This window comes from Muntiacus reevesi, chromosome 20, assembly GCF_963930625.1.
Source record: "Muntiacus reevesi chromosome 20, mMunRee1.1, whole genome shotgun sequence".
Taxonomy (NCBI): Eukaryota; Metazoa; Chordata; class Mammalia; order Artiodactyla; family Cervidae; genus Muntiacus; species Muntiacus reevesi.
This window is the reverse complement of record NC_089268.1, coordinates 26,626,309-26,745,476: the sequence shown is the minus strand read 5'-3', so window position 1 is coordinate 26,745,476 and position 119,168 is coordinate 26,626,309. Positions and strand designations below refer to the sequence as shown.

The following is a 119,168-nucleotide window of genomic DNA, read 5'->3' as shown; positions in this document are numbered from 1 at the left end:
TTCAAGCTATGTGAGAAGTCCCTGCCTATGATTTAAAAGCACGAATAAAAAGCTATGAGTTGGTATCTCCGCACTATTCCTAGCCTAGAAGAGATGGGGACTGTGAATGAGGTCTACTGTCCCAACTCTGGTTTCACAGACAAATGAAGGGAAAATCAAATAACAAATCATCATTTATTTTCTACAAGGCACTGAGTTATGTACTTCCAGAAGCTTTAGTTCATTTAGTTCTCATCATAACCTTGAAATAGCTGTTTCATATCACATTATATTTTCAGTTAACTGCAAATCTATCACAGGTCTTGTTACAGTGCATTATATCAAAAGTAGGTAGGCTCTGAGCTCCTAGGAACAAGATCTGTAGGTCCCATTCATGCTGGCAATGCCAGCACCTTGAAGAATGTGTGTGTGTGCTAAGTGTATGCTAAGTGTGTGCTAAGTCACTTCAGTCATGAGTGACTCTTTGTGCCCCTTTGGACTGCAGCCCACCAAGCTCCTCTGTCCAGGGGATTCTCCAGGCAAGAGTACTGGAGGGGGTTACCATGACCTCCTCCAGGGGATATTCCTGACCCGGGTGTCAAACCCGAGTCTCCTATGTCTCCTGCACTGGCAGACAGTTTCTTTACCTTGAAGCCTTGAAGAATACTTTGCTCAATTTTCAACACTAATACACTTTTACTAATTTATAGCTTCCAGAGAAAGAATCTTCCTTTCTTTTTGAAATCATGATAGAAATCATTTACTCCTACTATCACGTTTGAAAAATAGTATAAAATGTTATTTGCAGATTTGTTATAAAGATTAAATGAGATAATTGAAAAATGCTTAATCGGGACCTGGAACTACTGATTTCTCTTCCCATCATTGTCCCTGCACTTTCTCATGATAACCAGCAGGTGGAGAGATAGCCCTTAACACCTCTCTCCCCTTTCCGTCTTCTCCCCACCACAGAGATTAAATTTTTACCCAGTGAGATACTAGTATCAGAGTAATTTCCTTTCCACTTAATCCCATCCAGGGGCTTTCCAGAGATGCTCGAAAAGAAACAGATATCTTGATTACAGCACTCTGCATGTGTGTGTGTGGGGGGGGGGGGGGTGTACACGCGCATGCTAAGTCACTTCAGTTGTGCCCAACTCTTTGTGACCCCATGGACTGTAGCCCGCCAGGCTCCTCTGTCCATGGAATTTTCCTGGCAAGAATACTGGAGTGGGTTGCCATGCCCTCCTCCAAGGGATCTTCCTGACCTAGGAATAGAGTCCGTGTCTTTTACATCTCCCCAATTGGCAGGCAAGCAGTTAGCGCCACCTGGGAAGCCCTTATAGCGCTCTACACCTATCTAAATCATGCTTAAAACCGAAAGGGGAGAGTTCTTGGCAATCCACATAGGTCATATCCTGTTTCTTTTCACAAACTCCTTTCAGCACATAACTCATAACTTGTCCCTTTCTCGCAGAATCTTGAAACCAGACTAATACTAGGACTATTGCAATAGCATTATTTTGTCTGTCTTCTCTTATCCCACACTGTTCTTCAATGTGGACATTCATTCCAGTCAATCAGGGCTTCTCCTTAAATTACATTACCCCTCATTCCTCCAGTACTTCCAACCCCTGAGCCAGTACTATTTTTGCTTGTGTGATTCATGGTTATTTATTTTTCCTTGCTGTTCTGAACCATATCTTTTCAAAGACAGCATCTACAGGCTCAGCACTCAAACCCAGAATCTGCCTCATCCTTTCATTCAGGTCCAGGTTAATTCCTTTTTAGGAAGGTATTAGAGCTTTTCACATTGAGGTATTTTAAGAAAGAAAAGCATTTCCAGAAATCCCCATCCCTTCGAACTTTGTCTTTAACCAATAGGAAAAGAAAATGAAGCAGCATCACTCGTCTCTATGCAGATGAATCTTTTAAGAAGGTCTAATCTGATCCCAGGTCTTGGGGAGAAGGTGGAGAAGGGATGGAATGACTAATATATGATGAGAGGAGTGGCTGACAACCTAGTGTCATAGGGAAATAATAATATTCCATGTTTAAGAACCAAGAAGCCACATTTTGTAGTTTGAAGCAGAGTATGTGGTATTTAAGTTCTGGGCTTCCCAGGTGGCTCAGTGGTAAAGAATCTGCCTCCCAATGCTGGAGATGCAAGAGATGCGGGTTTGATCCCTGGGTCAGGAAGATCCCCTGGAAAAGGGCATGGCAAGAACACTTTAGTATTTCTGCCTGGAAAATCCTATGGACAGAGGAGGCTGGCAGGCTATACTCCATGAGGTCGCAGACTGAGCATATATACACATTTTTTGTACATCTGTGGGAAGTCCCTGCTCAGGTTTTAAAGAGGAGGAAACAGTTATGACGCTGAACTTTCCCTGCTTCTGATGTATACGTACCTGTGGTGGACAAGATGGAAATTGTGAAAAAGTCCACAACCCCACCTGCTGCTTGTCACAGGACGATTTGAGTGAAAGTTGCATTACCACATGCTGATGATTTAGCTCTAGAGAAGCAGCGCTTCCAGATGTATTCTCTCTCTCTATTAATCATCATGACAGTCTTGCATTTTTCTTAACTGCTGAATCTGTAGCACCCAGAATAGTTCTTAGCATGCAATAACTAGCTAGGCAAATAATCAATAAATGAATAAGAGACTAAGAATGACTGAATTTAAGAAACATACTATTATATATTTATTATATAATAATAAATCATATATAAAAAGACTTCATATATGACTTCTTTATATAAAAAGAACTCATGATTATTAGGATCCAAATTTAGTTCTGTGTAAGTTCAAAAATCCAGAAAATATTAGTTTTTCTGAGATCAGAATATTATCTGCAATAAAAATTGAGTGGACCTTCATTCTATGCATTTCACACACCTCAATTTAATATTTCCTCTTCTAAAAGTCCTCCTTACAGAGCAACATTTCACTTGATCAGAGAACTCTGGAGCTCAGTTAGTGAATATGCATCAAAGGGTGGGAAAAGCAGTTTTGATTGTCATAAAGTTGGAATGCTGGGGCTTGATCTGTAGCCTTGTCCAATGACATACTCTTTTGAGCTTCTAATTCTTCATCACTTACATCGAGAGACTGAATTACATCATTTCCCATGTTAACACCCAACTGATTCCTGGAACATGAGAAATGTTAAAAAACACTGAACTTTTATTCCACTGTCACTGATCGTTTCAGTAACTGAAAATAATTACAGAAAGGTACTCTCAGAGCAGTAGAGGTTGCAGTGAAAGAAAACTGGGAGTTACTTTTCATGAATCTAATGAAGATATAGCCTAAACTAAAGGTTGACTAGTTTGCAACTAAAAATCAGAGAATAAGACAGTTGAGAGGTGCCCTCTTGGAGTCAGAACAAATATCAAACACCGACCTCAGAAGCTATCCCACAGAAGTCACAACTTTATTGGATTTCTTTGTAGAGAAATTTATGCCCCAGGGCACTGTTGAAATCAATGACTGTTAGAGCATCTCAATATATTTGATTAAAATACAATTATTAATGGATCAGAAAAGAGAAACAGACAACAATGTAACAAGAGTAGGAGACTTCAATAACCCACTTTCAACAATAAATAAATAATCATATAAAAATTAATAAGAAAAAAAACAGACTTTAATGACAATTTAAGTTAAATGGTCCTAATGGACATAAACAGAACATTCAAAAGCAGCAGAATACATGTTCTTCTCAAGCACACACAGAACATTCTCCAGGGTAGACCATATGTTTAGGTCACAAAGCAAGTCTTAAATTTTCACTCTGACCAAAATGGTATGAAACAAGTATAAATAAGAGAGTGAGATTGGTCCAGGGACAGGCAAATAGACACAAACAAGGCCCAGAACCAAGCCATTTATACTGGAGTCAGCACTGGAATTCACTTAGGAAATAGAGCAGTTTTTCATATACCATCCTGTGAGATTTGGTCACAGAGGGAACACTCAACATTAGACCCAGACCACATAACAAAAGTCAATGCCATGCAGAATAAATACTTAAATGTGAAGAAGAAAAATGTTTAACTTCCAGTGGAAAAAATTAGAAGTTTACTTTTATGAGCTTAGGTAAAGAAGCATTTCTTAACAGGAACACAATGGCAAAAACATTATAAAATATTGATAAATTGAGTTTATTACATGCTTCTTTAAATTATATCAACTATAAGGCAGTTTTTGAAATATGTAACAAATAGGGAGAAATCATTTTAATACATAGAACTTATATAGAAAATCGAGATTGAAAAACCTGAACTCTAAATCCTGTAAACTTATTTCTATCTAGATACATGTCTACTTTCATATTTATAAAAATAATAAGAAACAATATCACTGGAAGGGCTAGAGTTAGATTATAAAAAGGAAATATAGCAGTCCAATACACATGTGAGGATTCACAACCTTATTAGTAATCAGTAAAATACATCCTGAAAGCAGCAAGAGGCACCATTTAATACTCAAGAGAGGGACAAAATGAAAAAGTCTGAAAATACCAACTACTGGCAAGAAAGTCCATTATGAGATTAGTTATACATCGGTAGTGGAGGTGTAAATTCATACAGCTAGCAGTTAAATGTAGTAAAGGTATAAATGCAGATACAAAGCACAGAAATTCTGCCCTTAAATATGCTGCAAAGAACTTTACACACAGACCAGGAGACCTGCCAGGATGTTCAGAGAGGCAAAGATGATAATAGCACATGAAAAAAATAGAAATAACCAGAATTCTGTGATGGAAAAGGTACTCAGAAACATTCTCAGAATCTTTTTACCATTTATAGGGATCCTCAGAGGCTTGATATGAAGTCATTCAGATCGAAACACTCAGTAGGGGAACACATCAGAGCCTTTCACTGAACTACATGACTCAGTGCAGCTGATCTCCTATGACCAACCCCACAAAGCCAGTCATTCCTCCATTTTCCCCAAGGGGCATAGTGAGGACTCCCATATTAAGGAGATCTCAGTAGTGAAGATAACTAGCAGAGAAACTTATCGTTGCCGGGTTGTATCGGTGACCTCCAGATTCACCAGCTCATAGGAAGACTGAGTAAACGGAAGAGAGAGATGCTGCCTTTTGATGTCCAAGTGTCAGAAAGGATTTCTGGTCTTAAAATTTAGATACAGGAAATTACTGGAAGAAAGAGGCTACAAAATTTACAAGCTTAGTTGAGAATGCCTCAGCAGAAGTAAGAAAGATAAAACAAACTACAAGAGAGAAAACCCAAGAAATCCAAAAATGAGCCTTTTGTGGTACCAATCTTGTTATAGTGAAAGTCACTCAGCCATGTCCAACTTTTTGCAACCCCATGGACTATATCCATGGAATTCTCTAGGTCAGCATAGTGGAGTGGGTGGATGTTCCCTTCTCCAGGGGATCTTCCCAGCCCAGGACTTGAACCCAGGTCTGCCTGCATTGCAGGAGGATTTCTTACCAGCTGAGCTACAAGGGAAGCCCAAGAATAATGGAGTGGGTAGCCTATTCCTTCTCCAGGGGATTTTCTTCACCCAGGAATCGAACCAGGGTCTCCCGCACTGCAGGTGAATTCTTTACCAACTGAGCTACCAGAGAAGCCCAAGCAGCGTCCCTCTGTTTAATATTGTGTATATCTTTATTCAACACTCAAAAAGAACAGGTGTGAGTGTAAACAGTGAGACAGATTATCCGTCACTGATAAATTTATATGTGAAAGTTGCTCAGTCATGTCCAACTCTTTGTGACCCCATGGACTACTGGGGCCCAGTGCCTGTAGCAATAGGGAGAAGGATGGTTAGGAGTGACTGCTACCTAACCCTGGGGGAACTTGCAAATGTCAGCCAATCCATCCTGGCAACACCGCATTCATAAAGCAAGAAACTACAATGGTCCTCTCTCCAAAGGTTATGGTGCATATTGAAAGTTGCTCAGTTGTGTCTGACCCTTTGCCACCCAAAGGACTATATAGTCCATGGAATTTTCCAGGCCAGAATACTGGAGTGGGTAGCCTTTCCCTTCTCCAGGGGATCTCCCCAACCCAGGGATCGAACCCAGGTCCCCCGCATTGCAGGCAGATTCTTTACCAGCTGAGCCACAAGGGAAGCCCAAGAATACTGGAGTGGGTAGCCTAATCCTCCTCCAGCACATCTGGAGGAATTGAACTGGGGCCTTCTGCATTGCAGGCGGATTCTTACCTGAGCTATGAGGTAAATTTTTATGTCAATGGATAATTCTATTCTTATACTCAAGTTACCACTATGCACTGTTCTTGAATCAGTAGCAATAGCTATTTGACTCAAAATATCAGCCATCACATTTAACAAATCCTGTAATACAAAGCAAATTAGGGTTGCTTTACCAGATTTACCATTGGGTGGGGTGAAGGGAGAGAGGGCGTTGGCTAATTTAATGCAGACCTTGAAGGGTTCACTGTTCCAGAAAATATACTTGTACCCTTACTATGGTCCAACATTTGCACAGAATTTAAGGTTTGGCCTCCAGCAGAGAGCTTTTTCCATGGCCTGGGCCCCAGAGCTGGCAGTCAGCCTTGTTCCAATTCCCGTTCAACTGTAAACTGCATAGATCCTGCCCCCTGGATAATGCAGTCCTTACCATTCAAAACCTGCCTCTGTCAGATACTGAAACAGGGGCCCTAATTCTGTTCGACTGAAAGCTGGACACAGTCCTCACTATTATGACAATTGCAGATCCTTCTTACTGCAATGGGTTTCCTAACTGCTTTTTTTTTTCTTTTGGAGATGCTTCTACAATGTTATTACTGATATGTTGGATTCATATGCACAGAAAGTACTGTGTAAAATATCGCCTTAGAGAAAACTGCCTTCACAATTGGGAGCCTTAACCTACATTCCTTTGATTCACTTCCTTATTAATAGTTTCTTATGTTCTTTACATCTTATGTGAAGATTGTCGGAGGATTGATCAAAGACTATATCACTATTGAAAACTTACATTAAAAAACCTCGGAGAAATTGACAATCTATTTTACTCTTGTAGGAAGAGAGGAGATATTTGGGAAGTGGATATTAGGGCTGTGTTTGAAGAGGAAGGATGTTGACGTAAATCTTTGCATAAACCACGTTTACATGAATTGTGATGTATTATAAAATACTTTCCTTTCTAGCTAATAGGATGAAGAAAGGAAGGCAGCATCATTTGTTTCTGGCAGAATAAAGTGTTCAAAAGCCACACTCAAGTCGTGATGTTGGGGCAGGGATGAGGGGAAAGAAATTCCATTTACATCTCACTTTAGTGAAATTATTATATGGAATATTTGAATAAGGAGGATTACATAGAATTTCTGAGAAGCTATCTACCCACACCATCCCCACTGTATCTATTCTGTTTCTTCTTCTCCCACGGGCATTCATGGTTGCCCTGGGATTGTGGCCATAAATATGTAAATTTCCAATCTCAATGAGCTCTCAAGCACACTTTTATATCCTTTTGTATATTTTTGGCCTTTTTTTTTAAAAAAATTGAAGTAGAATTCTAGCTGAGCTATTTAAAATCCTAAAAGATATGCTACTAAAGTGCTGCACTCAATATGTCAGCAAATTTGGAAAACTTAGAAGTGGCTACAGGACTGGAAAAGGTCAGTTTTCATTCCAATCCCAAAGAAAGGCAATGCTAAAGAATGCCACTGTCACATCAGTGGGTCAAATTCACAGTTGATTTTATGAGCATGTTTGTTTGTTCAGTCACTCAGTAGCGTCTGATTCTTTGCAAGCCCATGGACTGCAGCATGACAGGCTTTGCTGTCCTTCACCATCTCCCAGAACTTGCTCAAACTCATATCCATTGAGTCAGTGATGCCATCCAATCATCTCGTCTTCTGTCGTCCCCTTCCAATGAATATTCAGGGTTGATTTCCTTTGGGGTTGACTGGTTTTCTCCCTGCTACCCAAGGGACTCTCAAGAGTCTTCTCCAACACTACAGTCCTAAACTTTGAACTACAAACACATTTTTCATATACTTAGCTGTATATATATGAGCAAATACAGTTTAGTAGACAGGAGCCTACACCATGAGACCTGATTGGCATATCATGAAACTCACTTAGGACTGAGTGAACATAAAGAAATTAAGTATCCTCAAGCATTTCCAGAAGTAGAAACACTTTAAGATGTTCGTACTTATGGTTGTCATTTCTCTACAGGTGTGTGGGTGAGAGCCCATTCTTGGTTTAAATTCCAGCACTTGATTGTGACCTACATTATAAGGATAATGCAGTACGTGTTCACTCAGCTGACTGCTAAGCCTGTCTCTTCTCTTTTCATATGGGACACTTTTCTAGACAGAGAAGCAGAGCACCCTAGAAGGAACACCCGTAAGTGCTATCTACATTTCCTCACCCCCAGTCTCCACAGTGCCTCTCCTCTAGCCACACTTTGGTGACAAACAAACTTTGCAGAAGTTGGGTTTAACTGAAACCAAAATGAGACATTGAAAATTTGCCTCTCAGGCAAGTTAAGACCACATGGGAGGCAGCATCATTTGTCTCTGGCAGACTTAGCCATGAAAGACTATAAGAAAAAGTAGTAATAGAAAAAAGACTTCCCTGGTGGTGCAATGGTTAAGAATCTGCCTGTCAATGCAAGGGACATGGGTTTGGATATCCCACATGCAACTAAGCCCAGGGGTCACTAAGCCTGTACTCCACAGCCCGAGTGCCACAACTGCGGAGCCCCATGTAACACAACTGTCTGAGCCCACACACCTAGATCCTGTGCTCAGCAACAAGAGAAACCACCACCAGGAGAAGCCCGCAAGCAGCAACGAAGACCCAGTTCAGCCAGTAAATAAGTAATTAATTTAAAAAAAACTTTTTTAAAAAGAAAAAATATCCAATAATGAGGGCAAATACTGCAGTCCATGGGGTCGGAAAGAGTCAGACACTACTGAGTGATTGAACAACAACAACGAGAACAAAAGTCATACATTTAACAAGCAATCATTAGTAAAAATATTACAAAACTTTTCTGAGACCACCAAAGAAGATGAATAAGCAGGGGAGATTATGTTGTTCTGAGGAAAGAATATAACACATAGATATCATGATGCTTCCATCAAAAGCTACATGGGATATTGTGCTTTCAAAAATCAATATTAAAAATTACCTATTTATATAAGGTTGCTACCCTATTGAGCAATTTTTAATAAAATACTTAGCTTTCTTTTCCTCTGTATTGCTTAATTTTCAAAGCTGCTGTTTCTTTTTTGTATTATTTTGTTTTTCTTGTATGGAGATGATTTATTCCATTATCTCTGATCACCATTTTAGTAATTACAGTTTGGGCCTAAAGAAATAAATCCCAGAGACAGAATCAAATTACCAGAGGGGAAGAACAAACACATCCAGAGTGGCCTTACAGCCTAGTCTTGCTCAGCTCAAGTCCCACCCCACCACCTCTTGCCCACAGAGAAAGCATAAGCTAAAACTGACAAATAACGTTTGCAGAAGTTACATTTAAGTGGAACAGCAATGTGGCGTTGAACATGTTATCTCCAGCCAATGAGGATCAGGTATAGGGGAACATCACTTGTCTCTGGGAAACAAAGTTATCCAGAGAACTCACAGTAATGGAACTACAGTGTACAGAAGTGTCTGCCTTCACAATAACAACACAATGTAATGTGTAAGAAGCAAAGAATATAACAGAACTTTACTAAAGTATTTAATGTAAGATGAAGAGCTGAAGAGATAAAATATAAATCAAATGCCACTTGAAACTGTAAAATTAGCAATGTGATTCTAAAAGTCAGTAGGCATGATAACTAGATAAAACCAATGAACACTTTATTAACTTCACCACTTGGTTTATAATTACTGTCTTCTCAACTACACTGTCTAATTTTCAAAAATGTTTCCTTTTTAAGCATGCATTTCCTTTTCTTAAGGAGACAATAATTTCTCAAATATTTCTATATTTTGAGGGGATGAAACTTTTCCTAAACACACAAGTTTGAACTAACTCTCCAGCCCTAACTCCCATCTGGGACTTCATGGTGTCTGCATTTATCTTGGAAGTGAGCTATACACTTGAATGGTGAATTTCACCTTTGTTCTGACTGTAAATTGACAATCCCTTGTCACCTCACACTCAACCAGTAATGTCAGTGGTATATGCAAGATATTTGAGAAATACAAGGCTGGAACAAAGCCTTCTCAAAAGTCGTTGCTTGCAACTTCCCTGATGGTCCAGTGGTAAAGACTCTACCTTGCAATTCAGGGGACATGAGTTCTGGTAGGGGAATTAAGATCCCACATGCCACGAAGCAGCTAAGCCCATGAACCACAACTATTGAGTCCATGCACTCCACAACCCTTGTGCCACAACTAGAGAGTCCGTGCATCACAACAAAAGATCGCACATGAAGCAGTGAAGATTCCACACAGTCTAATACATAAATACACTTTTTAAGTCTATGATCGCCTTATATGCTTGCAGCCTGAAGGAGGGACCTTCACAAACATATCTACTCTTTCCATACCAGATGCTTAGGCTGTCACCTACAAAACTCGTCTCATCAGTCTTTCAAACTCTGTTGCTAGGGGACTTTTTTAAGATTTTTTTTTAATGTGGACATTTTTTTTTGTCTTTACTGAATTTGTTGCAATATTGCTTTATGTTTTGCTTTTTTTGGCCATGAAGCATGTAGGATCTTAGCTCCCCAACCAGGGATAGAACCCATACACCCTGCATTGGAAAGTGAAGTCTTAACCACAGGACCACCAGGGAAGTTCCACCAAGTTATTATAAAGAAGTAAGCTCTCCTAGGTTTATAACAGCTTGTATTCAGTTATCTGAAGGACCAAGAATCTCTCCTTTTCAACCCCAAAGTTCTGGATGGCTCTAAGGAAAACAGATTTTAATCCATGGGGTGGGGAGTGAGAAAACCAATTGGCATATTATAGAAGAGTAATTGCAACATCATCTTTTTAATGTGATTATTGTGCTGAGGACACTGACTGCTAATTGGGCTGTTCACTACCATGTCCTAAAAGCTCATGACTTACAGGTCACATAACCTTTTAGACTCAAAAAGAAGAAAACCAAGTTGGCAATGGTAAGAGAAGGAAAACTGTGTACTTGATCGACATGGTTAGTTGAATCTAGGCTCTAGACTTGTGCATGTCTCTTGTCCAGACTTTGCCCACTTAGCAAAACTTAGATCTATATGTCCTAAAGCACAGCCTCTATGTTTTAAGTATTTAGATAACTCTACAAAAGTGATTACAGTTCACTTGACAAACCTCTCAATAATATCAGAGACATCATTTTCATAAGCTACTAATATTTTATTATGAATTTCAACATCTTGACTAACACCCTCCCCACCCACTCACCCCACTCACCCGCCCCCAACCCACTCTGGTTGCCATCACTCTCCCGATAAAGAACCAGAGTTCACCTGAATTCCAGTCACACCCTAGGTGTTGTGACATGCAAAGCATCTCATAATATAGTCCAAACGGACACATCCACACCTACTGGAGACAGATTCCTCAACTCTTAGACTGATCCAGATTTGTGGACATTATTTGCCAGAGACTATATCTTGTGCTTATTTCTTCCACAAATCAACACCAGAGAATCAATATTACTCATTATGAGAGAGAACTTGAAGTAGTAGACAGCTGTGAAGCAGTGAAGCTTTGAATAAAAGAAGCTTACTATGCCATAAAGATCAAGCTGTTGTTGTTCAGTCACTAAGTCATGTCTGACTCTTTGCGACCCCATGGACTTCAGCGCACCAGGTTCCTCTGTCCTCCACTATCTCCCAGAGTTTGCTCAAATTCATGTCCATTGAGTCGGTAATGCTATCTAACCATCTCATTCTCTGCCGCCCCTTCCTCCTTTTGCCTTCAATCTTTCCCAGCATGAGGCTCTTTTCCAGTGAGTTGACTCTTCACATCAGGTGGCCAAAGTATTGGAGCTTCAGCTTCAGTCCTTTCAATGAATATTCAGGGTTGATTTTCTTAAGGATTGACTGATTACCACTATGCAAACAAGAAATATCATCTCCTGCAAGCCACCACCAGTATGTCTCTCCATGAACTTCCTCTTAAGGAAACTGAAATATAAAATCACCCTGGAGTTGTTCCCACTATCCAAAGAAGATTCAGTATGTGATGCCCTGTTGTACCCTAGATCAATTAATTCAGGATCTATAAAGAGAATCTATGAATCACGCATCAGTATCTTTAAAGGTCTCCAGATAGTGCCAGGATACAGTCAACTTTGGGACTAGTACTATAGAGCAGTAATTCTCAAAGGCAGTCCTCACCACTCTCTGCTGAGAGGATATTTGACAATGCTGGAGGCACTTTTGGTTTTTCAGTGGCATCTAATGGATGGAGGCAAGGGATGCTGATAAACTTTCTACAGCACACAAGACAGCGTCCCAACAACAAATTGCCCCCAACATGGATAGTTTTAATAAAATAAATGTTTAAATTTTAATTAAATAAAATAGTGTTCACAAGTTGAAAATAACACCTCAACAAATCCTCTCCCTAATCCATATGTTCTGGAAGCTCAGAGCAACTAACTGTCTATATATAAGAAATGAACAAATTGTAAGTCACTCTGGGAAAGGAGGAGGGACAATACCAATTGCTTATCTCTGATGTCAAAGATGTTGAACATTTGTCATGTGTGGGTTGGCAATTCACATAAAGTCTTTTATTAAATACTTTGCCTTTTAATTTTATTGACCCTTGTCTATATATTACTGAATTATTGGACTCCTTGATACAGTTCAAACACAGTGTTTCGTCAGATATATGATGCAAGTATTTAACCCTATTGTGTAGCTTGCATTTAAATGATGCTTCTTGAGGAGAAGTTTTCAATTTTCATGAAATGCAATTAACCAATCTTTTTAAAAATGAAGCTTTTATCATTAGTAGTTTTGCAGTCTAGGCCAATGACTACCTCAAGGTCCAATGATATTCTCCTGTTTTCTTCTACACACTTCACAGTTTAGCTAATAAGTTGAAGTCAATTTGGAATTTTTTTTATACATTAGGAGTCAAGTTTATTTATCCTGTACAGATATTAATTTATAAAGTGTGAATGGGGATGCTAAGTTGCTTCAGTCATGTCTGACTCTATGTGACCCTATGGACTATAGCCTGCCAAGCTTCTCTGTCCATGGAATTTTCCAGGCAAGAATATTGGAGTGGGTTGCCATTTCCTCTTCCAGGGGATCTTCCCAACCCAGGGATTGAACCCATGTCTCTTGTGTCTCCTGCATTGGCAAATGGTTTCTTTACCACTAGTGCCACCTGGGAAGCCCAATTTGTACAGGACCATATGTTAAAAGGATTATTCTTTCCCTGCTGAATTATCATGGTACCTATATTGAACACCAAATGATAGTGTATGTGTAGCTCTATTTCTGGTCTATTCTGTTCCATTTATTGATGTGTCTATCTTATACTAACACCAAGCTCTCTTTTTTATTGTAATAATATACACTAATCCAATATATCCAAAATATTATTTCAACATACAAGCAATACAAAAATAATTAATAAGATATTTAAATTTTTTGTTCATACTAATACTTTGAACTTTGATATGTATTTGACACAGCACATTTCCATTTGGATTAACACTCGTAAATATTCAGTAGTCACTCTGGTGAACATATTGGACAGTGCAGACATTGATTATAAGTGAAGAGAGTTGCAGAATAAGTTATGTGAGAATTTGGGATTTCGAAGCTGAGCACTTCTGCTTTTAGGACAAAGAATTTTAAGCCAGAACTCAAACATTCTTGCTGGCCTTCTACTCTCATTTTTCCATAAATTGAGGGTAACGCCATACCTGCCTGATAATGCAAGTGTGAGACTCTAACAAGATAACATCCCTAAACACCAGCCATAGCTTATTGAAAAACAATGATTCTCTTACTAGCTGCTCCCCCTCAACTATCAAACATCCATGAGCCATTAGCAACCTTAGCTAGAACACAGCCTCACAGTGTTTGAAAGCAAAGGCATCTTTATTTAGATTTGTGTTTGTGTGTCCTTTACAAAATCTTCACCAATTTTCCCAATCCAGATCAGGAAAGGAATTGTTGGGAGAAAGATATAGTGCTATGTATTCTTTTAAAATGCAAAACATTTCATTAGACACCAAGGACTGAAAACCTTGATTCAGAGTCCAAAAAGGTTCTAAGGGTTTTCCCCCCAGCTCTATTGAGATATAATCGACTTACTTACATTTGTAAGTTAAGATCCACATTATCTTGATTACTAGAGTTTTTTCCCTAGTAAGTCTTACAGAATCCAGAGAAAACACTAAAAAATTGCTTAAAGTCACTACGTTTTGGAGTAATTTGTTACATTAAAAATCTGACTGATGCCACACTGGTCAAAGAAATTGGCCTAGTGACAATTAGTGTTTCTGTGTCTCGCAGACTCCCACAAAACCAGACTGCCACAGAAAGAAGGTTGGATGAATGAGGTAAAAGCTATAGGATGTCCCTGGCTTGTGCATGTTCAGTCATGTCTGACTCTTCATGACCCCATGGACTATAGCCCTTGAGGCTTCTCTGTCCATGGGATCTTCCCGGCAAGATACTAGAGTGGGTCTTCACTTCCTCTTCCAGGGGATCTTCCTGACCCAGGAATTAAACTTGCATCTTCTACATTGGCAGGTGAATTCTTTACCACTGAGCCACCTGGAAATCACCTCTGGCTTATACACCATTGCTGTTGTTGTTGTTAAGTTGCTAAGTCATGTCCAATTTTTTGTGACCCCATGGAATGCGCCACTCCAGGCTTCTCTGTCCTTCACTATCTCCCAGAGTTTGCTCAAATCCATGTTCATTGAGTTGGTGATGCTACCTAACCATCTCATCCTCTCTTGTCCACTTGCCCCTTCAATCTTTCACAGCATCAGGGTTTTTTCCAATGAGTCAGCTCTTTGCATCAGGTGGCCAAATATTGGAGTTTCAGCTTCAGCATCAGCCTCTCCATCAAATAATCAGGGTTGATTTCCTTTAGGATTCACTGGTTTGTTCTCCCTACAGTCCAAGGGACTCTTAAGCATCTCCTTCAGCACCACAATTTGAAAACATCAATTTTTCAGTGTTCAGCACTCTTTATGGTCCAACACTCACATCTGCACATGACTACTGGAAAAACCATAGCTTTGACTCTATGGACATTTGTCGGCAAAGTGATGTATCTGTTTTCTAATACACTGTCTAGGTTTGTCATAGTTTTCCTTCCAAGGGGCAAGCATCATTTAATTTCATGGCAGCTATCACCAACCACAGTTATTTTGGAGCCCAAGAAGATAGAATCTGTCACTACTCTTTTCCCCTTTTATTTGCCATGAAGTGATGGGACCATGATCTTAGTTTTTTGAGTGTTGAGTTTCAAGCCAGCTTTTTCACTCGCCCCTTTCACCCTCATCAAGAGGCACTTTAATTCTTCTTCAATTTCTGCCATTAGGTGGTATCATATGTATGTCTGAGGTTGTTGATAGTTCTCTTGACAATCTTGATTCCAGCTTGTGCTTCATCCAGCCAGGCATTTTGCATGATGTACTCTGCATAGAAGTTAAATTAGCAAGGTGACAATATACAGCCTTGATGTACTCCTTTCCAAATTTGGAACCAGTCTGTTGTTCCATGTCCACTTCTAACTGTTGCTTCTTGACCTACATACAAGTTTTCCAGGAGACAGGTAAGGTGATCTGGTATTCCTGGTTCTTTAAGAATGTTCTGAATTTCGTTGTGATCCACACAGTCAAAGGCCTTAGCAATGAAGCAGAAGTCAAAGACTTCATTTAATCAATGAAGCAGAAATAGATGTTTTTCTGAAATTCCCTTGCTTTCTCTATGATCCAACAGAAGTTGACAATTTGATCTCTGGTTTTCTGCCTTTTCTAAATCCAACTTGTACATCTGGAAGCTCTCAGTGAAATGAGTACAACTGTCTGCTGGCTTGAACATTCTGTGGCACTGCCCTTCTTTGATACTGGAATGAAAACTGATCTTTTTCAGTCCTGTGGACACTGCTGAGCTTTCCAAATTTCCTGGTAATTGAGTGCAGCACTTTCACAGCATCATCTTTTTGGATTTTAAGTAGCTCAGCTGTAATTCCACCAACTCGACTAGCTTTGTTTGTAGTAATGCTTCCTAAGGCCCACTTGACTTTACACTCCCGGATGTCTGGCTCTAGGTGAGTGACCACACCGTTGTAGTTATCCCGGTCATTAACACCTTTTTTGTATAGTTCGTCTGTGTATTCTTGCCACCTCTTCTTAATCTCTTCTGCTTCTGTTAGGTCCATACTGTTCCTGTCCTTTTTCCTGCCCATCTTTGCAGGAATATTTCCTTGGTATTTCCAGTTTCCTTGAACAGATATCTTTCCCATTCTATTGTTTTCCTCTACTTCTTTGCATTGTACAATTAATATTTGTCATTATATAGTTCTCTCATTTGTGAATACTAGTTATGTTCCAAACACTAGATTGTATTTAAACTTTATACTTTTTACTTATTTATTTCATTTTATCCATATTAACTATCATATAATAGTTTCATTACATTTTTATGATAAAGTACCCTAAAGATGTAAGCATCTTTAATTACTGCAAGATAGTACAGGCTTGAGGTTTAGTGACATCTCACCACTGCATAATAACTATGATTGAATCCCAACAAAACAGTTGAAAGTCAGAACTGAAGAATTTGAAAAGGCACAGATTCTTAAAGAATACTGTAAATGTTAATTAGAAGTAAGACAAGTTCTACTGAAATAATTTCTCAGGGGGTGCTCAAAGATGTAAGTTATAATGACTCTTTCCATTTATTAATACACTGACAATTTTAGGTATTAAAACCATGGCAGGAAAATTTTCAGAAAATTATTGGACAAAATTAATATTTTAAAATGCAATTTTTTTCCTACCATTAACTTATTTTATTTTATTTTTACCATTTTTATTTATACAATTTTACAAATTTACCATTTTTACAATTTTATTTCTACCATTAACTTATTTTATTAAAAGGTATTTTACTTTCCTTTTAGACAAAAGTAATAAATTTGGTTTTTGTCAAAGTTCAGTCACTCAGTCTTGTCTGACTCTTTGCGACCCCATGAACCACAGCACGCCAGGCCTCCCTGTCCATCACCAACTTCCAGAGTTTACCCAAATTCATATCCATTGAGTCAGTGATGCCATCTAACCATCTCATCCTCTGTTGTCCCCTTCTCCTCCTGCCTTCAATCTTTCCCAGCATCAGGGTCTTTTCAAATGAGCCAGCTCTTCCCATCAGGTGGCCAAAGTATTGGAGTTTCAGCTTCAACATCAGTCCTTCCAATGAACACCCAGGACTGATCTCCTTTAGGATGGACTGGTTGGATCCCCTTGCAGTCCAAGGAACTTTCAAGAGTCTTCTCCAACACCACAGTTCAAAAACATCAATTCTTCTGTGTTCAACTCTGTTTATAGTCCAACTTTCACATCCATACATGACCACTGGAAAAACCGTAGCCTTGAGTAGATGGACTTTTGTTGATAAAGTAATGTCTCTGCCTTTTAATATGCTGTCTAAGTTGACCATAACTTTTTAATTTCCTGGCTGCAATCACCATCAGCAGTGATTTTGGAGCCCAAAAAATAAAGTCAGCCACTGTTTCCACTGTTTCCCCATCTATTTGCCATGAAGTGATGGACCAGATGTCATGATCTTAGTTTTCTGAATGCTGAGCTTTAAGCCAACTTTTTCATTGTCCTCTTTCACTTTCATCAAGAGACTTTTTAGTTCTTCTTCACTTTCTGCCATAAGGGTGGTGTCATCTGCATATCTGTGGTTATTGATATTTCTCCCAGCAACCTTGATTCCAGCTTGTGCTTCTTCCAGCCCAGCGTTTCTCATGATGTACTCTGCATATAAGTTAAATAAGCAGGGTGACAATATACAGCCTTGACATACTCCTTCTCCTATTTGGAACCAGTGTGTTGTTCCATGTCCAGTTCTAACTGTTGTTTCCTGACCTGCATACAGGTTTCTCAAGAGGCAGGTCAGGTGGTCTGGTACTCCCATCTCTTGAAGAATTTTCCACAGTTTATTGTGATTCACACAGTCAAAGGCTTTGGCATAGTCAATAAAGCAGAAATAGATGTTTTTCTGCAACTCTCTTGCTTTTTTTATGATCCAGAGAGTGTTGGCAATTTGATCTCTGGTTCCTCTACCTTTTCTAAAACCAGCTTGAACATCTGGAAGTTCACAGTTCACATATTGCTGAAGCCTGGCTTGGAGAATTTTGAGCATTACTTTACTAGCGTGAGAGATGAGTGCAATTGTGTGGTAGTTTGAGCATTCTTTGGCATTGCCTTTCTTTGGGATTGAAATGAAAACTGAGCTTTCCCAGTCCTGTGGCCACTGCTGAGTTTTCCAAATTTGCTGGCATATTGAGTGCAGCACTTTCACAGCATAATCTTTTAGGATTTGAAATAGCTCAGCTGGGATTCCATCACCTCCACTAGCTTTGTTCATAGGGATACTTTCTAAGGCCCACCTGACTTAACATTCCAGAATATCTGTCTCTAGGTGAGTGATCATACCACCATGATTATCTGGGTCATGAAGATCTTTTCTGTATAGTTCTTCCGTGTATTCTTGCCACCTCTTCTTAATATCTTCTGCTTCTGTTAGGTCCATACCATTTCTGTTCTTTTTCGAGCCCATCTTTGCATGAAATGTTCCCTTGGTATCTCTAATTTTCTTGAAGAGATCGCTAGTCTTTCCTATTCTATTGTTTTCCTCTATTTTTTTTTCATTGATCACTGAGGAAGGCTTTCTTATCTCTCCTTGCTATTCTTTGGAACTCTGCCTTCAAATGAGAATATCTTTCCTTCTCTCCTTTGTTTTTCACTTCTCTTCTTTTCACAGCAATTTGTAAGGCCTCTTCAGACAGTCATTTTGCTTTTTTGCATTTCTTTTTCTTGGTAATGGTCTTGATCCCTGTCTCCTCTACAGTATCACGAATCTCCATCCATGGTTCATCAGACACTCTGTCTATCAAATCTAGTCCCTTAAATCTATTTCTCACTTTCATTGTATAATCATAAGGGAATTGATTTAGGTCATTTCTGAATGGCCTAGTGGTTTTCCCCACTTTCTTCAATTTAAGTCTGAATTTGGCAATAAGGAGTTCATGATCTGAGCCACAGTCAGCTCCCGCTTTTATTTTTGCTGACTATATAGAGCTTCTCCATTGTTGGCTACAAAGAATATAATTAATCTGATTTTGGTGTTGACCATCTGGTGATGTCCATGTGTAGAGTCTTCTCTTGTGTTGTTGGAAGAGGGTGTTTGCTATGACCAGTGCATTCTCTTGGCAAAAGTCTCTTAGCCTTTGCCCTACTTCATTCCATACTCTAAGGCCAAATTTGCCTGTTATTCCAAGTGTTTCTCGACTTCCTACTTTTGCATTCCAGTCCCCTATAATGAAAAGGGCATCTTTTTGGGTGTGAGTTCTAAAAGGTCTTGTAGGTCTTCATAGAACCGTTCAACTTCAGCTTCTTCAGCATTACTGTTCGGGGCATAGACTTGGATTACCGTGATATTGAATGGTTTGCCTTGGAAACAAACAGAGACCATTCTGTCCTCTTAGCTTAATTCACTAATAATTTTAGTTTATGCTAAAATGACCTTATGCTTATGACCTAGGATAGAAGCAACTAGAACAACGTTCATTGTGTGATAACAGGAAAAGGAGAGGCAAAATCAGGTTAAAGACAGAAAGTTCATCTTCTATCTCTTACTGAGTGCATTGCCTTGCTTGGACTTCACCTGCAACCCACAGCTTGTAAGATCTGAGACTTCTCTTCAACTTCCCACCCAAGATATAATTCTGATCCTGCCTGTTTAACAATCAACCTTCCTAATTTGAGTTTAATTTTTTAACTGTAATATTAGTAGATGAAATTCTAAAGCATCATCAAGAAAACTTTTGACCATTTTCCAAATCATAAGTCATTTCTTTAAGATATTAAATAGATAAGTCTGGATTCAGAAAAAAAAAGCATAGTTTTTACTGCATAGTTGTTTACTGAAAAGAGGATGTTGCATGGTACAAGAAGCATATCTCAAATAGAACCTCAAAATTTCTCCTGGTCCATAATGGTACAGACTAGAAAGAATGATAAGGCCACCAGTAGGGGTCAAATATCTATTCTAATTATGTTTGGACACTGCATTCTGGAGCCACACAGGAGACCCCCTCACTCCCTCCCTCCCTCCACAAGGACTCATGGCTTGCTCTTGTCACAATTCAGCTCATCACACAGCTGATGAGTGCAGAGCAAATTCTTTCACCTCTCTGAAATTCAATGTCCTCCTTGTAAAATGGAGATGATATTAATGTATTGCAAGTACAGTTAAAGAGCCCTGGGAATTTTTAATTCCAGGTGCAACATATGTATGTTCCTCACAACAGTCTAAAGAAGTGCTGTTAATGTCTTCAGCCAAGGACCATCAGAAGCACACCCATGGATGAACAAGTTGGTTTTATTGTTCATCACAGTGAGGGAGACAACTCACCATGGAGGCTCACGGACATGTCAGTATGATATTGAAACCAAAGAAATACAACCTGTTAGGGATGTCTTTTAAGAAATTCACTGAAAAGAATTCGTTTACACAATCATGAGGTTGAACTAGGCAAGTCCAAGACCCATAGGGCAAGCTATTATCAGGAAAGGCAGACTGGAACTCTCAGGACAGGCTGAAGCTGCAGCCCACAGTGGAATCCCTTTCTTCCAGGAAAACTGGCTCTGCTCTTGAGACTTTTCATGAAATTGGTCCAGACTCACCCAGATTATCTAGAATAATTTCTCTTACTTAATGTCAACTGATTTTCAAACCTTAATCACATCTGTAAGATATTTTCAGAGCAACACCTAGATTAACTGAGGACCATAGCCTAGGCAGCACATAAAACTGACCCTTAAATGACTATAGGGTTTGGGATCCTGTTAGGTGAGCCAATGAATGTTGGCAATTTGATCTCTGGTTCCTCTGCCTTTTCTAAAACCCAGCGTGTACATCTAGAAGTTCTCAGTTCACATACTGCTCAATGGACATGAGTTTGAGCAAACTCTGGGAGATAGTGAAGGGCAGGAAAGCCTGGCATACTGCAGTCCATGGGGTCACAAACAGCTGGACACAACTTTTAACAACTGAACAATTGGTGATTTTGAGGACAATTTAAGAATCAGTGACTCTGTCCTCAGCTGGATTCTGTCAGGTGTTGGTATGGGGTTATCCTATAATTGGGTATCTAAATAAATCTTTCTAAGGAGAAAGGAAAACTATACCAAGGTTAAAGCTGTAATTAGTAAAGAAGCAGAGGTCATTCACATTATCTAGGAGATAAGCTTGCTTGATCTTTTTTGTGGTTTGAAAACTGTTCATATTTTGTCTGTGTTGAGACATCATTACTAAGTGGCCTTGTTTTCTGTTTTGATCCACCCTGCTCACAGGATGGTTGTCTGGTGGTGTTGTACCACATTGCTTATGTTCACCAAGAAAACACCAAAACCTAGTTGTGAGTAGCAGGCCAGCTCCTGGCAACACCAAGGCCTAATTACTAGTCACAGGCAGCACTAGACGCCAGGTCTCTTTCTGTTTCAATCTTCTTTATAGTCTTTGTCACTGTGAGGTAAGACAGTGCTGAGAAACTGAGGAACATCTAACAAGGACAGGGTGATTGACTCCAAATGAAACCCCCATTAAACTATGGCTTCCATAACACAGAGAAAATCCATTTTTTTGAAAAATAAGTTCTCCTTTAAAAATTGTCTTTGACCTTAGCTCAGTCATTAATCCCTCACAAATACCTGGTGTTTTAAAGTGGCAGAATAATTGAAATATTGAGGCAGGTAGGTGGAGAGAACGTGCAGAAGTTTTTTCGAATTCACATCTCACCTTGGTTTTAAATTTTTTGCCATTTTCTGAAATTGCTTAGGGGGTACAAAGTTACATTCAGCATACCCATTATCAAGATAATGAGTTTCTATTACAGAGGGTTTTTTCCTCTTTTTCTTTCTTTTTTTTTTTTTTTTTTTTTTTTATTCCTTAACTCAGAAGGAAAACCTTCAGGGCTTCTAAACACTAAAGAGAATATTTTGGGTTAGACCACTGTTTACTCTAGTGCCAAACTTACAATGAAATTCAAATTCACACAGTAAGGAATGTATTCATAGAGACTACACTAAGAGAGTAATCTTTCACTTTGCTCTATTCAACTGTTTTAAAATTTCCTCTTTTAAGGCGCTGTTACTTGATTAGAACAGTATTAAAGGTATTTTTGTCTCTGCTTTAATATTAAATTAGCCTAAATTTTTGTTTATTGTGTCAGAACATCAAAAAATATTGAGACAGAATATGAAAATATTGAGTATACTAAAAAAAGAAAATCAATTTTCTAAATCCGGTCAGTCCCCTGAATTCTACCGTCAGTATTTGACTTGATATTCTTTAATTTTAAAAAATCCATATAGCAAGTCAGCCAGAGCATCCAATAACGTAGTCAATGCTCCCCAAATTCCTTTAAATATAGATAGGTTTAGCAAAAACACAGAGCACAAAGAATACTCAAAACAGGGGAAAAATCAGATGAAAGATCATGTAGTTATTTTAGGCAACATTACATGACACCCTAAGTACTTACATTGCCCTGGATGCAAATACTGAAGCTTTTGAGAGAATGAGAAGAATAGTTTACTCAACTGAATTTCTACAGGTAGAAAAGGCAAAGATATTCATTGACTACCACCAGCAGAAATTACTTGAATCAGCTCAATATTCAGACAATTCCATATGTAGTATGTGACTTCTGAAGTGGCTCAGTGGTAAAAAATCTGCCTGCCAGTGCAGGAGATTTGGGTTCAATCCCTGGGTCAGGAAGATCCCCTGGAGTAGGAAATGGCAACCCACTCCAGTATTCTTGCCTGGGAAATCCCATGGACAAAGGAGCCTGGCGAGCTATAGTCCGTTGGGTCACAAAGAGTTGGACGCAACTGAGCATCACATGCATACACACATATGTACTCCAGAAGCAAAGAGAAAGAGTTAATCCACTTATGGAGGCCAGGAAAGGGTAGGAGGTAGAGCTGCCAGGGAAGGAGCCCAACTCAGGAAAGAATTCTTGGAAGTTATAATCCAGAATATCCTGTAAGACATCATAATAGCAGTGTCTTTATCTGTCCGTGAGGCTGCAGAGAAACTCCCACTCCTCTTGTCACCAGCAGGCATACACACATGTGAGAAGGCTGATTTAATATTCTCCCTCCTTTCATAGAAAGATCCCTCTGGTCCACTCTGAGTGGAGTCTGCATCAGGACCAGGGGATTTCCCAGCCCCTTCCAGGCATCTTAGTACACAGTCTTCATCTAGCAACTGAGGTGTCATCATAGGGGATTTTTCTGATTGGACAAAACCTGACCAGGCAGAGTACAGTGTCTTTAGAGTTCCTTCTCAGCTCAGCCCTCACCATTGCCCTGCAACTCAGAACAGTCACTACTGAGACTACCCTGAGAAGAGAATGGTCCTGAACAGAGCTCTGATTCTGGGGGCCCTCGCCCTGACCACCATGATGAGCCCCTGTGGAGGTGAAGACATTGTGGGTAAGTGCACAGTTGAGGAATGTGGAGAACAGAAAATTGGAGGGAAAAAAGATAAGCGATTAGCCTAGAAATAGTAGAGGCCCCTCAAAATGTTCCCAATATTAAGCAAATCTAAAAATGACAGTCGTTGCTTTTTCAGGAAACCAGAACCCAGGCCCACTCTCTTTGCTACCTGTGCTATTGCAGAGTTGACCAAGGACCTTATTCTGTTTTTGATATTGATCCAGTGAATATGTCCTGGAGGGTTCTAGGGCATTCATTCACAATTGCCTCAAAAATTAGAGATGTTTCCACCAGTTGATATTTTGCTATGAAAATTTCATGAACTGTTGTTCCCAAATTTCTTTGAACAACTTTTGAAGCTTTTGAAAGATTTCTCCTACAGCTTTTCTTTTTTTTCCCCACAGCTTTTCTTAATGTAAATAGTTCCAGGAATTATGTATTCTATGTAGATATAAAGAAGGATGTCTTTTCTTAGTCTCAGATTACATACATTTCCATGCTGGCATCTGGCACAGGTAGGGAGGGGTGTGAGCCCGACTGAGTGCCTTCACACAAGGCATTTTACCACTTGGTCCTCACTTTATCTCAGTTACTTCATTTGTGTCACCTCACAAATAATCAAGCAAAATAGGTATGTAGGAATGCTTTATAAGTAATTAAGACACAAAACTGTCAAGATTATTCTTATTATTTTTTAGTATTACCATTATAAGTGTGCATGAATGTGTGCAAAGTCACTTCAGTCGTGTCCAACTCTTTGTGACCCTAGGGACTGTAGCCCTCCAGGCTTCTCCGTCCATAGAATTCTCCAGACAAGAATACTGGAGTGGGTTGCCATGCCCTCCTCCAATGGATCTTCCCAACCCAGGGATCAAACCCTTGTCTCTGGCATCTAACTGCGTTGATAGGAGGGTTCTTTTGTAGCTTTGTTTCATTTTCTTTAACAAAGTGAGAAGTTTACTCATTTTGACTTTAAAAATGAGAACTTTATGATAAGAAACTTGGTGAATTAAATTACATCGTTTTCAAATTGTTGGTCCAAATTACCTATTCTTTGACCCATCTGTGAAAGTCTTTCAGGCACAGATTATTTATTTGGCCCCTTAGGCCTTTGCTGTTACCCCTACACTTTCCCCTGTCTCTTCATACATTCCTTTGGCCTCCTTTTCTTCCAGGATCCAACTCTGGCTCACATTGCTGTTGTTTTATAGACATTAAGAGTGAGTTTGTAAAAACCAAAGTAGAAAAAGCCAGATAGTTCAAAGGGAAAATAAAATAGAGTTTAATCTTCAGCAACTTTATTAACCACAGCAGCTCTCATTCTAATTTTGTGTGTTAGTGGAAGTTTCACTTGCTTCTCCAGAGCACTTCCACATTTTCTTTCTTCAACGTCACACCAGACTCTCATGGTCAGGCTTGACTTACCCATTAGGTCCAGTGGGCACAGTGCTGAGGGCCTGCAGCGCTTCTATGTCCCCATGAAAATATTTCACTATTTTAATTAGAAGAAAAATGAACTTTTTCTTTCTAGAAGCTAAAGAAAGAAAAGAAAAAATAAAGAAGAAAATGTTTTAATTTAACCAAGGTTATGCTTGTCTTTATACCAATATGATCATAAAATATGACTTTTGGTATTTTTATGGAAGAAAGTCTACCTCAGCTTAGGGACTCATGAGTTTTACTGCTGCCCTGGTCACTGCTGATCAGACTGTCTTATAATTCTGCTACCTATGTGTTTGTAAGTCTCCCTCAAAGCCTCTGAGATCCTCAAGAATAGTAACTGATACTTTGTACACATTTTTGAGCACATAGCAAGTAAAGTTTGAGGGATTCAGAAATGAAAAGATAAACTGTCTGCCCCATCGAGTGTGTGAAAATTAGTAATGCTAAGAAAAGAGTGCAGAAAAGCAGGAGTGTTGCTGAGCAGGGCAATGGACCCAACTGAGGCTGAAGCTATAAAAGTGAATTGGTTCCAGTTGGCACAGCAGTGTGATATACTTCAGTGTTGGCAGCCCAGGGCAAGTACCAGATAAAAAAAGAAGAACTGCATATATTTATATTTGGAAAGGAGTCAAGGAAGGAAGCCTCCTTCCAATAAAGGGGGCATTATTGGAAGTCCTTTTTAGTGATCAGCCAAGAACATCATGCTGAGTATAGAATGACTTGAAAGCAGGACATTGGGATGGAGAGGTTGGAGGCTACAATGGGATCAAAACGTGGGTAATGAGAGAACTTAGCTAAAATCGTTGGTAACTAAGCAGAAATTTCAGGAATGAACTGGAGGTGGCCAGGAAATCCTAAAATATCATTTCATTTCAAGGGAAAACACAGATGCCTACAAAGACCAAGGAACAGGAAAGGAAAACCTCACTTAGTTTAACAGATGAGATCAGATGACGGTTTTGGATATACCCATCACGGAAATCATAACAGTACACTGTACTTGCTGTTTTACTCACCTGACTCTCCCATTAATCAATATTCTTCTTGTGAGCAGAGATCATGCCTGACTGATGTTTTACTCTTTGTCTCTAACAATGTTTGAAATTCTGTTGATGCTCAGTAAATGAGGAAGGAAGGAGAGAAAATGATAAAAGGCTTATATGTGTCTGGACAAAATTGTCCAGTTAGGCTCATCTGGGCAGAGTCAATCTGCTTTGGCATCCTCAGAAAAGTGCATTGTCCATTTGAAGAAAAGGGCCATAGTTTACCTTGTGATTGTTGTTCAGTCGTTCAGCCGCATCTGACCATTTGCGACCGCTTGGACTGTAGCCCACCAGGCTCCGCTGTCCATGGAACTCTTCAGGCAAGAATACTGCAGTGGGTTGCCATTCCCTTCTCCAAGGGATCTTCCCAAACCAGATTTCCTGCATTGCAGGCGGGTTCTTTATCATCTGAGCCATCAGGGAAGCCCCAGTTTACCTTGAGTCCTCAACACATATTTATTGAGTCAAAAAAAGGAGACGTTTAGTAACCTCCTTAAAGAACAACAACAACAACAAAAAAATAGGGATGGGAAATAGAAATCCAAAATAAAACTTCCATTTTTTATTTCAGAAGGAATCGGTCCCTCTCTTTTAAGGATCACTACTTTCCCTGATGATGATAAAGAATCCACCTGCAAGGTGGGAGGCCCAGGTTCAATCTCTGGGTTGGGAAGATCCCCTGGAGAAGGGAATGGCAACCTACTCCAATATTCTTGACTGGAGAATCCCAAGGATAGAGAAGTCTCATGCATTGGGTCGAAAAGAGTTGGACACGACTGAGCAACTACACTTTTACTTCTCACTGTTAACAAAACAGCCAACTTAGAAACATTATTTATTCTTCGTATATAATATTTTGTAATACTTTCACTATCCTTGTCATACTCTTCCTTATACCCTATAACAGTTAGAAGAAACTCTTAAAATAATGAGATTCTCTGTGCTTTTCCTTCCTAAAAAAAATAAGAAATGAATCCTGTGTAGAAAACATCCTGCTCTGAGTCAGTCCTGAGGGGAAAAGAATCATAATGGATGTGTTACTAAGTAATGAAAGAATTAAGTGATAGAGAAAACTTACAAAGCAGAGGGAGTATACCAATACCAGGATAATTCATTCATTCTTTTCTTTCTTTTTTCTTTACATCACAATGTTTATTACAAGCCTACAATGTGCCAGGCTCTGAGCTGGGGACAAAGGAAATACCAATAAACAGGGCCTGTGAAATTCTGCCATTGTAAGCATATGTTATAGTGCAAAAACAGCCTAGATTCTAACAGAACAGCTACCAACACTGAGGGGAAAGGAAGCCGATACTGGGAATTTTGCTTTGAGACTTTGTGCTAAAGATGAACCCCACAGTTTTTGAAAGTTAATCTCTTCTGTTACTTTGTTTAATATGGTCTTTTCTTTCCCTCTGTTTTCCACCTTCCTGCTCCTCACCCTCACTTATCAGCTGACCATGTTGGCATCTACGGCGCAGACTTCTACCAATCTCATGGTCCCTCTGGCCAGTACATCCATGAATTTGATGGAGACGAGCTGTTTTATGTGGACCTGGGGAAGAAGGAGACCGTCTGGCGGCTGCCTATGTTTGGTGACTTGACAAGTTTTGACCCACAGGGTGCACTGAGTGAAATAGCTAAAGCGAAAGACACCTTGGATGTCATGACTAAACGCTCCAACTTTACCCCTGTTATCAACGGTAAGTGTCCACCATTCTACTTCTCTTTACTGAATCTATTCTCTCATATCAGGCTTCACTCCCTTCTTCTCTAAGGAGAGATATCCTTCACCACTCTATAAAACTCTTCCAAGAGTCCCCAGATTTCATAGTAGTTATTGAACACTCATCCTCTCCCATCTCAAAGATCACATATTTCCGTGTAATATAAGGACTCTTATTCCCATAACATACTCCTTGAATCCCTCAAGGTGGAGTCCCCAAGACCCCCCTCCTTAACAAGCATGTCCACAGATAGCACGGGGATAAAGTGCGGGCAGCACATTTCATCTCCCACAGAAGGCAAACAAGAGCTCCTCTGTCAGACTGGGAACCGTTGGTGGGAGGGCTCCCCCAGGAGGCAGTGCAGAATCAGGCCAAGCTATTCCCGTGTCACATCTGTACTGTTTCCTCACCATAGAGGTTCCTGAGGTGACCGTGTTTTCCAAGTCTCCCGTGATGCTGGGTCAGCCCAACACGCTCATCTGTCACGTGGACAACATCTTTCCCCCTGTGATCAACATCACATGGTTGAGGAATGGGCACTCTGTCACAGAAGGTGTTTCTGAGACCAGCTTCCTCCCCAAAAGTGATTTTTCCTTCCTCAAGATTGGTTACCTCACCTTCCTCCCTTCTGATGATGATGTTTACGACTGCAAAGTGGAGCACTGGGGCCTGGATGAGCCACTGCTCAAACACTGGGGTATGTACAAATTTCACCCCTTTCAGTACCTTTTCTTCTCTGTCAAGTACACAAACATCCTGCCTTTAATCCCTAATCTCATGGTCCAAAGCTTGTTTTCCACACTTCAAGGATTTCCACACTAAAGATATACTTCATCCTCTTCTCTAAGCCTGGTGCACTGTCTTACAGAATGAACACCACCCCGCTACCCGACCCTATATATTGCACATGAACCAACACTGTATTCAGAGTTCCACAACTTCACTTTCACAGAGCCTGAGATTCCAGCCCCTATGTCAGAGCTGACAGAGACTGTGGTCTGTGCCCTGGGGTTGACCGTGGGCCTCGTGGGCATCGTGGTGGGCACCATCCTCATCATCCGAGGTCTGCGCTCAAGTGGGGTCTCCAGACACCAGGGGCCCTTGTGAGTCACACTCCAGTAGGAAGGTAAGGATTCAGATTTGTTTGGTCTGGGGACACAGTACAGACAAGGGAAAGTGGGAAGAGGTTATGATAATAAATGTGGTTGAAAGTTGTAGAATTGGGAAACAGCATGATGATGGCAAAGGAGTTTCCTGGAACCCACTGACCTCATGTCTTTCCTGTTGCAGGTGCACTGTCCGTTTACAGGAACAGAAAAATGGACATACTAGATGATCTAGAACTATTTTCTGGCCAAGTTCATCATGTACCTTTTCTCCTTCTGCCCTCCTCTGCTCACCTCTTCTCTGGGAAATAAGATGCTGTATCACCTCAGAGTTCACATATACCTCAGAGTTCTTGCCTGACTATGTGATATTCCTTTCTCTTCTCATTATTTGCATACCATGGAATTGCTGCAGTATTCCACCCAATTATCTAGTCTCCAGTGACCCTGATCCCATGTCACCATGGAAGCAATAAATCCTTCTTTTATTGAAATTTTTTCTGTCTTCCATCTCAGGGCTGACTAGGACCATGTTGTATTATGTTTTAGGCCTCTTTAATTTCATTTCTCAGATCATGTTTCACGCCCAATAACATGGGAGCAACCTGTGTCAACTAATAATGTGTTGGCATCTTAACTGAGGTTAATATTTCTCTCTTCCTTCTGATCCCACCCTTGGTTCTGCCACCCATCTCCCTAATTCAGACATTAGTGAAGGTAATATATACCCTTCTCCTTTGTTTGTGTAGATTTGGTATAGCAGAAATACAGAAACCAAGAAATATTTGTACTTTTTAAAATAAATCTTTTAAATTTATGACCGAGAAATGGAAGAAAAGAATTTTGAATCTCAAAAGTATCAAAATCAAAACGTGTTCTCAAAACTTCAAATTTGTGAAAAGTGAATGATGATAGTAAAAGCATTCCTTTCCTCTCCTCACCCTTAAATAGATAAGGATTCCCTAGCCAGAGAAAGAAAAGTCAGTTAGGAAAAGATTAGAATAAGACGATAATGCAAGTATTTGAGAAGGACCAAATACTTTGTCCTTATGTAGGGTTAGTAGCAATGGGAATAAGGATGGGTTAGAAGCCACAGACATATTTAGGGTCCCTAGAACAAGGTAGAGTTTGCCTCATCTCCTAAGTGAATTCCTGCTAGATAACCATGTAGATTTTCCTGACATGCCATTCACAATAGAGTGAATATGGCCGCAGTACGTCTCTAGGCAGATAAGTGAAAGTCAGTCTCATCGGATTCCTGTGCATTTCTCTTTGCCCTGGGGTACAGCCAAAAAAAAAAAAAAAAAAAGTCCAGTATACCCAGCCTTCCTGCTAAGAAATGCATGAGCCTATGAGAGAGAAATCCTAAGAAGGACAACATCACTAAGATAATGTAGCAGCAGCTCTGAGTGCTATGGTCTCCTCTTGATTCACTGTCACCAGTGGAAGTCCTCATGGAGGAAATGGATAAACAGGTGAGATTATTTGGCTCTCCTGAGTGCATCCAAGAACTCACTCTTGAAAGTAGAATGTGTGGGACCTGACTTCAAATCACTTTTGCCCTTGAAAATCTTTTAGGTATGTTGCCTCAAACTTTCCACTCTGAAATTACTGAGTCTATACACTGCATATCGGGTGGTATTATGGAACAGGTATGAGATGTATGAGACAGTCCCTATTCATGTACTGTCTGCATCAGTGAGCTTAATGTAATTGGGGAATAAAGATACAGTATTAACATAATATGATACAACATCAATCAGTCAGTCAGTCAGTTGAGTCATTCAGTCATGTCCAGCTCCTTGCAACCCCATGGACTGCAGTATGCCAGACCTCCCTGTCCATCACCAACTCCCACAGCCTGCTCAAACTCATATCCATTGAGTCAGTAATTCCATCCTACCTTCTCATCCTCTGTTGTCCCCCTCACCTCTTGCCTTTAATCTTTCCCAGTATCAGTGTCTTTTCCAGTGAGTCAGTTCTTTGCATCATGTGGTCAAATGAAGTTGGAGCTTCAACTTCATTCAGCATCAGTCCTTCCAATGAATATTCAGGACTGATTTCCTTTAGGATTGACTGGTTTCATCTCCTTGGACTGCTTTACAGTCCAAGGGACTCTCAAGAGTCTTCTCCAACACCACAATTCAAAAGCATCAATTCTTTGGCACTCAGTTTTCTTGATGGTCCAACTCTCACATCTATACATGACTTCTGGAAAAACTATAGCTTTGACTAGATGGATCTCTGTTGGAAAAGTAATGTGTATACTTTTTAATATGCTGTCTAGGTTTGTCATGGCTTTTCATCCAAGAAGCAAGCATCTTTTACTTCAAGGCTGCAGTCAACATCTGCAGTAATTTTGGAGCCCCAAAAAATAAAGTCTGTCACTGTTTCCATTGTTTCCCCATCTATTTGCCATGAAGTGAGGGGACAGGATGCCATGATCTTACTTTTTTGAATGTTGAGTTTTAAGCCAACTTTTTCACTCTCCTCTTTCACTTTCATCAAGAGGCTCTTTAGTTTCTCTTCACTTTCTGCCATAAGAGTGGTATCATCTGCATATCTGAGGTTATTGATATTTCTACCTGTAACCTTGATTCCAGTTTGTGCTTCATCCAGTTCTCTGTGTATTCTTGCCACCTCTTCTTAATATCTTCTGTTAGGTCCATACCGTTTCTGTCCTTTTTCGTGCCCATCTTTGTGTGAAATGTTCCCTTGGTATCTCTAATTTTCTTGAAGAGATATCTAGTCTTTCCCATTCTATGGTTTTCCTCTATTTCTTGGCATTGATAACTTAGGAAGGTTTCTTATCGCTCATTGCTCTTCTTTGGAACTCTGCATTTAGATGGGTATATCTTTCCTTCACTCCTTTGCCTTTTGCTTCTCTTCTTTCCTCAGCTATTTGTAAAGCCTCCTCAGACAATCATTTTGCCTTTTTGCATTTCTTTTTCTTGGGGATGGCCTTGATCCCGGTCTTAACCCCTGTACAAGGTCATGAACCTCCATCCATAGCTCTTCAGGCACTCTATCAGATCTAATCCCTTGAATCTGTTTATCACTTCCACTGTATAATCATATGGGATTTGATTTAGGTCATACCTGAATGGTCTAGTGGTTTCCGTTACTTTCTTCAATCTAAGTCTGAATTTGGCAATAAGGAGTTCATGATTTGAGCCACAGTCAGCTCCAGGTATTGCTTTTGCTGACTGTATAGAGCTTCTCCATCTTGGGGGGGTTGCCTGATTTCGATATTGACCATCTGGTGATGTCCATGTGTAGTATTGTCTCTCGTGTTCTTGGAAGAGCATGTTTGCTATGACCAGTGCACTCTCTTAGCAAAATTCTGTTAGCCTTTGCCCTGCTTCATTTTGTACTCCAAGGCCATACTTGCCTGTTACTCCAGGTATCTCTTGACTTCCTACTTCTGCATTCCAGTCCCCTATGATGAAAAGGACATCTTTCTTTGGTGTTAGTTCCAGAAGGTCTTATAGGTCTTCACAGAACTGTTCAGCTTCTTTAGCATTAGTGGTTGGAGCATAGACTTGGATTACTGTGACACTGAATGCTTTTCCTTGGAAATGAACAGAGATCACCCTATTGTTTTTGAGATTGCACCAAAGTACTGCATTTTTTACTCTTTTATTGACTATAAGGGCTACTCCATTTCTTCTAATGGATTCTTGCCCACAGTAGTAGATATAATGGTCATCTAAATTAAATTTGTCCGTTCCCATCCATTTTAGTTCACTGATTCCTAACATGCACCTAACATGGACATGAACTTGGGCAAAATACCAGGAGATATTGAGGAACAGGGAGGCCTGGCATGCTGCAGTACATGGGGGCCGCAAAGAGTCAGACACATCTTAGCAACTGAACAACAACAGACCGACAATTCCAGGTTCCAATGTCATATTGTTCTTTATAGCATTGGACTTTACTTTCACCACCAGACACATCCACAACTGATATCATTTCCACTATGGCCCAGCCTGTTTATTCTTTCTGAAGAATTTCTCTGCTCTTCCCCAGTAACATATTGGACACCTACTGACCTGGGGGGTTTCATCTTGTGGTGTTATATCTTTTGCCTTGTCATACTGTTCATGGGGTTCTCAGGCAAGAATACTGAAGTGATTTGCCATTCCCTTCCCCAGTGGACCACATTTTGTCAGAACTCTCCACCATGATGTATCTGTTTTGGGTGGCCCTGAATGGCCTAACTCACAACTTCATTGAATTACACAAAGCTGTGATCCATGTGATCATTTTGGTTAGCTTTCTGTGATCATGGTTTTCATTCTGGAAGCTGTGGAGCTGTTGGTCTTGCTTCTTCTGTCTGCCTTCTAATAGATGAGTATGAGAGGTTTGTGCAGGTTTCTTGACAGGAGGGACTGGCTGAAGGGAAAGCTGGGTCTTGCTCTGGTGGGCAGAGCCATGTTCAGTAAATTTTTAATCTGATAATCTGTTAATGAGTGAGGCTGTGCTCCCTTCCTGTTAGTTGTTTGGCTGAGGTGACCCAGTCCTTGAGTCTACAGGCACTATGGTAGGACTAACGGTGATAACTTAGGTCATCATTGGTCTCCAAGGACTGCTGCTGCCAGTGGCCCTGTCCCATGGCAGGCCACTGTCAACTCATACCTTCACAAGAGACCCTCAAACACACAAGCAGGTCTGGGTCAGTCTACTGTGGGCTCAGTGCTCTTTTCCCCAGGTCCTGGTACACACAAGGTTTTGTTTGTGCCTTACAAATAGCTGAGAAAATAAGAGAAGCAAAAGGCAAGGGAGAAAGAGAAAGATATACTCAACTGAATGCAGAGTTCCAGAAAATAGCAAGGAGAGATAAGAAAGCTTTCTTAAGTGGACAATGCAAAGAAATAGTGTTAAACAATTGAATGGGAAGGACTAGAGATCTCTTTAAGAAAATCAGAGTTACCAAGGGAATATTTCATGAAAAAATGGGCAATATAAGAAACAGAAACAGTATGGATGCAACTGAAGCAGATGATATTAAGAAGAGGTGGCAAGAATACACAGAACTATACAAAAAAAGTCTTAATGACCAGATAACCATGATGGTCTGGTCACTCACCTGGAGTCAGACATCCTGGAATGTGAAGTCAAGTGGGCCTTCAGAAGCATTACTACAAAGTTAGTAGAGGTTATGGACTTCCAGCTGAACTATTTAAAATCCTAAAGGATGATGCTGTTAAAGTGCTGCACTCAATATGTCAGCTAATTTGGAAAACTCAGTAGTGGCCACAGGACTGGAAAAGGTCAGTTTTCACTCCAAAGAAAGGCAATGCCAAAGAATGTTCAAACTACTGTACAATTGAACTCACGTCATATGTGAGTAAGGTTAAGCTCAAAATCATTCAAGCTAGGCTTCAGCAGTGAACTGAGAACTTCCAGATGTTCAAGCTGAATTTAGAAAAGGCAGAGGAACCAGAGATCAAATTGCCAACATCTGCTGAATCATAGAGAAAGAAAGGGAGTTCCAGAAAAACATCTACTTCTGCTTCATTGACTATGCTAAAGACTTTGTGTGGATCACAACAAACTGTGGAAAATTCTTCAAGAGATGGAAATACTAGACGATCTTACCTAGCTCCTGAGAAATCTGTATACAAATCAAGAAGCAACAGTTGGAACCAGACATGGAACAACAAACTGGTTCAAAATTGTGAAAGGAGTACCTCAAGGCTGTATATTATCACCCAGCTTATTTAACTTCTAATGCAGAATACATCATGCGAAATGCTGGGCTGGATGAAGCACAAGCTGAAACCAAGGTTGCTGGCAGAAATATCAATCATCTCAGATATGCAGATGATACCACTCTAATGGCATAAAGTGAAGAGGAACAAAGAACAAAAGAGCCTCTTGATGAGGGTGAAAGAGGAGAGTGAAAATGTTGTCTTAAAACTCAACATTTAAAAAACTAAGATCATGGCATCTGGTCCCATCACTTCATGGCAAATAGATCAGGAAACAATAAAACAGTGACAGACTTTATATTCTGGGCTCCAAAATCACTGGTAACAGTGACTGCAGTCATGAAATTAAGACTCTTGTCCCTTGGAAGAAAAGCTATGACAAACCTAGAAAGCATATTAAAAAGCAGAGACATCACTTTGCCAACAAAACCCATATAAGTAAAAGCTATGGTTTTTCCAGTAGTCATGTATGGATGTGAGAGTTGGACCATAAAGAAGGCTGAGTGCTGAAGAATTGATGCTTTTGAATTGTGTTAGAGAAGACTCTTGAGAGTCCCTTGGACTGCAAGGAGGTCAAACCAGTCAATCCTAAAGAAAATCAACCTGAATTTCATTGGAAGGATTGATGCTGAAGCTGAAACTCCAATACTTTTTTTTTTTTTTCATTCTGTGCTTGTTTTATTTTTTTCCATTTATTTTTATTAGTTGGAGGCTAATTACTTTATAATATTGTAGTGGTTTTTGTCATACATTGACATGAATCAGCCATGGATTTACATGTATTCCAATACTTTAGTCACCTGATGCGAAGAGCCGACTCAATGGAAAAGACCCTGATGCTGGGAAAGCTTGAAGGCAGGATAAGAAGAGGACAGCAGAGGATGAATGGTTGGATGGCATCACCAACTCAATGGACAGGAATTTGAGCAAATAATGAAGAACAGGAAAGCCTGGCGTGCTGCAGCCCATGGGTTTGCAAAAAGTCAAACATGACTTTGTGACTGAACTCCAATAATATAATACCATTTAAAAGTTATACAATTGAAAATAATATTTCTTCAGCAAATAATTTTTAAGGAAAAATAAAGAACAGAAACTACACATTTAAAAAATTGAAGAAACATGACAACCAAATTCTAGACTTTGCTAGCATTCATATTCAAATAAAACAACTGCTAAAAAATTCTTGTGAGACAATCAGAGAAAATGAATAGTGACTGTATTTAAGCAGTTATTTATCTAATTTTAGGTGTGGTAATGGCATTGTTTTGTTTCTAAAAAGTTGATATATTTTAGATTTTCATAGTAAAATATTTATGAATGAAATTATATAATTTCAAATATTATCCATATTGAATATGTCAAAAATAATCCAGTGCGTATGTAATATTAAGTGAGTGGATTTACAAAATTGTCCATGAATTGATCGTTTTTAAAACTGAACTGTTAATATATGGTACTATTCCCCCTACTACTGCATACAGCTGAAATACTCCATAATACAAAGTTGTTTTTACAGTGTTCCAGGAAACCTGAAAGAAAAATAAGCAGAAGAGCATTCTCTTTGAAGTTATATTGGTTTTTAAGGTTTTCCTCATTTTTATTTCAGTTAGGAAACCCTGAGTATCCAAATCCAAACTAGACCATAGAACCTCTCAGAAATGTAACCCTAAAGAGTGTATATGCAACAAGGAATAATAGCAAAGGAAACCAAAGTTAATGTTCACTTTATTATTGGCTGAACTAGGCCCCAAACTGTCAGTCTAAAAATGACCATTAAATAGAAATGCTGTGATACATACTACATTCTTAGTACTTTAAAGTAATGTGAAAACAGATACATTTACTGTCTTGAATAATTTGCATTCCAATAAAAAGAAATATACACATATAAAACAATTTCACAAACACATAGTTGCAAAGTCTGTTTTCATAAAGGAAAAGAACAAGGTAATAAGAAAGAGTACTATACAGGAACCAAGTATAATTCAGTGGAGTGTAGAGAAGGCTTGAATAAATGAGATGAAACAAAATGGTTTATAGTAAGTGAAGGACAAGGCTTAGGAGGGCAGAGCAAATGTTTGAGAAAATCTTGCAGTGTGAAAGAAATAAAATAAAATGAGAAAAACAAAATAAAATGAAAATTATCATAGATTTAGTAGAATACAATAAAATAAGAATAAAATGAATAAAATGCAGAATACAATAAAATGAAAATTATAACAGATTTAGTACAGCAAGTTTATATAAAAACAAGCAAGTTATTTAACGTCTTTCTAATTAGAATACTTACTGAAAAGATATTATCTCTATAAAAGTAATAATGAGGGGCTAGAAAATTGAAATATGTGAAAGAAAAATTGAAAAATTAAAACAATTTCCCCAAAATTAAAAAATAAAACAAAGAAATGTATGTTAGAAAAGATAAGAACAGAGAACAGACCTGGGAACATCAAGTAACAGAGCTAGAGAGAGAAAGAGAAAAATGAGAGAGGAAAATCATGAAAACAAATTAGAAAATGTTTTCAGATATACAATATCTAATTCTTCACATAGAATGGGGACTTCCAGATTTTTAGCACAATTAATGAAAAAACACAACCCTAAATACACCATTTTCAAAATTTCAGACTCTCAAGTGTAAAAGATCATAGAATACCCCAGGGTGAGAAACAGAACAAATAATTTACAACATCAATGTTAAATTGTCAGATATTTCTATCATTAACATTATGAGAAAGGCCCAGAAGTTCTAAAGGAACATTATTTTCTATTAATAAATGCCTACCTTTTAAAATCACAATTAAAGTCAAAAATGAATAAAAATACTGTTAGAAAAAATAAATCCTGGAGATGATGTGGAGAAATGGGCTTCTCTGGTAGCTCAGTTGTTAAAGAATCCGCATGCATTGCAGGAGACCCTGGTTTGATTCCTGGGTCAGGAAATTCCCCTGAAGAAGGGATAGGCTACCGACTCCAGTATTCTTGGGCTTCCCTGGCTGCTCAGCTGTTAAAGAATCCACCTGCAATGCGGGAGACCTGGGTTCAATCCCTGGGTTGGGAAGATCTCCTGGAGAAGGGAAAGGCTACCCACTCCAATATTCTGTCCTGGAGAATTCCATGGACTGTGTAAGTCCATGGGGTTGCAAAGAATTGGACACAACAGCAATTTTCACTTTCACCCACACTGCTGGTGGAAATGTAAATTGGTGCAGTTGCTATGGAGAACAATATGGAGGTTCCTTTAAAAACTAAAATAGAGCTACCATATGATCTAGCAATCCCACTCCTGGGTATACATCTGGAAAAAAACACAATTCAAAAAGATACATGTACCCCAATATTCATCACAGCACAATATTCACAATAGCCAAGTTGTGGAAGCAACCTAAGTGTACATTGACAGATAAATGGATAAAAAAGATGTGGTATATTTATACAATGGAATATTACTCGGCCACACAAAAGAATGAAATAATTTCATTTCCAGTAACACGGATGGATCTAGAGATTATCACACTAAGTGAAGTAAACCAGATAGAGAGAATTAAATATCATGTGACATCGATTGTATGTGGAATCTAAAAAAAGGTGATATAAATGAACTTATCTACAAAACAGACCCACAGGGACCTACCTGGTGGTCCAGTGATTAAGACTTCACCTTCCAGTTCAGACAGTGTGAGTCTGATGCCTGGTCAGGGAGCTAAGATCAGACATGCCTCCTGGCCTGAAAACCAAAACTAAACAAAAAACACAGAAGCAATATTGTAACAAATTCAATAAAGACTTAAAAAAAAAAAAAAAAACAGACCCACAGATGTAGAAAACAAATCTATGGTTACAGAAGGGGGGAGCGGGGGGAGGGAAAAATCAAATTAGGAGTTTGGGATTAACATATACACACTACTATAAAATCTGCCTGCCAATGCAAGAGACTCAAGAAATCCGGATTCGTTCCCCGGGTCAGGAAGATCCCCTGGAGAAGGAAATGACAACCCACTCCAGTAGTCTTGCCTGGGAAATCCCATGGACAGAGGAGCCTGGCGGGCTATAATCCATGGGGTTGTAAAAGAGTCAGACATCACTTGGCAACTAAACAATAGCAAGAATAAGGGAAGAAAACTTGAAAAGGAATAGATACAGGTAGTTAGATAGATGGGCTCTTTAAGGTGGCTCAGACATTAAGATAGATAGATAGATACATACATACATACATAGATGTATAACTGAATCACTTTGCTGTACATCTGAAGCTAACACAACACTGTAAATGAACTTAACTTCAATTTAAACACAAATAATGTTAGATAAGAAATAATATAAATATAAAATGTACTTACTTACTTGGAAGTTGATTAAAAATATGACTTAGTAAAGTAAGATTGTTAGTCAGAAAGCAGGAACATACTTGTGGAATGACATTAGCAACATGGTCGAATAAGATGTCTCCTACTAGCATCCCCCTCTTAACAGTTTGGCATCTCTTAACTATGCATAAGTTTCAGGACCTTCAGGGATACTCCCCAGAGACAGAGGTCAGCAAGCATTATCTTCACATTCTCCTCCTGCTATACTAAAGTAGGTAGGCACCTATTTTTTTTTTACTCTAGGCATTTTTTTTTTTTTTTTTCTTTTCAGGGGTTTCATTTTCACACTCCCTACTTGGTAGCCAGCAGGTGTTACCTTCATACTATCCCTGTGTCACACTCAAGAGCACCAGTACTTCCTTCAGGGGAGCTTTTATGTGGGTTTGGTGTCCCAGTTTTTGTGTCTGGTGTCCCAGGTTTTGTGTCTGCCACCCAAGGAATGCCTTTGGATCACCTGGCTCTGGAGACCAGAGAGGTCTCCATTTTGGGGGTCCAATAGTATTGTAATAATCACATGTGGTTCCTGGCAGACTAGCACCCCTCCCCCCAGTGCATTGTAGAGAGCAGACTGAACCACACTCCCAGTCTTTTGAGAAAGAGGCCAATTTTTTCTCCAGGAATTTTGGCCTGATGGGGCACATTTCTAGTTTGGCACAATTCTAAGGGGCCACAGAGGTGCTTTCATGGAACAGAAGTGAGCAAAGTCTTTGCACTCTCCCCCTGCCTTGTTCCAGCTCACTGGCATCCCCCAGAAAGAAGCTTATAACTTAGTTTGCTGCCCTGATTTTCCCAGCTGCTTCCAGTATATGCTCCTACATTTTCTGGGTCTGGTGACTGGTGGAGCTTAGGCTCAAGAGTCACAAAGCCCTGTAACAAACAGAAAAGTTCTTAAACAGCTACCAACCCAGGGCACAAGTGGAAATAGAACCAGGAGCCCAGTATTCCTGTGAAAGTGGTCTATTAGCTTACCATTTTAGCTGCAGCCTGAGGGGCAGGCTTGTAATTAAACACACATGTAAGGGCTTACTGTAACCCTTTCCAGAAACTTTGGAGGGTCGCACTATCATTTCGCCCTCCTCTGCTATGGTCCACAGTGCCAGTAGCTCTCAGAAGGGAGCTCTTACACTCATCTGGGGCCCTGGATTTTGTGACTGCAACACCCAACATCTGCAAATCAATCAATGTGATATGCCACATTAATAAGTTGAGGACGAAAAAAACATATGGCCATCTCAATAGACGCAGGAAAAGCTTTTGATAAAATTCAACACTCAGTTCAGTTGCTCAGTCGTGTCTGACTCTTTGAGACCCCATGAACCTCAGCACACCAGGCCTCCCTGTCCATCACCAACTCCCAGAATTTACCCAAACTCATGTCCATTGAGTCAGTGATGCCATGCAATCATCTCATCCTCTGTCGTCCCCTTCTCCTCCTGCCCTCAATCTTTCCCAACATCAGGGTCTTTTCAAATGAGTCAGCTCTTCCCATCAGGTGGCCAAAGTATTGGCATTTCAGCTTCAACATCAGTCCTTCCAGGGAGCACCCAGGACTGATCTCCTTTAGGATGGACTGGTTGGATCCCCTTCAGTCCAAGGGACTCTCAAGAGTCTTCTCCAACAACACAGCTCAAAAGCATCAATTCTTCAGTGCTCAGCTTTCTTTATAGTCCAACTCTCACATCCATATGTGACTCCTGGGAAAACCATAACCTTGACTAGATGGACCGTTGTAGACAAAGTAATGTCTTTGCTTTTTAATATGCCGTCTATGTTGGTCATAACTTTCCTACCGAGGAGTAAGCATCTTTTAATTTCATGGCTGCAGTCACCATTTGCAGTGATTTTGGAGCCCAAAAAAATAAAGTATGCCACTGCTTCCACTGTTTCCCCATCTATTTCCCATGAAGTGATGGGACCAGATGCCATGATCTTCATTTTCTGAATGTTGAGCTTTAAGCCAACATTTTCACTCTCCCCTTTCACTTTCATCAAGAGGCTCTTTCGGTCTTCTTCACTTTCTGCCATAAGGGTTGTGCCATCTACATATCTGAGGTTATTGATATTTCTCCCAGCAATCTTGATTCCAGCTTGTGCCTCTTCCAGCCCAGCGCTTCTCATGATGTACTCTGCATATAAGTTAAATAAGCAAGGTGACAATATACAGCCTTGACATACTCCTTTTCCTGTTTGGAACCAGTCTGATGGTCCATGCCCAGTTCTAACTGTTGCTTCCTGATCTGCATACAAGTTTCTCAAGAGGTGGGTCAGGTGGTCTGGTATTCCCACCTCTTGAAGAATTTTCCAGAGTTTATTGTGATTCACACAGTCAAAGGCTCTGGCATAGTCAATAAAGCAGAAATAGATGTTTTTCTGGAACTCTCTTGCTTTTTCGATGATCCAGTGGATGTTGGCAATTTGATCTCTGGTTCCTCTACCTTTTCTAAAACCAGCTTGAACATCTGGAAGTTCACAGTTCACATATTGCTGAAGCCTGGCTTGGAGAATTTTGAGCATTACTTTACCAGTGTGTGAGATGAGTACAATTGTGCGGTATTTTGAGCATTCTTTGGCATTGCCTTTCTTTGGGATTGGAATGAAAACTGAGCTTTTCCAGTCCTGTGGCCACTGCTGAGTTTTCCAAATTTGCTGGCATATTGAGTGCAGCACCTTCACAGCACCATCTTTCAGGATTTGAAATAGCTCAACTGGAATTCCATCACCTCCACTAGCTTTGTTCGTAGTGATGCTTTCTAAGGCCCACCTGACTTCACATTCCCGGATGTCTGGCTCTAGGTGAGTGATCACACCATCGTGATTATCTGGGTCATAAAGATCTTTTTTGTACAGTTCTTCTGTGTGTTCTTGCCACCTCTTCTTAATATCTTCTACTTCTGTTAGGTCCACACCATTTCTGTCCTTTATCAAACCCATCTCTGCATGAAATGTTCCCTTGGTATCTCTAATTTTCTTGAAGAGGTCTCTAGTCTTTCCCATTCTGTTGTTTTCCTCTATTTCTTTGCATTGATCACTGAGGAAGGCTTTCTTATCTCTCCTTGCCTTTCTTTGGAACTCTGCATTCAAATAGGAACATCTCTCCTTTTCTCCCTGCTTTTTGCTTCTCTTCTTTTCACAGCTATTTGTAAGGCCTCCTCAGACAACCATTTTGCCTTTTGCATTTCTTTTCCATGGGGATGGTCTTGATCCCTGTCTCCTGTACAATGTCACGAACCTCTGTCCATAGTTCATCAGGCACCCCGTCTATCAGATCTACTCCCTTAAATCTATTTCTCACTTCCACTGTACAGTCAGAAGGGATTTGATTTAGGTCATACCCGAATGGTCTAGTGGTTTTCCCTACTTCCTTCAAATTAAGTCTGAATTTGGCAATAAGGGGTTCGTGATCTGAGCCACAGTCAGCTCCCGGTCTTGTTTTTGCTGACTGTGTAGAGCTTCTCCATCTTTGCCTGCAAAGAATATAAACAATCTGATTTCTGTGTTGACCATCTGGTGATGTCCATGTGTAGTGTCTTCTCTTGTGTTGTTGGAATAGGGTGTTGGCTATGACCAGTGTGTTCTCTTGGCAAAACTCGATTAGCCTTTTCCCTGCTTCATTCTGTACTCGAAGGCCAAATTTGTCTGTTACTCCAGGTGTTTCTTGACTTCCTACTTTTGCATTCCAGTCCCCTATAATGAAAAGGACGTATTTTTTGGGTGTTATTCTAAAAGGTCTTGTAGGTGTTGATAGAACTGTTCAACTTCAGCTTCTTCAGCATTACTGGTTGAGGCATAGGCTTGGATTACCGTGATATTGAATGGTTTGCCTTGGAAATGAACAGAGATCATTCTGTCATTTTTGAGATTGCATCCAAGTACTACATTTCAGGTTCTTGTTGACCATGATGGCTACTCCATTTCTTCTAAGGGATTCTTGCCCACAGTATCAGGGAAATGCAAATCAAATAAATGATACCACAATAAGGTATCATCTCAAAAATAAACAAGTAAAATCTTAAGGTTAAAAAACTAATTATTTTTTAAAACAGATATCACCTCAGACCAGTTAGAATGGCTACCATCAAAAAGACAAGAAATAACAAAATGTTGACTAAGCTGTGAAGAAAAGTGAACCTTTGTGCACAGTTGGTAAGCATATAAATTGATGCAGTTGCTATTGAAAACAGCATGATGGTTCTTCAAAAACTGCAATGTGATCTAGCAATTTCTCATCTAGGTATTTACCCAAAGGAAACAAAAACACTAACTTCAAAAAAATATATGCACCTCCATGTTCATTATAGAGTATACACACACACACACACACACACACACACACACATATATATATACACAGTGGAACATTATTCAGCCATAAAAATAATATCTTGACATTTGTGATAGCATGGATGGACCTTGAGGGCATTGTGCTAAGCAAAATAATACAGACAGAGAAAGACAAATATCACATAATCTCATTTAGTTTATATGGACTTTTAAAAGAATGGAACTCATAGGTAAAGAGAACCAATTGGCAGTTGCCCAGGATGGTTGGGGGTGGACAAAATTGTGAAGGTGATCAAAAGGTACAAACTTCCAGTTATAACATAGATAAGTCCTGGGAGTGCGATGCACAGCATGCTGACTGTAGTTAATAATACTGTATTGTATATTTGAAAGTTGCTAAAAGAGTAGTTCTTAAAAGTTCTCATCACAAGAAATAAGTTGTGACAATTGATTGCCATTGTTCAGTCGCTAGGTGGTGTCCAACTCTTTCGACCCCATGGATTACAGCTTGCCAGGTCCCATTCTTCACTGTCTTCCGGAGTGTGCTCAAACTCATGTCCATTGAGTCGGTGATGCCATCCAAACTATTTCATCCTCTGTATGATGATGCTAACTTACAGTTGTGATCATTTTACAATTTATACAAATTTTAATTATCATGTTATATACCTGAAACTAATATAACGTTATGTATCAGTTATACCCCAATTAAAAATGTATGATTTTTCTTGGCTATTTACAAATTTTTACTATTTGTAAACAGTGCTGCAATGAACCCTGGGGTACATGTGTCTTTTGGAGTTATGGGTTTCTCAGGGTATATGCCCAGTAGTGGAATTACTGGGTCATATGGTCATTCTATGTTTAGTTTTTTAAGGAACCTCCATATTGTTCTCCACTGTGGCTATGTCAATTTACATTTTCACCAACAGTGTAAGAGGGTTCCCTTTTAGACATTTAGGCTCAAGAGGGTAGGAATATATACATACATAGGGCTGACTCACATGGTTGTACAGCAGAAACTAATGCAACATTGTAAAGCAATTTATTCCAATTTTTTTAAAACATGATTTGCATAAATGCAATAAAAAAGAAGCCTCAGGGTATAGAAAACTCATATTTATGTTTAATTATGGTATACTCTATAGCCAGGTAATGGTTTCAATGATCTTCTCTTGAACAGTCTTTGGAGGGAGAATGGAAAGAGAAAAACCCCTTGGGGTCTGATTAGACACTGTTGGCAGCGCACAGGCAGAGGCTCCAGGATCAGTGCAAAAAGCAGCTTCACAGCCAGATACCTGGCAGGGCAGGGAGGGAGGGAAAGGGGGGTCACAGGAAGTGATCTGATGACTGCGTCAGAATCACTGTAGGATCTGATCTCAGAGGAACAGGCTGACGGGCAGCTGAGAGTTCTGGGCAAGAACAGGCAGCTATTACAGAAAAGCAGAACCAATCCCCATCAAAGCATCCTCAGGAGTCAGCGAGCGAGCCCTGTAGAAGAGAGAGTGATCACACACAGCACTCTCAGGGAGGTGCCCCTCACCTTCTCTCGAGGACCCTGTAGTATCAGAGAAACCTGAGGAGCGGGACATGTCGTCACCTCCCCTAACAACTGTGTAAAGGTGACTCTGCTAAAGAGGACACAGCACTTCAGCCTGAGGCAGACGTGTGGGAGCCTAGGTAACAGCTGTTATCCTTGTGGGCAAGAATGATATTTCAATCTTTTTTAGTAAATTAGATGATAACTCTTCTTCTTTCCACCACAAAAGCACACTATCGGCAGCTACCAAGCCTGGGGCCCAAAGTGGGCATCATTCTGGTGTCTACAATGAAGATGTGGCTCTGCCTCCAAGTTCCACAGAAAGATGCCACCAGAGTTATGGACTGATTCTGGGGAACAACCTCAGGAGCTTCCTACAGAAACTGGGTGAACTTCTCCCCTAACTCTTGAACCCATAGCAGGGAACAGGCCATGAATGAGACCACTGTGCTCAGGCACACTAACCTGAACACTTTCTTCCTTGACCTGTTCCCAAAACCCCCACCAAATCAGAACCTGCTCCATTCACCCCAGAGGAAAATGAAACATTCAACTTAACTGGAAATTTATTTCCTTCCTATTCCTTGGCCACAAAGCTTTAACTGCCTTAGCAAAAATTTCCCAAAATAAATGAAACTGTCTTTAGAAGAAAGGGAAGCCAGTGCTCTGATCCTCTTAAAAGAAGCAGCTTTGGAAAGGAGACTCTGAGGAAATGAAGGAATCTAAGGACGTACTGTTATACATTCCACCTGTCACCTCTGTGGCAGGGCTACCTTTCAACCAGTAAAATCAAACTCCAATGTGTACCTAAGTTGTTCCATTTCCTCTCACCCCCAGCCTTGCCTCCTTCCTTTCTGGATCAGGAGAAAAGAACTACATATAGAGACAGAACCCTCCCCGAAGAGAGGGTCTCAGTCACAGCCTTCCCCATTTCCCCAGAGTTCCTTACCCTTCTGACTCCTGTGATGGATGATGAGGCCCAAGCCGAGGAAGATCAGCCCCAGCACGAATCCCCCAACACCACTCAGCATCTTGCTCTGGGCAGATTCAGACTGTGCCCCTGGGGAGCAGAGCCTGAGTGTCAGCGTTTGAACCCACACTCCACAGTGACCCCTTAAGAAGCCTGAAGTATAGGAGGTGGAGGTGTCAGGTGAACCCAGTTCTTCATTCTGACCACCCTTAGGGGAAGGATGCACCAGTAGATTCTTGGACACAGTGGGCAGGTGGGAGAAGAGGAAAGTGTATCTTAGCTCCTCAGGGACATTTCCATAACCTTAGACCCTAAGTTCTAAATTAGAACCTAGTTCACCAGTCAATCCTGCAGAGGTTCCAGGACTGGGCTTTAAGGCCATGGTGTGTAGGGTGAGCACCGTGTATCTGGAAAGACAATACAACTAGGCTCTTCTGAGGCTCTTGCTATGAGGCATGAGCACTCTTGTGTCCTATGACTTCAGTAGTGATGCCGAGGACAAGGGGTGAGATGGGACGAACCCAGGAAACTGCCCACCCCTCTCCTGTGGGGCCCACAGTGAAAGGAAACCAAGTGCCCTTACGCCACTCCACCATGATGGGGCTCTGGAGGCTGGGGTGCTCCACGCGGCAGGTGTAGACATCTCCTCGCTGGGGGGTCATCTCCAGCATCACGAGGATCTGGAAGGTCCAGTCCCCATTTCTAATAAGAGGGGTGGATACAATGCCAGCTGTCTCCTCCTGGTCATTCCGGAACCACCGAACCTTGATCTGGCCTGGATAGAAATCTGTCACTGAGCAGACCAGCAGGTTGTGGTAGTTTAGAGCCTCAGTCCTGGATGGGGAGATGGTCACTGTAGGTTCCACTGAGGGAGGAACAGACAGGAAAAGACACAGTGAGATGTGAGACCGCACAGCATGTCTCCCCACAGGGAAGAGTCCTTCCTTCGTACCAGAATGGGAAGATCCCCAGATTCCGAGTCTTGGGTTTGATCCAAGCTGGGCCACTTTATTAGCTTGAATAAACACATTATTCAGTTTACTTTTCAGAGTCTCAAGAGATTACCGTAATCATTCTATGAAAGCTACTCTGTTTATACCAATTGATAAAAGTGAAGCACTTTAAAATTTTAAATCACTGTATTATACAGGCCACTATTCATAAAAATTTTTAAATAAAAATAATAAACCTAAACTTGTCCTCTCCTCTACTTCATTTATGCCACATATGCTTTATTTGATTAATTCATTTATTCAGCTATTCAACAAATATAAATTTGACAAGCACTGGGAATCTAAAGATAGACCATAGACCTTGAATTTATAGAACTTGCAATCTAGTAACAGATACACACACACACAAAAATGTTATTTCAAAAATTGATAATTTTTGAAGGAAAAGAATGGGAAACTTGAAAACAAACAGCAGTAATAAAAAATAAGGTTTGTCCATGCCCTGATTCCTTTATCTTTTCAGATTTTTACTCATGGTCAAATACAACATATCTCCTTACCTATTTTACACAACTTATTCTTTACCTCTTCAGTCATTTTACCATATCTCCCTCATTCTCTTAGTGTGAACTATCTGTAAATATGAGTAAATATCTGTAGATATGAGTTAATATCTCATGGAATATTTTATTTATTTGATAATATATTATGTATTCTCATTTTCTTTTTTCCACTGTCTTTCAACATTCAAGTGAGCCACCAACCCAACTCCATTCCCTTGCTATTAAGAATAACTGCCTTTTTCAGAAATCAGACATTATTATAATGTATGTTCTCTATAGAAAATATTGTAAGATTCTTGCAGAAGTTGGTCTGGGTTAACAAGAAGGTAATGTGAACATTTAACTAAGACTTCCTTAGGTCAGCAGGCAGTCTCAGCACCACAATTACATGACACTCATGAGCCATCATCTGGAAAGAATCATGTATTTTATTTTGACTTTAACTCTTGATCAGGTTCCTCTTCCTGGGCTCTGACTGAAGTTATGATCAGCTATGTAGGCTTATAAAATCTGCTCATCTCAAACAGGCTGTGAGTAAAAACGTTAGGATCATTTTTATGAAAAAGAACTGAAATAGAGAAAATATACCAATGTACTTGGCAGCATTAGGATGAAGAAGAAAGCAAGAGAGTGAAAAGCAAGATAAGGGTTATGTGAACATGTTTGGATAAAAGTGGGGTCAGACTAAGGGTTAATCAGTGAGTTATTAATCCCTCAAATGCCCTACCCTACCAACATTGAAAATAGGCAGGAACAGACACATATTTCTGCTTCTGATCATAACTGGCTTTCAAAAGGCTTTGCTTCCTTTAGACTCTATATACACATGGTAAACAACATGATAACAGTTTTGTTTCGGGGAAGGTTTCAAGACAGTGAATAACTGTTTGTAATTACTTAAAAAGTTATTATATAACAATATTAGCATATACAAAGTGGTGATGCTAATTATTAATACACAAGGTTGCTGTGAAATTAAGGGGCATAATATAGATAGTGTTTGGTAAAACAGTTGTCTAGGAGTAGGTGCTCATCCATCAGGTACAATACACTTTCAGAATGTCTACCCTTGACATGGATGTTGAGGGTAGCTGGGGAGGGTTTAGGCCAATGGAATCTGAAACAATTTTTATTCAATAATTAAATGGGATTAACTTATTTACTCCCAAACTTCAGCTCTATTTTGCCATTTGTTAAACTTCTCCAAGAAGTTAAAATTTTGCCTTACAAAACCATTCAAGTGTTGTTTTTATTTTTACTAAACACTTTTTTCCTCAGGCTTTGCATTCACAAATTCCAAATTGTAAAGATCCAAGTCAGTAATAGTTTACTTTAAAGCATTAAGCAAAATAGTAAAAAAAAAAAAAAAAAAAAAAAAGAATAAAGTCAGTTCTTAAGGCCCTATTTACTTTTCTGTTTTCTCTTAAGCCTAAGTGGTTGGGCAACCCAGTACAGTTATTCATTAATTTAACCAAGGTTTATGGAGCTCATAGTATCTGCCAGTGTGTCAAGTACCAGGCACTCAGGGATAAATAAGGCAATCCCTTGCCTGAAAGAGGTCAAGGCCTGGTGATACAGTGACATCCATTTAAGAAACCAAGATTAAGATGAATAACTATCTGAAACCAAAAAGTGAAAATGTATTATTTCATGACTGTAACACATGTGCAAAATACACAGAGCCCGGCTGTGGAGCAGCCCTAACGCCACCAGGCTGAGCTGTCAGGCACCTGGTGGGAATGTGCTGAATTAGTGGAAACAACCACCCAAGACTGGGCCCTGAAGAGTGACCCTCACCAGGCAGGCAGGGCCGCCTCTGAGGAGAGAGTTCCGGGGCAGCCAATTTCGATTCCCCCCGCGGTGTCCCCCTTCTCCGCGCGGGTCTCCAGGCCTCGCTGTCCCCTCCGTGGGCCTGGGGACCCCGCCCCGCAGGTCTGGTCCCCTCCCCGCGCTGAGTCTCGGAGGGTGGAGGGCGGGCCCCCCACAGCCCCCACCCCCGAGGGCAGCCAGCGCTCACCTCGCCGCTGCAAGGATGTAGTGAGCTCCAGTTCGTAGTTGTGTCTGCACACCGTGTCCACCTCGGCCCGCGTCTGCTCCAGGAAGTCCTTCTGGCTGTTAAAGTACTCGGCGGACGGCCGCCCCAGCGGGGTCACCGCCCGGTACTCGCCCCAGTCGCTGTCAAACCGCACGTACTCCTCCCGGTTGTAGATGTATCTGGTCACACTCCGCACCCGCTCCGTCCCGTTGGTGAAGTAACACAGGCCCAGAAACTGGACTATGAAATCCTCTGCGGAGAGACAGCCGCTGGGTCAGGTCTCAGCCCCACAGCCCCGCGTCGGCCGCTGCCAGGTGGGTCCGTAAACCTCAAACTCAAATTCTGAGACTAGAGACCACTGCTGCTCTACACTTCCCCAACCCAGCAACCCATAGTAATAAGTCCAGACAAGGTCTTGGGGGACCTTGAAATGACAGATCCTGCAGTGTCTTCTCTGGATAAATCATATCTTAAAAAAAAAAAGCCACGCTCACTTTGTCTTGGCACGTGTAGTAGATACACACCCGTCTCCTCCTCCCCACTATAACATCCTCAGGCTCACGCCTGTGGGAGAGCGGACTGTCCTCACCTATGTAACATAGGTCTCATTCCCATAGGGAGGAAATGTGTGATGAAAGACAGTATCCGGCGATGACACCCCACCCCAAGGGTCCCCTCAGAGCCTGCTCCCCAAAGTAGTGGCTCCAGGGAGCACTTACCTGGAGAGTCTCTGCCCTCGGCCCCCGGGGTGCTCAGCACCGCCAGTGTCACCATCACAGCTGCTGTCCAAAGGCCTCTGGGGATCCGCAGAGCCACCATCCCAGACATAATAGAGCAAAGGAACAAGTAATGGTAGTCAACACAGCAAGAACCTAGTGGATCTGGTGAACCCACTTCACAGAATAAAAGCCCATGAAAGCTCCCGAGTATGGCAGGATTGGAGAGTCCCTAGGAAAGGAACCAATCAGCACTGAGGCTGAAGTACCTCATCTGTCCCTAGGCAGACATTTTTTTTTGAAGGTTCTTAATCTAATGCTTGGCACAGTGTCCTCATCAAATTACACTGGATTGGGCTGAAAATTTTTTCTCTCAGTTACAAAAGATCTGAAAATTGAATCGCTTAGGAGTTTAAAAAAAGGAAAGGAAAAATTGATTCAAGACATCTCTGATATTTATTTACAACCTATTGTTCTTGGGATTTTGGATAAGGGGGGGAAAGATGTGGATCATACTTCAGAGAGAGAAAATTATTGTCACCAAGATGTTCACTTTTATTATTTTAAATACCCTGAGGAGCCTTAAGTTGTGGTGGGAAACGCAGAATTCTTGAAATAAATGGTTTTGAGCTGCAGTTCTACCACTGATGTGCTTTATGAGAGTCAACAAAATACTGAAACTTTTTGCCTCAAACTTCTCTACAAAATGTGAATCATATTTCATACATTTTATATCTAGACCTTTATATATACAAACCTAAGGGTAATATGACTTGTTTAATATTGTAGAATGTTCCTCAGTTGTCATGTGTAACTGTGGGCAATATCAGGTTAATATGTGAAATAAGAAAACAAGCAAAAAAAATTGACAACCAAGACTTTCCTGGCAGTCCAGTTGTTAAGACTCTGCCCTTCTACTGCAGAAAGCATAGGTTCTATCCCTGGTTGGGGAACTAGGATTCCACATGCCACATAGCAAAGACAATTTTTTTTTAATTGACAGTCAGTCCTGCTGGCAAATGATTTTTTTCATTACTCAAGAATCTGTTGTATTTATTGAGTTTAAGTATTTGAAAAGTTAAGTTGACTTTTCTCTTAAAATGTCTTCAGCTGCTCAAATTCTCCCTGAACAATCTGTCAGCAAAAGCACAACCCACTAACATTAACAGTATTAAGGTATAGTCAACTTTGGTTTTGAGGACAGAGAGCAAAATTATGGAGAAGCATTTCCTGGGTCTTGAATAGTGTTGATGAGGGAACAGATGCTTAGAGGGTTGTGCCAGCCCTAAGCATCAAATCTCAGTGGCAAAAGTATCAGGGAGTTTTATTAAATAAATATTTTATTTATCAGACCTCTCTTACCCATGACTAGGGGCAGTATCAAGTGGATATAAAGTGATTAGAACAATGCCTGACATATGAACAAAACAATAAGTATCTCTCCCTCTAATCTCTCTCTCCTTTTCTCTCCTGAATTTTAGATTCTTCTTTCAAAATAGAGGACAGGATCTTAAAGCAAAATGTAAAGAGTTTAACCAGGTAAAAAGCAATAGGGAAAAGGCAATAACAAGAAGTTTCCCTTAGTTGCACATGAAAGCAATGAGTTATTTCAACATTCTGAATTAGGTGCATAGCTCCAGAGTACCTGAGACTGAAAAATTCGTCAGTGGGCTTCCACCTACAGTGGTGAACTCAGGACAAAGGTAGCTCCAGAATAAGGAGGGTTTCCAGGGTGGTATGGAAGCACAAAGAAGGAACACCAAACTCAGACCAGTAATTGGGTTGTGGGGCAACAAAGCACAGTCAGAGAGGGATTCTGAAGCTGTCTCAGTTCCCTCAGGCCCACCTCAGGGTCTCTAGGAATAAACAGAGGCTTCTGATCCTTCCCCTCCCTCCTCTCATAAGAGGGAAGCTCCCTCCCCCCTGTTCTGGGGCTGTGCAGTGGAGGCTGCCTCAGACCTGGGGATTACCCAGTTTCACAGACCTCCTCACACAGAATTTTCAACTGGAAACAAGAGTGTCACCTTAAAATCCTTCTTCTGATTGGCTAAAACCTCATGCAAAGCTGTGGTTTGGCCTTCACCTACTGCTTTCCAAAAGCCAAGCAGCATTCTTTACATGTTCTAGAGTTCTCTGCCCTGTCCTTATCTCTGCTGAGTTACTCCGGGCAGTCACTGCTGGCTTGGCCTGAGAGGAGGCAACACGAACAACATTCTGATTCCAGGTATTTTGCTGAATCACCCTGTGGAGGCAGGGAGCTTAGAATGAGACAGTGTGTATCCCACATGAATAGATGGAGGGATCAAGAAACTGTCATTAATATGGGTGAGGGTCGCTGTAGGGAAACTCTCATGGTACGTTCTCTGTTTCCCTGAAGTGAAAGATAAAAGCTGTGAACTACATCCTTGTGAAAATTCAGGGAGAAATCATCTTCTTTGGTCAGCATCCATTGGAATCTGTACTTGGTCAGTGGGGTTAACTGTGAAAGTAATAATCATCTTGTTCGGAAGGGCCATCCAGGACCCTATTCTGCATTCAATTAAGGAAGTAACTTTCGTTGTATATTATGAAAGGTTCCATGACCTCATTAATGCCAGTTGTAATATAATTAGAATTATTTCTCCTCAGAATATTATTTCCCTTTTATATAAAATTGTCAAACCATTATCCTTAAATTTTTCCAAATGTTTGTGAAGCTACCCATATATGTCCCCTATATGAACACTTAGATGTAACCCATTACATGAATTTTCCATGACATATATAAAGTCCTTTCCATTTGCACAAAGTTGTCTCTTTAAAATCACATTTTACAGAATCTCAAGGAAGAGTCAAATTAGTAACAGAGTGATCGTATAAGCCATTTCAGTTCTGAAAAACAGTTTTGCCTCATTGGCAGAAAGAACACACACATCACAGGACCACTTCATGAAAACAGATGTAATTTGTAAATGTGCACTGCAATCTATGGTGAGGTGCATACACATTGGTTTTTAATGTAATAGTTGTTAGTTCATTTTTCCTGAGGTCATTAACAGTCTTGTTATTTCTCATTTCTGTTCAGGAGACGGAATCATTGTGATTTCAGATCCCTAACTCTTACCTCTTTATGGAGATAAAGAGAGGAGAAAACTCATTAGCCATATTTGATCATGAATCCTCTGCATTTTCTCTCTGAACCCCATGAGTACCCTTGCAGAAAACTGTCATTTTAACTATAATTTCAGATCTCAGAGCCTTCTTCTCAGCAGGCTCATAAATGTGGAAAGATAAGTGCAAAAGAGAGTGTAATAAAAATTGATGAAAGAAGAAAATGAAGGCAACTTTGTGAGCTTCATAGATTGTTAATGACAGAGTCAAGGGTTGTATGTCACACATCCTGATTTGATTTAGAGGAAGAGGGACTGGCCACTCCTCATTGTACCTTCTTCCAAACGTCCTGTTCCACATGCCTGAGTGCCCTACTTTCCTAGCTCACATTATCAGGGTTTCCCCTGTGTCTGAGCTCTGACACTTCTTTGTGGTTTAGTCTCTAGTGGCTTTTGTCTTCCTTCCCCAAAAGCTAGCAGACCCAGATGGTGGTTACTGTCAGTTACCAATATTTTTATACACCTCCAGAGTTAAGGTCCTGGGTTCCAAACATGAAAATACATAGATTCTGGGTTCTAGGAGTCCACACACTGGAGAGGAGAAAACTATGGGAAAAATAAAAGAGACAAAAGTTTGCAACAGCCACTAAGGAAGGAGAATGTCAGATAGTGACTAAAGACAAGACTGCAGTGTTCAAGGTTCAGGGGACATTTAAAACTACAAGCTGATAGTGATACCTATTGGTTCAGCTACTTTCTCTTCTCTTAGAAAGGATTGGTAATGCAGACCTAGGAGGTGATGATTATTTGTGAATTAATTAATAAATAATAATTTTTCAAGATGTTGAGATGGGGAATTAATGGTGTAGAGGTCATGACACGGTTGAAAGAAAGGCTTTTAAGATGCAGTTCTCAGAGGAAATGTTGGCTTAGAAGCTAGGCTGTGATCATTCCAGGCAAAGACACACACTTGAGTGCAGACACAGAAGTTTGGCAAGACTGTAGCTGAGAAGTCAGGGATCATTCACAACCTGTGGTTTGGTATGATTAGAGGGTGGGATTCAAGTACCCTATGCTCTGTGAAATTTGATCATAGTCCCATTGGAAGTTGCCTGGATTTTCATCAGCTTAACAAGAAAAACAGAAGGAATTCAAGAAGCAGAGTGCCATGACATGCTTTTTCATTCATGAGGTTACCTTGGAAGCAGTGTGAAGGAGACCTTTTCAGAGGGACTGTAGATTACTTTCTGTAATCCAGAAAGGATCCAGGTTAATGCGATGAACCCAATCCACCAACAGTTATCTTACAGAGGAACCAATGTACCAATGACCAGTTTGGTAAATTTACCAAAATTAATGTACCCTAAACTCTTTTCATTTTTATTCTGTTCCTGATGTTTGCATAAATTCATATTTGGAAGTGTATCAGAGGCCTGAGAATCATAGACCTCCAAATGTCTGGAGCCCTCCCGCTCTCCCACGGGAGCCCTATTCTCATGCTCCCTGGAACTCTTTTCTTTCTGCCAACAAAGAGCTCCAGTTTCCATGAAGCTTTATATCAAATGCACTTGTAAAGACAAAAAGAAAACAGGTCACAGATAACTTCAGAAGTTGTTTTAAATGTTTTTAATATAAATTGACTTCCCCGGTGGCTCAGATGGTAAAGAATCTGCCTGCAATGAAGGAGACTTGGGTTAGATCCATGGGTCAGGAAGATCCCCTGGAGAAAGGAGTGGTAGTCTTGCCTAGAAAATCCCATGAACAGAGGAGTCTCGACAGTCCATGGGGTCGAAAAAAGTCAGACATGACTGAGCAACTAACACGTTCAATATAGATTGGAATAAACATTATAAATAGTTTTAAAACATTTTGTTTGAATTTTGTAAATTTTATGAATTGATCCTCCAAAGAAATTAGCAAAAGAACCCTTAAAATACTAAAATTTTTTTAAAAATACTAAAATTGTGACTAAACAAAATGTAATTTTAAAAGGATTTGAGAGCCAATATAAATATAAACTGAGATTTTTCTATATGAAGTGATGACATAGCTATAATGTTCATGTCCTACACAAGGCCAACACTTCAAAACTGGAAGAGGTGGCTATTTCAGCTGATGCATGTAAATCAATATATAAATCCAATCAAAATGAAGAAATAGAGGAATGTGTTCCAAGTGAAAGAACAAGAAAAAAATCTCATTAAAAAAAGATGATGCTCACTTTAAAAGAAAAAAAAAATCTTATGCAGGTCAAGAGGCAACAGTTAGAACTGGGTATGGAACAACACTGGTTCCAAATAGGAAAAGGAGTACATCAAGGCTATATATTGTCACCCTGCTTATTTAACTTTTATGCAGAGTACATCATGAGAAATGCTGGGCTGGATGAAGCACAAGCTGGAATCAAGATTGCTAGCAGAAATATCAATAACCTCATATATGCAGATGACACCACTCTTATGGCAGAAAATGAAGAACTAAAGAGCCTCTTGATGAAAATGAAAGAGGAGAGTGAAAAGTTGGCTTAAAGCTCAACATCCAGAAAATGAAGATCATGGCATCTAGTCCCATCACTTCGTGGCAAATAGATGGGAAACAATGGAAACAGTGGCAGACTTTATTTTGGGGGGCTCCAAAATCACTGCGGATGGTGACTGCAGCCCTGAAATTAAAAGACACTTACTCCTTGAAAGAAAAGTTATGACCAACCTAGACAGCATACTAAAAAGCAGAGACATTAGTTTGCCAACAAAGTTCTGTTTAGTCAAGGCTATGGTTTCTCCAGTAGTTATGTATGGATGTGAGAGTTGGACTATAAAGAACGCTGAGCACCGAAGTATTGATGCTTTTGAACTGTGGTGTTGGAGAAGACTCTTGAGAGTCCCTTGGGCTGCAAGGAGATCCAGCCTGTCCATCCTAAAGGATATCAGTCCTGGATGTTCATTGGAGGGACTGATGTTGAAGCTGAAACTCCAGTACTTTGGCCACCTGATGCGAAGAGCTGACTCATTTGAAAAGACCTTGATATTGGGAAAGATTGAGGGCAGGAGGAGAAGGGGACAACAGAGTATGAGATGGTTGCATGGCATCACACTCAATGGGCATGAGTTTGAGTAAATTCCAGGAGCTGGTGATGGATAGGGAGGCATGGCGTGTAGCAGTCCATGGGGTTGCAAAGAGTCAGACACGGCTAAGAGACTGAACTGAATTGAACAAAAATAATCTGTGGGAAAAGGCGAGGGTGGGATGTTCTGAGAGAATAGCATTGAAACAAGTATACTGTCAAGTGTGAAACAGATCGCCAGCCCAGGTTGGATGCATGAGATAAGTGCTCAGGGCTGATGCACTGGGAAGACCCAGAGGGATGGGATGGGGAGGGAGGTGGGAGGGGGGATCGGGATGGGGAACACATGTAAATCCATGGCTGATTCATGTCAATGTATGGCAAAAACTACTACAATATTGTAAAGTAATTAGCCTCCAACTAATAAAAATAAATGAAAAAAATGTAATCCAAGCTCAAGTAATAAATAAAAGTAGATAATATGAGTCACACACACAAAAAAAATCCAGGACCGGATGTTTCCACTGATGAATTTCACTAAACATTCAAGGAAGAATCTGTATCAACTCTATTCAAACTCTTCCAAAAAATAGAAGAAAGAACACTTCCAAAACATTTTATGAGGCCACAATTACATTAATACCAAAACCAGACAAGGACAACACAAGAAAATTACAGGACAACATCCCTGGTAAGCATAGATCCAAAACCTCTTAAAAGAATATTAGCAAACCAAATTCAACAATACATTAAAAGGATCATACACCATGATAAACAGTATATATTTCAGGAATGCAAATTTCAACATCTGCAAATCAGTCCATGTGATACACCATGTTAACAAAACAGAAGATAAAAGTATGATCATTTTACTAGAAGGCAGGAAAAACATTTGACAAAATTCAACACCCATTTTTGATAAAAATGCTAAACAAAATCGGTGGAAAGGGAATGTGTCTCAACATAATAAAGACATTTTATGAAAAGCCCACATTTAATTTCATACTCAATGGCAAAAAGTTTAGAACTTTTCCTCTAAGATCAGGAATAAGGCAAAGATTTGTACTCTCACAACATTTATTTAGCATAGTATTAGAAGTCTTAGCCAGAACAATTAGTCAATAAAAATAAATTAAAGTGTTCAAATTAGAAAGGGAGAAATAAAACCATTGCTAATTTGCATGTAACATGACATTATATATAGAAAATCCTAAGGACTCTGCCAGAAAGCTATTAGAATTAACAAATGAATTCAGTAAAGTTACAGGTTGCAAAACCTATATACAGAAATCTATGAATTTCTATATACTAATAACAAATTAGAAAGAGAAATTAAGAAAACAATCTCATTTATACTTCCATCCAAAAGAATCAAATAACCCAGGAATTAATTTAACAGAGGAGATGGTCGATCCATACACTGAAAATAATAAAACATTAATAAAAGAAATTTAAGAAGACACAAATAAGTGGAAAGATATCCTATGTCCATGGATTGAAAGAATTAATATTGTTAAAATGTCCATACTACCCAAAGCAACCTACCTGATTCAGTGCAATCCCTATCAAAATTCTAATGGCATTTTTCATGCAACCTACCTGATTCAGTGCAATCCCTATCAAAATTCTAATGGCATTTTTCATACACATAGGAAAAATAATTCTAAAATGTGTGTAGAACCACAAAAGACCCCCAAGTAGTCAAAGCAATCTTGAGAAAGAAGAACAAAGCTACAGGCATCATATATTCCTAACTTCAAACTATATTTTAAAACTATTAATATATTTGTGGAAACTTCCCTGGTGGTTCAGTGGTTAAGAATCTGACTTTCAATTCAGAGGACTACTTGGGTTCAATCCCTGGTCAGGGAACTAAGATCCCACATGCTTCAGAGCACCTAAACCTTCATGTCACACTGCTGATCCCATGGGTCAGAACTAGAGTGTCCATAAGCTGCAACAAAAGATCCTGCATGACACAACAGAGACCCGATGTAGCCAAATAAATAAATAGACATTTTTTTAAAAAACTGTGTTTGTAGTATAGTTTTCTTGACTAATTTTATAGTAATCAAAATAGTATGATAGTGGCATAAAAATAGACACACAGATTAATAAACAGAACAGAGAACCCAAAATTAAATCCATGCTTCTATGGGTCAATTAATTTACAACAAAGGAAGCCAAACAAACACACTGGAAAAATCACAGTCTCTACAATAAAGTGTTGCAAAAACTGAACAACTGCATGCAAAAAAAGACATTACACTGAACCACTATCTTACATCATACTCAAAAATTAATTCAAAACAGATTAAAGTCCTAAAACCATTAAATTCCTATAAGACAGCATAGGTGGTAAGATCCTTGATATAGGACTTGGTAATAGTTCATAGGGTGAAACTACAAGGTCTAGAAAAGAGTAATCCAGTAGCTGTAATCTGAAGAGCTCCTAGAGGACACACACTGAGTGGAATAGAAATTTTAATGAGAAAGAGTGTAGAGTCCCTTTGTGATTAATGAATTTCCATTTGACATTAAGCTATAGACTCAAAGGGACAAAATGTAGATTTCTGGAGCTCTTTCTTCAGCTTTTTCCATTTTTCTTTGATATCTGCCTTTCAAAGTTTATCCTTCTTAGTCTTCCCAAACTCAAATCACTTTCTCCTCAACTCACCAAATTCATCCTGTTCCGCTTGAGACTTCCTCCTGTATGTCATGTTTTGAAAAGGTATTTCAGGCAGAAATCCAAATGAATCATACTGTTCCTCTTGCAGGAACCACAATCTGACAGGATTTGTTGTCCAATATTTGAAAACAATCACCTTATATATTTTTCCTGTTAACAGTAGGTGATGTCTGTTACTAATTAGTCTATCATGGCCTAAAGTGAAAGTCCTAGCTCAAAACTTTGACCATTTCCATCACAACACATGTTCCAAAATTTGACCACTGGAAAACTTCTGTTACAATAGGTTTGCATGAACTCACATCCCCTAAAGATAAGACCAAGTGTGCATCTTCTTCCCTATAAGCGCTTAGAATATTAAATCACTATTTGACTTGATGCCGGATGTTATAGGATTCATAGAGCCATAGGTTTGGGCATACACAACCACAATCCATTGTGCAATTATATATGGAACCAGATTTGAATAGATCCAAGATACATTAATGAATAAACAGTCTAAACTCCCACATGTTACCTACTTCTACTGAGCTATCATTTCTCCCTGAACCTACATCATGATAATTTTGTTTAAACAACTAGTGAAGGAAGAAAGAATTCTGACTCAGATCCCAAAAGGGTCGGATTGCACAGTGACATTATTTGTAAGTAGACTGCTGCTACATGACAGCCTCACTTGATGATGGTTCGCCAGGACTTGATTACCACCTTAGAATATCAGGAGATGTGGCCTGAGGTATAGATACTCACTCTTGGGCAGTGGTGAATAGTTCATCTGAGTGATCAAACTTCTAAAAGGAACAAGCCTAGTAGATCTGGTACAGAGGAATGTGAAAGAGGTATATAAGTGGATCTCTATGAAAGATAATCACTCGTGTTATTTTTTCTGGTAAGACTTAATGTGTTTCATATAAAGTCTCACCAGAAAGCATCTACATCAAATATCATTCTTGAAAGTGACTAGGACAACTCACCCTATGGGGATCCTCTTTCTTCACTCCTTGGCCACAGCAGTGATTGTGCAATAAGCCCATGAATAGCATGACCATAACAGTAGGGAAGAAAGATATACATGCACTCAGTAACAGACTTTTACTCAACAAGGGTGATCTAGTTAATGGTACAGCTGAGTCCCAATGTACTAAAAATAGAGAATGACACTGAACTTTTAATACGGCATCATTCCTTGGAAAGATAAAATTAATTGGCAGCAGATTGACTATATCAAAACCTTCCACCTTGGTAGAAAAGTGATTTTTCTTTCCTAGATTTGGTATATATTTTGCATATGAGTTCACCATTTTTGCCCACAGTGCCTCCAATATTATTACCAACCAAGGATTCATGATACATCATATTTATTGGCATCATACCCAGCCACAATATTGCCTCAGATCACAGAACCCATTTAATAACAAAGGAGTAAAGGCATTGGACAACATGGCCCATTATAAAGATGTATTGACCCAATAGAATGATTGAACAGTGTTGACTGGAGGACACTGTCCTCTAAGATGTGATATCGGCCTTAAACTAAGGATGTAAACCAAGATGGAGGGACTCCTCTTACTATGAAACTTAGTTATGGAATTTGTGCTAACTGTTCCTATAAACTTGGGTTTTCCCAATTTAGATGTCCTGATTCCTGGAAGAGAAATGCTTCTGCAAAGTTACACAGTAAGATTTTAATAAAATTTGACTGTGATTGCCATCTCATGCCAGTGGACCAAGAGGTAAACAAAGGAGTTAATGTACTGAATGAAGAAACTAATCTTAATTGTGATAGAAAGCAGATTGCTCACACACAATAAGGGCAGAGAGGAATATATTTGCAACCCATGAATTTTACTGGACAGTCTTTTAGTACTTTTATGTATGATAATAACTGACAACCGATGCTAAAACAATCATAACCCAACAAATGGAGAGTAAGTAAGAATACAGACATTTATGGGATGGTAGTCTCTATAATCAAGTCAGAAAAATAATCTAGACTAAATTCATAGGATGGGGGAATCAAGAATGGCTTATGAAGGAGCGACATGATGAAGATTACTTACAGTCACAAGGTTTATTGTAGCAGTGGACACTGTAGCAAATCTCACTAACCTTCTTTCAGTCTTTCAGATCAAAATTACCCACCTTTCCTGAAGTCTCTTCTTGAGGAAAATTTGAGGTGTTAATTTTCAGTTAAAGACGGAAGGAGACATGTTAAAATATGGGAGCCTGGGTCCCTAAATCGCCACCTAGAGGAGAGTTACTAATCATCAACATCAACTGCTTGTTGTTACCTAGTGAGATACGAACATCTGTATTTGAAGCCGTCATACATTCATGAATTTGTTACAGCAGTTGGATCCACTCTAATTAATATAGGAGGAAAAACTGAGGTAATCAATTTTTACTTGTAAAATAAGCACATCTCAAGAAGTGTTAATAATAAACTCTCATACATTGATGATGAGTTGCAAATGGAGGAAAATTTGGCACTAATGACCAAGATTTCAAATATGAAGTCTCTGACCTAGCAATTCTACCTTGAACAATTTATCTTTCATATATCTTGAAGATGTATAAGTTAATTAATTTATGAAGTTATTCATTGCATCATTGTTTAAAAGAACAAAGAAAACAAAATGACTGTCTCTCACTATCAGACAACTAAGCGGCTATTTTCAAAATGAAGCAGATATTTAGGTCCAGATATGAAAACACATTAAAGATAAATGATTAATTAGAAAAGTCAAAATATCTATAACAAATAACGCCAGGGAGGCCTGGCCTGCTGCAGTCCATGGGGTCTGCAGCAAAGAGTCAGACACAACTGAGCGACTGAACTGAACTAAACTGACTATGATTTAATGTTAAGTATAGACAGATATTCAGATAATAGGTGGAATATATGATTTTTTACTTGCATATATTTAGAATATTTCTGGAAGCATAACCAGAAAGGGCTAACAATGACTGCCTTCTCAGAGGTACACTTGATAACTCTGTGTTTGGGCTGGGGAGATAGATGATAAATTTTCTACTATAATGATTCTTTGTACCAAATTTTTGCTATGAACATGTATCAGTTATTCAAAATAAGTTGAATTTTAAGACAAACTGAGAAAAGCATGAAGAAAAATAAAGGAGAATGTAACCATTTAATGGTTTCTGTGGACAGGTTTCAATGAAATGATTCTCAATTTGGATTTTAGGATTGTCAGAGATGTAAGACAGGATGTCACAAAAACATTCAAGCTGATGATGCCAAATTAGCAGCTAGGGTATGTGTCTAGAATTCAGACCATGCCAATCCTCCCTGCCCATTTCATATCCTATCCTTTAGGGCAGGGCATTTTCCTCATTGACCTCTCATCTTCTCATGTGCTAAATCAGACCGCAGTGTTTGCCTTTCCTTGACATATTACCTCCTAAGTCTACATGGATCAAATCAATTATTTATTATTTTGAAAGCACCTTATAGAAAGACAACCTTGTTGAAAATTATATTTGAATCTGGGCAGTCTGTCCTATGCTCTTGTACTGATATTACTTCAAAACTGCATATATCTATATTCTTCTCACTTGTGGGAAATTATTACACTGTAAATCAGCTTGAAATAGTTGTAAATCAAAAGGTACTATATGAAGTTGAGAAGAAAGGCTTTAGTTAGAAATAAATTTATCAAACCAGCAGCCCAGACACTCAGGACAAGAGGAACAATAGCTAAGTGACCACAGAGGTTTCTTTTTAATCACATGCCTAGCTCTTGGAGCAGCAGAAGGTGTCCTTGGTAGCATAAAGTGGTTACTTCACCACAGAGTAACCAAATATGGAATGTTGCTTTTTAAAAAAATTGCAGAAGTTGTAATTCAACAATGTAGATCAAACCATTAAATACTTTCCTCTCCAGCTAATAAGGCAGCGTCACTTGTCTCTGGCAGACTAAGTCACTAAGTCTGGTCTAGAAAACAACTTATTTAGAAGAGCAATAAATGTACAAAATATCAGAGCAATAAACTCTACCAACTGTTTGCACAGTCTAAAGGAAAGAATAAGAGTTGAACAGAAAGTAGTTTAATAAATAAATAAAGATACCATGTTCTGGAACAGGAGAATTATTGTCAATTTCCCAAACAAGATATAGATTTGGAGTTACTTAATCTAAATATCAGTAAGACAGATTACTAAAAAGTTTTTCTATTTTTTCAGTAATAACAAATGTACAAAAATAGTTATTAATAAGAAAAGTGGGATGAGTTTCTCTGTGCTCTGTTGTTCAGTCAAGTCCCACTCTTTGTGACCCTATGGACTGTAGCCCACCAGGCTGTCCTGTCCATGGAATTTTCCAGGCAAGAATATTGGAGTGGATTGCAGTTTCCTACTCCACGGGCCCTTCCTGACCCAGGGATCAAACCCGCGTCTCTTGTGTCTTGTGCATTGACAGGCAGATTTCTGATCATGTGCCATCTGGGAAGCCCACGTTTTTCTGTAGATGTGTACAAGTGATTATAAAGTTAAATAATTAAAGTATGCTTGTACAGCTACAAAAAAAGACAATTGTGCCATAAAATTGACTGCACTGAATTATATTAAGATTAATGAGATTGAAATTTTTTTTTAATTTTATTTTATTAGTGGAGGCTAATTACTTCACAACATTTCAGTGGGTTTTGTCATACATTGACATGAATCAGCCATAGAGTTACACGTATTCCCCATCCCGATCCCCCCTCCCACCTCCCTCTCCACCCGACTCCTCTGGGTCCTCCCAGTGCACCAGGCCCGAGCACTCGTCTCATGCATCCAACCTGGGCTGGTGGTCTGTTTCACCATAGACAATATACATGCTGTTCTTTCAAAACATCCCACCCTCACCTTCTCCCACAGAGTTCAAAAGTTTGTTCTGTACTTCTGTGTCTCTTTTTCTGTTTTGCATATAGGGTTATCGTTACCATCTTTCTAAATTCCATATATATGTGTTAGTATGCTGTAATGTTCTTTATCTTTCTGGCTTACTTCACTCTGTATAATGGGCTCCAATTATTTACCATATTTTTAGGAAGCGGTTAGTCTTATGAGAAAATAAGATGGGAAACAGAAGCTTTCATATTATAGGTTGTGTTCTCCACTTTTTCATGACACAGAAGGACCCACTTTACACCCCTGTAATCAATCCTGGTCTGTCAGATAAAGAGCAGTAGCTCATGGGGACTGGAAGTCACTGGGGTATGAGAGGTCAGAAGACAAGTCTTTTGAGAGACTTTTGAGATATGCTTGATCATCATGACACCTAGAGGTGGAATGGAAATGAAAGCAGCACGGTGGTGAGGAAATGCAGTGAGTGAGGAAATTCTAGTGTGAGATTTTGGGGGAAGATGATATTTGAAAAGAATTTTACATCATACTTCTTGGTGTTAGAAATATAATTCAAATTTGATATTCCTCAAGAGACTAAAATAAAGGTTTGAACTGTGTTTTAATTATATGCAAGGAAATTTACTCTTACGTATTTAAAAGAATTCTACACTGGGGCCTACTTTCAAGGCAGAACAAGTTATCCTACTTTTATGTTGGATAAATTCAGAAAATAGTATATACATAATAAAAAGTAAATTTCTTTAATTCAGTGGAGTGAGGAAAATGTGCTAAAAATGGCATTGACAATTGTTTTGTTACTTGAAAGTAAAAAGAGACTATAGGTGAACAAACACATGGATGGTATTAAGATGAATTAAAAGTTCACATGTAAAATAATAAGGAACTATGCAAATCAAAACCTCAATGAGGTACCATTACACGCCAGTCAGAATGGCTGCTTTCCAAGAGTCTACAAGCAATAAATGCTGGAGAGGGTGTGGAGAAAAGGGAACCCTCTTACACTGTTGGTGGGAATGCAAACTAGTACAGCCACTATGGAAAACAGTGTGGAGATTCCTTAAAAAACTGGAAATACAACTGCCATATGACCCAGCAATCCCACTTCTGGGCATACACAGTGAGGAAACCAGAACTGAAAGAGACACGTGCACCCCAGTGTTCATCGCAGCACTGTTTATAATAGCCAGGACATGGAAGCAACCGAGATGCCCATCAGCAGATGAATGGATAAGGAAGCTGTGGTACATATACACCATGGAATATTACTCAGCCATTAAAAGGAATACATTTGAATCAGTTCTGATGAGATGGATAAAATTGGAGCCCATCATACAGAGTGAAGTAAGCCAGAAAGATAAACACCAATACAGCATACTAATGCATATACATGGAATTTAGAAAGATGGTAACGATAACCCTATATGCAAGACAGAAAAAGAGACACAGATGTATAGAACAGACTTTAGGACTCTATGGGAGAAGGTGAGGGTGGGATGATCTGAGAAAACAGCATCGAAACATGTATATTATCAAGTGTGAAACAGATCACCCGTCCAGGTTGGATGCATGAGACAAGTGCTCAGGCCTGGTACACTGGGAAGACCCAGAGAGATGGGATGGGGAGCGAGGCAGGAGGAGGGTTCAGGATGGGAACACATGTAAATCCATGGCTGATTCATGTCAATGTATGGCAAAAACCACTACAATATTGTAAAGTAATTAGCCTCCAACTAATAAAAATAAATGGGGAAAAAAAAATAATAAGGAACTCAAAATATAGAAAAATATGTATAAGTTAATATTTATTTTATTTAAAATGGTAGGATGCTTTTAAATAACAAAAAAGAAACTATAGAGAAAATAATATTCAACTATATGTTTAAAGCTTCTTATTTCCACATTAAAAAGTTGAAATCTGAAAGACTGGGTATATGTATACATATGACTGGTTCACTTTGCTATACAGCAAGAAACTGACCAACACTGTAAAGTAACTACAGTCCAATAAAAATTAATTAAAAATAATTTCTGAGAAAAAATATCATAAATATGACCACAAGTTACATGAAAAATCAGGAATTACTATGTGAAACACATATCAATCATTAAGTTTTCTAGTTATGTTTTTTAATAAGTATTTAAACCATAATGGAAAAAATATTAAAAATAGCATATGTATATATGTGTGTGTGTGTGTGTATGTATAACTGAATCACTCTGCTGCTGCGGCTGCCGCTGCTGCTGCTACTAAGTCGCTTCAGTCGTGTCTGACTCTGTGCGACCCCATAGATGGCAGCCCACCAGGCTCCCCCATCCGTGGGATTCTCCAGGCAAGAACACTGGAGTGGGTTGCCATTTCTTTCTCCAAAGCATGAAAGTGAAAAGTGAAAGGGAAGTTGCTCAGTCGTGTCTGACTCTTAGCGACCCCATGGACTGCAGTCTACCAGGCTCCTCCATCCATGGGATTTTCCAGGCAAGAGTACTGGAGTGGGTTGTCATTTCCTTCTCCGAATCACTGTGCAGTATAGCAGAAAAAACACAATATTATAAATTAACTATACTTCAATAAAATAATTCTTTTTGAAGTACTTAAGATACAATATCTAAAACTGAAATGAGCAAGCAATGCTGTATTTATTTTCAGCCACTGTCATAAATTAATTCAAACTCAGCAGTTTAAAGAACACCCATTTATTATCCAGTGTTCTCGGTCAGAAGTGTATGCCAGTCTCTCTGCTTAAGGTCTCACCATACTGAAGTCACAAACTGAGATTGCAGTTCTCATCTAAAGGGTAGGGTCCTCTCCCAAACTTGCTGGATGTTGGCATAATTCATTCCTACCCATTCACTTGTTGCTTCCGTTCTGAAATTCCAAACTTTCTTCTGTTATCATTTTCTTTCTGTTTGGAGAACTTCCCTTAGCCATTGTTTAAGGGTAGATTTACTACCAATAACATTTTCCTAGTTTTCTCTTGTCTAGAAATGTCTTTATTTCCCCTTAATTCCTGAAGGATAGTTTTGCCAGATACAGAATAATTCATTATTGACAGTTCTTTACTTTCAACACTTGCAAAACATTTTGTCACATCTGTCTGGACATTGTGGCTTCAGGTGACAAATCCATGGTCATTTGTTATATAATTTGATGTTCCCTTATCATAATGTATCATTTTTCTCTGACAGATTTTAAGACATTTTTTCCCTTTAATTTCAGGAGTCTAATAATCCATGTTTCTTGGTGTGAATTTCTTTAGGTATAACCTATTTGAGTTTTGTTCAGATTCTTGAATCTGTAGGATTCTTATGTCTTTATCCAAATTTGCGGGGTTTTTTTATCCATTATTTCTTTGACTACTTTTCAACAATACTCCCTTTTCCTTCTCTTGGGCTTCGATAATTAAAATGTTAGATATTCTGTTATTACCCCATAAGTCTCAGAGTCTCTGTTTATATTTTTTAGTTTGTTTTCTCTCTATTGCTCAAATTGAGTAAATTCTATTAATCTGTCCTCAAGTTCACTGATTCCGTTCTCTGTTGTCTCCAGTCTACTATTGAATCTTTTTGACAATTATTTTATTTATTTTTTAGTTCTGTGATTTCTACTTGGTTCTTTTTTATAACTTCTACTTCTTTACTTAAATTTTCTATTATTTTCATTTGTTTTGAGATGATTTATAATTGCTAATCGAAGCACTTTGTGATGGATGTTTTAAGTATCTTCTCAGACACTTCCAACATCTGACCTGTCTTGGTATCAGTTGATTGTTATTTCTCATTCAAGGTTCGCTTCCTGATTCTTGGTATGACAAGAGCAATATTTTATCATATCCTGGACATTTTGGCTGTTATGTTAGGAAACTCTGGATCCTGTTCAAATATTTTATTTTAGCTGGTGGTCACCCAATTCTAAAGGAAATCAACCCTGAATACTCATTGGAAGGACTGATGCTGAAGCTGAAGCTCCAATACTTTGACCACCTTATGCAGAGAATCAACTCATTGAAAAAGACCCTCATGCTGGGAAAGATTGCAGGCAAAAGGAGAAGCGGGGGCAGAGGATGAGATGGTGCGATCGTATTACTGACTCAATGGACATGAATTTGAGCAAACTCTGGGAGATAGTGGAAGACAGAGGAGCCTGGCTGCAGTCCATGGGGTCACAAAGAGTCAGACATGACTTAGTGACTGAACAACAACAACAACTTGATCTTCATGGCATAGTAAGTTTTTATTCAAAGCTTCACTGTCTCAAAGCTGTCTACTACTTCAAGTTCTCCCTCATAATGAGTAATGTTGATTCTCTGGCATTGATTTGTAGAAGAAATAGGCACAAGATAGAGTCTCTTGTTAAATAATGTCCACAGGTCTGGATCACTCTAAGAATTGAGGAATCTGTCTCCAATAGGTATGAATGTGTCAGTTTGGACTATATTAAGTCTATATTAAGAGATCCCTTGCATGGCACAACACCTAGAGTTTGACTGTAATTCAGGTGAACTCTGATTTTTTAACTCAGGAGACTGATGGTAGCTGGAGTGCATTGGGGGTGGATGAGTGGGGTGAGTGGGTTCAATAGACCTGAACTTGGGCAAACTTCAAGAGATGATGAGGGACAGGAAGCCTGGTGTGCCACAGTCTACAGTATTGCAAAGAGTTGGACACAACTTGGAGACTGAATAACAACAACACTCTTCTTGATCTTGGCACTTGTTCCTGGTCTAATTTTCAAGTTGTGGTTCTGAAGACAGTTTTGTCCTAGGAGCCCCTTCAGTGCTATCCTGTTTCATTTATGTTATACCACTGGGGCTTCCATTCAGACTAAGCCTGTGTCAGCCACGGTGGCAGAAAGCACTTCCAGGACCAACCAGTGCTGCTAGGTGGAGGATGGGCAAAGGTATTTCTTGGCTGCCACTAACAGAATTCCCTTGGGTCAGCTCAATGTTTAGAGAATTCCATATGCACTATGGAAGCAAAGAGAAAGACAGTTAACTTACATATGGAGGCATTGGGCTTCCCTGGTAGCTCAGCTGGTAAAGAATCTGCCTGCAATGTAGGAGACCTGGGTTCAATCCCTGGGTTGGGAAATTCCCTGGAGGAGAACATGATAATCAACTCCAGTATTCTTGCCTGGAGAATCCAATGGACAGAGGAGCCTGGCGGGCCACAGTCCACAGGGTCACAAAGAGTCAGACATGACTGAGAGATTAAGCACAGCACAGCATGAAGGCAGGAGAAAGGGGAGGTGGCAGGGCCTCCCAGGGAGGGGACCAGCTCAAGGTAGAGTTCTTGGGAGTTGTAATCCAGAAAATCCTGTTAGGATACCATATCAGTGATGGCCTCATCTGTCCATGAAGTTTCTTTGAAATTCCCACCCCTCTTGTCAGGAGTGAGCTTACACACATGTGAAAAGACTCTGATTTAATATCGTCCCTCTTTTCATGGACAGATCCCTCTGGTCCACTCTGAGTGGAGGCTGCATCAAAACCAGGGTATTTCCCAGTCCCTTCCAGGCCTCTTAGTACAAAGTCTTCATCTAGCAACTGAGGTGTCATCAAAGGGGATTTTTCTGATTGGCCACAACCTGACCTGGCAGAGTATGGTTTGAGTGTCTTCAAAGTTCCTTCTCAGCTCAGCCCTCATCATTGCTCTGCAACTCAGAACAGTTACTGCTGAGACCACCTTGAGAAGAGGATGGTCCTGAACAGAGCTCTGATTCTGGGAACCCTCGCCCTGACCACCATGATGAGCCCCAGTGGAGGTGAAGACATTGTGGGTGAGTGCTCATTTGAGGGATGTAGAGATTAGAATTGGGGAACAGGGGATCAGAGGGAAAATCAAGAAAGATTGGCCTAGAAATAGTAGAGGCCCTCACACTTTTCTCCATATGCAGTCAGTGAGTTCAGTCGCTCAGTCGCATCCCACTCTTTGCAACCCCATGGACTGCAGTATGCCAGGTTTCCTGTCCATCACCAGCTCCCAGACCCTTCTCAAACTCATGTCCATTGAGTTGGTGATGCCATCCAACCATCTCATCCTCTGTTGACCCCTTCTCCTCCTGCCTTCAATCTTGCCCAGCATCTTTTCAAATGAGTCAGTTTTTCCCATCAGGTGACCAAAGTATTGGAGTTTCAGCTTCAGCATCAGTCCTTCCAGTGAATTTTCAGGACTGATTTCCTTTAGGATTGACTGGTTTGATCTCCTTGCAGTCCAAGGGACTCTCAAGAGTCTTCTCAATACTAGGCAAATCTAAAAATCACAGTTGTTCCTCCTTCAGGAAACCAGAGTGCAGACACGCTGTCTTTATTACGGGTACTGTTGCAGAGCTCACCAAGGTCATCACTCAGTTTCTGATACTGGAGCCAGCGAATATGTTCTGGAGGACCCTAGGGCAATCAGCTCATTTTTGATTGCCTCAAAGATTAGCGATGTTTCCACAAGTAGATGTCTTGTTACAAAAAATTCCATGAACTATCACTCCTAAATTTATCTGAACAACTTTGGAAGCTTTTTATATATTTCTTCTAAAGTTTATCTTTAGGTGAATAGTTCCACGAATTATGAATACTGTGTGGATATGAAGAAGATTGACCTTTTCTTAGTCTCAGATCTACATACATTTCCATGCTGGCATCTGGCCCAGAGGGTAGATGAGCAAACCCAGTAGAGTACCTTTATATAAAGCACTTTGCCACACAGTCATCACTTGATCTCAGTTACTTCATATATGTCACCTCACAAATAAAGTTGTGTAGGAATGCTTTCTAAGTAATTAAGATACACAAATGTCAAAGATTACTCTTATTTTTTAGTATTACCATTTTAAGTGTAACTTTGATTTTTTTTTATTTAGCAAAGTAAAAATGTTCCTTATTTTTATTTTAAAATTGAGAACTTTATGATAAAAACAAAAACTTGCTGTATTAAATTATATTGTTTTCAAATTGTCAGTCCAAATTACCTGCTCTTCACTCCATCTATAGAAGTCCTTCAAGAAGAATGGGCAAGAACAGGTTATTTATTTGGTCCCTTAGGCCCCTCTGCCTTTGCTGTCCCCCTCTTTCTACCCTCTGTTCATACATTCCTTCATCTTCCTTTCCTTCCAAGATCCATCCCTTGCCCACATCTCTGTTGTTTATAGGCAAGAAGAGAGAGTTTGTAAAACCAAAATAGAATGGCAAGATAGTTCAAAGGGGAAGAGAAAAAGAGGTTACTCTAATCTTCAGCAACTTTATTAGCCATGGCTACTCCCATTCTAATTTTGTGTGATAGCAACTTTCATCTGTTTCTCCAGAGTACTTCCACATTTTCTTTCTTCAACATCACACCAGAGTGTCCTGGTCAAGCTCAACTTTCCCATTAGGCATAGTGGACCCAGTGCCAAGGGCCTCAATGCTTATAAGTCCCCATGAAAATACTTTATTATTTTATTTAGAAGAAAAACAAAATTTATGGTAGAAGAAAATGTTTTAATTTTAATTTAGCCTGTATTATTTTTGTATTTATACCAATATGGTCATAAAATATGGCCTTTAGTGTTTTTATGGAGGTGGCCCCACCTGAGCAACCGTGCTTAAGGCTCACAAGTCATAATGCTTCCCTGGTCACTGCTGATTCGGACCATCATATAGTTCTGCTACCTCTGTGTCTTTAAGTCTTCCCCACAGTTTCTTTGGTCCTCAAGAATAGTAATTGACATTTTGTACACAACTTTTAGCACATAGCAAGCTAAGTTTGGGGGGATTCAAAAATGAAAAGACATGCTATCTGCCTCATTTGGGCACTAAAATTAGTCATGCTACGAAAATGGTGTAGAAAAGCAGAGGGTGTATTGCTGAGCAGGGCAATGGACCCAGCTGAGGCTGAAGCTATAAAAGTGATTGGTTCCAGTTGGCACAGCAGTGTAATGTGGTTCAGTGTGGGCAACCCAGGACAAGTACCAGGTGAAAAGGAGTAATTGCATATATTCATGTTTGAAAAGAAGTCAAGAATAGTCATTACAAGGATAAAGAAGTTTTGTTAGAAGGCCTTTAATTATAACTGATCCAGAAAGGGTATAAGAATGAGCAATCGACTAATTTGAAAGCAGGACATTGGGATGGAGAGATTGGAGACTATAATGCAACTAAAAAAAAGTGTGTAATGAGAGAACTTGGTTAAAATAGTTGAAAACTAAGTAGAAACTTCAGAAATAAGCTAGAGGTGTCCAGGAAATCTTAAAAGATCATTTCATTCCAGGGGCGAAAAACAGACCCCTTAAAAGACCAAGGAACATGAAAGGAAAATCTCATTTGGTTTGATTGACAGATGAGGTCAGATGAGGGCGCAGGATATACCCATCACAGAGCTGATCAGTACATAACACTTGGTCCTTTTCTCACCTGACTCTCCCATTACTCAACAGACTCCTTGTTGACAGAGACCATGCCTGATTGATGTTTTATTCTTTGTCTCTCCCAATGTCTGAAACCCTGTTGATATTCATGAAATGAGGAAACTGGGAAAGAGAAAATATTAAAAGACTCATATGTGTCTGGACCAAATTGTCCAGACTTGGGCAGAGTCAGACTGAGTTGGTTGCCACTCTGCTTTAGCATCCTCAGAAAAGTACAGTGTCCATTTGAAGAAAAGGGCTATAATTCACTCTGAGTCCTCAAAAAGTATGTGTTGAATCAGAAAAAGGAGAAGTTTTGTTACCTCCTTAAAGAAAAAAATTGTCTTCCCTGATGGCTCAGACGGTAAAGAAGTCACCTGCAATGCAGGAGACCTGGGTTTGATCCCTGGGTTGGGAAGATCACCTGGAGAAGGAAATGGCTACCCATTACAGTATTCTTGCCTGGATAATTCCATGGACAGAGGAGCCTGGCAGGCTAAAGTCCATAGCATCACAAAGAGTCAGACACGACTGAGTGACTTTCACTTTAAAGAAAAAAAAAAAAAAGGGTAAGGAAATGTCAGAAATCCAAAATAAAGCTTCTGTTTTTTTATTTCAGAAGGAATCAGGCATTCTTCTTTAAGAATCACTATGGTTAACAAAATGGACACCTGAGAAGCATTGTTTATTCTTTATATGCTTTGTTATATTGTCACTGTCCTTGTCATACTGTTTCTTATATCTTATAAAAGAGGAATCTCTTTTAAAATAGTTCAGATCATGTGTGGCTTTCCTTGGTTTAAAAAAAAAAGAAGGAAGGAATCCCTGTGCAGAAAATATTCTGCTCCGAGTCAGCCCTGAGGGGAAAAGAATCACAATGAATGTGTTATTATCTGACGAAAAATTAAGTGAGAGAAGAAACTTTTGAAGAAGAGGGAAGAAAGCTAATATCCTGAAAATTCATTCATTCTCTTCTTTCTTCTCTCTTTCCATTATAATCTTTATTACAGACTGACAATGTGCCAGGCACTGAGCTGGGCAGGCAGGAAATAGCAGTAAACAAAGCCTGTGAAATCCTGCCCTTGTGAGCACATGAAAGTGAAAGTGAAAGTCACTCAGTCCTGTCTGACTCTTTGCAACCCCATGTCCATGGAATTCTCCAGGCCAGCCTACTGGAGTGGGTAGACTTTCCCTTCTCCAGGGGACCTTCCCAACCCAGGGATCGAACCCAGGTCTCCTGCACTGCAGGCGGATTCTTTACCAGCCAAGCCACAAGGGAAGCCCAAGAATTATACGTGTTACAGTGTCCTGTTCTAACAAGACAGCTACCAACACTGAGGGAGAAGGAAGCAGGTGCTGGCACTCGGCTTACAGAGGTTGTGCCAAAGGTGAAGCCCACAGAGTTTGAAAGTTAGCTTCTTCTGTTACTTTGTTTAATATGGTCTTTCCTTTCCCTCTGTTTTCCACCTTCCTGCTCCTCACCCTCACTTATCAGCTGACCACGTTGGCTCCTATGGCACAACGCTCTACCAATCTCAGGGGCCCTCTGGCCAGTACACCCAGGAATTTGATGGAGACGAGCTGTTTTATGTGGACCTGGGGAAGAAGGAGACCGTCTGGCGTCTGCCTATGTTTAGCCAGTTTGCAGGTTTTGACCCACAGCGTGCACTGAGTAACATAGCTACAGCGAAACACAACTTGGATATCCTGACTAAACGCTCCAACTTTACCCCAGTTATCAACGGTAAGTGTCCACCATTCTACTTCTCTTTTCTGAATCTATTCTTTCATATCAGGCTTCACTCCCTTCTTCTCTAAGGAGAGATATCCTTCACCACTCTATAAAACTTTTCCAAGAGTCCCCAGATTTCATAGTAATTATTGAACACTCATCCTCTCCCATCTCAAAAATCACACATTTCCATGTAATATAAGGACCCTTACTCCCATAACATACTCCTTGAATCCCTCAAGGAGGAGTCCCACAGACCCCCCTCCTTAACAAGCATGCCCACAGACAGCACGGGGACAAAGCGCGGGCAGCGCATAGCATCTCCCAGCAGAAGGCAAGCAAGAGCTCCTCCCCTGTCAGACTGGGAACCGTTGGTGGGAGGGCTCCCCCAGGAGGCAGTGCAGAATCAGGGCCAAGCTATTCCCGTTGCACATCTGTGCTGTTTCCTCACCATAGAGGTTCCTGAGGTGACCGTGTTTTCCAAGTCTCCTGTGATGCTGGGCCAGCCCAACACCCTCATCTGTCACGTGGACAACATTTTCCCCCCTGTGATCAACATCACATGGCTGAAGAATGGGCATGCAGTCACAGAGGGTGTTTCTGAGACCAGCTTCCTCCCCAAGGATGATGGTTCCTTCCTCAAGATTGGTTACCTCACCTTCCTCCCTTCTGATGATGATGTTTATGACTGCAAAGTGGAGCACTGGGGCCTGAATGAGCCACTTCTGAAACACTGGGGTACGTACAAGTTCCACCTCTTTTGGTACTCTCTGTTTTTCTATCAAGTACAAAACACTCTGAGTTTTGGTCCCTCAATCTCACAGTTCAAAGCTTGTTTTCCACACTTCAAGGTTTCTGAAATTATACTTCATTCTCTTCCCTAAGCCTGGTGTCCTGAGTTTTTGTAGCATGAACACCACACCTCCTGCCCAATCTCATGCACAGGCACATGAACCAACACTCTGTATTCTGACTTTCATAACTTCCCTTTTGCAGAGCCTGAGATTCCAGCCCCGATGTCAGAACTGACAGAGACTGTGGTCTGTGCCCTGGGGTTGACCGTGGGCCTCGTGGGCATCGTGGTGGGCACCATCTTCATCATCCAAGGCCTGCGCTCAGGTGGGGCCTCTAGACACCAGGGTCCCTTGTGAGCTGCGCCCTAGAAAGGAAGGTAAGTCTTCATATTTGTCAGTGCCACAGACACACTTCAGGAGAAAGTGAAGTGGGAAGAATTTGTAGACACAAACGTGGTTGAGAAGTCGTGGGAGAATTGGGAACCAGCGTGACCATGGCACAGAAGCTCCCTAGGACTCATCAATCTCATGTCTTTCCTGTTGCAGGCGTGCTGCCCATCTATGAGAGCAGAAGAGTGGATGTGCTAGATGACCTAGAACTATTTTCTGGCCAAGTTCATCATATACTCTCTCTCCCCCTACACTGCCTTTTATCTCTTCTCTGGGACTTCAGATGCTGTATCATCTCAGATCTCACATATACCTCAGAGTTCTCCCCCTGACTTTCTGATATTTTTTTCTGTTCTCAGTAGTTGCCTACCATGAGATCACTGGGGTATTCCACCCAATTACCTACTCCCTAGTGAAACCGACCCCATATCACCATGGCAGCAATAAACTCCCCTTTAATAGAAATTTTTCATCTCAGGGCTGACCAAGATCATGTTCTCTTATGCTTTAGGCCCCTTAATTTCATTTCTCAGATCATGTTTCATGCCAAGGAACATAAGAGCAACTTGTATAAACTCATAATATTTCAGTATGTTCACTATGGTTAATATTTCTTCCTACTGTTTCTGCTCTTGGCTCTTGGCACTGCCATCCACCCCTTAATTCACGCATCAGTGAAAGTAATATACACCTTTTTCCCTTGGTATTGATTTGTTATAGCAGAAATACAAAAACCAAGAGAGAAGTCTATACTCATCTTTTTAGGTGGTTTTTTGTTGTTTTTGTTGTTGTTTTTTGGCTGCTCTGTCCAGCTTGTGCGATCTTAGTTCCCCAGCCTGGGATCAAACTCAGAACCACAGCAAAGAAAGCTGGGTCTTAACCACTGGAATGCCAGGGAATTCCCAATTCTTGTACTCATTTTAATACAGCTTTTAAACCTATGACAGAAAAATAAGAGAAGAGAATTTTGAACTCAAAAGTACCAAAAGTCAAATTTTTGGTACCAAACATCAAAATTTTGTTTCCAATACTTTAATTTGTGAAGAATGCATTATAATAGTAAAAGTATTATCTCCTGTCTTTACCCTTAAGGAGATAAGAATTCTCTAGATATAGAAAGAACTAAAACCCAGTTAGGAGAGGATTAGAGTTAGATAGTAATGCAGATATTTGAGAAGGACCAAAACTTGTCCTTACTTAGGATTAGTAACCCTAATGGGAAAGGGGATGGAGTAGAAATCACAGACATACTTAGAACACAGGTGTATTTTGTCTACACCTAAAACACAGGTGTAGTTTGTCTCACCTGCTAGATGAATTCCTGCTATATAAGCACACAGACTTTCCTGACATGGCCTGTGAGGAACGGAAGAGTGAATAAGGTTGCAGGATGTCTCTAGGCAGATAAGCCTAAGCCAGGCACGCTGGATCCCTGCACATCCCTGTTTGCCCTGAAAATAGCAAAACACCCCAATATCCCCAGCCCTCTGCCCATGACCCTCCTGGCTAAGGAAAGCATGAATCTATGAAAGAGAAATCCCAGGAGGGACAACATCATCGAGGTAATGTAGCAGCATCTGTGAGTGCAATGTTTGCCTCTAGATTCACTGTCTCCAATGGAAATTCATGTGGAGGAAGTGAATCAACAGATGGATCCTCTGGTTTTCCTGAGTGTATCCAAGACGTCATTCTTGAGAGTGTGTGTGACTTGACTTGGAGTCATTGTGCCTTTGAGAATGTTTTAGGGACATTGCCTCAGACTTTCTACTCTGCAATTATTGAGTCCATGCATTGCATCTTGGATGGCATTATGGAACAGCTATGAAATGTATGAGACTGTCCCTGCCCATGCCTGCATCAGGGAGCTCAAAGTATAATTGGAAAAAAAAGACACAATATTAACACAATATTGTACAGCTTAGTTTGGTACAAAGAAACCTAAATTCAGGTTCAGGACTCAGCACTTTATACCTAGTATTTATATTTTATAACCCTGGCTAAAGTATCTAACATTTCCAAGCTGTAGTTTTTTCATCCATTATATGTGGTGTTGATATGTTCCTTGTAGGCCTAGTGACAGAATTCAAATAATCTTGTTTCATAGGAAGTGTCTTACACATAGTATACAAATACATAAGAAAAACACTGCTAGTTATATTCACAATTAGTTCGTTAAAAAGAATAGATCAAATCATATAGAAAGCACTTTTTCTGGGCCTTTTAATGATTTACGAGATTCCTTTCAATGATTTAAGAGACTCCATATATGGAGTATGAATTAATTTTTTCATATATTAGTTGGACAATTATTTTTTCCAAAATGATAGAAGCTGAGGTTGAGTTAGACTGAGAATAAATAGGGTCCAGTTGTCAACACCTATCATTGGTAAAGGGATTGCTAAGAGAACTCTTCAGGAAAGTTGTAATATTTGATTTTGGATTTGTTACTCTTATGGGGAAACAGTGGAAACAGAGTCAGAACTTATTTTTTGGGGCTCCAACATCACTGCAGATGGTGACTGCAGCCATGAAATTAAAAGATGCGTACTCCTTGGAAGGAAAGTTATGACCAACCTAGAGAGCATATTAAAAAGCAGAGACATTACTTTGCCAACTAAGGTCCATCTAGTCAAGGCTATGGTTTTTCCAGTGGTCATGTATGGATGTGAGAGTTGAACTGTGAACAAAGCTGAGCACTGAAGAATTGATGCTTTTGAACTGTGGTGTTGGAGAAGACTCTTGAGAGTCCCTTGGACTGCAAGAAGATCCAACCAGTCCACCCTAAAGGAGATCACTCCTGGGTGTTCATTGGAAGGACTGATGTTGAAGCTGAAACTCCAATACTTTGGCCACCTCATGCAGAGAGTTGACTCATTGGAAGAGACCCTGATGCTGGGAGAGATTGGGGGCAGGAGGAGAAGGGGACGACTGAGGATGAGATGGCTGGATGGCATCATGGACTCGATGGACATGAGTTTGAGTGGACTCTGGGAGTTGGTGATGGACAGGGAGGCCTGGCATCCAGGGAGGCCTGGTGATTCATGGGGTCGCAAAGAGTCAGACACGACTGAGCGACTGAACTGAACTGAACAAAAAGTATGTTCCCCTCTCCCATGACCTATAATTTTTAGTCAAGCTATGTTACATGTAAATGGATATTTATGCATGTTTACCTGGAAAAGATGTAGGGAAGATTCAAGGAGAAAAAGCTAGCTGTGAGGTAGAAATAAGAAAATAATTTAAAATGCAGAGTAGGAATTAGTAAATGCAGGAAATCTGAACCAGAGGTGATCAAGAAAACGTAGGTAACAGAGCACAGAGGATTTTTAGGGAACTGAAACTACTCTGATACTATAGCAGGAGACACATATCATACATTTGTCCAAACCTACAGAATACGTATCAAGAGTGAGCCCTAAAGTAAACTATGAACTTTGGGTGACAATGATGTGTCAATGTAAATTCATCTAGTGTAAAAAAAAATGTAGGGGATGTTGATAGTAGCATAGGATATGCTTGATGGATCAACAGTATGTGAGAAACCTCTTTACCTTCTGCTTAACTTTGCTGTGAACCTAAAACTGCTCTAAAATAGAGTGTATTTTTTTTTTAGATTATTTACTTTTATTTTTAGCTTACAGATATGTAACCCTAAAGAGTGTGCATGCCACAAGGAATAGCAGCAAAGGAAAGTAAAGTTAGTGCTCACTTTATTACTGGCTGAACTAAGCCCCAGACTTTACTGATATGATAATTAATTCAATCTATAATGCACAAATGGTCATTAAGCAGCAATGTTGTGATACATACCATACTACATTCCAAGTGTATTTTTAAATAGATTTATTTATTAATTTATTTTTGGTTGCACTGGGTCTCCGTTGCAGCACACAGACTTTCTCTAGTTTCAGAGAGCGGGAGCTACTCTCTAGTTGCGGTGTGCCAGCTCCTCAACGTGGTGGCTTCTCTTGCTGTGGACCATGGACTCTAGGGCTCGTGGCCTTCAGCAGCTGCAGCACGCCGGCTCAGTAGTTGTGGCATACAGGCTCAGCTGCCCCATAGCAAGTGGGATTCTCCTGCACCAGGGGTCAAATCAGTGTCTCCTGTGCTGGCAGGAGGACTCTCTACCATTGGATCTCCAGGGAAGTCCCCCAAGTGTATTAATGTCATATGAGAAGAGACACATTCACTCCAGTAGGAGGAAATATACACATAGGGAATAATTTCACAAATACATAATTATAAATGCTAAGGAAAACAGCATTTACACTCCAGGAGGAGGAAATATACACATAGGGAATACTTTCACAAATACATAATTATAAATGCTAAGGAAAATAGAAATGCAATATGATAAAGTATTCCACAGAAACCAAGTATAATTTGGTAGAGTTTAGAGAAGATTTGAATAAGTGAGATGAAATAATATGGTTTATAGTAAGTGAAGGACAAGGTTAAGGAGGGCAGAGCACATGTTTGAGAAAATTTTGCAGTACAAAACAGATCATGAGAATAAAATAAAATTATCACAGACAGTAAAAAAGTTTATGTAAGAGCAAGAAACTTATTTAAATTCTTTCTACTTAGAATCCTAATGAAAAGAAATTGTATTTTTAAAAATAATAATGAAAGGCTAAGAAAATTGAAAATGTAATAGAAAGATGGAAAATTAAATCAACAAAATCTCCCTGAAAAAGAAGACAAAGAAATGTAATATATGGTACAAAAGATAAGACATAGAGACTCGACCTCAGAATATCAAGTAACAGAGCTAGAGAAAGAGAAACATGAAGGAGGGAAATTATGAAAGCAAGTAAAGGAAAATTTTCCAGTTATTAATGACCTATTTTTTTTTTACGTAGAATGAGGACTTTCATATATTTAGCAAAATTAATGAAAAAAGACTCATCACTACACACATTTTAAATTTTTTAAGTCCTTTTAAAATTCTGGACTTCTTCATGGATCACTACTTTGTGGCAAATGGGATAGCATAATTCAATGAAGCCATGAGCCATGTCTTGTATGGCCACCCAAGATGAACGGGTCATAGCAGATAGTTCTGATAAAACGTGATCCACTGGAGGAGGTAAGGACATACTACTCCAGTATACTTGCTGTGAGAACCCCATGAACTGTCTAAAGAGGCAAAAAGATATGACACTGAAAGATGAGCCCCACCCCCTCCCCAGGTCAGAAGGTGTCTAATATGCTACTGGGGAAAAACAGAGGACAACTACTAATAGCTCAGAAAGAATGAAGCGACTAGGCCAAAGCAGAAACCACACTCAGTTGTGAATATGTCTGGCAATGAAAGTAAAATATGATGCTGTAAAGAACAGTATTGCATAGGAACCTGGTTAGGTAAACTAGAGGTGGTCAAGCAGGAGATGGCAAGGGTAAACATCAACATCTTAGGAATCAGTGCACTGAAATGGACAGGAATGGGAGAATTTAATTCAGATGACCATTATATCTACTACTGTGGGCAAGAATCCCAGAGAAGAAATAGAGTAGCCCTCATAATCAACAAGAGTCCAAAATGCAGTACTTGGGTACAACCTCAAAAACAACAGAATGATCTTGTTTCATTTCTAAGGTAAACAATTCAACATCACAATTAATACAAGTCTATACTCCAACCACAGATGCTGAAGAAGCTGAAGTTGATCAGTTCTGTGAAGAATAGAAGACCTCCTGGAACTAATACCAAAAAAACTATGTCCTATTCACCACAGGGGATTAGAATGCAAAAGTAGGAAGTCAAGAGACACCTGGAGTAACAGGCAAGTTTGGCCTCAGAGTACAAAATGAAGCAGGGCAAAGGCTAACAGAATTCTGCCAAGAGAATGCACTGTTCATAGCAAACACCCTTTTTCTACAATACAAGAGAAGACTCTACACATGGACATCACCAAATGGTCAATATCAAAATCAGATTGATTACATTCTTTGTAGTTGAAGATGGAGAAGCTGTATATAGTCAGCAGAGACAAGACCTGGAATTGATTGTACCTCAGATCATCAGCTCAGTTCCTCATAGCAAAATTCAGGATTAAATTAAAGAAAGTGGGGAAAACCACTAGGCCAGTCAGGTACAACTTAAATCAAATCCCCTATGAATATACAGTGGAGATGATGAATAGATTCAAGGGGTTAGATCTAGTAAACAGAATGCCTGAAGAACTATGGACAGAGTTCCATAATATTGTACAAGAGACAGTGAACAAAACATTCCAAAGAAAAAGAAATGCAAGAAGGGAAAATGCTTCTCTGGGGAGACTTTATAAATAGCTCCTATAAATAAATAGAGGAAAGAAGAGAACCAAAAAGCAAGGGAGAAAGGGAAAAGTACACCCAACTAAATGCAGAGTTCCAGAGAATAGCAAGGAGAGACAAGGAAGTGTTCTTCAATGAACAATGCAAAGAAATAGAGGAAAACAACAGAGATGTCTTCAAGAAAACTGGAAATACCAAAGAAATATTTCATCTAAAGATAGGCACAATGAAGGACAGAAATGGTAAAGACCTAATAGAAACTGAAGAGATCAAGAATAGATTGCAAGAATACACAGAAGGACTGTACAAAAAAGACCTTAATGATCTGGATAACCACAATGGTGTGGTCACTCAACTACAGCCAGACATTCTGGAGTGTGAAGTCAACTGGGCCTTAGGAAGCACTGCTGCCAATAAAGCTAGTGGAGGTGATGGAATTCCAGCAGAGCTATTTAAAATCCTAAAAGATGATGCTCTATTAAAGAGCTCCACTCAATATGTAAGCAAATTTGGAAAATCCAGCAGTGGCCACAGGGCTGGAAAATGTCGATCCTCATCCCAATTCCCAAGAAGGGCAATACTAAAAAATGTTCAAGCCAGCAGACAATTGCACTCATTTCCAAAACTAGTAAGGTTATACTCAAAATCCAGCAAGCTAGGCTTCAGCAGTATGTGAACTGAGAACTTCCAGATGTTCAAGCTGGGTTTAGAAAAGGCAGAGGAACCAGAAATCAAATTGCCAACATTCACTGGATCTTAGAGAAAACAAGAAAATTTCAGAAAAGCATATACCTCTGTTTCATTGACTATGCTAAAGCCTTTGACTATGTGGAACATACAAACTGTGGAAAACTCTTAAAGAGATGGGAATACCAGATCATCTTACCTGTCTCCTAAGAAACCAGTATGCAGGTCAAGAAGCAACATTGAGAACCTTGTATGGAACAACTGACGGGTTCAGGACTGAGAAAAGTGTATGACAAGGTTGTTTATTGTCACCCTGTTTATTTAATTTATATGCAGAGCACATCACGCGAAAAGTTGGGTAGGGTAAGTTACAGGCTGGAGCCAAGATTGTCCCGAGAAATATCAACAACCTCTGATATGTGGATGACACCACTCTAATGGTAGAAAGTAAAGAGGAACTAAAGAGCCTCCTGATGAGGATAAAGGAGAGTGAAAAAGCTGGCCTAAAACTCAATATTAAAAAAACTAAGATCATGGCATCCGGTCCGATCACTTCATGGCAAGTAAAAGGGGGAAAGGTGGAAGCAGATTTCCTCTTCTTGGGCTCTAAAATCACTGCGGATGGTGACTGCAGCCATGAAATTAGAAGACAATTGCTTCTTGTAAGGAAAGCTATGACAAACCTAAACAGTGTGTTAAAAAGCAAAGAGATCATTTTGCTGACAAAGGTCCATATAGTCAAGGCTATGGGCTTTCCAGCATCATGTATGAATGTGAGAGCTAGGCAATAAAGAAGGCAGAGCACCAAAGAAATGATGCTTTTGAACTGTGGTGTTGGAGGAAACTCTTGAGAGTCCCTTGGACTGCAGGGAGATCAAACCAGTCAATCATATAGGAGGTCAACCCTGAATACTCATTGGAAGGACTGATGCTGAAGCCGAATCTCCAATACTCTGGCCACCTGATGTGAACAGCTAATTCATTGGAAATGACCCTGATGCTGGAAAAGATTGAGGCAAGAAGAAGGGGATGACAGAGGATGAGATGGTTGGATGACATTACCGATTCAATGGACATGAACTAGGGCAACCTCCAGAAGATGGTGAGAGACAGGGAAGCCTGGTATGAAATCGTGAAGAGTCAAACACCACTTAGAGACTGAACAACAAAATTTTGAAAATCTCAAGTGTTAAAAGAAGATCATCTCAGTAGAGGAAACAAAACAAAACTAACAAAACAGACCTATGTTAAATTGTCAGATACTTCTATCATTAAGAAATGAGAAATGCCTGGAAGTTCTGAAGGAAAATTATTTTCTGTTAATAAATATATGTCTTTGAAAAATCACAATCAGGTACAAAGAAAGACTATAAGTACTGTTAGACATGAAAAGATACAAAATGTACCTACCACGTACCATTTTATTGAAAGCTGATTAAGAATGTGAATTAGTAAAGTGAGGTTGTTAATCAGGAAATAAGAATGTACTTGGGGAATGACATCAGCAACATGATCAAAAAGAGTCTTTCACCAGTATCTCCCTCTCAACAACAATCTGACATGCATCCCTGGACAAAGATGTCTTTGTGGGAGCTATGGGATCCAACATCATATGCTAAAGAATCCAGGAGTCTCACCCACCCAAGCATCACATAACAAGCATACAGACCGTGGTCATGGCTAGGGACCCTGCAATGGCCCATAAACTGGCTCAGAGCTTCTTAGCTATGATCTGGAAGCCCCTGGAGAACAACCTTAGACACTCTGTGGAAGTCCAACTTTCCAGTGGAGAACTTCAAGGACACCACTGGAGCAAAGAAATATAATCTGGACACATTGGAAAGAGGAAGAGGAAGAGCCTCACTCCTCCCCAAGGCACGCAGCATGGTGCCAGGAAGGACCTTCTCAACCCATAAAGTATCCTGGAGGGGAAAGTGAGAACTTGTGAGGGAACATCTGTCTTCTGCAACTGTGCAGGAAACTGCCAAAGAGATTCATTTCTCTCTTACTCTATCCAGAGTACCATGTCATGAGCTACATAACTGGGGTGGGAAGAGGCTGGTAAGGTGGCAGATAGAACTCTAGGAAGATATGAAAAAGGCACAGATTCCTCAAGAAGTCTACTAACAATCCACTGGGGATGCCTCATCATTGGATCCGGTCAACCTGCCCACAGGCTCTCCTAGCAGTGCATGCACCTCCCCCATGCACACTCCACACTGTGTCAGCTCCCTGTATTCACTCCTGACAGCAGCAAGAGTGAGCTCTGGCACACAACTAAAAAGTGGCACAGAAAGCCAGTCCAAAGCCAGTCCCTGGAGGCCAGGGAGAGAACAGGAACTTGAACTTCAGCCCCATTCTTGGGGAAGCAAAAGGGAAGCTGTCAGCATCCAGCATGTTGCATTGCAGAATTAAGAGAGGGCATACAAGTTCAAGAATTCTGTCGCAGGAAAGAACAAGAAGTGTGGTGCAGGCACATCCATAAAAGGTCTGAGAGGGTCTCAGAGGCCCCAGAAGAACCAACAAAAAAAAAAGAAGATATTATAGAAAAACTGAACTAATGTTTTGGCCAACCCAATATTTCTTTCCTAAGTCAGATAGTAAAGACTAGTATGGATGTGAGAGTTGGACTATAAAGAAAGCTGAGCACCGAAGAAATAATGTTTTTGAAATGTGGTATTGGAGAAGACTCTTGAGAGTCCCTTGGACTGCAAGGAGGTCAAACCAGTAAATCCTAAAGGAAATCAGTCCTGAATATTCATTGGAAGGACTGATGCTGAAGCTGAGGCTGAAGCTCCAATACTTTGGCCACCTGATGTGAAGAACTGACTCATTTGAGAAGACCCTGATGCTGGAAAAGATTGAAGGCAGGAGGAGAAGGGGATGACAGAGGATGAGATGGTTGGATGGCATCATCGACTTGATGGACATGAGTTTGAGCAAGCTCCAGGAGTTGGTGATGGACAGGGAAATCTGGCATGCTGCAGTCCATGGGGTCACAAAGAGTCAGACATGACTGAGTTAGTGAACTGAACTGAGAGGACATGATTGCTACTTCAAAGGCAGAGACAGAAATGCAAGACTTCAATAAACATGAAAAATCAAAGAAACATAATATCACCAAATAATCAAAATAATCTTCCAGTAACTGACACCAAGACATGGAAATCTATAATTAACCCAATAAAGAGTTTAAAATAGCTCTTTTAAAGAAACTCAATAAGTCACATGAAAACACAGTAAAACAATTCAGTAAAATCTGGAAAACAATACATCAGCAAAATTAGAAGTTTAATAGAGAGATAGATATCATAAAAAACAGAAATTAGGAATATGAAAAATACAATAGATTAAATGAAAAATGCAGTAGTGTCAAGAATAGAGTGTGTCAAGCAAAAGAAAGAATTAGAAGCTAAGAACTTTGAAATTATCCAAGTCAGAGTAAAACAAAGAAAAAAGAATAAAAAGTGAAGAAAGCCTAGGTGATCTATAGAATACCATCAAATGTAACCTTCTATGAATTACTGGCATCCCAAAAGAAGAAGGAGGGGAAAAGGAACAAAAAACTTATTTAAAGAAACAATGGCTGAGAACTTACCAAATCTGAGGTGATAGTTGGATATAAGTTCATGAAGCTCAAAGGTTAAGAAACAAATGCACCTTAAATAGATCTTCTCAAAGACACATTATTTAAAAAAAAACTGCAAAAAATCAAAGATAAGATAAACTTAAAGCAGCAAGAGAAACTAAGCTGGTAATTTACACAGAAAACATAATAAGGATATCCGATTTCTCAACAGAAACTTTACATTTAAGGACAGAGAATGATGACATATTCAAAACTTGCTGAGTCTGGGTCAGGAGGTAGCTGAAGGAAGGTCATGAACTCACCTCCTCCAATGGACACACTCAGTCTACAGCTACAAATGAAATAATTTCCTCTGGAAGAAAAAAAATCTAAAAATCGGTTCAACAATGCCTGCTCATCAGGCAAATGAGAGGGAAACCACATCAAGGTAGGAGAGGGAGAGTCATAATCTTGCCATAAACCCCACCCTGGGCACAGCAACCCACAAATGGGAAGGAACTCAAAGCCAAGAGCCTCTCCTGAGGAGCAAGGGGTGTGATCACAACAACGGGCACCCCAACCATTAAGACCTGCACCTAAGAGATGAGCCCTCCCAACATCTAGCTTTGAGAGCCAATGGGTCTCATGGTTTGAGTGAACTCAAAAATGGCTCTCAAAGGAATCACACACAGACTCACTTGACCCAGGTCCCAGTGCAGAAGCAGTCATTTGAAAAGTGTTCAGACTTTATGGGAATGAGGCTCATTTGATGACCTTAAAGTGTCAGCCTAAGGGACAACGGTCTGCTGGGATACACTCCTGGGACAGAGGCTGGCAGGCACCATTTTGCTCTCTCTTTCTTCTATGCTAAAGTGGGCAGGCATCTACTTTTTTATTCTAGGAATTTTTTTTTCTTTGCAGAGGTTCAGTCTTTAACTCCTCCTTTGCATCACTGTAGCCAGCAGGTTCTGGCTTTACACTTTCCCTGTGCCACCCTCCAGAGCACCACTATGTCATGCAGGTGAGCTTTTGCATAGGCTGGGTGTCCCAGTTTTTATGCTTGCCACTCAGAGCATGCCTTTGGATCACCTGGCTCTGGAGGTCATGGAAGTTTGCAGTCCATCAGAGCACTGCACAGCGAACAGATGGAAACACATTCCCAGTCTTTTTAAGAAAGAGGCCTATTTTTTCATCCAGGAGCTTTGGTATGAGGGCAGGTTTCTGGTTTGACAGTTCTAGGGGGTTATAGAGGTGCTTTCATGAATCAGAAGCCAGCAGACAAAATCTTTGCACACTTTCCCTGCCTTGCTCCAGCTCACTGGTATCTCTCAGAAAACAGCTTATATATTTGTCTGGAGCCCTAATTCTTCCAGCTGGTACCAGGAGATAATTCTACATTGTCTGGCTCTGGTGACTATTGGTGCTTAGGCTATAATGCTTAAACACTTAGGCTATCTGTTAAAGCACTATAACAAATGTAGAGAAGTTCTTAAATAGTTACCAACCCAGGGCACAACAAGAGGCAACGATATTTCTGTGAAAGAGGCCTATTAGCTTACCACCATAGCTGTAGCCTGAGGGGTAGGTTTCTAACTAAACACAGATCTAAGGATGACTTTAACCCTTTTCAGAGACCTTACAGAGTGGCATTATCATTTGACTCTCCCCTATGCTCCCCAGTGCCAATGACTCTCAGAAGGGAGCTCTTACACCCATCTGGGGCCCTGGATTTTGTGGCTGCAAGATTCAACATCTATTAGCAAATCACAGAATAAAAACCATGATTATCTCAATAGATGCAGAAAAAGCTTTTACAAAATTCAACCCTTGTTTATGATAAAAAGTTTCAACAGAAGTGGCTATAGAGGGTTTACATGCTGTGCGAAGTCACTTCAGTCATGTCCGACTCTTTGTGACCCTATGGACTGTAGCTGGCCAGGCTCCTCTGTCCATGGGATTCTCCAGGCAGGAATACTGGAGCAGGTTGCCATGCCATCCTCCAGGGGATCTTCCCAACTCAGGGATCAAACCCACATCTCCTGTGTCTCCTGCATTGGCAGGTGAGTTCTTTACAAATAGCGCCACCTGGGAAGCCTCAACATAACAAAAGCCACAAACCCGCTGCCAGCAAGCATCTAGAGGCTCAAACAGTAAAGAATCCACTTCCAGTTATATTAATAATATAGGTAAGTCCTGAGGATGTGCTGTGCAGCATGGTTACTATAGTTAACGATACTCTATTGCATATTCGAAAGTTGCTAAGTCTTTTTAAGTTTGACTATGCTTTAATTATTTTGACCCACAATAACCCACAAACCTCTCTGTGATACCAAAGATTGTCATGGTTATTCCTCATTTCATTCAAAATATTGCAAGGATTCCACTATTTGCAATTCTGTTATTTGAAAACTAAAATAGTCCACAAATTTCTTTAACAGGGCACAATAAACTTCAACACATGGAAATATGCTAATGTGACTGAATGAATGAAGATATAGCTGCAGCTTTCAGGGCTGGAGTACTGCTCTGCCTACTGTATCTTATGTGACATCTCAGTTGTGACACAGGATGTCTGTTAGCTAGACTTCTTATAGTGATCATTTTGCAATATAAATATTATATCACCATGCTGTACACCTGAAATTAATGTTATATATCAATTATGCCTCAATAAAAATTCTTAATAAACAAGAAGGCTCAAGGTACAGATAATTTATATTCATGTTTAATTACGATATACTCTATAACCAGGTAATGGTTTCAATGTGCTTCCCTTGAACCATCTGCAGAGGGAGAATGGAAACAGAAACATCCCTTGGGGTCTGAGTAGATGCTGTTGGCAGTGCACAGGCAGAGGCCCCAGGGTCCAAGCAGGAAGCAGCATCACAGCCAAATCCTTAGGGCAGGGGTCACAAGGGGTGACCTGGTGACTGTGTCAGAGTTAATATAAGACAGACGCTGATCTCAGAGGAGGACAGGCTGAACATGGGAATGAAAATGAGAATAGAAAAAATTCTCAGGATCTGAGCAGATGCAGTTGGCAGCACACAGAAAGTTGCAGGAAGCAGCATCGTTACAGCCAGATCCCTGTTGGGGCGGGTGGTCACAGGAAGTGACCTGATGAGGTCATCAGAGTCACTATAGGATCTGATCTCAGAGGAACAGGCTGACGGGCAGCTGGGAATTCTGGGCAAGAACAGGCAGCTATTACAGAAGAGCGAAATCCAATCTCCATCAAAGTATCTTCAGGAGTCAACGCACGAGCCCTGTAGAAGAGAGAGTGATCACACCCAGCACCCTGAGGGAGGTGCCCCTCACCTCCTCTAAGGTCCCTGCAGCATCAGAAAAAGCTGAGCTCCAGGGCGTGTCATCATCACCTCCCTACATCTGGGTAAAGGTGAACCTCCCAAAGAGGATGCAGCACTCCAGGCTGACAGAGGTGTGGGAGGCTGGGGAGCAGCTATTATTCTTCTAGGGGATAAGAAGATTTCAAGCCTTTCAGTAAATTTAATGATAATTCACCTTCTTTAAATTTATTTCCTTCCTGTCCATCATACAAAGTCTTAACTGCCCAAAGTTAAAATCACCCAAATGAATGAAACTGTCACTAGAAGAAAGGGAAGTCAGTGCTCTGACCCTCTTAAAAGAGGAAGCTTCTCGAAAGGATTCTGTGAAACAATGAACTTTAAGGAAGCCCTAGAATGAATTCCACCTGCCAGTTTTGTGGCAGGGCTACCTTTCAATCAGTAAAATAAGACTTCGGTGTTTCCCTAGCTTGTTTGTTTCTTCCTGCCACCACCTTAACCTCCTTTATGTCGGGGTCAGGAAAAAGAGCTACATCTAGAGACAGAAGCCTCCCTGAGAAGAGGGTCTCAGTCAAAGTCTTCCCCATTTCCCCAGAGTTCCTTACCCTTCTGGCTCCTGTGACGGATGATGAAGCCCAGCCCGAAGAAGATGAGCCCCAGCACGAGGCCCCCAACACCACTCAGCATCTTGCTCTGGGCAGATTCAGACTGCGCCCCTGGGGAGCAGAGCCTGGGCATCAGTGTTTGTCTCCACATCCCACAGTGTCCCTTGAGAATCCTGAAGTCCAGTCTGAGGTACAGGAGGTGGAAGTACCAGGGGAACTCAGTTCTTCATTCTAACTCCCCCTAGGTGAGGGACCCAGCAAAAGATCCTTGGACACAGTGGGCAGGTGAATGAGCAGGGAAAGCAGGTCCCTGCCCCTCAAGGACACATTCATAACCTTGGACCTGTCAATCCTGCAGAGCTCCCTGGGCTGGGCTCTGGGGCCATTGTGTGTGCAGTGAGCTCCTGTATCTGGAAAGACAATGTAATTAGGCTCTTCCAATGCCCCTGCTATGAGGTATGAGCACTCTTGTGTCCTGTGATTTCAGTAGGGATGCTGGGGACAAGAGGTGAGATGGGATGAACCTGGGAAGCTCTGCCCACCCCTGTCCTGTGGGGCCCACAATGAAAGGAAACCAAGTGCCCTTACGCCACTCCACCATGACGGGGCTCTGGAGGCTGGGGTGCTCCACGCGACAGGTGTAGACATCTCCTCGCTGGGGAGTCATTTCCAGCATCACGAGGATCTGGAAGGTCCAGTCCCCGTTCCTAATAAGAGGGGTGGCCACAACTCCGGCTGTCTCCTCCCGGTCATTCCGGAACCACCGAACCTTGATCTGGCCTGGATAGAAATCTGTCACCGAGCAGATCAGCAGGTTGTGGTGGTTTAGAGCCTCAGTCCTGGATGGGGAGATGGTCACTGTAGGTTCCACTGAGGGAGGAACAGACAGGAAAAGACACAGTGAGACATGAGACCGCCCAGCACATCTCTCAAGGCGAAGAGTCCTTCCTCAGTTCCAGAGTGGGAAGATCCCCAGATTCCAACTCTTGGATTTGGATCCAAACTTGTCCATGTTATTAGCTTGAATAGAAACATGCATCAGTTTACTCTTTGGGGTCTCAAGAGATAAATGTCATCATTCTATGGGAGTTACTTTGTTGACACTGATAAAAATGAAGCACTTTTAAATTATAAATTGCTATATTATACAGGCTACTATTTATTAAAATTTTTTTAAATAAAAATAAAAAACCCAGACTTGTTTTCCCCTACACCTATTGAAGGTGCCCATCAGGATTAGCTCTAGTGACTTATGTGAGGTTAGTCTCTGTGCTCCTCACTGTAGAGAAAATCCAACTGTTTTGACTCTCATATGCCGGTCATGAGATGATCAACACAAGTCATGGAATAGCAACATGTACTGAGAATTAAGAAAGCACAGAAATTTCTGCATTCGTGCATGCAAAAAGTGCATGCAACTAAAGTTGCTTTAGCCAAGTCCAACTCTTTCAACCCTATGGACTGTAGCCCACCAGGGTCCTCTGTCCATGGGATTCTCCTGGCAAGAGTATTGGAGAGGGTTGTCATGCCCTCATCCAGTGGATCTCCCTTAACTAGGGATCAATAAACATTTCTGTGTACAGTAAAATAGAACAAGAGTGACCATCACATCCTTCCTACAAAGCAATTCTTCTCAAACGGGCTACATCTATAATCCTCAGCTCTGTAACACAGAATTTGAGAGCAAGAGCACTTCCCACATGTTGCTGGTCAACAAAGCATCTCTCTCAGCTTTAGCCTTATCTTACCTCCAATGCCATTCTGTGGTGAACATCCCACAGAAATCTACATAATCAAATACATACACCCTGTCTCTACTTCATTTATGACACATATGTGAAAGTGAAAGTCGTGTCCAACTCTTTGCAACCCCATGGACTATACAGTCCATGGAATTCTCCAAGCCAAAATATTGGAGTGGGTAGCCTTTCTGTTCTCCAGGGGATATTCCCAACCCAGGGATCGAACCCAGGTCCCCTGCATTGCAGTCAATTCTTTTCCAGCTGAGCCACAAGAGAAGCCCAAGAATACTGGAGTGGGTAGCCTATCCCTGCTCCAGGGGATCTTCCTGATCCAGGAACCAAACCAGGGTCTCCTGCATTGCAGGTGGATTCTTTACCAACTGAGCTATCAAGGAAGTCCAATACATTCACTGCATACACTCTGTCTCTACTTCGTTTATGCCACATATAATTATTTGATTAATCTGTTGATTCACTTATCCATTCATTCAACATTATATATACGACAATTTGGATTCTCTGGTAATCCAAAGATAACAGACCATAGTCCCTACTTTTACAGATTTAGCAATCTAGTAACAGAGACCAAACACACACACAATGTTACAAACTTAGTCAGTCAGTCAGCTCAGTTGCTCAGATGCGTCCGACTTTTTTCGACCCCATGGACTGAAGCACACCAGTCTTCCCTGTCCATCACCAACTCCCACAGTTTGGACATTGCTCAAACTCATGTCCATTGAGTTGGTGATGCCAACCAACCATCTCATCCTCTGCTGACCCCTTCTCCCCCCATCTTCGTCTTTCCCAGCATCAGGATCTTTTCAAACGAGTCAGTTCTTTGCATCAGGTGGCCAAAGTATTGGAGTTTCAGCTTCAGCTTCAGTCATTCTAATGAATATTCAGGACTGATTTCCTTTAGGATAGACTGGCTGGATCTCCTTGCAGTGTAAGGAACTCTCAAGAATCTTCTCCAACACCACAGTTCAAAAGCATCAATTCTTCAGTGCTCAGATTTCTTTATAGTCCAACTCTAATATGACTACTGGAAAAAACCGTAGCTTTGACTAGACGGACCTTTGTCAGCAAAGTAATGTCTCTGCTTTTTAATATGCTGTCTAGGTTGGTCCTAACTTTTCTCCCAAGGAGCAAGCATCTTTTAATTTCATGGGTGTAGTCACCATCTGCAGTGATTTTGGAGCCCCCAAAAATAAAGTCTCTCACTGTTTCCATTGTTTCCCCATCTACTTGTCATGGAGTGATGGGACCAGATGCCATGATCTTAGTTTTCTGAGCGTTGAGTTTTAAGCTTTTTTCACTCTCCTTTTTCACTTGCATCAAGAAGCTCTTTAGTTCTTCTCCACTTTTTGCCATAAGGATGATGTCATTTGCATATCTGAGGTTATTGATATTTCTCCCAGCAATCTTGATTCCAGCTTGTGCTTCATCCAGTCCTGCATTTCACATGATGTACTCTGCATATAAGTTAAATAAGCAGGGTGACCATATACAGCCTTGACATACTCCTTTCCCGATTGGGAACCAGCCAACTCTTCCATGTCCAGTTCTAACTGTTGCTCCTTTCCCTGCATACAGATATCTTAGGAGGCAGGTCAGATGGTCTGGTATTCCCATCTCTTAAAGAATTTTCCACAGTTTGTTGTGATCCACACAGTCAAAGGCTTTAGCATAATCAACAAAGCAGAAGCAGATGTTCTTCTGGAACTCTCTTGCTTTTTCGATGATCTAACAGATGTTTGCAATTTGATCTCTGGTTCCTGTGCCTTTTCTAAATCCAGCTTGAACATCTGGAAGTTCACAGTTCAAGTACTCTTGAAGCCTGTCTTGTAACATTATACAAACTTTGTAACATTTTGTATTTTTTAAAGAAAAGAAAGGGAACCTGAAAACAAGCAACACTGATAAAACATCATGTTTGCCCATACCTCAATGCCTTTATCCTCTCAAATACTGTTCAGATATTACTCATGGTGAAATTCAACACACTTCCTTATCTATTCTACACATCTTATCCTCTACCTCTCCAGTTGTTTCACTGCGTCTCCCTCATTCTCTTAGTGTGAAACTGTAGTAAATATTTCATACATGATTTATTTATGTGATAACACATTACATACTCTCATTTTCTTTTCCCCCCAGTTTCCTTTTAACATTCAAGTGAGTTTAACTACTAGCTGCCTACCCTATTCCATCCCCTCGCTTTTAAGAATAACTTTCTTGTTCAGAAATCAGACATGATTATCATGTATGTTCTCTATAGAAAACATTCTGTGATTCTTGCAGAAGTTGGGCTGGGTTAATGAGAAAGCACTGTGAACAGAAAGTATAACTGGGACTTGCTGAGGTCAGGAGGCAATCTTGTCTCCCCAGTTACATGGTACTCATGAGCCATCATCTGGAAAGAATCATGTTTTCAACTGGGCCTTTAACTCTTGTTTAGGTCCTCCTTGCTGGAGTCTGATTGAAATCTTGGTCAGGTATGTGGACTTACAAAATCTGACATCTCAAATAGATTGGGAGTGAAAAATGAAGGTCACAAGTTCAAGAGAGAAATGTTAGAGTAATGTTTATGGAGAAAGAACTGAAATAGCAAAAAATATAAGTATATATTAATACTTGGTATCATTAGGATAAAGAAGGTAAAAGAGTATAAAGTAAGCTAAAAGTTATGTGACTATGTAGAGATAACACTGAGGTCAGACTAGGGATTAATCAGTGAGTTTTCAATCACCTCAATATATCATTTTGTCCTACCAATTTGAAACTAGGCAGGAACAGACACACACTGCTGTCTCTGGTCATAACTGGCTTTAAGGAGGCTTTGCTTCCATTAGACCCTATAAACATTAGTAAAGAACATAACGACTGTTGTGTATTGGGGGACACTTCAGGACAGTGAATAACTGTGTAATTACTTAAACTGTTTATATGTACCAACATTAGCATATATAAAGTGTTGAAGCTAACTGTTAACACCCAAGGTTGTTGTGAAATTAAGTGGCATAATACTGACAGTATTTGATAATATAATTGTCTAGAAATAGGTGCCCATTAAATGTGTATAATTAACTTTCAGAAGGTGTACCCCTGAGGTGGATGGTGATGTTGGGGGTATGGAGGGAGAGGATAGGGTTTAGGCCAAAATAAAGCTGAAGAAATTTTTATTCAGTTAAATGGTATAGACTTATTGACCCCAAAACTCCAACTCTTTTTATTATGCCATTTGTTGAACTTTTCTAAGAAATTGTAACTCAGCCTTACAACACCATTCAAGCGTTGTTTATATTTTTAATAAACACTTTTTTCCTCAGACCTTGCCTTCACAAATTCTAAGTTGTTAAGATACAAGTCAATAAGAGTTAACTCTAGTGGGTTAAGTAAAATAGTAAAGAATAATTAATAAAATCAGTTTTTAAGGCTCTATTTACTTGTTGTCTCTTGAACCTAAATGGATGGAAAACCACGTACTTTTATGCATTAATTTAACAAAGGTTTATGGAACTCACACTACCTGCCAATGTGTCAAGAGGCACTCGGTAAAAATTAACACCATCCCTTACTCGAAAGAGGTCCAGAACAAGTGATACAGTGACATCATTTAAGAAGCCAAGATTAAGTCGAATAATGATGTGAAACCAAAAAGTGAAAAGGTATTATTTCATGACTGTAATTTATCACCGCGTGTGCAGGGTGCCCTGAACTAAGCAATGGAGCAGCCCTAACCAGGCGGAGCGGTCAGACTTCCGGAAGCAACACACCAAAGGCGCGAGCGAGGTGGGAATAAGCTGCGTTTGTGGAGAGAACTGCCCAGCGCGCGGCCTTCAGAGGTGACTCACACTGGGCCCGCCGCGCCGCCTCTGCGGGGAGAGGTCCCGGGCTCCGAGTGTCCATTCCCCGCGGCGCCCGCGGTCCCCGCCCCGCCGCGCAGGCGCCCCGGCCTCGCTGTCCCCTCCGTGGGCCCGGGGACCCCGCCCCGAGACCCGGCCCCTCCGCGCGCTGAGCCTCGGGTGGAGGGCGGGTCCCGCGGAGGGCAGCCGGCACTCACCTTGGCGCTGCCAAGTGAAGGGGGCATACACCTGGTAGTTGTGTCTGCACACCGTGTCCACCTCGGCCCGCACCCGCTCCAGTTCGCCCTCCTGGCTGTTCCAGAGCTTGGCGTCCGGCCGCCCCAGCGGGGTCACCGCCCGGTACTCGCCCACGTCGCTGTCGAAGCGCGCGAACTCCTCCCGGTTGTACATATATCTGGTCACGAGCCGCACCCGCTCCGTCCCGTTGGTGAAGTAACACAGGCCCTTAAACTGGAACAGGAAATCCTCTGCGGGGAGAGCCGCTCGGTCAGGCTTCAGCCCCACAGCCCCACGCGGCGGCCGCTCGGCCAGGTGGGGAGGTGCCGCCGCCGCCAGCTGCGTCCCTAAACCTGAAACCCGCCGCCTCTCAACCCCGTTCCCTGCGGCCCCGCCCTGCGCCTCCCGCTGTGAACCCGGGTCCTCCAGCGGCTCTTCCCCGGGCCTCCCGCCCGCTCTGAGGGCGCCCGGGATGTGAGGAGGCCGGTGGGACCTCAGTAAACTGAGGAGGCTGAGAACTCAGTAAACGGGGCTGCGTCTGTCGGGTTGATTATCCCTCCCTCTGTACTTAGAGGGATCGGGGATGTTCTCACACGAAATCTCAGTTTCCCTTAAAACCTCAGAGGCAAAGTAGTGTCGACGTAAACCCTAGAGTTCAGGGAATGACAAAAGAGGTGGAGAAAAGAAGTTTGTCCTCAGCCTGAAAGAAAGTGAAATCAAATCGCTCAGTGTCGGACTCTTTGCAACCCCATGGACTGCAGCCCACCACGCTACTCTCTCCATGGAATTTTCCAGGCAAGGATACTGGAGTGGGTTGCTATTTCCTTCTCCACAGAATCTTCCTGACCCAGGGATCGAACGTGGGACTCCCGCGTTACGGGCAGACACTTTACCGTCTGAACCACCGGGGAGTCAGCCTGCCAAGCATACATATTCTCTTTGCCCCCGGCAAAGTGTCTGCCTTGCAACACCTGGGTTTACTCCTAGTTTCTGCCGCCCCCACCGACACCTGTGTGGCTAGAAGGAACCAACAACTTCCCAGTCATAGAAAGGAGCATTTTATTCATGAAAAGAGCACAGACTTTCAAATGAGATAAATTGGATTCCAATTAAACTGAGATAGTTACCAGTTTGGACAGGATCCTTAACAGAGTATCTGTATCATAAGTATAGTTGTGGGAAAAGTCTTTATACCTACATGTAGGGCTTTTAGGAAGACTGAGAGAGAATTTATATTAAGATATTAATCCTGTGTCTGAAGTGAATGATTTCTCAATATTTATATCATTCCGTTCTTACGTTCTCTTTGCTCCTAAATCTGGTCCATCCCAACTTAAGTCTCTGAATCCCACTCAAGTCACTGCTGCTGCTGCTGCTAAGTCGCTTCAGTGTCTGACTCTGGGCGACCCCATAGAAGGTAGCCTAACCAGCCCCCTACTCCACCCCCCGTCCCTGGGATTCTCCAGGCAAGAACACTGGAGTGGGTTGCCATTTCCTTCTCCAACTCAAGTCACTACTTGACCATAAATCAGTGAAACTTGAGGCTAAGGTTCTGTCTGTGGTCACCCAGGGAGCTTCTCCAATACCAGGAGTTGCTTTCATAAACCCTCCACTCAGAGTCAGGACTGTAGAGTCTTTTCCTCAAATTCTGAACCTACAGAGACTACTACTGCCCTACATTTCCCGCCAACCCAGGATCCCACAGTATTTAGTCCACGCAAGATCTTGGGGGACCCTGAAATGACAAATTTTGCTGTGTTTCCTTTGGAGAAATTTGTATCTTCTAAAAAAGGGGGGAGAGAGATACCCATGCTCACTTTGTCCTAGCACTTACAGTAGATACACACTTTGTCTCCTCCTGCCTGTCATACCCAGGCTCAAACCTGTAAGAGGGAGATCGTCCTTATCTTGTCCTTGGAGGGTGGAAATGAGAATGTAACATAGCCCTCATTCCCAATGGGAGGAAATGTGTGATGAAAGACAGTATCCTGAGCTCACACCCCAGCCCAAGGGTCCCTCAGAGCCTGCTCCCCAGAGTGGTGGCTCCAGGGAGCAGCTGCCCTGCACTTACGTGGAGAGTCTCTGCCCTCAGCCCCTGGGGTGCTCAGCACCGCCAGTGTCACCATCACAGCTGCTGTCCAAAGGCCTCTGGGGATCCGCAGAGCCACCATCCCAGACATAATAGAGAGCAAAGGAAGAAGTAATGGTAGTCAACACAGCAAGAACGTGGTGGATCTGGTGAGCCCACTTCACAGAATAAAAGTCTATGGGAACTCCCATGTATGGCAGGATTGGAGAGTCCCTAGGAAAGGAACCAATGAGAACTGGAGCTGAAATACCTCATCTGTCCCTGGGCAGACGTTATTTTCAAAGCTTCTCAATCTAATGCCTGGCACTGTCTTCGCCAAATTACAGTGAATAAACATTTCAGGTGAAGATTTTCTCTGTTATAAAAGATCTAAAGATTGAATACCTCAGGAGTTTAAAGAATGAAAAGAAAAAAAGTTATTCAGAAGTAGACTTGTCTGTGATATTTACTTAAAACCTATTGTTTTGGGGTTTGGGGTAGGGGAAAATAAGTGGGGATCATATTTCAAGGAGATAAAATTATTGTCACAGAGATGCTCACCTTATTAGCTTAGACACTCTAAGAGGTCTTAAGATGCCGTGGGAAGAACATAGCTCTTGAAGGAAATGGTTTTGGGCTGCAGTTCTACCACTGATATGCTTTATGACAATCAGCAAAATATTGAACCTTTTTGCCTCAGACTTCTCTATGTAAAATGTGAGTCCTACTTCATTTTATATCTATGCCTTCATATATACAAACTTAAGAATGATGTTGTTGTTGTTCAGTCGCTAAGATGTGTCCAACTCTTTGCGACCACATGGACTGCAGCTTGTCAGGCTTCCTTTTCCTTCTCTGTCTCCCAAATTTGCTCAAATTTATGTCCATTGAGTCAGTGATGCCATCCAGCCATCTCATCCTGTGTCGCCTCCTTCTCATCCTGCCTATAATCTTATCCAGCATCAGGGCCTTTTCCAAAGAGTCAGCTCTTCACAACAGGTAGTCAAAGTATTGGAGCTTCAGCTTCAGCATCTGTCCTTCCAATGAATATTAAGGACTGATTTCCTTCAGGATGGACTGATTGGATCTCCTTGCAGTCCAAGGGACTCTCACGAGTCTTCTCCAGCAACACAATTTGAAAGCATCAATTCTACCGTGCTCTGCTTTCTTTATGGTCCAATCCTCACATCTGTACATGACTACTAGAAAAACCATCTCTTTAACTGTCTGGACCTTTGTCAGCAAAGTGATGTCTCTGCTTTTTAATATCTGTCTAGGTTTATCGTAGCTTTTCTTCCAAGGAGCAAGCATCTTTTAATTTCATTGCTGTGGTCACTATCCACAGTGATTTTGAAGCCCAGGAAAATAAAATCTATCACTGTTTCTACTTTTTCCTCACCTATTTGCCATGAAGTTATGGGAGCAGATGCCATGATCTTAGTGTTTGAATGTTGAGTTTTAAGCCAGCTTTTTCACTCTCTTCTTTCACCCTTATCAAGAAGTTCTTTAGTTCCTCTTAGTTTCTGCCATTAGAGTGGTATCATCTTGCTGAGGTTGTTGCTATTTCTCCCAGTAACCTTGATTCCAGCTTGTGATTCATCCCTCTGTACTTAGAGCAGTAAAACCCAGCATTTCACATGATGTGCTCTACATATAAATTAAATAAGCAAGGTGACAATATACAGTCTTGAGATATGCCTTTCCCAATTTTGAACCAGTGTGTTGTTCCATGTCTGGTTCTAACTGTTGCTTCTTGACCTGCATAGAAGTTTCTTAGGAAGCAGGTAAGGTAGTCTGTTATTACCATCTCTTTAAGAATTTTCCAGTTTGTTGTATCCACACAAAGGCTTTAACATAATTAGTGAAGAAGTAGATGTTTTTCTGGAATTCCCTTGCTTTTTCCATGATCCAACAGGTGTTGGCAGTTTGAGCTCTGGTTCTTCGCTTCTTCTAAATCCTACTTGTACATCTGGAAGTTCTCAGTTCACATACTGCTGAAGCCTAGCTTGAAGGATTGTGAGCATTACATTGCTAGCATGTGATATGATTTGTTTAATATTGTAAAATGTTCCTCATCTACCATGAGTAACTGTTGACAATATCAGGTCGATATGTGGAACAAGAAAACAAACAAAATTTGTCAACCGGTCCTGATGGCAAGTGATTTTTTATTATACAAGAATGCATTGCATTCTTTTCTTTGAATGAAAATATTTGGAAAATTAAGTTGATTTTTCTCTTAAAATCTCTTCAGCTATTCAGATCCTCCCTGAACCATCTGATGTCAGCAGAGACACAATCCACAAATATTAACACCATTCAGACACAGAAGACAGCAAAAGTTGTGGAGAAGCATTTCCTGGAGCTTGAATAGTGTTAATGAGGGAGTGGATGCTTGTAGATACAAATGAAATTGTGCCAGGCCTAAACATCAAATCTCCAGTGGCAGACATACAATTGTGTTTTTTTAAATAATTTTTTTCATTTATCGGATGCATCTTACCCATGATTAGGGGCAGTATTAAAAAACTGTAGAGCAATTAGAATTGTACCTGGAAAAATTAATAAGACAGTAAGTGTCTCTTTTCTTTCTCTCTCTTCCTGAATTTTAGGGTCTCCTTTCAAAATAGTGTGCTGCTGCTGCTAAGTAGCTTCAGTTGTGTTCAACTCTATGCGACCCCATAGACAACAGCCCACCAGGCTCCCCCGTCCCTGGAATTCTCCAGGCAAGAACACTGGAGTGGGTTGCCAATTCTTTCTCCAATGCATGAAAGTGAAAAGTGAAAGTGAAGTCGCTCAATGATGTCCAACTCTTAGCGACCCCATGGACTGCAGCCTACCAGGCTCCCCTATCCATGGGATTTTCCAGGCAAGAGTACTGGAGTGGGTTGCCATTGCCTTCTCTGAAAACAGTGTGAACAGGATCTTAAAAATTATATATATATGGAGTTTACCAGATAGAAAGAAATAGGGAAAAAGCAACATCAAGAAGTTTCCTTTAGTGGCACATGAAGACAATGAGTTATTTCAATATTCTGAATTATGTGCATAATCCCAGAGCACCTGAGATTTAGAACCTGTTACTGGGCTTCCACAACTACAGTGGTGCACTCAGGACCAGGGTAGCTCCAGGCTAGGAGGGTTTCCAGGGTGGGATAGAAGCATAAAGGGGGAACATCAAACTGAGACCAGTAATAGGGTTGAAGGGGGCAACAAAGAAAGTCAGAGAGGGATTCTGAAGGTGCCTCAGTCCCCTCAGGCTCCACTTCAAGGTTTCTCAGAATAAACAGAGGCTTCTGGCCCATCCCCTCCCCTCTGTCATAAGGGGGAAGTGGCCTCCGCTCTATTCTAGGACTGTACAGTGGAGGCTGCAACACATCTGGGAATTGCTGGATCTCACAGGCCTTTTCATGCAATATTTCTACTAGCAACAAGGGTGTCAGCTTAAAATCCTTTTTCTGATTGGCTAAAACCTCACCTGCAAGGCTGTGGTTTGGACTTCTGCCTGCAGCTTCCCCCTAAGCCAGACTGCATTCTCTACATTTTCTAGAGTTCTCTGCACCATCCTTAACTCTGCTGAGTTACTCGGGGCAGTCACTGCTGTCCTGGCCTGTGAGAAGGCAAAAGGGACAAGCATTCTGATTGCAGGTATTCACCTGAATCAACCTACAGGGAGCTTAGGATGAGGGAGGTGTGTACTTGATGTGAGTAGATGATGGGATCAAAAAACTAAATGAATACAGTGAGAACTTCAACAGAGAGGGAAAATATAAGAAAATTAAAACAGAACACACAGAGTTGAAATACAATAACTAAACTGAAAAATACATGAGAGAGGTTCAAACACTTGAATAAATGAGGCAGAAGAAGGATCAGTGAACTTGGAGAAGGACCAGAGCAAATAACTTGTTTAATCAGAGCAGAAAAAAGAAAAAAAAAGAAAAAAAGGTGGGGAAGTAGGGGACGGGAATAAAAGTAAAGCTTAAGGGACTTACAGGACAACCTCAAGCAAACTAACTTGCTTGGTTTCCCTGGTGGCTCAGAGGGTAAAGTGTCTGTCTGCAATGCAGGAGACCTGGGTTCAATCCCCAGGGTCAGGGAGATCCCCTGGAGAAGAAAATGGCAACCCACTCCAATACTCTTGCCTGGAAAATTCCATGGACAGAGGAACCTGGTAGGCACAGTACTGAGCAACTTCACTAAAAGTCCTAGCGGAGAAGAGAGAATGGGGCAGAAAATTTATTTGAATAAATAATGGCTAAAACCTTCCTTAACCTGGGGAAAGAAATAGACATCCAGATCCAGGAAGCTGAGAGTTTAAATAATAATCCAAAGGATCCATACGAAGAAAAATTATAATTAAAATGTTAAAAATTAAAGACAACCAGAAACCACCATAAACTAGAAGAGACAAGGATGAGTATTTCCCTAGAGCATTCAGAGGGATCATAACCCTGCTGACACCTTGGTTTCAGATTTCTAACCTCTAGAACTACGAGAGAAAAAATTTCTGTCATTTTAAACCAACTTGTTAGTTGTACTGTTACAGCAGTCTTAGGAAAGTGATCAGAAAGAGTTGAAACTTGGTGATTACTGGATGGAGCATATCTCTGTATTTTCAAAGTTTACCTACCTTTTGGAATACCTATTATTTTTCGGGGGGCTTCCCTGGAGTCTCAGTAAAGAATCTGCTTGCGATCGGCTTTGATCCCTGGATCGGGAAGATCCCCTGGGGAAGGGAATGGCACCCCACTCCAGTATTCTTGCCTGGGAAATCCCATGGACAGAGGAGCCTGGCAGGCTACAGTCCACGGGGTTGCAAAGAATTGGACACAAGTTAAAGACTAAACAACATTACTTATCTATTCTCGCCTAGTCTGAGCCCCCTAGTTGATTGGTCAATCAGAAATGATTGACATGTGCTAAGCTTCTCAAATGATCTAGCCAGGCCACCAGCCCCTCTCAGTATTCTAGAATGTTCTGTGATGACTCATTATTAAGATATACTAGGTGAGGGGAAAGACCTTTCCCAATCTTCTTTGATTCTGTTCTTATCCCTAAATAATACTTGGAATTTTTCATCCTCTTTATCTCTTGGGTGACCCTTCTCATCTTTCAAAATTGAGGTCGGTGTCTCTTAAACCCCCAGACCCACACTTCAGCCTGCAAGGGGCACAGGACCTCCCTCACTACCTCGCAGATCTCATCTCCTAGCTCTCCGCGCTCACCGCACTCAATCACACTGGGCTCCTTCCCATCCCTCAAGTTGTGAGGCACACCCTGCCCCAGGGCCTTTGTACTCGCCTGTTCCTCCTGCCTGGCACGCTCTCCTCCCCACTCCTCGGGTGACTACTCCTCAGTCCAGTCCTCTTCTTACAAATGGAGCCCTCTCGGGATGCTTTCGCTGACCCCTGTCTAAACAGAGGTCACACGATCACACTCCACACCTCTCCTCTGTTTTTCCTCATTGCACATATCATGATCTGATTGTATGTTATGATTTACAAGTTATATTTGCTGTCTGCCTCCCCCAGTGAGTCCTGTGGCTGCAGGGGCTTCTGTGTTCAGTAAGCCTCTGGGGACAGCACCCAGCCTGCAGCGTGCCCTGGGAAACAGTGACTGAATAAAGGTTGTTTCCAGTTGATTTCTAACTTAATATTCTGGGGCCTCTGGGCAGCCCTGGAAATACAGAGAGGACTCTAGGTAAGGCTGGTGTGGATTTGACTCAAATGTCCCGTGTATGTGTATGTGTGTGTGTGTGTGTGCACATGTGTGCATGCACACGTGTGTGAGCCTTGTTGTTTCAGAACAACAGTGTGGAAAATTGATTCCACCCTCTCTCTGAAAAGTATGAAATGATTGTAAGAGAATTTCCTTCACCGTTCTATCTGGGGCCCACTACTCTGACAGTGGGTTGCATTCCTCCGCTCTAAATGAGCAGGATGCCAGCATGAGCTGTCCCTCTATCCAAATGCCACACTCACAGTCAAGGCCAGCCTCAAGGGTGCAGGACCAGTGGCCACACAGGGCCCTGTACTCAGAAAGGCCCCACATTTGTTTCAATGCTCTGCTGCCCTTGACTTGAAGGTCTTCACCATTTTGAACACTTTGCTGTATACCTAAAACTAGTATAACATTGCAAATCAACTATACTTCAATGAAAAGTTTAATTTTTAAAAATAAACTTCAATTGTGAAGGAGGCATGGGAATCAAAAGGAAGGGAGAGAGCCAAGAGATGTTATGGAGGAAGAATTGTTAGAATTATATCCAAGATCAGGTAGAAGAAATGATAACTAGAAAAGGAACGAGTGACGGGCCTGGAGAGCTGGGTCCAGGATGAGCCATCGACAGACAAGGAGACATCAAATGAGCTGCTTTATGGCAGCGGGTGGAAGAGAGTGAGAGGTAAGAAGGTGACCTTTGAGAGGCTGCTGCTTCATTTGTTTGACTGTGCACACAGATGGCAAAGTTATATAAAGGACACAAATGTTTACTCAAATATAGCAGAAAGAGGACATTTGTGGCTCAATACGTCACTTGGGTTAACCTAGTGCTTTTGTCTAGAAAAATCATCTCCTTGATCTCCTTGATCCTTCTCTTCTGTTTGAACTAATGATCTGATTCATGAAGGTGTGAGAGAACAGCAAGGTGTAACAGGCTTTGGGCCCACCTGCTGACATCACAAGAGTTTCATTAGGGCAACCTGTGTGTCTCTCGGGTGAGAGAAGATGCTACTGTGGAAGAGGTGAATGCTGGCAACAGACAGAAGAAGTGGGACACAAAAGTTGCAGCAGTTTTCTAGGGAGCGCATCAAAAAAACTGCATTAACTGCATTGACTTTGAGTCTCTGCCTCTAACATACTTCAAATGAATACGGTGTGTTCCCCCATTGTTACCCTATTGCAGCATGTCTCCTAGAGTTGCCAGGTGTAGCAAATAAAAATATGGGCTATCCAGTTAAGCTGCAACTTCACATAACACATAGAATTTTAGCTTAAGTATATCCTGTGCGATATTTGAGATATACTGAAAATTACTCTCAGTTTATCTGGAATTCAGATTTAACAGACCATCCTGTGTTTTATCTGACAACTCTGAGGATCCCATTCCCTCCTTCAGCTTCCACTAAAACAGGGGGAGATAAGTTGAAATCAGTTCAATAAAATTTTAGCCCCTTCTGGGAAAAATCAGCGCAGTAGTGGAGGGACATGCAAAGATGAGGATATAACTGCTGACCTCAAGGAGTTTACACCTTAGAGACTTCACAGAGATATGGAAATAACTGAAGCACAAAATTCTGCCTTGATTCCTTCCTGTGTGAAGGCACGGTAGAAATGCAAACTATATGTTGCATGAGAGATGCGAAGATAGAATTTGAGAGTTCAAGGGAAATAGATTGCATTGTCTGGTGGATTGAGCACCATTGGGCTATGGAGTGAGGAACAGTAGTAAGAAAGGTTGCTTAAGGGGCACCAGACTTCTTGGGAATGATGCCTTTTAAAGACCATGGGCTTTCAAAGGAGAAGTGAGGAAAGAGCTCTGGGTAGAAGAAATCAAGAAAGGCAGGATGGAGAGTGGTTATGTGTTCCTGAGTCAGAAAATTGTTAAGTAGAGTGAAAGCATGTGGTGGAAATGGTGAGAAGTAAATTTTAAAACTTAGGCTGAAGCCACATTAGGGTATGTCTTAAGAAAGACACTGATACCTTCTTATCCTCTGTGTGACCTGGTCAATACTAGACTCTGTGCCCTTGCTCGGCCACCTCTCTCAGGTGAATCGGAAGCTAGGGTGCGTTAGGATGTGGGTGGCATCCAGGAGGCCAGATACTGGTGGCAGCCTGCATTCTTTGTCTTCAGGTCACTCCAGAAACATCACCTAACTGACACCAGAAACTAAGAAAGAGGAAGAGGCGGAGCCAGGGAGGAAATGAAAGGGACACTTAGGGATGCCCTTATATGTGCAAGGGGCTTCCCTTGTGACTCAGCTGGTAAAGAATCCACCTGCAATGTGAGAGAACTGGGTTAAGAAGATCCCCTAGAGAAGGGAAAGGCTACCCACTCCAATATTCTGGCCTGGAGAACTTCATAGACTATATAGTCCATAGGGTCTCAAAGAGTCAGACACAACTGACTTCACTCATATGTGCAAGACACCACTCTTGTTTACACATTCTCTCCTCACAGGTGCATGTGTGGGCTGTGCTAACCTTGGCTTCTGTGAGGATGAAATGCAATGCTTCTTATAAACTAAAAGGACTATAAAATGATGCATATTATTGCCCCAAACCTTTGGCCTGGGAGACTTCACTGCCGTATTCAAAAAGTCATTCCCCCACCCCACGCAATCTCCACCTCCCACCTTCAGCTCCTTCTCACATAATGGAGAAACAACAAAAGCTTGATCTGGTTGTGTATCAGCTTTGGTTACAGTGATTCAGAAGAGTGATAAAGAGCAGCATCTTATATTGCTTATAGGGCCCATTTCCATCCTTAACACAATTGTTTCACATTTCAAATAAGAAAGCTGCCTGTATGTACCTAAGGAGCCCTTCATTTCTTCTATAGTCGTGTTGACCAAGTGAATCACACTAGACTGAGAAGTCAGAGGTCATGGACTTGCCCTGAAAGAGAGGCCTGCACATGGAAAGGATACATGAGTCCTGGAATGAAATGTATGACTGGGGGCAGGGAGTAGGGAGTAGGGAAAGGATTGAAGCAGAAATCAAGCATGCAGGCAGGGAGCAGTTGGCAGGAAAGGAAAATTACAGGGACCAACTTCGGAGTGATTCAGCAAGAGGTAAGGAGAGGAGATTGTAGTAAGACAACCACTCTCATTTAATGTGAGCCTCCCATGTTCTGGGAGGAACATTGCTTATCTTACATAATCATTGAGTGGTAGAAGTCAGGATCCCCATTTTTCATGAATGGGCATAGTGGTTATGGAAATAATTTAACTATAGCTCAGAGAAATAAGTATTGTGACAATAAGGAGTGTGGTGATGAGATAGGGGAACCTGGGATCTGGGACCTTTTGCTGCAGTCCTTGCACCTGGATAAACATCTTCAGCAACAGAATACAAAGAAACTGCTAAGGGACTAATGATAACTGTATGCATAGTTGGGGTAAATTATGAACAAAATACAAAAAGACCAAAACTCAGCTGCCACTTCTAGGGTGCAGAGAGCAAAAGCAAAAGCAGAGAGCAAAGGTCTGATAGACAGAGTGCCTGAAGAACTATGGACGGAGGTTCATGACATTGTACAGGAGGCAGGGATCAAGATCATTCCCAAGAAAAAGAAATACAAAAAGGCAAAATGGTTGTCTGAGAAGGCCTTACAAATAGTTCTGAGAAGAAGAGAAGCTAAAGGCAAAGGAGAAAAGGAAAAATATACCCATTTGAATGCAGAGTTCCAAAGAATAGCAAGGAGAGATAAGAAAGCCTTCCTCAGCGATCAATGCAAAGAAATAGAGGAAAACAATAGAATGAGAAAGACTAGAGATCTCTTCAAGAAAATTAGAGATACCAAGGGAACATTTCATGCAAAGATGGGCACAATAAAGGACAGAAATAATATGGACCTAACAGAAGCAGAAGATATTAAGAAGAGATGGCAAGAATACACAGAAAAACTGTACAAAAAAGATCTTCCCAACCTAGATAATCACACGATGGTATGATCACTCACCTAGTGCCCGATATCCTGGAATGTGAAGTCAAGTGGGCCTTAGGAAGCATCACTATGAACAAAGCTAGTAGAGGTGATGGAATTCCAGTTGAGCTATTTCAAATCCTAAAAGATGATGCTGTGAAAGTGCTGCACTCAATATGCCAGCAAATTTGGAAAACTTAGCAGTGGCCACAGGACTGGAAAAGGTCAGTCTTCATTCCAGTCCCAAAGAATGCTCAAACTACTGCACAATTGCACTCATCTCACACACTAGCAAAGTAATGCTCAAAATTTTCCAACCCAGGCTTCAACAGTATGTGAACCATGAATTTCTAGATGTTCAAGCTGGATTAAGAAAAGGCAGAGGAACCAGAGATCAAATTGCCAACATCCATTGGATCATCAAAAAAGCAAGAGAGTTCCAGAAAAACATCTATTTCTGCTTTATCGACTATGCCAAAGCCTTTGACTGTGTGAACCACCACAAACTGTGGAAAATTCTTAAAGAGATGGGAATACCAGACCACCTGACCTGCCTTCTGGGAAATCTGTATGCAGGTCAGGAAGCAACAGTTAGAACTGGACATGGAACAACAGATTGGCTCCAAATAGGAAAACGAGTACATCAAAGCTGTATATTGTCACCCTGCTTATTTAACTTATATGCAGAGTACATCATGAGAAATACTGGGCTGGATGAAGCACAAGCTGGAATCAAGATTGTCAGGAGAAATATCAATAACCTCAGATATGCAGATGACACCACCCATATGGCAGAAAGTGAAGAAGAATTAAAAAGCCTCTTGATGAAAGTGAAAGAGGACAGTGAAAAAGTTGGCTTAAAGCTTAACATTCAGAAAACTAAGATCATGGCATCTGGTCCCATCACTTCATGGGAAATAGATGGGGAAACAGTGGAAACAGTGTCAGACTTTATTTTAGGGGGCTCCAAAATCACTGCAGATGGTGACTGCAGCCATGAAATTAAAAGATGCTTACTCCTTGGAAGGAAAGTTATGACCAACCTAGATAGCATATTAAAAAAGCAGAGACATTACTTTGCCAACAAAGGTCCGTCTAGTCAAAGCTATGGTTTTTCCAGTAGTCATGTATGGATGTGAGAGTTGGACTGTAAAGAAAGCTGAGCAACGATGAATTGATGTTTTTGAATTGTGGTGTTGGAGAAGACTCTTGAGAGTCCTTTGGGATGCAAAGAGATCCAACCAGTCCATCCTAAAGGAAATCAGTCCTGAATATTCATGGGAAGAACTGATGCTGAAGCTGAAACTCCAATACTTTGGCCACCTGATGCGAAGAACTGACTCGTTAGAAAAGACCCTGATGCTGAGAAAGATTGAAGGCAGGAGGAGAAGGGGACAACAGAGGATGAGATGGTTGGATGGCATCACTGACTCATGGGACATGAGTTTGAGTAAACTCCGGGAGTTGGTAATGGACAGGAAGGCCTGGCATGTAGCAGTGCATGGGGTCACGAAGAGTCAGACACGACTGAAAGACTGAACTTAACTGAACTGAGCAAAAGCAAGGTCCTGCGTGTGACCCCTGCACACAGCACCACCCAGCGGTGAGCGGACCGCCTAAGCCACCCTTCCAGCCCAACTTGCTGATCCGCCCCTGCCCTTCACCCCATTTAAGGAACCAGCTCGCCCCCTTGCGGGGAGCGAGCAAAGGCACATGTTAGTTATTCTAGGTCTGCAGGTCCCAGCAAAGCCTTGCCTGAATTCCTCCTCTGGCCTCTTATCAATGTCTATTGATTAAACTGTCCAAGAACTGGGGTCAGCAACAATGATAGAGGCATCGAGGAAATGTTGACCTTAGATCTCAAGACAGAGCCCATCAAAAGGCCCTAGTGCCTTGCAGGACTTACTAAGAGAAGAGCAAACTCCCAGTTTTATAGAATGGGCTCTGAGGCAGAGAACTATGGTGGGTAGAAGTAATCCAGTGTAGAAGAGAAGGACTGAATGGTGAGGAACCTAGCATGTCACCACAAAGAACTGACATCTTCCAGGCTTTGAAAAAATCATTTATCATCATGGACCAAGTTAAGAGTTTTGTATAAGTGACCACATGTGGGAATCATTTCTCCAGGACTTCCTGGTCATCTCCAGGGTCAGTACTGAACTTACCGGGCAGAGTACACTGAGCAGACATACACCAACACACTACGCTGCATCCAAAGGTCCGTGAGCACCGCCTGTTCCCATTCGGTGCTGAAACAGGCTTTAATCTGGGATAAGAAGGAAACCAAAGAGGTTAAGTAGAAGAAGCATTGGGAGTAAAGTCAGGTGAAGTTTCTCCAATCCCTATCTTTTGAGGGGTTCATGGAAGAAAGTTATTTTCCACATGCATGTTCTGTGCAGCACTATACACAACAGACAAAAAACAGAAGTAACCCAATGTCCATCAGTGAATGAATGGACACACAAATGAGGTCTGTCCATGTGATGGAGTACTATTCAGCCATAAAAGGGGATGAGGAACTGATAGATGTGACCACCTAGGTGAATCTTAAAAACATTATGCCTCAGGAAAGAAGTCAGACACAAAGTGCCACATATTGTTTGATTCCATTTATATGAAATATCCAGGGTGGGTAAGCAGAAAGCAGATTGGTGGTTTCCAGGGCCTGGGAGGAGGAAGCAATAGGAAGTCCCTGGTAATAAAACATAGACAAATAAGGAGGGAGGTAGTTCAACATGGTATTAGTTCTGTCCATCCTCTGTTACATTACCAGATTCCAAATGGCAAATTATGACCCATTAGTAAAGTAATTCTAAATGGCAACCCACTCCAGTATCCTTGCCTGGAGAATCCCAGGGACGGGAGCCTGGTGGGCTACCATCTATGGGGTCACACAGAGTTGGACACAACTGACATGACTTAGCAGCAGCAGCAGTAAAGTAATTCAGTGGATTGCAAATAATTGTAATTTTAATGCAATAGGGCAGAGAAGAAGAGAAAATATCTCAACATGTTATTCCCAAAGAGTACTGCATTTAACACTTATTTCCTCTGTGTGTGTGTGTGTGTGTGTGTGTGTGTGTCTGAGATTCAGAGGGCAAATATACTGACCATGAAATAAAATGTACTTCTCACTGTGACTCATTGTCAAAATGTTTGAACGTCTATGCTCTATTTGCCAGCTTGCCTTAAAGAGCAAACATAGCACTAGGTTTTAATGTCACTCTTATTAGATAAAAATCATTTGCCTAAAGAATCTAGGATGTTTGGTTGAAGCCTACAGAAAGCCAGCACCTCTCCTCACTCATCAACCAATATACTTGAAGAGGAAAAGTTAGAATTTTACATAACCTCCTGCTCCTTCTGCCTCTGAAACTCAGCTTGCTCCTTGCAAAGTCTGGATCACGTAGGTCACGTGATCTCAGAAAGTGGGGACTTACAATACTAGGAACTGGAGCTTATCACACTTGTCCTTGTCCTGATCTTTGCAATTGCCCAGCCCCTGCAGCCCTGCTTAATCATGCCTGTCCATGTAAAGGTCAGGCATCCCCCTCCCCACCTTGACTACTGTTCCCGTGGGCGCGAAGCCCCTTAGTTTAAACCAGCCTATTAACAGCTAGCGTTGCCCACTATAGTCTGTCTATAACACCTCTGTAATCCCTTTGTTCGGGGCTCGGAGCTTGGAGTGTTAACTCCTCTGGGCCCGCTGGCATAATAAACCTGAGTTCTCCAGCTCTCCGACTGTGGTGCTTGGTTTCTCGAGTACTGGTTTCTGCAACAATTTGAGGGGTTTTTCTCACAGTAATAATCTTGCTTTTCATCCCAAATTGCCATCAATCATTAAATCCCTGACTTCTCCTCATTTCCCTAGAAGTCAGTTGACTCTTTACTATTCTTGGTAATAGAAGGCATGGCTACACGTAAAAGCTGAAATCACAGTCACCTGAACACTTCCTTTTAGGTAATTTTCTACTTCCTTCTCAAAAACTAAGAGTGAATGGAACCATTCAACGGTCATATTCTGTCTTAATCCCCTCTCTTCCTGCCACTCTGTCTACTTTGCAGGGATTCCCCTATTTAGGGAGAGCAGTGAAGTTTTCCCAGCTCAGATCTGTGACACCCCAAAAAGCCAAGCAATGGGCACCACTTCTGTTAACTCCACCTATCTCAGACTCTGTGCCTCCTTCTTTGAGTCACTCTTCTATCAGCCAGGGTTGACCTTGGCCCTCAAGCCTTGCAGGTTTGGCCAGTGGTCTGAGGAGTGAAGCATCAGTGGTTGCTGACGCTGGGCTCTCTGTGTTCAGCCTCTATTCGTTTCATGTATGGTAACCTGGACTGTAGGGTCAAGCTTCCAGTGGCATGGAGCCCTTAACCCAAGATCCAATATGTCCCTGCATCATTGAACACTAACTGGTTAGGGAGATCTGCGTAGGCAGAGAGGTCTAATCAAGATGCTCAAGTTTATACTAGACAGCCTTGAGAATGGAAAGCTCATGGCAATGACCTACCCACACCACCTTAGAATCTAAGGCTGTCATCTGCTTTGGATCAGAACTGGCCTTCCTGAGTGAATGACAGACTATGAACAGGAAGGACTCTGTGTGTTTATGTGTGTGTGTATGTAAAGCTTTATAATTAAGAAATCTATGAAAGTGAAAATTCTATGTTTACTGGTATTTTGTCCTATGTCATAATATCTTCCACTGAAATAAAAAAAATCTTCATTTTCTGTATGTGTTACATAGTGGATGATGTAAAACAATTTTTGAACTGTTTCTTGAACATCTATTTATCTCTATGCTCATAACTGTACTTCTTTCTATAACCAAAGTTTAATAAGATCCCATCTTACTCCAAATTATTAGCATTTTTTTAAGACTCATCCTTTTTAGTGCCCATATGTAAGGTACCTGTATTCAAAGCTGTGGTTTTTCCAGTAGTCATGTATGGATGTGAGAGTTGGACCATAAAGAAGGCATAGCACCGAAGAATTGATGCTTTTGAACTGTGATGCTGTAGAAAACTTGAGAGAGACCCTTGGACTGCAAGGAGATCCAACCAGTCAATGCTGAAGGAAATCAACTCTGAATATTCATTAGAAGGACTGATGCTGAAGCTGAAGCTCCAACAGTTTGGCCACCTAATGCAAAGAGCCAACTCATTAGAAAAGATGCTAATGCTGGGAAAGATTGAGGGCAGGAAGAGAAGGGGGCGACAGAGGATTAGATGGTCAGATGGCATCATTGACTCAATGGACATGAGTCTGAGCAAACTTCGTGAGATAATGAAAGAGAGGGAAGACATGCTGCAGTCCATGGGGTCCCAAAGAGGCAGACACGACTGAGCAACTTAACTGAACAACAAAATATACCTTAAAAATTTCAGCAAAGGCACTACTTGGGTCAATGAAGCACATGATTGCAGCTGCCAGCCTTGCCTAGCAAGGTGTCTCTGCTTGGACTTACTCGAAACTGCAAGAAGGTTAATTAACAATTCACATTTTTGTCTGAACCTCCTAGTGTGCTTAAAAAAAGATGGGGGAGGAAAACTGTAATGAATTTCTCTCTTGTAAGCACCCCTAGTGACTGTTACTAGAGCTGATATTCATTTCTCTGCCAACAAGGTTTGAACAGACTCAAAGTTTCACTACTATGAAGACAGATGCTGGATTAAGAAGCTGAGACTTATAATTTATCAAAAGGAGAACTGGTTTTTTAAATCTGAGCACCTGGAAGGACCAAGAGCTGTTTTCATCTTTATATTTGAAAGGTGGGGAACTGGAGGTCAGAGGTGATCTGTTTCATATTTCTGTGGTTCCCAATCACTGTTCCACGCAAAACTGACCACTGGACATTCCCTACTGACATTCCCTCTCTGCTGGAAGGCCCAGAAGCAAAATCTGACTTTTACTAGATGGTCAAATAGTCCACCAAACACAAGTAAACCACCAATCCTTTAAAAATATATTCCCCCCAAAATACCTGAAAGGATAACTACATGTTTTCATCACAAAGAGCACACGGTTGTTGTTTAGTTGCTCTGTCATCTCTGACTATTTTGCGACCCCATGGACTGTACCCCACCAGGCTCCTCTGTCCATGGGATTATCCAGGCAAGAATACTGGAATGGATTGTCATTTCCTACTCCAGGGGATTCTCCCTACCCAGGGATCGAACCCACATCTCCTCTGTCTCCTGCACTGCAGGCAGATTCTTTACTGCTCAGTCACTGGGAAACCCAAAGAGCACAGGGGGAATAAACAAAATCGCTGCACTGTAATTAAATTGCAGTGGCCAAGTTAAGTTTAAGGGCAAGGCTCTAAGACTTTAAAGGAGAATCTGGAACCAAAGTAATGTTTGTTGGGTGAACCTCGGGCTCCAAGAGAGGAATTTCCCAGGGACACCTTCCAAGAGAGATCAAGAAAGAATTTTCTTAATTTGTGAATGTGTTTGTATAAAAAGTTTTTGAAACCTTAAGTTAAATCACATTTGTTTGACACTGTCACAGAAAAATGATGTGTTTGATCGCTGTACCAATAGAATCTCACATTTTATTTCTGTGTATATCTCTCCATGAAAAAGGAAATTGGAGTTAATACAGATATTTCTCACATTTAGAATAGAAACACATATTCTATATTCTTCCCCTGATTAAGGGGCTTGATTTTATTTATAAATCCATAGGCATATAAGTAGAAAAATAATATATAACCCAGGAAACTGTGAGTCACAATGAATTGGTGGCAGAATGGCCACATAACCCTTGAACTTTTGACTCCCCAATCCCACCTCGACCCCTTCCCATAGGACATTCTTTTGTAGGATGCTGCTGGAAGTCAGTAAGGCCAGTTCCAAGGAAAACAAAAGCCTCATCTATTCCTTGTCTTTTAACAAGACAGCATTGTTTACCCTCGGAGACCTTCCGCATCACCGTGCGAGTCCTTGGAGGCCTGAGGAAGCAGCTGCTTCATGCTTATGCGGCAAGGGCCAGCCCAAGGGTCCCGAGTCTGTTCTGCAGGCCAAGCCCAAGCAGCCATGCTGCTTTAAGAAGGGTTGAGCTGCTACGGAAACAATGCCATTCGCAGCAACATGGATGGACCTAGAGATTATTATACTAAGTGAAGTAAGTCAGACAGAGAAAGACAAGTATCATATGATATCATTTATATGTGCAATCTAAAAAATGATACTAATTAACTTATTGACAAAATAGAAATAGACTCATAGACATAGAAAACAAACTTATGGTTACCAAATGAAAAAGGTAGCAGCCAGGGGTGGGGATAAATTAGGAATTTGAGAGCAACATATACACATTACTATATATAAAATAGATAAACAACAAGCACCTACTTATAGCACAAGGAACTATATTCAATATTTTGTAATAACCTCTATAGGAAAAGAATATATACAGTATATATACTTTGCTGTATGTCTAACTAACTATACTATAGTTAACACAATACTATAAATCAACTATACTTCAACTAAAAAAAAAAGAATATTTGTGTTTTTGAGCAAGATAAAGATATTCCCTTTGATAGCAATGAAAAAATGTTCAGATAAAAGCTGTGGGGAAGTCATTTGGGCATATACGTGAGTTAACTCGAATTTGATGCTAATTAGAACTGCCTGGTTGTGACCTATCGATTGTGCATTTTGTTGCTGCTGTTAGTCAGAGTCATGTCCAACTCTTTTATGACCCCATGGACTGTAGCCCAGCAGGCTCCTCTGTCCATGGGATTTTCCAGGCAAGAATACTCGAGTGGGTTGCAATTTCCTCTTCCAGGGGATCTTATTGACCCAGGAATTGAATTCGCATCTCCTGCCTTACAGGTGGATTCCTCACCAATGAGCCACCAAGAAAGCCCTCATACATTGTACATCTGATTTAATTTTTAAAGAAAAGGACACATGGACCAGAAGTAAAGAATGTCCACGCTAACAATAAAGATTAAATGTCTCCCTTTGTGGACAGTGCTGGGCCTATTTTGATCATAAGACTCCCTTCCCAGGTACCAGGGCCATGCTGACTTGCTGTGTATATGCTGATCTGGTTTCCTGAAATCCTGAGGGAAAGTACCCCTGACTTATTTGCTGTTCTTTGTTGTAACAAGACATAAAACTGTGCTGAAAACCCTGCTTCCGCAGAGCAGTGCCTCAGAGTTACCTGAGAGGCTGACTTCTGGGCTATAGTCCTCAGTTTAGTTCAAATAAAACTCATTTCTATTCCTATTACAGATTGTTTGTTGATTATTTTTGTCAACACCCTCAATTATTTTTTGAGGCCTACTTAGTAGTAAGAGTACTACAATACATAAGATGTCCATAATTTCAAGGAAAACTCACAGACAGGTAACAAAAAGCAGGAGGCAGGAACAATCAAAAGACACTGACATAACTCAAAGAGAAGGTAGATCAAAATATAAAAAGCAAAAGGATAAAATTGCTAGAAGATACAAGGTAAGTCTAAATGCATTTATTTTTTCTCAATAAATATTGATGTATTTAATCTGGATAGAACTAAGGGACCTTAGGTTTAGCAATGGTTTTTAGATACCAGAAGCACAATCCATGGGGAAAAAAATTAAGTTGGACTTCATTAAAATTAAAGTAACTGCTCTGCAAAAGACTGTTAAGAGAATGAAAAACCAAACCATGGACTGGGAGACTTCTCTGATATATTGCAAAACACATATTTGATAAAAGACAGGTATCTAAAATACACAAAGAAACATTAAACTCAACGATAAGAAAACAAACTACCCAATTTAAAAATAGACAAAAGTTCTGAACAGACTCATCATCAAAGGAGATATTTGCATGGCAAATAAGCATATGAAATCCACTCTGCATCACACGTCATCAGGGAAATGCAAATTAGAACAATTATATATCACATATTGAAACTGTAAGAATCCAAAAACACTGACAACATCAAATGCCGGCAAGGAAGTGGAGCAACAGGAACTCTCCTTCACAGCTGGTGGGAATGCAAAATGGCACGGCCACTCAGGAAGATTCTTTTGGCAGTTTCTCACAACACTAAATGTACTCTTCCCACAGTTCAGCAATTGCACTCCTTGATATTTACACAAAGGAGCTGAAACTTTACATCCACAGAAAAATCCGCACAGGCATGTCATATAGAAGCTTTATTCAAAATTATCAAAACTTGAAAGCAACCAAGCTGTCTTTCAATAGGTTTATGGATAAAGCGTGGGACATCCATTGGAATATCGTTCAGCAATGAAAAGAAATAAACTTGCAAGCTACAAAAGACTTGGAGGAAACTTAAGTGCATACGGCTAAGTGAAAGAAGTCAATCTGAAAAGGCCACATACTGTGTGGTTCCAACTACCTGGCATTCTGGAAAAGGCAAAAGTATAGAGACAATAAGAAGATCAGTGGTTGCTGAGAATTCAGGGGAATGGGAGCAGGATGGACAAGTGAAGCACCAGCGACTTCTAGGACAATGAAACAATTCTGTTAGGTAGATACAAAACATTATGTATCAAAACCCATAGAATAATAAAAGAGGAAGAATGACCCCTAATGTAAATTATGGACTTTCACTAATAATGGATCAATACTGATTCTTCGATTATAACAAATGCACCATACTAGTGCAAGCTGTTAATAATAGGGGAACTTGTAAAGAGGAGTCAGGAAGAGGGTGTATATAGAAACTCTTTTTACTTTCTACATTTTTTGTGTAAAACTAAAACTGCTCTAAAAAATGAAAGTAGTCAAAAGGTACAAATTTCCAGTTTTAAGAAAAATAAAGACTAGGAATATAATGTACAACATGATAAATATAACTTACCCTGTTGTAGGTTGTGTGTGGGGCTTCCCGGTGGCTCAGCGATAAAGACTCTGCCTGCAATGCAGGAGTCACAGGAGATACAGGTTCGATCCCTGGGTCGGGAAGATCCCCTTGAAAGAGGGCATGGCAACTCACTCCAGTATGCTTGCCTGGAGAATCCCCATGGACAAAGGAGCCTGGCAGACTACAGGCCAAAGGGTCCCAAAGAGTCAGACACAACTGAAGCGACTTAACACACATGCACATGTTGTAAATAACAGCGGTTAAAAGAGTAAATTCTAAAAGTTCTCATCAAAAGAAAAACATCTGTTTTCTATTTCTTTAATTTTGTGTCTATATGAGAGGATGGATGTTCATTAAACCTACGGTAATCATTTCATAAAGTAAGTAAGCTAGACCATTATGCTGTACATCTTAAACATATGCAGTGCTGTGTCAATTATATCTCAATAAAATTGGAAGATGGTCCCAGCGGTTAACACCCCATGCCCCCAAAGCAGAGGGCTCTGGTTTGACCCCTGGTCAGGGAACTAGATCCCACATGCCACAACTAAAGATCCTGCATGCAGCAACTAAGACCCAGTGCAGCCCAACAAATAAATAAAACTAACAATTTTTAAACTGGAAGAAAAAACTATTAAAAATAATAATAAAGTCTATTTTTTTTTTTTTTTTTTTTTTTTTTTTTTAGTAAATGATAGTGAGAAGGTGTGTTTGGGATGTTATGGGAGCACCGAGGAGCCACACTAAATCTGGCACAGTGGAAGTGAGGGAAGGCTTCCTGAAGGAGGCAAACTCTGAGTCAAAGAGAAGGCAGAAACAGGGGAAAGGGTACCACGCGTAGACAGGACAGCACATGTGTTGTAAGCTGAATGATGGCCACCCAAAGATGTCAAGCCCTGATTCCTGGAACCTGCAAATGTTGTAAGGAAAGGCGGCCTCTGCAGATGTGATTAAGAATCTTGCCTTGGGGAGGTTATCCTGAATTATCCGACTGGGCTCTAAACTCAGTCACAAGTGTCCTTAGGAGGGAAGTAGAAAGAGACTACACAGACAGAAGAGAAAAAGGCAATGTGAAAATTCAGGCAGAGATTAGCATGACAGGTCCGCAAGTGGAGGAATCAGGCTGCTACCAAGAGTTAAAAAGAGACAGGGCTGTATTCTCCCCCAAAGCCTCTAGAGGGAGTGCTGACCTACCGACAACCTTAACTTCAGCCCTGTGAGACTATGTTGAATTTCCAGCCTCCAGAACTTTGAAAGATCAACGCGTATTGTGTATAAGTCACCATGTTTGTGGTACTTTGTTATGAAAGCCACGGGAAATTAACACAACAAGCAAATTCAGGTCTTCTTTAGCTTATAATGGAGTTATGTCCCAATAAAATCCACCATTAATTTCAAAATAGCAAAAGTCGAAAATGCATTTAACACACCTAACTTCCCAACATCATAGCTTAGCCCAGGCTGCCTTCAACGTGCTCAGAACACTTCCAGGAGCCTACATTGGGTAAAATCACCTAACACAAAGCCTATTTCATCATAGTGTTGACTATCTCATGTAATTTAACTGAACAATCTCGTGAAAGTGAAAAAACAGAGTGGTTATCTGGGCACCAATGGACATGGGCGTACCAGTTGTTCACCCTCGTGACTGTGTGGCTTATGGGGAGCTGGGGCTCGCTCCCCAGCATCACCAAAGAGCGTCTTACCCCACATCACTAGCCCCAGAGATCAAAATTCAAACCACAAAAACATGGTTTCTGCTGGAAGCATATCACTTTCACATCATCTTAGTGTCAAAACAATAATAAGCTGAGCCATCATAAATCAATCGCATCCTAAGTTGGGGACCATCTGTACAATAATGTATTTGTAGAGTAACACTGTGTTCCAGACATTATTCTAGGTGTCCACATGTAGTGATTCATTTAATCCTCATAACAACACATCAAGTAGATACTGTTACCTATTTTGTAGATTATAGATATAATCTGTATCTTCATCTCCACATTTTATGTGGGAAAACTAAGATTCAGACAATTTAGTCATTTGACGGTGATCACACTACCAGTATGACATTCAAGGCCAGGCAGTCTGGCTCCAGAACGCTTGTTCTCAACCACTAGGGGACACTGTCCTTGGATGGGAAGTAGCTGTAGTATGTTTAGCAGACACAAATGCACTTTGAGGAGTGAACT

The 119,168-nt window shown here is 40.8% G+C and overlaps 4 protein-coding genes across 5 annotated transcripts; 2 read left to right on the top strand and 2 right to left on the bottom strand.

Moving 5' to 3' along the window:
* Positions 1-23,560: 23,560 nt before the first annotated feature.
* On the top strand, positions 23,561-88,268 carry LOC136151524 (HLA class II histocompatibility antigen, DQ alpha 2 chain-like). Its single transcript, XM_065912719.1, has 5 exons — positions 23,561-23,684; positions 27,628-27,876; positions 28,316-28,597; positions 28,853-29,047; positions 75,332-88,268. Exons 1-4 carry the CDS (start codon positions 23,603-23,605, stop codon positions 29,005-29,007), a joined length of 768 nt encoding a protein of 255 aa, XP_065768791.1. The 5' UTR covers positions 23,561-23,602; the 3' UTR covers positions 29,008-29,047; positions 75,332-88,268.
* LOC136151520 (boLa class II histocompatibility antigen, DQB*0101 beta chain-like) lies at positions 44,698-97,670 on the bottom strand. Of its 2 annotated transcripts, XR_010660060.1 has the most exons (6): positions 97,496-97,670; positions 95,406-95,675; positions 90,186-90,467; positions 89,598-89,708; positions 88,805-88,953; positions 44,698-44,717 (listed from the first exon to the last, which is right to left on the bottom strand). XR_010660060.1 is itself a non-coding variant. In XM_065912716.1 (5 exons), exons 1-5 carry the CDS (start codon positions 97,602-97,604, stop codon positions 88,940-88,942), a joined length of 786 nt encoding a protein of 261 aa, XP_065768788.1. In that variant the 5' UTR covers positions 97,605-97,670; the 3' UTR covers positions 88,501-88,939. The 2 variants fall into 2 exon arrangements, 1 of the variants encoding a protein (XP_065768788.1); XM_065912716.1 differs by lacking the exon at positions 44,698-44,717 and having other exon boundaries at positions 88,501-88,953.
* LOC136151522 (boLa class II histocompatibility antigen, DQB*0101 beta chain) lies at positions 44,724-50,321 on the bottom strand. The gene is made up of 5 exons (XM_065912717.1): positions 50,155-50,321; positions 49,418-49,687; positions 46,468-46,749; positions 45,864-45,974; positions 44,724-44,865 (listed from the first exon to the last, which is right to left on the bottom strand). Exons 1-5 carry the CDS (start codon positions 50,261-50,263, stop codon positions 44,852-44,854), a joined length of 786 nt encoding a protein of 261 aa, XP_065768789.1. The 5' UTR covers positions 50,264-50,321; the 3' UTR covers positions 44,724-44,851.
* LOC136151523 (SLA class II histocompatibility antigen, DQ haplotype D alpha chain-like) lies at positions 69,366-75,445 on the top strand. The gene is made up of 5 exons (XM_065912718.1): positions 69,366-69,639; positions 73,733-73,981; positions 74,426-74,707; positions 74,966-75,140; positions 75,310-75,445. Exons 1-4 carry the CDS (start codon positions 69,558-69,560, stop codon positions 75,118-75,120), a joined length of 768 nt encoding a protein of 255 aa, XP_065768790.1. The 5' UTR covers positions 69,366-69,557; the 3' UTR covers positions 75,121-75,140; positions 75,310-75,445.
* Positions 97,671-119,168: the final 21,498 nt, after the last annotated feature.

What these genes read in the sequence shown, in the direction of transcription:
- LOC136151524 (XM_065912719.1), top strand. Translation starts at nt 23,603, where the DNA reads ATGGTCCTGAACAGAGCTCTGATTCTGGGGGCCCTCGCCCTGACCACC. An exon ending in CTTTACCCCTGTTATCAACG is followed by an intron (nt 27,877 to 28,315) that starts GTAAGTGTCCAC and finishes TCCTCACCATAG; the next exon opens with AGGTTCCTGAGGTGACCGTG. An exon ending in GCCACTGCTCAAACACTGGG is followed by an intron (nt 28,598 to 28,852) that starts GTATGTACAAAT and finishes TCACTTTCACAG; the next exon opens with AGCCTGAGATTCCAGCCCCT.
- LOC136151522 (XM_065912717.1), bottom strand. Translation starts at nt 50,263, where the DNA reads ATGTCTGGGATGGTGGCTCTGCGGATCCCCAGAGGCCTTTGGACAGCA. An exon ending in CGAGGGCAGAGACTCTCCAG is followed by an intron (nt 49,688 to 50,154) that starts GTAAGTGCTCCC and finishes GTCTCTCCGCAG; the next exon opens with AGGATTTCATAGTCCAGTTT. An exon ending in CCCCATCATGGTGGAGTGGC is followed by an intron (nt 45,975 to 46,467) that starts GTAAGGGCACTT and finishes TCTGCTCCCCAG; the next exon opens with GGGCACAGTCTGAATCTGCC.
- LOC136151523 (XM_065912718.1), top strand. Translation starts at nt 69,558, where the DNA reads ATGGTCCTGAACAGAGCTCTGATTCTGGGAACCCTCGCCCTGACCACC. An exon ending in TGGAGGTGAAGACATTGTGG is followed by an intron (nt 69,640 to 73,732) that starts GTGAGTGCTCAT and finishes CTCACTTATCAG; the next exon opens with CTGACCACGTTGGCTCCTAT. An exon ending in CTTTACCCCAGTTATCAACG is followed by an intron (nt 73,982 to 74,425) that starts GTAAGTGTCCAC and finishes TCCTCACCATAG; the next exon opens with AGGTTCCTGAGGTGACCGTG.
- LOC136151520 (XM_065912716.1), bottom strand. Translation starts at nt 97,604, where the DNA reads ATGTCTGGGATGGTGGCTCTGCGGATCCCCAGAGGCCTTTGGACAGCA. An exon ending in CTTCACTTGGCAGCGCCAAG is followed by an intron (nt 90,468 to 95,405) that starts GTGAGTGCCGGC and finishes TTCCTCCCTCAG; the next exon opens with TGGAACCTACAGTGACCATC. An exon ending in CCCCGTCATGGTGGAGTGGC is followed by an intron (nt 89,709 to 90,185) that starts GTAAGGGCACTT and finishes TCTGCTCCCCAG; the next exon opens with GGGCGCAGTCTGAATCTGCC.